Here is a 144,179-nt window from a genome sequence, read left to right as displayed (position 1 = left end):
TTACCTGTTTTGTGAAATGTCATCTTTTCCAAAGTACTTTTTATCTTAATTACCAAGTTTAGTTATTTTGAAAGGATATGTATCAGAACCATGGAGATTTTAAGATTGAGCAGGACTGAGCCATGTACCAGATCTATGAAACAACCACTAATTAGGCTTGAATATTAAATATTTAATGTTACAACCGATGGACTGGAATAAGTATGACTGGTACAAACATTGTTAAACAAACAAGATTTTATTTTAAAAAATATATTGAAACAAGAACAATTGTGTGTGTGTACAAGAAAAATAAAAAGAATAATAATATATATTTATTGTTATTACTATAAATAATACATATATAATTGATAAATAATTAAAAGAATATATATATATATATATATAAAACAAGACATTTTATGGCAGTTCCATTCACATTTCATGCTTTTCATCTGCATCCTGTAAAAAAGTAAATAGGGACAGGGAGAATGGTTAGATAACACAGTAGGTAGCGCTTAGTCTATACTTGATATAATACATTTCCAGCATCATATCAATGGGTGGAGACTGCTAGATAAGCAGATAGACAAATGACCCCCCCCCCCACCAGCCCCCTGATTGATATTAATGCTTAGAGAGAAGCCTGTGATCTTTGATAATGTTGAAGTTCAAGACAGCTATGGTTAAATCATTTTGTAGATCAGTGGTTTTACCATGGTTGGCTGTGCAGCTTTTGGATGCAGCAATCGATCAGAGAAAGGATTCCGGATGTATGGCTTCCCCAAGGACATTAACCGCCGGAAAAGATGGTTGTGATGGTCAGCAGGCAAAACTTTCAAGTTAAAGATGACAACAACAGAAAACTTTGTGAAGTAAGTAATGGCCACAGAGGTTTTATGATAAAGTTACTAAAATTTCAAAGGGCCTTGTACACCTGAATGTAAAGAAGAACATTACAATTAAAGTTCAACAGAAAATGTGAAGTATGCAAGGGAAACTGATCTTAGCCTACGACTTATGACATCATTACCTCCTCGCAGTTACACTTTGAGGACAACCAATTCACGAACACAAAAAGAGGCACACGGACGTTGAGAGCAGATGCTGTCCCAACCATCTTCATCCATCGCCCCAAGCCCAAGAGGAGGAAACACCTTCGAGGATGATGGCTTCTGCAGAAGTTAAAACATCTGATGACCACACTTACTGCATAAAATCAAACCTTGGTATGATACCAGTGAACACTGTCTTTCCACAGTTTTTCTCATTTCGTGTATTTCAAAAACAAGATATTGTAGTATAGGTGGCATAAATACGTATAACACCAACAATACGTTGTAATTACAGACATTGAGGGACAAACAGAGGGACAAATTGAGGTGCAGTTAGAGGCGAGTGAGAGGGATGTGTCAGGTGACAGGGAAGCAGAGGTCAGCAGACTACCAGGTGCCAGTCAGTCAGGGGCCACTCATCCAGGAACCAGTGTGCCAGGGGCCAGTCATGACAGGGCCAGTGTGGAGGACCTGCTGAGGGACTTAAGAAAGGAAAGATATAGGAGGATAAAAGCAGAGAGCACTCTAGCACGACAAAAAATAATCAATTTGGCACTTAGGAGGAGAAACAACAACCTTCAACAAAAATTTACTTCAATTTTCAATCGGGACCAGATTCGTGCACTCAGCCAAAAGAATAAAAGGGCGATTCGGTGGGGCAATGAGACTATCAAAAAGGCAATTTAAATTCAATTCACAGCAGGCACAACAGGATACAAAACCCTGCAAAACATGAAGATCCCTCTGCCAGACATCCGCACTGTCCAAAGAAGAATGCAGCATGTAAAACTGAAGCCAGGAGTGTTGGGGGAGGTTTTTGACATGCTGAAGCTAAAGGCTGGTAGTATGAGCCAAATGGAGAGGGATTGTGTGCTCACCTTGGATGAGCTCTACCCCAAGCGTAGAGCTGCATATGGGGACAGGAAAGCTGTTTGGCAATGTTACACTGCCTGGCCACAATGGCAGAGCAACTCACGCTTGTGTCTTCATGCTGGCTGGAGTAACAACAAGGTGGAAGCAGGTTGTGGCATACCACTACAGCAGTAATTCCACCAATGGTGCTGTCTACCAGCCCATCATCATTGCTATAGTGGAGGCAGCGGCATCTGTAGGGCTTCATGTCATTAATGTCACAAGTGACATGGGGAGCCCTAATAGAGCAATGTGGCGAGCTTTTGGGGTAACGTGTGATAAGCCCTGGATTCCACATCCAATAGAGCCACACCAGCGGCTCCATTTCATGGCAGATGTTCCACATCTGGTCAAGAACTTGAAGAGCGCCCTTGTCCGTGGTCAGACCATCACCATTCCACAAGATGTGGTGAACAAAGAGCACCTCCCATCCAGTGTGGTGTCTGTTGGTCCCTTACAGGATCTGGTGTCCTACCAAGAGGGCATGGCACTAAAGCTGGCTCCCAACCTCTCCAGGGGCATCTTGGAGCCTAACCACTTTGAAAAGATGAAAGTTAGCTCAGCCATGCATATCTTCAGTAAGTCGACAAGTGCTGCCTTAAATTACCTGGTAGAGGAGGAGCAGCGTCCTGAATCAAACCTCACCACATTGTGGTTCCTGGAGAAGATGGACCACTGGTTTGACCTTATGTCGTCCCGCCATGTTGTGACTGCCCTCTCACGGTTCAAAATGGGGGAGTATGAAAAGGCCATCAGCTTTCTCCAGGAGAGTGTCCATCTTTTTCAAGGCTGCAGGTCCAGGAAGATCTGTTGAGCCAGGGTCACAAATTTGTCCTCACAAGCCGGTTCACACAGGACTGCCTGGAAAACACATTTGGATGCATACGTCAGAGGAACCCTGTGCCAACACCTGTGGAGTTCCACTATGCCCTGCGGACTGTCACTGTTGGACAGTTCCTGTCCACAGTGCATACAGGCAGTTACCTGGATGACAACTGTGACCACCTAGCAGACTTTCTGGAGACCAAAACCAATACCAGCAGTCCTGAAGGTCTGAGAGTGGAGCAGCTGGTCGACCTGACATCACCACCCACCTTCACAAAAACAGATTCCTGTGTTCTGTATCATCTGGCCGGATACATCATGAAGTGTGTCTTCAGCTGCTCACACTGCGAGACATGCAAGCATGCACTTGTGCAAAATGCAGATGATGCACATGAGGCATGTTGTTCTGCTGCAGTTGAAGGAATTCAAACCGGGTGCACTTTATTGGCCATCTGATGAGGTCTTCACTGTCGTCCAGCATGTGGAGCAGCTGCTCCGTTCAAGGACAGACGAGTCTCTCATGGAGTGCACCAATGCAGTGAAACAGCTGGAAGAGGAGGCCATGCTTCTGGAGAGCAGCCTTCCATCATGCCATGATGTGAAGAGAAAGATCATCTGCAAATATGTCAGGCTGAGGTTAAGGATTGCGGCAAAGTGCATCAGGGCTGAAAGGAGAGTAAAGGTTACCTTGGCAGCAAGAGTCAGAACAAGAAGGCCAAGAAAAGTCAACCTCTTGCACCAAAGGCCATACTATCTAGGCCACTACCAAATACTTTAGTTATTGCCATGGATGTATTTGGCTTCTCCATTCCTGCTCAACCTCCAGCAACCACCAGCATCTTCCTGCAGCCATCAGTGAGACATCAGCGAGCAGTCACCACTAGTAGCTTCCAATAGCAGCAGCCACCACCAGCAGAAGCCTCTGCCAGCAGCCTCCACGAACAGCAGCAGCTATCGCCAGCAGGAACAGCCACCGCCAGCAGGAGCTTGCAGCTAAATCTAGCACAATATATGTATTAAGTTTAGTCCCTGTTAAATAAATGAATAAAATGAATTAATATTTTTATTGTTAATGTTCTATTGTCGTTTTATCTGTGTCTTGTAAGATGACATTGAGTGATTTGAAATGTGCCTCTAAATACAATGCAATTGATTATAAATTAATTACAAAATAACATTATTATTATTATTGTAGTAGTAGTAGCTATAGCAGCAGTAGAACGTTAGCCTAATAGCATAATTGTCGTAGTCGTATTTGAATGCCTTAGACTTAGGCAATTATCCTAATAGGCTAACGAGAAGTAAAACAGCATTTAAGTAATGGTAACAGTAAAAGCAGTAGTATCTTAGTATTAGCAGTAGTATTTTGGTAATGTTTTAAAACCTAACAATCAAAACAACTTTACATAATGTCTCCTGACAACAAAAAGTTAACGGACTTTGGTGAAATTATCACGTTAATGTCACGTATGTTCACATAGCATAGCATATGTTCACACGTTAGCTTCCGTTAACAAGCTTTTCAGTTAGGTCCCTAAATCCATTAAATTTTTAACATTAACATCGACATTTCATGCAAACCAAATGTAAAAATAACGATATCTAAGAGTATACTTCTGATAGCTAATGCTTAAAAATGTAAAAAAAAAAAAAAAAAAAGTTTAAAATGCTTACCAGTAATTGTTCTTGACAAGCAATTGAGTTCTTCATGTGGAACTATTGGCGTTTTCTTACCCCGGAAGTATCGTCTGCCATTTTTTACATCGGTAGTCAACGGGTGTGTCATAACTCTGTATATACTCTATAGCTCTGGCCCTAGCCAAACAGCGCGACCAATTGGAGGATGTCATAACCCGTGCTATTACCAGAGACTTAGACGCCCATATGGATGTTGTTCGGGGCCTGGTGTCTAAAGTTGAAAGGGTGCAAGCCGACACTCGGACCATGAACCGTCAGGTATTGGACAACACCACCAGCCTCGAGAAGTTTCAACAGAAGCTTGCCGCATTGGAGGACAACAACCAGAGAAACAATGTCTGGATCACAGGAAGGACCTCATTTCTCCAAGAAATGCTTCCCAAGTGGATACCCTTGCTTGGTAATATAATTGTTGAGATAGAGAAAGCTCATCGTATTTACAGCCCGCACGCAAAGGGGAACATACCACAGATCATGATATTGCAGCTGCTTCGGCACATAGACCCCAATGCCCTACTGAACGGCGCCCGGGAAGCAACGAGGAATGCACCAATTCAAGATGCCGGCAGGTTGCTGCGGTTCTATGCTGACTACAGTGCCCACACGAGTCAATGTCGGAAAGTATTTGCAGGCGTGCAGAAGTATCTACAGGAAAAGGGCATCCCATGCTGATTATGACACTGAGGGCTGTTAGTCCTTTCTCAGGCTACACTACTGGTCACTGTTTTAAAGAGAGAGCATTAACCCTACCACACACTGTTTATGTTTTAGAGGGTCAATTTCAGGTCGTTGTTTTTTTATTGAATTTAATTTTATTTATTTATTTTGATTTTATTTTATTGATCATTATTATTATTATTGTTATTTTATTGATGACCTAGCCTGAGTTTTTCGATAGTGTGCCATACAATCACATGTTTCAGCTGTTTATGTACCTGTCAGGTCAGTTATGCTCAGAAATGGGATACAACAGAGTCTTGGAGTTTCAATGAGCTGCGCTATGCAGTGGTGAAGTTACACAGACGTACGTGTTTCATGGGTCTCCTCATCGAGTAGTGGGTCTTGTTCTAAAGGAGTGATGATTTTGTTCAAGAGGAACTTGCCTGTGAAAAATCGATGGGACTAGTAACGATAGATCTGGGCGAGTAGCATATGTGCATACATCAATTTATGGTATGAAGGAAGCATTCATGTCGGTATACGCGCCAGCAATTTTTGAAGATAATTTTTATCCTGACCTCACAAAGGAATTACTGAATCTTGCAGAATATGAATTAGTTCTGGAGGGGAGACATGAATGCAGTCTATAATCTTGATTTAGACAGATCTACAAGTTAATTTACACATAGTCAGCCTCTACGGCTCTGAATACAATGATAGACAACTTATTCTCTTTGATGTTTGGCGGTCACAGAATCCAGGCAGTCGAGATTATACTTGTTTCTCTGCATATCATAAGTCGTTCTCAAGGATTGATTATTTTCTATTGTTGCGTGGTTTTTTTTGGTTTTGTTTTTTTAAATAATATTTTTATTACTTTTTCTGACATGAACACAGACAACAAACAACAAAACAACATGGCCACAAAAACAAATCTCTGACTACTTGTGTATTATACACAGTACAATACAAAAACAACCCAAAAAAAATCTCCCTATATAAATAAGCTGTGAGAGTATCACTGGGAGGATGTGGGAACAAAGTATATATACAGATATATATACCATCACACAAATACATAAGGAAACGCTCAGTCCAGTTACCATTGACAGCGATGCAGCAAATACATATCAGCAAAGAAAGAAGAGTAATAAAGAAAATAACTGTTTTTTTTTTTTTTTTTAAATGAGAATGAATAGATTAAAAACAAATGAGTAGATTAATGTCCAACCTTATGATCCAAAAACATCAGTTAGCCTAACATCTAACATCTTTTACCTGCATACTTAAAGAAAGGGGTCCAAATCCTACCAAAATCATCCATCTTACATTTGAATCTGCACGTTAAGTATTCCATTGGTAGTAAATCAAATACAATTTTGTGCCATCCCCTAATTGTAGGTGGAGCATTATCAATCCAGCTAAACAATTTTACCCCAGTACTCCTCAACATGGATACATGTCCACACACAGTGCCTATAGCTTCCCACCTCTACCTGACACTTGGAACACTTTTCAGACAAACTTGGGTTCATCTTGTGTCTGAGCTGTGGTGTAATCTGCAAGCGATGTATTCTAAACTGGGTCTCTCTGGTTCTGTTACATATGGAGATCTCTCTAGCTAGTCGGCATATTTCCAACCATGTTGATTCATCTATTGTAAGATTTAAATCAGCATTCCATTTACATCAAAGATATTCTAGGTTCATATTGCTAACAGAGTTAAGCTCAGCATATCCCCGACCGAGAACTGCTTTCTTGCTTCTACCAAGAAGTAAACGTTCCATCTGTGAAGTCTAACAGTTAAAATCATACCTTCTTTGATTCTGGGTGAAGTTGCGAATTTGCAGATACCTGAAGAAGTGACTACTGGGGAGACCATATTTCTGTCGGATTTGTTCAAATGTAAGCATCACTCCTTTATCAAATAAATGTCCCAGAGTTAAAATCCCCCTCTCCTCCCACATCTTAAATCCCATGTCTGAGCAGGCTGGGGCAAAATCCATGTTCCCGTATATCGGAGCTAGCGACGACAATGTTTTAGAACGACCCTCCAACTTTCTTATCGCTTGCCAGGCTTTCAGACTTGTTGTAATAATGATGTTATTGTCCCTAGCATTCTTAGTTTTCGTTGAGTCCAAGGCAAATAAAACACCCGTGAGGCCATTACCCGCGTTCACCGACTCCAGATCTAACCACACCGAATCTGGATCCTTATTAATCCACTCGGCTATGTACCGGAGCTGTGCAGCCAGCTGATAGAGCCTAATGTTTGGGACAGCTAAGCCTCCCTGCTCTATAGACCTTTGCAAATTAGACATTTTTAGTCGTGGTTTCTTTCTGTTCCATATAAATTAACTGATCCAGCCATTTACCCTTTCTAATTGTTTTATTATTAAGTAAAATAGGGACCATTTGAAAGTGATGAAGTAGTCTCGGCAGAATATTCATTTTGAGTAAAGCAATTCTACCCATCATTGACAGTGGAAGGGATACCCATCTGTCCAAGTCATCACATATATACTTTAACAGCGGTTCAAAGTTGGCCTTGTACATTGCTTCTAATGATGGGGTGATGAAAATCCCAAGATAAGTAAAGCTTGCGGGTGACCATTTAAATGGACAGGAGATGGGCCGAGAAGAGTTGCCCAGCGGCATGACTTCAGACTTAGAAAAATTTATTTTATACCCTGAAAATTTACTAAATTTATTTATTTACATTTATTATCTCCAAAACAGCTGGTATAGATTTGGTTGGGTTAGTTAAAAAAAGGCAATATATCATCAGCATATAAGGCTATTTTATGATCTTTCCCACCAACTGAGATTCCAGTGATATCTGGGCTATTCCTTATAGCTTCTGCGAGGGGCTCGATCGCTATAGCAAACAACAATGGGGATAAAAGACACCCCTGCCTTGTTCCCCTGCCCAGAGGAAAGGCGGATGAAACCTGGCCATTGATCCGAACAGCAGCCAGTGATCTGTTATATAGCAACCTAACCCAGCTGCTGAAAGCATCTCCCAGCCCGAAGGCATTTAAGGTGGAAAAAAGAAATTGCCATTCAACCCTGTCAAAGGCTTTTTCGGCTTCTAGACTTATCACCATACTGGACAACCTCCACTGATGCGACAGCTGAATTACATTTAATAACCTTCTCATGTTGTTACAGGAATTCCTACCAATAATGAACCCTGTCTGATCAGTGTTGATAATGGAGGGCAAAACCTTCTCAAGACGCAGCGCTAATATTTTAGATAAGATTTTAAAATCAACATTCAGGAGACTAATAGGTCGATATGAAGGACATTCATCAGCTGGTTTTCCTTTTTTAAGTATGAGGCTAATATTGGCCTCTGTAAGTGATCTAGGTAAAGAGCCTTTATTAAATGATTCGTTCAGCATCCCCAAAAAAGGACCCATAAGCTCTCATTTAAAATCTTTATAGAATTCACTGCTAAGGCCGTCTGGGCCTGGAGACTTCCCTGATTGTAAGGTCTGCAATGCCACTAGAACCTCCTGCTTCATAATCGGTCCATTTAGCCCCTGTTTTTGCTCCTCTGTTAGTTTAGGTAAAGTAAGCTTCGACATAAATCTATCGATCAGGTCCTGTGCTTCCGGGGGCTCCTCACTGCTATATAGCTGGTTATAAAATTCTCTAAACACCTTACAAATATTAACTGTGTCAGACTTACTATGTCCATTTTTGTCTTTAATGGATGAAATTGTATGAGAGTCAGTCCTCCTGTTCACAAGTCTTGCAAGATACTTACTTGGTTTATTACCATACTCATATAACCTTTGTTTAGCAAATCGAATACTCTGCTCAGCTCTATGAGTAAGAAGAGAATTTAGAGATGCTCTTGTAGCCAACATTGCTTTCATGTTAATATCAGAGGGATATTTTGCATACGTCTTCTCTAAATCATCAAGTGTGCCTTCCAATTCCCTTTGGGCTTCTGAAGATTTACGTTGTTTGCTTCTAGCATAGGAGATAATAAGGCCTCTAGCATAGACCTTACAGGTTTCCCATAATATTGATGGGGTTATATCTGGGGTTTTATTTATTTCGTAAAATATGTTAAATTCTGATTTAAAATAAGAAATTAATTTGGGATCACTTAGTAGGTGTGGATTGAACCTCCAGGAATTAGAGGAGCACTGTCTCTCGGTAAAGAGCAACTAAAAATACTGGGCTGTGATCAGAAATAGAAATAGTTCCTGTATCACAAGACACAACAGAGGAAAGCAATAACTTAGGGATGAAAAAATAATCTATTCTAGAACTACTCTTATAAGCACTGGAAAAAAACGTGAACTCTTTAGAAGTAGGATGTACAGTTCTCCATACATCAAGAAAGCCAAACTCCTCACATGTGTCCATTAATGCCCTGGCCCTTTTTGATGGGACCCTAGGATCTGCAGGCATTCTGTCCATTAGCGGATTCAGGTGGAAGTTAAAATCCCCACCCACAATACAACATTCAGTTTCAAGTTCAGCAAACTCCAAAAATGCCTTCGTGACAAATTCAGTGGGGTGATTTGGAGGCGCATAAACATTTAGAATTGAGATGCATTTCCAGTACAGCAGACCCTTAATTATAATATATTGTCCGCAACTGTCCTTAACGCAAGATTCAAGTTTAAAGGGCAATTTCTTATTTATCAGGATACATACCCCTCTGCTGTTCGATGTGTGGGAAGAGAAAAAAGTCCAACCCAGTCCCGCCTAAGTTTAAGATGTTCTTGATCCTTCAAGTGAGTTTCCTGTAGGAGGGCGATTTCCACTCCTTCTTTTTTGAGAGAGGTGAGAATCTTCTTTCTTTTCACTGGATGATGAATGCCCCGTACATTCCAAGTACAGAGTTTAATACTAGGAATATTCATAGTTAAATTAAGTACATAACATATCTTAAATTGTTGCTACTCATCGCTGTCACACATTTATCATTATCCACAGCCCACATACGGCATGTCTTTGGGCAGCATAAGTAGTATAGCAATAGGACTGAGCGGGCTGATAACATATAACAAAACAGTGGCCATTCCTGGGATGAAACTATTTACAAAGACTAACACTGGGTCCTTCACAAACCGTTCGAGAACCTCTAAACTTGAGATCACACCACAGAGAGCAAATTCAAACCCTCCTTTCAGGTGGTGGGTCCCCTGCCTAACGCTAAATGCAAGCACACTTCTTACTTATCTGGCACAGTAAGGCTGAAAATATAGACAATCCCTACCACTCCTAAGTAACATTAATAATGACCATTATATAAATCCACCACGAAAAGCGAATAAAATAAAAAGAGAAAACACAGTTGGTAGGGCACTGGTCCTGATGGCAGTCCAAGTAATCATACTATCAAAAACAATAAGAATAAATAAATAAAATTAAAATATAAGAGAAACGTTCGGTCCTGTCTCTCAACACCTGTATCTTAAGAGTATGTGAGCCTCAAGCTTCCCTAAGAATAAGCATAAACAAGCTGCGTGAAGCATTGTGTAATTTACACGGATGTAATTAACGGGTGCGGCATGGATGAACACCGCCCGTATATTTATAGATGACCAAATAGTACCCACCAATACTTACGTATTTATTTCTGAAAGATATATCCCGGTCTGGATCAACAGTTTTTCCGCGGGGGAAAATATTAGGAAGTTACGGTGAAACATAAGGTCTGTGAGTCCTCCAGGTGGAGCGCCCGACAGTTAACACAGGACAGTGTCTCACCTCACCTGTGCATCACAGGACAGCTACAGATAGTCAACAAAGGCTGAAGCCTCTCCTGGAGAGTGAAAAGTTTTAACCGTGTCATTCACTGTGATCCTGAGGGACGCGGGGTAGATCATGGCATAACGAGCTCCCTCGATGTTCTGGAGCTTCTTCCGCACCTGGTCGTATTCGCGCCGTCTTTTCTGTGTAGCAGCAGCGAAATCAGGGAAGAAGTGAATCCTCGCTCCGTCCTGTCAGATGTCTTTGAGTCGTCTAGCAGCACCCATCACCCTTTGACGGTCAGTGAAGTTGTGAAACCTCACTATCATTGCGCATGGAAACCTTGAGGTCTGGGGACCGGGGAGCCTGTGCGCCCTCTCCAGCTTGATGCGGCCCGCTTTGGTGTCCAGCTGGGGAATCCAGGACTCCATAAACTGTGTTGGGTTTGTCCACTCCAGTTTCTCTTGCAGGCCAATAATCCTCAGGTTTTTGCGTCGACCTCTATTCTCATAATCCTGAAGCCGCTCTGTCAGCTCCTTCGCTGTTCTTTCCAAAGCAAGCAAGTGCTGATCAGCATCAGTAGACGCATTTTCTACCACTAAAATTCTTTGTTCTGCCTCACAGACACGGTCAGTGACTTCTTTCAAACTCTGAGAAATATTTGTGGTAATATCGTGCAGCATCTTTTCTAGTTTTTCATCCATCATGACAGCAATATTCGCTGTCATCGCTTCAAGGGCTTTGGTCAGACCCGGATCAGGTGCCGCACTAGTGTTAGCCGCTAGCGTAGCATCGTCGTCTTGTGGGGAGGCCGCAGGCGTATCTTTCTTCTTTGAAAGTTGTTTAGAAGGCATTTTACCCGCAGGTTTGCTCAAGAATGGGTCCAGGGACATCACCCGGAGTAGTCACTCCGATTTTACGTGTGCTTTTGAGCCACCAAGAATAATAAATGCCAATATTGGAAGATAAGTGTGCCAGAGGTCCGACAAAATGTGGCTACTCAGGTGCTTGCATCACCGGAAGTATTGTCGCGTGGTTTGAAGATTTGCACAACACCTGTTAAATTACTCCCTGCCACACTGGCTGACCACAACCCATTAGTTCTTGACATTGACGTCAACTTCAAATCCAAAACATTTTAGAGATGGCGCTTCAACACCTCACTTCTAAATGACACTGCATTTGTCTCTGAATTTAGAACTAAAGTGTCAGCATTTCTCAAAGAAAATATAGGTTCCGTGGAGGACGCTAGATTTGTGTGGATGGCGACAAAGGGCTTTATAAGCGACTTAACAATATCGTATGCATCGCATATGAAAAAGGTTAGGAATCTCAGGATCAAAGAATTAGAGGAGAAATTCTTATGTTTAGAGATGGCTCTTTAGAAGAATTGCTCTAACACAGACAGTCACGAGCTGCAGGTTATTAGACAAGAGCTGAATGACTTATTACGGAGACGAGCGGAATTCATCATACACAAGACCAGGCAAAATTACTATTGTAACGGAAATAAACCAGCAGACTTCTGGCTTTTAAATTAAAACAGTGAATCAAAGGCATACATTGACTCAATTAATCACCCCACAAGAGACCTGGTTTATAATCCAGCAGAGATAGATAACACTTTCCAGACATACTATAAGAATTTATATACGTCATCTGGCAGCTTCGACCCAGAAGTGTGTAACAATTTTTTGCGACCTGCCCAGCCTTCAAGGAGAAGAGGCAGCAGACCTGGGCCGCCCGATGTCTTTTCAGGAATTAAAAGCTGCACTGAGTAAAATGACAAGAGGGAAATCTCCAGGCCCTGATGGGATCCCCGCCTGAAGTGCTCTTGCACTTCTGGGACCTTCTCGGACCAGTTTTTCTGAACTCCATCCGGATTGCTTTAGAGGAAGGTGCTTTTTCACGAACATACCAATGTGGCTTTAATTTCATTGTTACCAAAGAAGGGCAAGGACCTGTCACAATACTCTAACTACAGACCCGTATCCTTGATAAATTCGGATCTGAAGATCTACTCCAAGTTGCTGGCATTACACCTGGAGCGTTATATGGCTAAGTTGATTCACCCTGAACAAGCTAGGTTTATGAAGGCCAATCTTGCTCCAGATAACATCAGAGGTTTAATGCATGTCATAGTAGAATCCGAACAGCTTCGTGTGCCATTTGCCATTGTGTCACTTGACGCTGCCAAAGCCTTTGACAGGGTCGAATGGGAGTATTTGTGGGACGTATTGCAAAAATTTTAATTAGGTGATGCTTTTATCAGGATGGTACAGGTTTTATATGCAAACCCTCAGCCATGGTCAGCACAAACGGATTGAACTCTAAATCCTTTCCCATTTTCCGTTGTATGAGACAGGGCTGCGGTCTCTCCCCGACACCGTTTATTCTTTCCCTTGAACCATTTGCTTAGCGCCTTAGGCAAAATTCAAGTGTGTCTCCCATTCGAATTAGACAGTCTTCTCATACCCTGTCGGCTTTTGCGGATGACATCCTCATATATATGACGGACATAGGGAACTCTATTCACTCTGTTTTAGCGGCATTTGAGGATTTCAAGCAGCTGTCAGGATTTAAGATCAATTGGACAAAGTCAGCTCTGATGTTGCTGAATGAAGCTGCCAAAAATGTCAAAATATCAAGCCAAATATCAAATATCAGGATTTGAAGGTCCGTTTCGACCAACAGGACTCTTCTTTTTCTTATTATTTGCAAATGAGATCAGCACTCAAAGCACATGGTGTGCTACTGGGGGCTAAGCTTCCTATACACCCTATGTTAGACTGGATGAACGTCCTTCCCCGCAGGGGCTTTGTATCAAAAGTCTACTCCAAACCATCCGGACAACGAGAGACTATCGATTCATTTTAAATTGTGTCACAAACTTTATTATACCCCTGTCACTAGGTCCCGCATGAAACTGATACCAAGTCCAACCTGTACTATGTGCCAACTTAATGCCGTAGGAGGTTGCAGACATATGATGTGGGAGTGTCCCTCTGTTCAGGCCTTTTGGGGCCGGGTAGCCAAAGTCCCGTCTGAATTATTAGGTACGGCCATAACACGTAATCCACTCTTACTCCTACTTAACGATGATTCTCAACTGTACCTAAGTGAGAAGCAGCGCAAACTGTTGTTGAGCGGCCTCATAGCTGCCAAAAAACTCCTGTTGCAGAGATGGCTACCACCTCATAATCTTAGCACTAGGAAATGGCTGGTTTACTTTCATGATATAGTGTTACTTGAGTTGTCTACTGCATGGACTAATAATGCCAAAGCCCCCACTCTGGAGGTGTGGTCGGGCGTGGCTGTGCAAATAAAGGACAAACTTTTTGGGTTATGAATGGAGGAACGCCACTCACCACAATATATTGTTATACTTGATGATGATTGACTGGTCTAGGTGAGACCCAAGAAGTGAGGGAGGGATGCTGCCAGGGGTGGGGGGACGGAATCATGTTTATAAAAGCTGTATGGATGTCACTGTATGTTCATTTGCAGTGCTTCAATAAAAAAGTTCTTCACAGAAAAAAAAGTTCAGTTAAAAGTTGAGTCTTTCCTTTTTCCGTTTAAACTTCGAATGATGTCTCTGTGATTCCGTATGGCCTCCAAAATAGGGCTGTTTTGAGCTCAGCATTCTTTCTGAATTTCAATGCATTTTTTCATAGGGAAAATTACCAGGTTTTCCCATTTTTACGGAATTCCATTTGAGTAATGACAGAGAAAAATAATAGCGCACTATTCCAGATTGTTATGCTATTTGTTTTAATAATTTTAATAATGACTTTGGCGGTCTGATCCTCGACTACTGAAACTGTCTCTTGGGACATGGAATGTCACTTTTCTGTTGGGCAAGGAGACTGAGCTGGTGCGCGAAGCTGAAGAGTTGCAGCTAGACTCACCTTGACGCATGGCTTGGGCTCCAGAACCCATCTCCTTGAGAGGGCTGGACTGTCTTTCACTCTGGAGTTGCCTGTGGTGAGAGGCGCAGAATGGGTGTGGGCATATCCATTGCCCCACGGTTGTGTGCCTGCACATTGGGGTTTACCCCGGTGGACAAGAGAGTAACCTCCCTCCGCGTTTGGGTGGGGGTGCTTACGCACCAAACAGCAATTTAGAGCATGTGATCCACAGATTGATTTATGAAGAAAAAAAAAAGTTCGCATGTGCGCATGTTCAGTCCACTCACAGCATGGTCATGGCGAACGGAGGAGCTTGAACGCCCCGTGTCATTTAAGTCCCCTGTATGGGGGAAAACAGGTTAGTGGATAAAACCGTGACGTGTGTAGGCACTGTGGCACAAGAAAGTCAAATGACACATCAAGCATGGCCATGTACTTGAAGCAACATCACCCCGGTGTTTCACTGACAGGAGTGAAAACTAAGGCTGCTCAACAACCGCATATCACCGCAGCAATTATGCAGCCTCTTGTTGCACAATCCGACCAGGTTAAAGCCATCACAAACACTATGGACGTGTTTATAGGTGCAGACATGAGGCCAAATTCGGTTAAAGGAAGGAAATATGCCTTTTTATGTTGCACTTTAAGTTGTTTTTCATAAATTATGTTAAAAAGAAGATGTTATACCTTGTGCACATTGAGATGATTTTATATATCTTAATTTAATCATTTCAAAATGTTAATAAACAAAAAGACCAAACTTGTGTTTATTTGTCTTGTTTTTGCTGAACTGATCCGTGACTCTGATCTGCGAAAAAACGGTCCAAACCATGAGTTTTTTTTATCCATTGCAGCCCTACCAAAAACCAATGAAAATTTTCCCATCACATCCCAATCCACCCCCAATTCTCATGACCCAGCAAACTTGGATCTGGAGGAAGCACTTTTAAGAGTACATAAAAATCAGGACAGAAGACATACAAAAAGACAAACGGGAAAGTTTTTCTCTAAATGCAGATCTTACAAAAGAGCATATGACAGTGCATTTGCAACCACATTGTCTTTGCCTTTAATATGACATATGTCAAAATGATAAGGCTGCAAAATTAAAGCCCATCGGGTCAATCTTTGATTTGGGTTTTGGAGTGAACGCCAAAAGGTTAATAGGTTGTGGTCAGTGTAAACCACCAAAGAAGAACCTGAGCCAACATAAACATTGAGGTGTTGAAGGGCCCAAATAAGAGCAAGTGCCTCTTTTTCTATCACAGAATAATGCTTCTGATGCACTTTAAACTTCTTTGAGAAGTAACTTATGTGCCTTTCCTCCCCACTTTCATCTGTCTGTAACAAAACTGCCCCAGCCCCAACATCACTTGCATCTACTTGGAACTGGAAAGGCTAATCCAGCCGAGGACCCGCAAGCACAGGAGCAGATGACAGCAGACACTTCACTTGGTCGAATGCCCGAGAAACCTGTAACGTCTGTTTGACTAGTTCCCCAGCCTCAGAGTCTCTGCCTAAACCCATTAACATAGGTAATCAAATTCTGCAGAGAATCAGTTGACCTCCACTGATCATACACCGCAGACAAGAGACCACGGACAGTATGAGCAAAAACAAGCTCATTCGGACTAAATCCTGTACTCTCTTGAACCTCCCTTGCTGCCAACAAGAGCCATGGCAAACCCTCCTCCCAATTTGCTTTTAGCTCTGTGCAATAAGCGCTCAACAAAGATTTCAAATGGTGAAAGCACTCAAGTGCACCTTGGCTCTGAGGGTGGTATGCTGAAGCCTTGTTGTGTTTTATGTGAAGTTGTTTAAGGATTTGCGCAAACAGCCAAGACGTAAAGTTTGACCCCTGATCACTCTGTACTATTCTGGGAATACCAAACACAGGTATGAACCGACTCATGGCCTTAACAACATACTTTGCAGTGATGGAACGGAGAGGATAAGCAGCTGGATATCTAGCTGACTGGCACATTATAGTTAGCAAATAAGAACAACCTGACTTAGACATGCTTCACCTTTCCTACCTGCATTGTTGGCAAAACCAGATCATACCCATCCTTCAGAGACTGGTCCGCTTTTTGTTCTTTCACAATCTCTGAACGAGAAACAGAAAGATTAGGTGGCAGTGACAATGAAAAATTCTTTACATCACAGGGGTTTTCTCTCATATCACTCATTGAACGAGTCACAGCACAGACTGTAACTGCTTGTTACAGTCTTTACAGTCTTCACTAAACCCCTTTGTAGCCTGTAGACTGTAAACTGTAGCCTATCAAATTCTACATCATATGGCCATATCCGATGTCCTGCCAGGTCATTTCCTAAAATTATGTTAACTCCTTCCACTGGCAGTTGAGGGCGAACACCAACTTCAGCCTCCTTCTGTACCAGACCATATGACAAGAACATTTTATGTACAGGCACAAACAGAGTTGTCAAACCCATCCCTCTGACCGGAATACAGCCCTCTGTATCTGAATGGGGCGAAAAAGGCCAAATTGCCTGCCTCACAAATGTGCGTAAAGCTCCTGAGTCCCTCAGTATTTTGACTGGAATCTTTTTAATCACCTCCACTTAGCCCGACAAATCCATCAGACATGAATGGGGTATAACCATTATCAATTTCAGAGGATTCTATGTGTTTAACTTCTATTTGAAATAGAGCTACCAGGTTTTCATCATCTCCAAAATTGGGAGTATGGATAGTTGTAGCCAAACCAGCTGACTTCACATGGCCTGCTGTCATTCTCTCTTTTAACAAATGACATTCCTTTCTTCCAGTGACCCTTTTGATGGCAATAATTACACATATTTGGATATATTCACATATTCATCAGCCAACACTGCAGCCTCATTAGGACAGGTGACTTTGTGCTAATTAATATAGGTAGCAATGTAATCAGGCACATGGTGGTGGGGCTCTGTTGACCTCAACTAGGGATGTTGTGAGTCGGTGGGGGGGACTACCTCAAGGACCTCCTCAATCCCACCGACACGCCTTCCGATGAGGAAGCAGAGTCAGGGAGCTCAGATGTGGGGCCTCCCATTTATGGGGCTGAGGTTGCCAAGGTGCTCGAAAACCTCCTCTGTGGCAAGGCCCCGGGGGTGGATGAGGTCCGTCCGGAGTTCCTCAAAGCTCTGGATGTTGTAGGGCTGTCTTGGTTGACACTCCTCTGCAACATCGCGTGGACATCAGGGACAGTGCCTCTGGACTGGCAGATCAGGGTGGTGGCCCCTCTCTTTAAAAAGGGGGACCAGAGGGTGTGTTCCAACTGCAGGGGGCTCACACTCCTCAGCCTCCCTGGTAAGGTCTATTTGGGGGTAATGGAGAGGAGGATCCGTCGGATAGTCGAATCTCGCATTCAGGAGGAGTAGTGTGGTTTTGTCCTGGCTGTGGAACAGGGGACCAGCTCTATACCCTCGGCAGGGTCCTACAGGATGCATGGGAGTTTGCCAAACCAGTCTATGTGTTTTGTGGACTTGGAGAAGACGTTCGACCGTGTCGCTTGGAGAGTCCTTGTGGGGGTTGCTCCGGGGGTATGGAGTGCAAGACCCCTTGATAGGGGCTATTCGGTCTCTGTATGTCCAGTGTCAGAGTTTGATCCATATTTCCGGCAGTAAGTTGTGTGTTTCTGGTGAGGGTTGGACTCTGTCAGGGTTGCCACAGGGATATGTCTCTCTGATCCATTGGTCATCCCTGTAAATGGGTTGCACGGTGGGCTTCCAGGTTCAATTCCTGGCTGGGGCCTTTTTGTATGGAGTTTGCATGTTCTCCCCGTGTATGCATGGGCTCTCTCTGGGTACTCCGGCTTCCTCCCACCACCCCACAGCCATAAGGCTTTTTAACAGTGACTGCTGACATGTTCTTCTCACATTTATTTATTATATTTATTTATTTATTGTTCTAATATACAATCATTGTTACAATTTTAATTGAGCTACATGACAATTTGAATTTTCTCCACGAGGGATGAATAAAGTATTTTTCCATTCTATTTCTTTTCTATCCATCATAGCTATGCTGGTACGTTATATTAGCTATGTTCGTCCTAATCTTTTTCCTTACAGAGACATACAGTAGATGTGTCTTGTTACTAGATAATGTGGCCATTCAGTGTCTTGTTATGTGATGGCTCTGATGCTCAATATTTCTCTGACAATGTATTTTAACAAGGTTCATTTAAACACACTTAGTTCCTTGTAATTGCTCAGACTACCAGACAATCGCATCTCAGCCTGCATAGTAAAAAAGGTAGATAGCGGTCAGCATCCCTGCCATGCTTTTAGCTCTTTTCTTGTGTTGAATGTACGTCCTGTTTCCTGATTTCTGCTGTTTTTGCAGGTATGAGTCAGTGGGTCTACATGATGAGATTAACTAGATTATAGCTATAGTTGGGTTATGCTCCTTATCTGAGCAAGGGTAATTATGCTTGGATACATGGCAGTGAATAAAGGCTCATTCTACCAGTACCTACCAGTACGATAGATAGCGCTGTATCCATTTCACCTATCGCTAAAAGAGCCACTTCTGGTTGACGTCTTCACCACCACCAACAACAACAAAACTAAGGCATCCGAGAAAGTTGGTGAATGAAGAGCAAGATGAAGCAATGTCCCTCTACATTTGTGATGAGCATGGTTATGGCACAAGTGTCCTCTGTGTTTCAATTCTGGTAGCTCCTCTGTGACTTTTGCATTGATGCTTTTCTAGATCATCTTGTTTGTTCATATTGTTCTCATCTTGATCATTGCTGGTATGTTTGCTTCTTATCTGTCATTGCTCTGTCATGCCTTTTTGATAATAAGTGGCTGCTTAGCCTTAGTTAAGTACTGCAGATAGCTGTACTGGTGATAGCTGCCTGTTTCATCTCCAGGCAGGACACTTTTCGGCTTTTTAGTAAGACGTATTGCATCACTTCCTGTTGCCTTGTGTGTGTACTGTGGCATTTCTTGCTCTTCTTGAACTACTAATAATCACCTTATTTCTCCCTATAACCTACACATCTTGCATAGTTAACTCTATCGCATATTCTAACGCTCACTCTCACAGATCTTAAGTCTTTATTTTTCACTTTTTAGCAGTGTCGGGTTCTCTAGCTTAGCATGGCTACCAGTTCTCTTCCTCCATCTCCTGCTTTCACCTGCTCTGTGTGTCAGATGTTTAGCTATTCCTCTGACTCCTTTAGTGGTAATGGTACATGTAACAAATGTAGTCTTTTTGTAGTTTTGGAGGCGAGGTTATCTGAATTGGAAGCTCGGCTCTGTACTGTTAAAAACCACCCGATAGCGAGCCAGGCCCCTTTAGCCAGAGCGGCACCAACTAGCCTAGCTAGCTCTATTAGTTGTCCCCAAGCAGATCCCGAGCAGCTGGGACCTGAGAGTGAATGGGTGACTGTCAGAAAGAGGCGTCATAGTCGTAAAGTCCCGCCGGTGGTTCAACATCAACCTGTCCACGTTTCAAATAGATTTTACCCACTCAGCGACACACCAGCTGAAAACAAAACGCTGGTAATAAGCAGCTCCATAGTCAGAAACGTGGCATTTGCGACACCAGTGACCATAGTCAAATGCATTCCAGGGGCCAGAGCGGGTGACATAGAATCCTATTTAAAACTGCTGGCTTAAGGATAAGCGTAAATACAGTGAAATAGTTATTCACATCGGTGGTAATGACACACGGTTACGCCAATTGGAGGTCACTAAAATGAATGTTGCATCAGTGTGTAATTTTGCCAAAACAATGTCAGGCTCCATAGTTTTCTCTGGACCCCTGCCAAATCTGACCAGTGATGACATGTTTAGTCGAATGTCCTCATTCAATCTCTGGTTGTCTAGATGGTGTCCAGCAAACAACGTGGGCTACATAGATAATTGGCAATCTTTCTGGAGAAAACCTGGTCTGATGAGGAGAGACGGCATCCATCCCACTTTGGAAGGAGCGGCTCTCATTTCTAGAAATATGGACGAATTTATTAGTCATCCAAAAACATGAAAACCCAAAGTTGAGACCAGTATGCAGAGTTGTAGTCTTACACACTTGTCTGCGGCTTCCCACCTGATGCTGCCCCCTCCCCCCAAATCAAAAAACACAAAAGGATCAAATCCTCTTGTGCAAACAAAATTTAAAACAAAAACTATAACTGAACAAAAACGTCAAACTATTCAGTGTGGTTTGCTGAATATTAGATCTCTTCTTTCAAAGTCTCTGTTAGTGAATCATTTGATTTGTGATCATCATATTGATATATTTTGTCTTGGCTGCAGTAGGAGGATCATGTTAGCATTAATGAATCAACTCCCTCTATTTAAATGTTCACGCTCCTTGAAACACAGGCAGAGGAGGAGGAGTGGAAGCTATCTTCAGATCAGGGTCACCAATCAGTCCTAGACCCAAGATTAGTTTTAGCTCTTTTGAATCTCTGATTCTCAGTTTTTCCCACCCAAAGTGGAAATCACAAAAACCTCTAGCGTTTGTTGTTGTATATCGTCCACCTGGTGGGTGACTTTAATATTCATATAGATGTTGAAAATGAAAGCCTGAATATTAACTTTAATTCTATATTAGACTGTATTTTCTCATTGGATTTTCTCAAATTGTTCACAGACCTACTCACTGCCTTAATCATACCCTTGACCTTGTGCTGACTTATGGCATTGAGAGTGAACAGTTAACAGTGTTCCCTCAAAACCCTGTCTTGTCTGACCATTTTTTGATAACTTTTGAATTTACATTACTTGACTGTATGACTTCTGAAAAGAATTTTACATATAGAAGGTGTCTATCAGAGAATGCTGTAACCAGATTTAAAGAGTTGATTTCATCATCCTTTTTTAGATATGACAGAGGATGGCTACCTAAATTTTACTCCAGTAGAAGTTGACTGTATTGCTGACAGCACTATAGTTTCATTGCGTACAACACTGGACAATGTTGCCCCTCTGAAAAGGAAGGTAATCAGTCAGAAGAGGTTGGCTCCTTGGTATAATTCACAGCTGCGTGCATTAAAGCAGACTGCAAGAAAGCTGGAGAGACAGTGGCGTTCCTCTAATTTAGAAGAGTCTCAATTAGTCTGGAAAGATAGTTTAATAATGTATAAGAAAGCACTTCGATAGAAGAGAATAAGAATAATCCCAGGTTTCTTTTCAGCACTGTTGCCAGGCTGACAAAGAGTCCGAGCTCTGTTGAGCCATGTATTTCTTTAACTCTCAGCAGTGATGATTTCATGAGATGCTTTATCAATAAAATTGTTTCTATCGAAGAGAATATTCCCACTATTATCAATTCAATTCAATTCAATTTTATTTATATAGCGCCAGATTACAACAATTGTCATCTCAAGGCACTTAAGTAATATAGTCCAATTCAAGCCAATTGGAATTCAATTCATTGTAATCATAATCCAATTAATTCATATAGAGCCAATTCAAAAAGTTAATATCCTAGCTAAGGAAACCAACAGATTGCACCGAAACGTGTCTTCAGTCCAATCTCCCGTCCTGAGCGTGCCTGTGGCGACTGTGGAAAGGAACGACTCACTGTTGTATCATCAAGTGCAGCAGCTTTAGAAGTATCTTTAGAACCTGATTTGTATTTAGATGGCTTCTGCCCAGTGGATCTCTCTGAGCTAACAACAGCAATAGTCTCTTCTAAACCATCAACTTGTATTTTAGACCCAATCCCAACCAGACTCTTCAAGGAGGTTTTCCCCTTTATTGACACTTCCATATTGGATTTGATCAAGCGGTCTTTGTTGGCAGGATATGTACCTCAGACTTTTAAGGTTGCTGTAATTAAACCTTTACTTAAAAAACCTACTCTTAATTCAGAAGTGTTGGCTAATTATCGACCATTATCTCCCTTTTTTGTCTAAAGTCCTTGAAGAAATAGTTGCAGCTCAACTTTGTGATCATTTACATAGAAATAATCTGTTTGAAGAGTTTCAGTGAGGATTCAGAGTCCATCATAGCACAGAAATGGCACTGGTGAAAGTTACCAATGATCTCCTCTTAGCCTCTGATAGCGTACTTGTGTCTGTTCTTGTCCTGTTGGATCTTAGTGCTGCATTTAATACGTTCGATCACAGCATTCTGTTACAGAGACTTTAACATGTAATTGGGATTAAAGGAACTGCATTAGGCTGGTTTAAGTCATATTTATCTGATAGATTCCATTTTGTTATTGCAAATGAAGACTCTTCCTCACACACCGGAGTAAGTCATGGAGTTCCTCAGGGTTCTGTGCTTGGACCGATTCTTTTAACTTTATACATGCTTCCATTAGGTAACATTATTAGACAGCATCGCATAAATTTCCATTGCTATGCTAATGATACTCAGCTGTACCTGTCTATGAAACCAGATGAAACCAATAGGTTGGTCAGACTACAAGCCTGTCTTAAAGACATAAAGACCTGGATGACTCAGAACTGTCTGCTTCTAAATTCAGACAAAAATGAAGTTGTTCTCTTTGGACCTGAGAGCTTCAGAGAGAAATTGTCTAGTTATATAGTTTCTACAGTGAGGAACCTTGGAGTTCTTTTTGACCAGAATTTATCATTTGATGCACATATAAAACTGGTTTCGAGGACTGCCTTTTTTCACCTTCGTAATATTGCCAAAATCAGGAACATCTGTCTACAAGATTGGACTACTGTAATTCTTTATTGTTGGACTGTCCCACATATTCTCTGAAAGGCCTCCAGCTGATCCAAAATGCTGCAGCCAGAATTCTAAGAATTCTAGTTTTAGCTTCTCTTCATTAGCTCCCTGTTAAATTCAGAATAGAATTTAAGATTCTTCTCCTCACATATAAAGCTCTTAATGACCGAGCTCCATGATATCTTAAAGATCTCATTGTAAGATATTTTCCTAACAGCACTTCGCTCCCAAACTGCAGGTTTACTTGTTGTTCCCAGAGTTTCTAAAAGTAGAATGGGAGGTAGAACCTTCAGTTATCAGGCCCCTCTCTTGTGGAATAAGCTGCCAGTAAATGTCCGGGAAGCAGACACCCTTTCCACTTTTAAGATTAGGCTTAAAACTTTCCTTTTTGATAAAGCTTATAGTTAGGGATGGCTCAGGTAATCCTGAAACATCCCATAGTTAAGATGCTATAGGCTTTGACTGCTGGGGGGCCTCATCTGTCACACCTTTCCTCACTTTGCTCTCTTTTTCCCCGTTTAATTTCTCAAATGATATTATGTACATGTAACATTATTGTGGTTATTAACTTGTGTTTCCCTGTTCCAACAGGTATCCTTTGAATGGGATTATGGTGTTTTTCCCCCCTCTTTTCTGTCTTGTCAAACCCCAGCTGGTCGAGGCGGATGACCACCTTTCCTGAGTCTGGTTCTGCCAGAGGTTTCTTTCTGTTAAAGGGGAGTCGTTCCTTTCCACAGTTGCCACAGGAATGCTCAGGATGGGAGATTGGAATGAATTGAATTTAATTGAAAAAAGCCCTACTTGATCAGTATGCAAGGTTCGCTAAATCTAACATTTACTAATTACACTGGTCTCTTAATGCTAACATGCTGTTCCATGCATCAGAAACCAGAAAATACTTTATTAATCCCCTGAGGGGGAAATTATTTATGCAACAGGCAGCTTGCAGCTAATGCGCATGCACACAATTAAAGAGTTGCAACAAATGGGGGAAAGGGAGAAAAAAGGGGGGAGGGGAATAAAAGCAGCAGCCTTGGCCAAGGAGAGCCGTTTACTCTGTTTCTCCATTCTGGTCACAAAAACAAAGCACACGACCCTCCATTTCTCCCAGGAGTCCCTCATGTAACCAGCGGCGAATGTTCTGTCAGGGCAGACAGGTTCCCCCAAACCCGAGCTTCTCGTCGACAAAATTCTGTCAATTGCGATGAGAGACTAATTGACCAATTCCATGATTTTAATTTTGAGAGCAATGCAGAGAGAGGCACCAAAGTTTGAGAGAAGACAGGACAAGACGTGAAGAAAAGCAGGGAAGTTAAGGGAGAGGGAACATAGAGGAGAGAAGAGAAATGTCATCACCTTCGTTGAGAGCAGGAAGAATGAAGGAATTCTATAACTGGTTTGATGTCTTCTATCTTAACCTGGACATAACCACTGCTAAGACTGCTACTGCCTTGGTGCAGGCTTTAGAAACACTGTTGTTTTTGGTCTTTTCCTTCATGTTTCACCTTTGAGCTTTATTTTTATTGCATTGCTTTGTTTTAGTGCTCCACTGTTAAACTTTGTTTCTAATCCTGCGACATGCTCTGCAATTTTACTTGATGCTGGTTCTGCACTATAAGCCAGACTTATGACTCTTGATCAGAGCACAGAACATACTTGTGTAGCCCTGTGGGTATTATTTCCATCCATTCATATACAGATATTAAAATGTTTGTGTTGCTAATAAATAATAGTTCATGAAGTGTAAATATGTTTGATAAGTAATTTCATATACAGTTAAAAGTCAGAGATAAAAGGGTGGTGTTAGTTTTAAAATCCATATGATTGTCGGCACAAAAGATAGGAGACCACATTTGTTTATGGGGTAGTGAAGCATCTCTTTGATCTCTCATCTTTGAATGTATGTAGCCTTAGCCAATCCTGTCCTCACCTTGTTCAGGGAGGAGGTGTTTAGCATCACCAACGTGCCACCGCACATTAGCGAGAGCAGAGGCTGCGTTATTGGCATCCGAGCTGGATAGCTGTAAACTGTAAAGTAAATAAAATACTCCTAACTCCCAAGACGGACGGAGAGTTGTCCCATGGTTTATGTGTGAGAACTCTGAGAAGCTGCCAGAGGACCGGACATTTGCCATAAGAGGGAGAGAGTGAGGACCGGGAGAGCCCTGGACCTTTGGAGGGAGACTGTAGCTGCTGTACTTGAACGTGGCTCACCGCACTGTGTTGCTGCATGCTCCATTTTCTTGCCGCTGAAACTGCACCTTGCCTATCATAATCTCTGACTGTTGCTGGACTCGTGAGTACACCATTTACACTGTGCACGTGCTTTTTGATTATGCTGGTTAAAACCCAGTGAAACGGCCATTCGTTTTCGGCCTCCACGCTCACAAGCTTCGACCAGGCCTGCAACGTTTTACATTTAATAGCCCTGCGGGAATGTGTGTGTGAGTCTGGGCTGTGGACATTTGAGTTCATTTGTTTATCTTGATTTCACATTCTCTCATGGGGTTCATCATTTATTAGTGTCAAATCTTCCAGAGCATATGAGAGTTTTGAATACTGTTATCGATGCACATTTAAAGGTCAACAGTGAACTATTTGACTAATCTACAAATCCAATTCGTAACTTTGTAATAAATAATTATTGTTTTTTCAACTACATCTTGTGTTGTACTTACAAGGGTGGTACTTTTTGGATAAATATTAAATAGGTTAAAGTGAACTTTTATTTTAAATGGGAAGTACCAAATTTTGTGTTACTTCTTAAACGTTATTGGAGGCACCGCCAAGTTATTTTATATCACATTTATCACTGGTAGCGCCATCTTTAGACGAACTCAGGCCCCGTCCCACTGTACTACAACCCAATTATTTGTCAGTCAATATTTCCTAGCTACATGGGACTGGGGTTACATAAATGGAGGCACCGCTGGGATTAGTTCACCGTATGGCCGATTAAATTTAAGTAATTAAGATCAAAACTCACATACAATGATGGCTTACTCATCCAACCCCCAGTTACTAGCTGAGCTTCGGAAGTGGTGTGAAGATGTAAAAGTAGATCCAGCCAATGATTTGATACTGAGTAATGTACCAGCAGAGGCAGTTGTAGCTGATATAACAGAGTCACTGGAGGTTGTAAAAGTACTCGGCCGAGTTCGCTATAAATCTAAACAATTAGTCTCACAGCTACAACAAGATATGATACTTTTTGAGTGCCAAAACCCAGTTGACCATAAAACAGCTCCCCCTGAGATCTACCCTCTTAATGGTGGAACCCCATGGAAAGTGACCCTTCTCACATGTGCCAGCTCGTCGCCTGATGACTTTACACTGAAAGTGTTGAACTTACTGCAAAGTAGGTAAATCCCTGAATGATCTCCAACCATTATTTGAGCAAAGCACACCCACACAGTCAGACCCAACTTCCATCATTCGTGCTGTGGGAGAGTTGCTGGAAAAAACATTGTGACCCCCACAAGAAAACAATGCTTTCCGCAGGCTACGTGTTTTTTCAGGAGTGATGCCCACACCTGCAGGGGAGGAGACCCTTGAAAACTGGCTAGAGCAGGCCCAGTTGATGCTGGATGAGTGTGACTGTTCTGGAAAAGAGAAAAAGAAAAGGATTGTTGAAAGTGTAAAAGGCCCAGCCTTTGAGATAATCCAGGCTGTGCGATGCAATGATGCAGATGCGCGTCCAGAAGATTATTTAGCAGCCCTGGAAAATGCATTTGGGATCACCAAGTCCGGTGAAGATTTTTATTTTGCATTCCGATCCATGCAACAGAAGTCAGGTGAAAGGCTATCAGATTACCTGAGGAGATTAGAAAAGTCGTTGTCAAAAGCAGTCCAGAAAGGAGGCCTTTCCCCTACGTCCAGAGACCGAGCACGGGTGGAGCAGCTATTAAGAGGTGGCGCATCAGAATTTGACGTCCTGCTACTCCAGTTACGCTTGAAAGAGAGGTTAGAGAACCCTCCCTCTTTCATGGAGTTACTGAGTGAGATTAGAGTATAGGAAGATCAAAAGGTATCTAGACGAAATCTCACTGCAAACGTGCACACAGTGCATGCAGCAGAAGAGAGTACAGCCCACTCTTCTGAGGTAGATGCCCTTAAGACTCAAGTAAAAGCTTTAGAAGCTAAAGTACAGCAGCTATCAGTCAAAGAGAGGCCCTCAGTGTTGCACAATGATCCTGAAGTGCAGTCACTGAAGGAACAAGTGGCTAGTTTGCAACTGTTAAATCAGCTCAGGGAACAAACAGCCATGCCAGAGACTCCAATAACACCAGAAAGGGACCACCAAAGGTTTAGAGCAAAGCAGCCCTTTAAACCCAGAAAAAGCAATAACATGTTTGATGGACAGAGTGCATTTTGCTACAGCTGTGGTGAGGATGGCCACATCACTAAAAACTGCAGTGGCACTGACAACCCCTCCAAAGTGATAAGCAAGCTAATCAGAAACAACCAAAAGCTTAAACAAACCCAAAAAGGTCCCTCCACCAATTCCCCTGGACCAACAGGACATGTAGGCCAACTCAAAAGTAGTTCCAGAGAGTTCAGCGCACCAGCAGACATCCCTAAAGGCTTAGTGGTTGAATCTAGTATTGGGAAAATCCTAATCGAAGGACACACATGTGACGCTTTAATGGATGGTGGCTCTAATGTGTCAATTGTTTTTGAAGATTACTATAACAAGCACTTGTCCCATCTACCACTTAAATCCATTTCAAGCCTGGAGCTATGGGGCCTAAGTCAGGTTAGTTACCCCTATAAAGGCTACATTGCAGCTGAGATACAGTTTCTCGAAGATGGTGATCAGTGTGAGCCTAAGGTGGTGCTTGTTTTAGTCTGCCCTGAAGGTAGTGGCCCTGAAAAGCTGCCAGTCATTGTTGGCACCAATGCCCGAGCATTCAGTCATGCCCCGCGGTCGGGTGAAGTTCAAGGTGACCCCAAACTAGCTCGAACCATGCGTGTAAGTACACAGCTACCTACCCAGTCTAAGTCACTACTCCCTCATAATGATCCTCTGGCTGTAGTTAAGTGGAGTGGACCTGGACCTCTTACTGTGCCTCCTGGTAGTGAGCGTTAAGCAATTTGTAAAGTGTTGTGTAACGAGAAACTCGACGATAGCATCCTTGTGGTAGAGACTTCTTCCAACTGAGCCCTTCCAGCTGGAGTGTTAATGCCCTCCTGTGTCCTGCTCTCCACAGAGATGGATTGCAACAGATTTGCTGTGTTGTTGAAAAATGAATCTGCCAAGCCAAAAGCCATCTCTAAAGGAACAGTGATCGCCTATGTGCACAAAGTAGAAGTTGTCACCCAGCTGCAGCAGGCAGAGACCCCATCTAGCACACTTGATCCTGCTATCTTTAATTTTGGTGACTCTCCCATTCCAGAGACTTGGAAAACCCGACTGGCCCAAAACTTGGCTGATCGGCCTCAGGTTTTCTCCTTATCCGAGTGGGATGTGGGTTTGGCGAAAGGGGTGGAGCACTGTATTAGGCTGAAAGACCCTAGCCCTTTCCGAAAGAGAGAGTCAGGTGTCTCGCTCCAGCAGAAATCGATGAAGTTCGCAAACATCTTCAGGAGCTCCTTGCTGCAGGGATTATCAAAGAATCCCGCAGCCCATACGCCTCTCCCATCGTGATAGCTTGGAAGAAGAATGGCAAGATAAGGATGTGCATTGATTATCGCACCCTTAATCTGAAGACCATACCTGACCAATACACCCTTCCTCGGATTGATGATGCTTTGGCCAGCCTCACAGGAAGCCGTTGGTTTTCTGTGCTCGATCTTCGCTCTGGCTATTATCAAATCACAATTACCGAGGAGGACAAGGAAAAAACAGCATTCATCTGCCTGCTTGGTTTTTATCAGTTCGAGCGGATGCCCCAAGGTATCACCGGGGCCCCTGCCACATTCCAGCGATTGATGGAAAAGGCAGTGGGGGATATGAATCTCCTTCAGTGTCTAGTTTACCTTGACGACCTTATTGTGTTTGGTCGCACTCTGGAAGAGCACGAAGAGCGTCTTCTGCGTGTACTTGACCGACTTGCAGAGGTCGGCTTGAAACTTTCATTGGATAAGTGTCAGTTTTGCCAGCCCGAAGTGAAGTACGTAGGACATATTGTGTCTGCAGACGGTATTGCGACCGACCCCGACAAAATCAAGGCTGTAGCCCAGTGGCAGCCACCCACCCACTTGAAGTCGCTGCAGTCATTTCTGGGGTTCTGTGGCTATTATCGCAAGTTCATCAAGAACTACTCCGCCATAGTTCGCCCTCTCACTGATTTAACCAAGGGATACCCTCCTGTGAGGAAGGGGACAAAACCCACCAAATCCAATGTCCAATGTCGACCATCAGAGCGCTTTGGTGAGCGCTGGACCCCAGCTTGTGCTGATTCTTTTCGCCAAATCATCCAATGTCTTACCAGTGCTCCCGTGTTAGCTTTTGCCGATGCAACAAAGCCTTACATCCTACATGTGGATGCCAGCATGGATGGGCTTGGAGCGGTCCTCAATCAAGAATACCCTGAAGGGTTGCGACCTGTGGCATTTGCTAGCCGTAAGTTATGCCAATCGGAGAAAAACTACCCTGTCCATCAACTGGTATTTCTGGCCTTGAAGTGGGCTGTAGTGGATAAGTTCCACAATTATCTCTACGGTGTCAGATTCACAGTGAGAACTGACAACAATCCACTCACCTATGTTCTCACCACGGCCAAGTTGAGCGCCACAGGCCATAGGTGGTTGGCTAGCTTAACTACTTATGACTTCGACATTAAGTACAAGCCTGGCAGAGAAAATGTGGATGCTGACTGGTTGTCCAGGAATGCCATGGAAGAGGACGACGGATGGAGACACATTTCACAATCAGGTGTTAAAGCTCTCTGTCGCCCCTTTAGTGTCACTCAATCATTTGAGCTACCCAACCTTCTCATAGACCAGTTGGGGGTACCCCCAACCGTCATCCCCCCTGCTTATGCTTTATCCATGCCGCTCGGGGTGAGTCCTCTGGAACAGCTAAGCAATGAGGAGCTGCGCAAAGCGCAAGACAGGGACCCCAATATCGGTGTGGCCAAACAAGCTGTACAAAATGGAGTCTGGCCTCCGATCTCCCAAAGTCACTCTCCAGAGGTTGCTTTGCTGCAACGAGAAAGCAGCAGGCTTCTGATAAAGTCAAGCATGTTATACAGAAAAACCGCCAGACCAGTGGGCCAGACTTTCCAACTAGTCCTCCCCAGTGAACATGTATGAAAGTGCTTAAGTCTGTTCACGATGATTCTGGCCATCTAGGAGTTGACCGCATCACTGACCTGGTGAGAGACCGATTTTATTAGCCAAAAATGGCCTCTGACATTTCCCAGTACATCAAGAACTGTGGTCGGTGTGTTGCTCGTAAAACGCTTCCTCACAGGGCCGCACTTTTGAAACAGATAACCAGCAGTGGGCCCCTCGACTTGGTGTGTATAGACTTTCTGTCTATAGAGCCTGATTCAAAGGGTATGATCAAAGTTCTTGTGGTAACAGGCCACTTTACCCGTTATGCACAGGCTCATGTGACCAAAGATCAGAAAGCAACCACTGTTGCCAAGGTGTTGGTTGAGAAATTTTTTGTACATTATGGTCTGCCATCCAGAATTCATTCGGACGTGACTTCGAGAGTCGTCTAATCAAAGAGCTCTTGGGAATGTTGGGCATAAAAAAATCCCGAACGAGTCCATATCACCCCCAAGGTGACCCGCAGCCAGAGCGTTTTAACCGAACGCTCTTGTCGATGCTCGGTACTCTTCAACCAAGTCAGAAACAGAAATGGAGCCAATATGTCAGTTCGCTCGTCCACGCCTACAACTGTACCCGTAACGATGCGACAGGCTACTCTCCATACTATTTAATGTTTGGGCGTGAAGCTCGTCTGCCCATTGAACTTCCCCCGATGGAGACAACTGTAGTGACTACTTACAGTATGTTGATAAACTGAAAAGTGACCTGAAAAGGGCATACGAGTTAGCAGTGACAGTTGCTCATAAGTCACATGATAAAAACAAGAGGTACTATGACAACAGAGTGAGTGTGTTGGAAAGTGTTGAAAAAAGGAGATTGTGTGCTCGTACGAGCTCTGGGCTTGCCTGGAAAGCACAAGCTCGGTGACAAATTGGATATTGGCGTAGAGTCTGAGCCCATGCAGGTGGGCCGCACCAAGCTTACACCCGAAGAGCGAGAGCGCCGCCGTAAGGGGAATCTGTGTATGTACTGTGGACAAGCTGGATATTTTATCTCCCGCTGCCTGTTAAAAGACAGGGCTCACCAGTGAGTGAGGAAGTCCTGGTGAGTCACACGGCAGCAAAGTCTTCCTCCTCAAGCTTGCGCCCGCTCTTCCAAGTCAAGCTCCTCCTTCCTGGTGGTGCACACACCCTGCCCACTTTTATAGACTCTGGTGCAGATGCCAACATTATGGCTGAGAGCTTAGCTATACAACTCGGACTTAAGAAGATTCCACTTGACACCCCAATTCCTGCCAAAGCCCTTGATGGCCATCTTCTGGAGACTGTCACTCACCAGACTTCTCCTGTCCACATGCTACTTTCCAGTAACCACCATGAGACCATCCAGTTTCACCTCCTGTCATCTTCCAACATTCCACTGATCTTAGGCTACCCTTGGCTACGTCGACACAGCCCCCACATCAACTGGGCCACAGGGGGCATCCTCGGTTGGAAGAACTCCTGCCACCAGGTCTGCCTTAAAGAGGCCTCTGTACCCCAGCAGACAACACACTCCAGTTCCTGCCCTGACTTGTCCAGAGTTCCTGCCGAGTACCATGACTTCCGGGAGGTGTTCAGTAAAACTAAGGCGACTTCATTGCCCCCTCATCGGCCTTATGACTGTTCCATTGACCTGATGCCTGGCACTTCACCTCCCAAGGGGCGTCTGTACTCCCTGTCTGGTCCTGAACGGGAGTTCATGGAGTCTTACATCAATGACTCCCTGGCTGCCGGTATTATCCGACCCTCGTCGTCTCCTGCTGGGGCAGGATTTTTCTTTGTCGAGAAGAAGGACAAGACCCTGCGCCCCTGCATTGATTACAGGGGACTTAATGACATCACTATAAAGAACCGGTACCCTCTTCCCCTCATCTCCTCAGCCTTTGAGTTACTTCAAGGAGCCATGATCTTCACCAAGCTCGACCTCCGTAATGCCTACCACCTTGTCCGCATCCGAGAGGGGGATGAATGGAAGACTGCTTTTAACACGCCCACCGGACATTATGAATATTTGGCAGTTTTCCAGGCCTTGGTCAACGACCTCCTCAGAGACATGATCGACAAATATGTTTTCGTCTATTTGGACAACATCCTCATTTTTTCTAAGTCCCGTGAAGAACATATCCACCATGTCCAGACGGTCCTCCAACGCTTTCACTCACAGACTGTGTCATTCCTGGGTTACATTGTGACTCAAGGTCACCTGGAGATGGAAAGCTGCCCTGAAACCCGTAAGAAGCTGCAGCAGTTCCTGGGCTTTGCCAATTTTTACAGGCGCTTCATCCGGAACTATAGCTCCATCGCTGCCCCTCTCACAGCCCTGACATTCTCCAAGACTTCCTTCCGATGGTTCCATTCTGCAGATACAGCCTTTCAGACCCTGAGGGACCGCTTCAGTTTTGCACCCATCCTCCAAGTTCCTGATGCCGAACGGCAGTTCATCGTAGAGGTGGATGCATCTGACATGGGTGTAGGGGCTGTGCTGTCTCAGCGAGCAGCCAGTGACCAGAAGATCCACCCATGTGCCTTTTTCTCTCGGCGTCTTTCCCCAGCCGAGAGAAATTATGACATTGGTAACCGGGAACTCCTTGCTGTTAAACTGGCCCTGGAGGAGTGGCGGCACTGGCTGGAGGGAACCAAGCAGCCCTTCCTGGTGTGGACGGACCACAAGAACCTGGAGTACATTCGAACCACAAAGAGACTCAATTCTCGACAGGCACGATGGGCCCTCTTCTTCACTAGGTTCAATTTCACCCTCTCCTACAGACCCGGCTCCCGCAACGTCAAACCTGACGCTCTGTCACGTCAGTTCCAGAGGGAGGATGATGGCACCAGTGCTCCTGACACCATCCTTCCGTCCCCGTGTGTTGTCGCATCCCTGACTTGGGAAATTGAGGAGAAAGTAAGAGCTGCCAAAGAGGGTCAGCCTGGTCCTAGTGCCTGCCCTACTGGATGTTTATTCGTGCCTGCAGCTCTGAGGTCGGATGTACTCCAGTGGTCTATGGTTCTAAGTTGACCTGCCATCCTGGGATCCAGAGAACCCGGGAGGTCCTTCTACAACGTTTCTGGTGGGCCACGTTACAGGAGGACACCCGGGAGTATGTCAAAGCCTGCCAGATCTGCAATCGGAATAAAACATTGCGTCAAGCACCATCCGGCCTCCTGCAGCCTCTCCCAGTGCCACATCGCCCCTGGTCCCACATTTCAGTGGACTTCGTGACAGGCCTGCCACCATCGAATGAGAAGACGGCTATTCTTACCATTGTGGATCGCTTCTCTAAGATGGCACACTTTGTGTCCTTGCCTAAGCTCCCGTCAGCTAAAGAGACAGCCCAGCTGCTCCTCAACCACGTCTTCCGCCTTCATGGGATTCCTGTTGATGTGGTCTCGGACAGAGGGCCCCAGTTTTCATCAGTGTTCTGGCGGGAGTTCTGCAGCCTCTTGGGAGCCACGGCCAGTTTGTCATCCGGGTACCACCCACAATCTAATGGCCAGACTGAGAGGAAGAACCAAGAAATGGAGACGGCCCTCCGGTGTATGGTGTCACAGAACCCATCCTCTTGGTCCCAGCATCTATTGTGGGTGGAATATGCCCACAACACCCTTACCAGCTCCGCCACCAGTTTGTCTCCTTTCCAGTGTGCCTACGGTTACCAGCCTCCTCTCTTCCCAGCCCTGGAAGCGGAGGCCTCTTGCCCTTCAGTTCAAGCCTTCATCCGTCGCTGTCGTCGGACCTGGAGCCATGCTAGGGCCTCCCTCCTGAAGGCGGCAGACCGGTACTCCTCAGCAGCCAACCGTCATCGCTGTCAAACTCCACAATACCAGGTGGGCCAGAAGGTTTGGCTCTCCACCTGTGACCTTCCTCTGCGTGTGGAATCCAACAAGCTGGCTCCCAAGTTTGTTGGGCCCTTCACTATCGAGAAGGTCATCAATCCTGTGGCAGTCCGGCTCAAACTCCCTCGGTCTATGCGGGTGCACCCGACATTCCATGTGTCCAAGGTCAAGCCGGTCAACGAGAGCCCGCTGGTGCCTGCTGCTCCACCCCCCCCCCCCCCCCGTCTCAGTGCGCCGCATCATTCGCTCTCGCCGACGTGGAAGGGGCTGCCAGTACCTCGTCGACTGGGAGGGCTACGGTCCAGAGGAAAGATCCTGGGTTCCTGCTCAACACATTTTGGACTGGGGTCTCATCCAAGTCTTTCACCAGCAACATCCGGACCAGCCCTCCCCCAGCAACATCGGCAGGGGCCCTCGCCATAGGACGCCTGCTGCTGGCCCTTCCACTGCCCCGGACCAGTGGGAGGACTCCCTGTCGGAGGAGGAGGCAGTGGACCCACCGGCGAACTCGCCTTCCTCACAACCTGAGGATGGGGAGTTCTCGGGTTCTCCCGAGTTTTCTCCTGCAAGCTTTACCGGTACCGACCTCGCCTGTCCCTGATTCCCTGCTTCGTCTGCCTCCTGGTAATTCGACCCAGCCTTCTGTCCCTGACCAAGAACTTTGCCTCTCCTCTCCTGATTCCTGTTTGCTGGTTTCTAAACCGTTTGTCTGTCTGCCAGAGTTTCAGTAAAGCCTTGAACTTTTTACCACTGTCTTCTGACTCCTTTGTACTGCAATTGGGTCCATACACCACCCGTTACACAAATGGCATTCTGACCCTAATGTTGTTGTCGAAAAAATGTCAGACTTACCCGTGTACAGAGTAAAACCGGAAAAGGGAAGAGGCATGGTCAAGACTCTGCATCGGGACCACCTTTTACCCATAGGGTATCTGGTCAGGTTTCCCTCAGATTTGGAGGTGAAGCAGCTACCACAGAGGCCTGTGACACGACTACATCAAAAGGAAAAGTCGATTGAAAATCCAGACCAGGAAGAACACTCGGAAGACGAGGATGAAAACTGGAACCTACCTGCCGCCCGGAGGGAGGACATCTTACTGGCCCTTGATCTGCTGGCGGATCACTTGAGTGGAGATGTTCCCCAGGAAAATGCACTAACTCCGCATAACACTGTTGAAGTGGACATTGATGTGGATACTGAGGAGGGTGTGGGTGCAATCCCAGAAGGACAAGACGCAGAGCAAGTTCAGCAACTGCCAAAGGACACTGAGGTGTACACAGGCCTAGAAGGGGGAGAGCTCCCCTCTACTAGTCAGTCCCAAAGTAGTGCAGAGCCTGTTTGTAACCGTCCCGCCCGAAGACAAGTGAAGCCAGTCGTGCGGTTAAGCTATGATAGACCTGGCCATTCCACCAATAAACCTATTGTAGTTGTCCATAGAGGACTGAGAATCACTATCAAAAGAAGCTCCCCATTGTTTTGTCAAAGTTGGGATAATGTATGATGACGCGAACACGTATATATGACCCTAGTCTGTAGCAAACATGCCAGGCCTTGATATTGACTATACCGGATGTGAGAGATGTAAACTTGTGTGATGAGGGCATCAACACCCTTTAGAAAGGGGAGATTGTAGCCCTGTGGGTATTATTTCCATTCATTCATATACAGATATTAAAATGTTTGTGTTGCTAATAAATACTAGTTCATGAAGTGTAAATATGTTTGATAAGTAATTTCATATACAGTTAAAAGTCAGAGATAAAAGGGTGGTGTTAGTTTTAAAATCCATATGATTGTCGGCACAAAAGATAGGAGACCACATTTGTTTATGGGGTAGTGAAGCATCTCTTTGATCTCTCATCTTTGAATGTATGTAGCCTTAGCCAATCCTGTCCTCACCTTGTTCAGGGAGGAGGTGTTTAGCATCACCAACGTGCCACCGCACATTAGCGAGAGCAGAGGCTGCGTTATCGGCGTCCGAGCTGGATAGCTGTAAACTGTAAAGTAAATAAAATACTCCTAACTCCCAAGACGGACGGAGAGTCGTCCCATGGTTTATGTGTGAGAACTCTGAGAAGCTGCCAGAGGACCGGACATTTGCCATAAGAGGGAGAGAGTGAGGACCGGGAGAGCCCTGGACCTTTGGAGGGAGACTGTAGCTGCTGTACTTGAACGTGGCTCACCGCACTGTGTTGCTGCATGCTCCATTTTCTTGCCGCTGAAACTGCACCTTGCCTATCATAATCTCTGACTGTTGCTGGACTCGTGAGTACACCATTAACACTGTGCACGTGCTTTTTGTTTATGCTGGTTAAAACCCAGTGAAACGGCCATTCGTTTTCGGCTGTGGACATTTGAGTTAATTTGTTTATCTTGATTTCACATTCTCTCATGGGGTTTATCATTTATTAGTGTCAAATCTTCCAGAGCATATGAGAGTTTTGAATACTGTTATCGATGCACATTTAAAGGTCAACAGTGAACTATTTGACTAATCTACAAATCCAATTCGTAACTTTGTAATAAATAATTATTGTTGTTTCAACTACATCTTGTGTTGTACTTACAAGGGTGGTACTTTTTGGATAAATATTAAAGTGAACTTTTATTTTAAAGGGGAAGTACCAAATTTTGTGTTACTTCTTAAATGTTATTGGAGGCACCGCCAAGTTATTTTATATCACATTTATCACAGGTAGCGCCATCTTTAGACGAACTCAGGCCCCGTCCCACTGTACTACAACACCCCAATTATTTGTCAGTCAATATTTCCTAGCTACATGGGACTTGGGTTACACTTGATTTCATAGTCAACCTGTGTGTAGCTTTTGGAGTAGACTGTTTCTGCCACAGGCAAAAGACTTGAATATGCCAATATGAATGTGAGAAGGGGAAAGAACTGTGATTTGAGTATGACAGAAATTCAGATTTAATTAATATTTTTACTTTGTTTGATTGATCTACCTCAGTTAATATTATTCATATATATATATCATAGTTTGTGTTTTCATTCCACTGCTAATGGGAGGCCTTTTACTACCTGTTGATCCCCAGAGTGTTTATAATAGATAAACAGCTTTGACGTGCTCGAAGTTTATTCTTATTGAGTGTCTTTGTTTTCAGAAGCTGAGAGGTTGCAGTGGTGGTCGTTGGGGTTTTCTGATGGAGACATCTCTCTCCAATGTGCAGTGTGCATGTCGGTGTGATGCACATGGGATTTGGAGTGATTCCTGAAATGCCTTAATCTTAGTTTGTTCGAGACACCTTACATTTAGCAATTTCCTATGTCCTTTTACTTCTCCTGGATTGTCACAACATTACATTTTAGGAAAGCTATTAGATGCTTTCAGCTGTGACTGGGAATTATGAGAATTTATCTCAGTTGAATATTCATATAACATTCACAGAATCGTACATTTCAGTACTCAGTTGTCAACATACTTTACCTCATTAAAAAATGATGCTCCTCAGAATATCCTCCCTTTTCCACTCCTATTTCTTATATAAGACTGGGTTTATGTTGAGGATCAGTAATCATCAGGCTTTTCATCAGACTGCTGACATGTTCTTCTCAAATTTATTTATTTTGTCATTGATTATTATTATTGTTGTCTAGTATGCAATCATTGTAAATATTTATAATTTTGTTGAGCTACTCAACTAATTTGAATTTCCCCCACTGCTGGATGAATAAAGTATTTTTCTATTCTAACTGACTTCTGAAACAAAACATCCTTTATCATAAGATTGTTTGAAATTCTCTGTGAGTCTTCTGAAAGCAACACTCAATGCAGTGCCAGACCAAATGGGATTTATAACATGGTTTAAACTCTTATTTTTTCTCATACCATCAGAAATAACATGCTTCTTATCTCAGGGCACAGTCTTGGACAGCTCAGTGGAATTTTCCAGAGGACAGAGTATTCTGTTTCAGCTGAAGGAGGAAGCTGCATTGGAAGGGATTCTTTGTGGGTTCCTTGTGCGTATCATGCACATATAGAGATTATCCTCATAAAACTAAATTCCAGCTTGTAAAGCTTTGGTATGTCTCTAAGCCCCAGCCGCTCACTCTTTCTTGGAAATTATACTGCCTCGTCACACTTGAGAGAAATACTTTAAATTCTTTAGAGAGTCTGGAAGATGTATTTTGCTGAGTGGGGTAAAATAAATGTTTACTTCAAGCCCTGCATGCACTGAGACTCACAGGGTTTAGGAGGCCAACTCACATAAACCTGTTCCCTTGAGTTTGGAGGACCATTTGTCAATTAATGATCAACATCATATTTTGTTTCTGGCTTATGCATTTAAACCCACTACTTGAGAAACCCATCCTACGTAAACAAAACATTTTAGAACCTTTTAAAGCTCAAGAAAGTTAAACCAATGAACTCCCAGCATTCTCTTACATCAGTTATTGCTTTGGTCAGCTCTTGGGCAACTGCATGAAAACATTATGATAAGAGAAATATATTCCCTCTTTTCAGTACTTAATAACTGAAATATCAGATTCCCGTACATCCATTTTGTCCTAATTAGGGTATAAAGAGCAGGAGTAATTGTTTATATTCACCCCGTGATTCCTCCAGTCTGTATCACATTCTACATTACCAGCCAGGCTCAACTCATAGACAGAAACAATCCTCGGTTCACAAACAGGCTAAAGGACTGCTGGACCTACAGGTCAACATTTGGTGCTGCAAAACGTCAGCAGGTGTTGGAAAATTCAACAAAAAGACAGAAACACCATGACTGTAAGAACTGTAGGACTGTGCTTGTGCACTGAATTGGGTATGTATACCTGTTTTCATCAGTAAAGCGGACAAGGGCAAGAGATAATACTAACCCGTGCTACGGTGTACATATTAAGAGTCACAGAAACTCATTCAGAGTCAGGGGAAAAGGCAAGAAGTCAGATGACATCGCGGACCAGCCTGCTACAATACATCATAATCATGCGACAATTCAACGTCATTGAGGTGCGACAAAGAGGAACAAGTTGGCAAGTTATCACTCTGGACCAGAAAGAAAGAAACAAAAAGAAGAAGTTGGCAAATTGGAGCCGTTTGGAAAGGTGAGTTAATGGCAGTTTGTAACATATCGATAGCTATATTACTTTGTAAAAATATTTTACCCATATCCCAGTGGTATTTACGTTTGAAAATGTGTAAATGCGTATAATCGTGAACTTTAGAAAGTGAGACAACATCTGATAAAAGTGTGGTGTTTAGCTGGTTGATACGATTGAAATTGGCTCTCTACAGCATAGCGTAAGTTGCAAATTGTGGGTTGGTAGTGTCAAAAAAAGTTTAAAATGTAAAGGTAATCGTTTGTATAAAAGCCTATGTCCATTGTGAAATTAGGGGCATGGTGGGTGGAGACTGGGTGTTGGCCACTGCTGGAGAGTTCAGATTCCACTCCCCTTTCCACGTGAGAGTGAGTTACTGCAACAGTGCACACGAAATGGATCAAATTGGACGCGATTGTTGTTTTAAAACACTGGGGGGAGTGTAGAAGAGCTTGAAAAGTGATTTTTGCATAATATGTCTCCTTTAAGGCTAAAATTTTTTGGAACAATATCCAACATGTTATATATCTGAATTTTCCTAATCTGGCACTAACTGAGTCTTTAACGTGACACGGCACTATTTTCTTTGAGGAAGTTATTTGAGAAATGTACTGAGAACATAACAGAGTTTAAGTTAAATGAAGCGATTATTATCTGGTATTAATTGCCACCTCTTACATGTCCTTGATTTTCAACAAGCATAAGTACAGATGGAGCCAATAGAAAATCAGTCTATGGTTGTTGCACTTAACCGTTTATAGACCGAATGATTGAATTGTTGTTTAAAAGTGGTTTTAAACTGATGGAAATCTGCCAAACTCTTAGTTAATATGGATATAAAATAAGGTCAGCCCACATTTGTCCGAAAAATCATTCCTCAGACTTTACTGATATGTTATATTACAGTTTTATTAGTTTATTGCCTTTGCTGAGTTTTATGCTTTTGAAAATGGGACTTCTGTAATACAGTCATGAAATGGAGTAGTTTTGCATCCAATCAGTGACAGGCACCTGAGGACGGTCTTACATTTGTTAGGGTTAAGACGAAGAAGCCGGCATAGACCTTTCTCTGAAATTCGCAGAGCTGTACAGGTAAGATTTACACAAATATTAGCAATATAGCAGAAGAAACAATATAAAGTTTTTCCTTGCTGGAACAGTGTTTTAAAGCGTAACAGCAGTGAGAATGCTGATAAGCTGAATGGGGATAGCTGATCATGCTAAAAAAGCTGAAAATTGTAAAGATTTAGCAGAAAGTGTCAAGAACAGTGGATGAAGGTAGGACCCAGATGCAGAACTTTCAAAATCAAGAAGGTTTATTTCCAACCACAAAACAAGGAGCACGAACAAAAGGCGCGGCAGAGCCGGATCTCAAAAATACTAAAAGCTATGGCAAAACAAGACAAATAAATAAACAAGACTATGGACAAACTGTGAACAAGGTGGCAGAACCTAGACTTAACTTTCTGTGATGATGACATAAAGGGTTAGTGAAGATTCTCCAATGAGTGAAAGCAAACCAGGAGACTAAATGCTTTGGAGGGAGTGAATAGTGATGACGTGCAGCTGATGACAATGAAACAGGTGACATGAGTGAGACTAACGTGACAGGGGAGAAACATGGCAAGAAAATAAGCTGAAAACATGAAGATCAAAACATAAACTGTGACATAAAAAACATAAACTGTGACAGAAAGTTATTTGCTCAAGTTTCAAAAGGGTTGACAGGTCATTTTGAAAAGAGCTGAAAGGTATTTTTGAAAGGATATGGAGCTAGATGAAGGCAGAAAACTGCAGAAAAGAGAAGAAAAATGCAAAACAAAAAGTGAAAACTTTCAGAAAGAAGTGACACAATGTAGAAAAATTTGAAAATTTAGCAGAAATGTATTTTTGAAAGGAGCTGGGTGAAAGCAGAAAAATACAGAAAAAAGAAGAAGAATACAAAATAAAAAGTGGAATTTGATTATAAGCAAGGTGTGGAAACAGGCAAAATGGCACCAATTTGCATCTTCTACTCAAAATGGCTGACTTCCTGTGGACCTGGCACCATGACGTCCCAAGGCTTTTTTGTGCGCTTGGGCACGACGAGGGGATAGCACCGAAAAATGCTCAAAAAATAAGAAATAGAATGATGCCTTCAGATAAAATAACAATACAGAACATTTTTGAACATTTAAGATACTTATTATCTGAAGTTTCAACAAGCTTGAAAGGTATTTTTGAAAGGAGCTGGAGCTGGAAGAAGGCAGAAAACTACAGAAAAGAGAAGAAAAATTCAAAACAAAAAGTGAAAAAATGGGAATGGTTATGGTATTTATGTATAAATACCATGAATTTCAACAGGCCTGAAAGGTATTTTTGAAAGGAGCTGGACGAAAGGAAAAAACTACAGAAAAGAGAAGAAAGATGCGAAACAAAAAGGGAAAAAATGGGAATGGTTATGGTATTTATGTATAAATACCATCAATTCCAACAGACCTGAAAGGTATTTTTGAAAGGAGCTAGCGCTGGATATATGCAGAAAACTACAGAAAAGAGAAGAAAAATGCAAAACAAAAAGTGGAAAAAAATTTAGAGAAACGATGGAGAACAATTATAAGATTTAGCAGAAAGTTATTTACTGTAGTTTGAAGAGGCCTGAAAGGTATTTTTGAAAGGAGCTGGAACTGGATGAAGGCAGAAAATTACAGAAAAAAAAGAGGAAAAATGCTAAACAAAAAGTGAAAAAATTCAGAAAGGAGAGAAACTGAAATGGAAAATGTTATACTTCCGTATACTTCTGTCTCATCATGCTTAAATCACTTGATGTTTTTTCCCAGGCATCCGATGGACCAGATACAGTGTGAAACTTGCTCTCCTTTTCCCAGGTATCACTTATAAGACTTAATCTTCTTTCTCAGGCACTAGAGAGATAAGATGTTTCCAATCAAACATTTCTGCATTTCATTGTTAATTTTTTTTTTCCGTGCACTCCACATGGCCGTCCAGCTCATCAAGAGATAAAAAGAAGTTGGCTTGTATAGTCTGATACGTAGACATTTTTTTTCTTCTCCTGTTTTCGGGTATAATACAACATGCACTGAAACTGTAAGTCAGAGCTACACTCTGACACAAGTGCTCTGTGTTGAAGTCTTGCTCTCTCTTGTACAAGAAAACTGCCTGAGTGTTTTTCACCTTAACAGTGCTGGGATAATCATTATTATTTTTTCCACCACAATCTTGGCGTTGTCTGCGGGATCCCTCGACTGGTCTCCGAGGACGACGACGAACGAGCGTCTTGGCCAACCTGGAGCAAAGGCTCAAGCCTCCTACCTCTTCTGATTGTTTTGAGAAGGGAGGACTGCTCGTCGGCTTCGCGGTTGCCAGCACTGGGATCCACAAACTCAATAAGACCACTGTGGTCTGGTGAGGCACTCATTCATTAAAATAAACTAAAATCAGGTATAAAGGTAAAGATATGTTTCTACTCTGGGGAATAATAGGACAGCTGGTTGACATTTGGAACCAGATAAAAGTGGCCAGTGAATCTAATTCACTGGGAAGGCCTTGAGAGAAAATAAGGGTCAATGTGAGGGTATTTTAAATAGTTGGCAAGAGGCGTGTGAAAGGTGACAAAGAAAGCAGCGTGCAAAAGAAATGGCAGGGAGAAATGATAATGGGACTGTAGGGGGACGGACTGACAATGCTTCTGTATTTGAAAAACCTCCTCCATCCACTAAACCTAAACCTTCTTGACCTTCTGTGTACCCATATTTGAGTGTTCTCTGTATGCCTGATCTGTATGCCCCACCGTCAACCTACATCTGCTCAACCGGATCTTGTAATGCACCCAGGCCCACCAGAACCTGATGAAGAACAGCCCAGTCAGGAGGTGGAAGAACCAAACCCGGACTCCACCTCAGACAGCCTCTCCCCATCCACTACTTGACAGGGGAAGAATTACAGAGGACATGGGGGACATAAAAGGAACAAAGCCCAACACAACAGCAACACTCCCTATGGTTGAGGTAATGGACCCCAATGGTCCGAACCTTCTTTTGCAAGTCCAACCAGGACGTTGAGGACGCAACCATGCATTTGCTTGACCCCCTCCAATCTGGTACTGTGTTTGCTGACCAATTGACTATCTTCTGCCGCGAGTTCCGCCCTAGCGGCGCAGAACTCAGAAGGATTTTGTCCAGAAAGCTCAAGCCTACTTACCTTGTTAGAATTAGTTTTGTTCTGCCCGATCCAGATCTCCGTTTGAAACATATTGACTGGAACAACATCGACAATGATGAATATAAAGCTGCTGTTACTTCACTGATGGACGAATGCAGAATAGAAATCAATCAAAATCAATATGACTGCAATCTACACCTGCAAACAAAAAGCAGAGGAGTCAACTGATGATTTTATTCACAGAGTTCTTAAAGTGGTGACCACTCATGGCAGTTACCAACGCCCAGAAAAACCTAAACACAGCAGAAACAGGCCCTTGGGAAAGCTTGGCCTGCGATGCAGTCATTAAAGGTTTGTTACCACACGTGGCGCATGAACTGAAAAACATTTATATGCTCTGGGCTGAACAACTGCGACTGGCTAATGTCAGACGCTATGCCAGAGATGTGCAGAACCAGGTTGATGCCAGGAAGAAAGAAAAGAAGAACAAAACTTAGAAAGAACTGTACCTCGTCGTCATGACCATGTTTAATGCAGTATTTGCCTTCCCGTGAGGAGGATGGACCCCACACAGAGGACGGGGCAGAGGATGCAGAGGAGCAATATCTGAAGCTTACCAGGCTTTTCCCACCTTTCAGTTAATAATTTTGGTAAAACGGGTTACTTTCATGGTAGATTCTGGGGCCACATCATCTGTTGTAAAAGCAGGGGAATTCTTAACTCCTCCTAAACTGAGTGGGAATCATGTCTACTCTGTGTCTGCATCAGGTCAGGTAGTTAAGGAAAAAATGACCACCCCCATTGTGTGTGTCACTCCCGATGGGTTCTCCCTCAAAAATCTATTTTTGTTGTCAGAACTGTGTCTCATTAATCTAATGGGCTGTGACTTAATGTGTAAGTTAGGCATTATTCTCATTTCAACTCCAGAATGTGTTTAAGTCATGTAACAGTCTGACTCTGTTCTCTCAGCAGTGCAGTTTCACTCATTAGCTCTCACATATGCTTATGAGTGGAAACTACTCACCTCTCCATTTTCACAGCAGCTTGTTCAAGAGACTAGACAAGTAGCTTCAACCTCTTCTGATTTCATGCAGCCTACTGATCTGCATATCACGCATTTCACCGGGGCCTGACAATAACTATGAGAGGAAAAGGTTCCGCACTCCTTCTGAATAGGTTTTTACATCTACTTTGTTTGGCTGTGTCCCTCACCCCCATGCAGCTGCAACTTTTTGATGTTCCTGGTTCTTATCCCCACATCTCACTAGCCAAACCTAAAGGTTGGCATTGAGAGGATGTGGGTGGTTTTGTTTCTACATGCAAAAATTAAACTGATTGGACTATTTCACCTGCTGACCAAAATGTAATGTTTTCTAAATGTCTGTCTGCATACAAAAAAAATAAATAAATAAATTTTGAGCACAATGCATTGTCAAAGAACTGTTGAACTAGTTCCCACCACAGAATCACATTTTGAAGCATGTTTTTTTATCTGAAACAGATCTGTCTTCGCTACCCATGTTGGCTGAAGTGTCCACTGATCTTTGGGCTAAAGGCAAATATGATGTGGGGGTGATAAAAGGCTGTGAATTGGTAATTGTCACCCCTAAATCTGACTATCTCCCATGTAAAAAACAATACCAACTAAAGGGATTAAGCCTGTTTTTCAATCTTTTCAGAAAACAGGCATCCTTGTTCCCTGTGAAAACTCACCTGTGCGCACTCCATTATTTCCTGTTAAAAAGAGGGGATGCTGAATGCACTCACTGCTCACTGGTTCACAAAAGGTTTCAGTTCATATGCACAGAAATACTGCCAGTCATGTATGATTTGTGCTCACCCATATGAGAATGAGGAAAAGAGCTTGATTAAATCTTAGCCCATTTGAAATCTTGTTTAGCAGACCTCCAACCTTGGGAGTGGGACCTGTAAACAGACCCCTTCTTTCCACATCTATTTGTGATGATGCTATCTTGTGTTACTGTCAGAACCTCTCCACTGTTCTCCCTCAAGTTTCACAGACAGTGCAAGCAGCCTTTCCATCCAAAGTTGACACACCTCTACACTTATTTAAACCAGGTGATTGAGTGGTTGTAAAGGAGCTTCACAGGAAACACTGGAAGTCCAAATGCTGGCAAGGTCCGTTCCAAGTGCTACTGGTCACTCACACAGCTGAACTCGCAGAAAGAGCAACCTAGATCCACGCAAGCCAATGAAAGAGACAACCGGAACCAGTGGACGACTTCCACCCAGACAGACATCAGCCTCATCAGCAGGCCCTGGAGGACAAAGACACGAGTCAGCAATAAAAGCTGTACTTCACCGGTGTAGCAAGTACTGATGACCTCTGACACCGAAGAACGAAGATAAAAGAAGAAGTTCAGCCATCACTCCACTCCACTGCTACGATGATGTCACAGATGACATCTCTGATGACCAAACTGCCTCAGCGCTCCAGATACAGACTTTGGGAGCAGAAACTGTCAGTTCCCCAGGTTAACTGGCTGTTGGGTTATATAATTGCTGTTCAGTTAATAGAAAGCACCCTTTCCCACTGAGTTAGGCCTCATTTCTAAACCTGCGTCTCAAACCTGTGTCAGGGTAGATGATTTTGACCTCTCCTTCAGTGACGATGAACAACATGTGCAAGTAATTAGGGGTCTAGCAGCGTAGCTGCAGACACCTATTGTTTTAGCTGGTATTCCTATTATTGGGGGTCTAGCAGCGAAGCTGCAGAACCCTATTGTTTTAGCTGGTATTCCTATTATTGGGGGTCTAGCAGCGTAGCTGCAGACACCTATTGTTTTAGCTGGTATACCTATTACTATTGGGGGTCCAAGCAGCTTAGCTGCGGAACCCCATTGTTTTTCTACGTTTTCTTATTATTATTAGGGGTCTAGCAGCGAAGCTGCAGAACCCTATTGTTTTAGTAGCTTTTCTTATTATTGGGGGTCTAGCAGCGTAGCTGCAGGCACCTATTGTTTTAGCTGGTATTCCTATTATTGGGGGTCTAGCAGCGAAGCTGCAGAACCCTATTGTTTTAGCTGGTATTCCTATTATTATTGATCTACTTTCCGCTGCAATTGAAGTCTATGGCAGCCCCATTAACGCAATGGTAAAAAGTTGTGAAATTTGACCCATATTTTTAAGACCATCCCATTAGCAAACTCAACAAGTTTGGTGCCCAAAATCTAAACTCTCTAGCGCCACCAACACGTCAAAGTTTGAAGCACATTCAGCTAAATAACTTTTGACTCGTGTGTCCGAATTTCTTTTTTTTTTTTTTTTTTTCCCCCCCCTTGTCCTGTTCAGCATTATGGCAGCATAATTGTAGTCTGAATACCTTTGATGCCAAACAGATTTGCTTTGCCAAGGGAAGTTTTATAAATGTAAAGCTCCCCTTGATGCCCATTTATTTATTTTTGTTTACAATATATAACATGTAATAGAACTGAACCGGACCGGGGGACAAGGAAAGAAGAAGAGGAAAGAAGAGGAAACAGAACAAAAATAGAAACAAAAACCAGACAACCAGCTGCTACACCTGTAAAAAACAAAACAGACAACAATCCATGGCCTCTGAGGGGAATCCAGCCTTAGCGCCACCAGGAGCACCTGAAAGCAGACAAGCAGAGAAAAAACAAACACACAAACAAACAAAAACAAGCACAAGAAGCGGCAATCGCATACAACACAGCTGTGGATATAGATGACCTGAGACGACATGATAATACATCAACTGCTTAGCGAGCATGCTACTGGGCTAATAAATGTGTGTGTGTGTGTGTGTGTGAGAACATGCAACACCCATGGCACAGGATCTACATGGTAACCGTGGTTAGTTATGAGTGTATAAGTGTACAGGGCCACAATCCACAGCCCCCTCCCCAGCAATCAGAAGCAGGCAGAGAGGGCCACAAGACCCAGGCCACCAGCAGCCCCCACGCAGCACAGAACCGAGGAAGCCCACCGCAGGGACAACCACGCATCCACCCAGAAGACTGCAGAGGAAGCCCCCGGACAGAGCCCCCATAAGCATAGGGCAGAGGCCCTCAGAGAGCCAGGGGCAACAGCCCACCGACCCCGCCAGGTCCCAGCCGCCCAGACATGGGCCGTGCACTGGACCCAGGCCCCGGGAGCCCGAGCGCCCCCAAACCCCCCGGCAGAGGCCCCATCCAATACCCAGGAGGGCCAAGCGCCCCAGACAGCCACGCAGTGGGTCAGCGCCTGCCCCAGCGCCCCTGGCCAAGTGCCCTGGGAGTCAAGACGTGCCCACAGGTGGGTGAAGTCGCGAGCAGCGGGGAGAGGCAACGCCGCCCCCCCATCGGGAGAAGCACAGGCAGGCCAGGCGACGTGTGTCCGAATTTCAAGAACAAGGTATCGTTGGAATCCTTGGATCATGACGAGTCCAACGCACCCTATGACGTCATTTTCCGTCTGACTAGATTTTCCGCCATCTTGGATTTTGTTGAAAACCTTCAAAAAGTTTCACAGGTCACAAATTTTGACCAATTCTCATGACAATTGGCGCAGAGTATCTTTGTACGAATCCGCACAAACGATACGAAGCGGATTTTTCAATTTCGACTTTGTTCACGCAATACAACCAATCAAAGTTAACATTGACAACGCCAATGACCCCGTTGGAGACTTCCGGGGTCACGTACAAGATGGCAGCCTGATTTTGGTGCTCCCCAGAAGATACAGAAAACAGGCCTAAAAAGTTGAAAATATATTGAACAACGAATCAAAGCAGATATGACAGACAGACAAAATTACAGGCAGTGATTTTGCCAAAAACAATGTCGGACTCCGTAGTTTTCTCTGGACCCCTGCCAAATCTCACCAGTGATGGCATGTTTGGTCGCATGTCCTCCTTCAATCGCTGGTTGTCTAGATGGTGTCCAACAAACAACGTGGGCTACATAGATAATTGGCAATCTTTCTGGAGAAAACCTGGTCTGAGACGGCATCCATCCCACTTTGGAAGGAGCGGCTCTCATTTCTAGAAATATGGACGAATTTATTAGTCATCCAAAACCATGAAAATCGAAAGTTGAGACCAGTATGCAGAGTTGTAGTCTTACACACTTGTCTGCGGCTTCCCACCTGACGCTGCCCCCCCAATCAAAAAATACAAAAGGAGCAAATCCTTTTGTGCAAACAAGATTTAAAACAAAAACTTTAACTGAACAAAAACATCAAACTATCAAATGTGGTTCACTGAATATTAGATCTCTCTTTCAAAGTCTCTGTTAGTGAATGACTTGATCTGTGATCATCATATTGATATATTTTGTCTTACAGAAACCTGGCTGCAGCACCTCCATCATGTTAGCATTAATGAATCAACTCCCTCTGACTATTTAAATGTTCACGTTCCTCGAACCATAGGCAGAGGAGGAGGAGTTATCTTCAGATCAGGGTTACTAATCAGTCCTAGACTCTTTTGAATCTCTGATTCTCAGTTTTTCCCACCCAAAGTGGAAATCACAAAAACTTCTTGTGTCTGTGGTTGTGTATCGTCCACCTGGCCCTTATTCTGAGTTTCTGTCTGATTTTTTTTTTATCCCAGTTAGTGCTGAGTACAGATACTCATTGTAGTGGGTGACTTTAATATTCATGTACATGTTGAAAATAACAGCCTCAATATTAACTTTAATTCTATATTAGACTGTATTGGATTTTCTCAAAGTGTTCACAGACCTACTCACTGCCTTAATCATACCCTTGACCTTGTGCTGACTTATGGCATTGAGAGTGAACAGTTAACAGTGTTCCCTCAAAATCCTGTCTTGTCTGACCATTTTTTGTTCTTTTGAATTTACATTACTTGACTATACGGCTTCTGAGAAGAATTTTACATAAAGAAGGTGTCTATCAGAGAATGATGTAACCAGTTTTAAAGAGTTGATTTTTTTTGCATTCTTTTCTTCACTGCAATGTGCAGATATGAAAGAGGATGGCTACCTAAATTTTACTCCAGCAATACTTGACTCTCTTGCTGACAGCACTATAGTCTCAATGCATACAACACTGGACAATGTTGCCCCTCTGAAAAGGAAGGTAATCAGTCAGAAGAGGTTGGCTCCTTGGTATAATTCACAGTTGCATGCGTTAAAGCAGACTGCAAAAAAGGGGGAGAGACAGTGGCGTTCCTCTAATTTAGAAGAGTCTCAATTAGTCTGGAAAGATAGTTTAATAACGTATAAGAAAGCCCTTCGTAAAGCTAGAACTGCTTATTATTCATCATTGATAGAAGAGAATAAGAATAATCCCAGGTTTCTTTTCAGCACTTTTGCCAGGCTGACAAAGTCCGTGATGATTTCATGAGATTCTTTATCAATAAAATTGTTTCTATAAGAGAGAAGATTGATGGAATCCTTCACACTATCATCACTAATGTATCATCACATGCAGCAGCTTTAGAAGTATCCTTAGAACCTGATTTGTATTTAGACGGCTTCAGCCCAGTTGATCTCTCTGAGCTAACAACAGCAATAGTCTCTTCTAAACCATAAACTTATCCCAACCAGACTGTTCAAGGAGGTTTTCCCCTTAATTTCCCGCCCTTAATTGACACTTCCATATTGGACTAAGGGGGTCTTGCCTAAGGACCCCTACTGGAGGTAGTACCTCAGAAACGGCACTGGTGAAAGTTACCAATGATCTCCTCTTAGCCTCTGATAGTGGACTTGTGTCTGTGCTTGTCCTGTTGGATCTCAGTGCTGCATTTGATACGATCGATCACAGCATTCTGTTACAGAGACTTGAACATGTTATTGGGATCAAAGGAAATGCATTAGGCTGGTTTAAGTCATATTTATCTGATAGATTCCAGTTTGTTCTTGTAAATGAAGAATCTTCCTCACACATTGGAGTAAGTCATGGAGTTCCTCAGGGTTCTGTGCTTGGATCAATTATTCTTTACTTTATACATGATTCCATTAGGTAACATTATTAGACAGCATGGCATACATTTCCATTGCTATGCTGATGATACTCAGCTGTACATGAGCATTGAGTACTGATCTATGAAACCATCGATCCATCCATCCATCATCTGCCGCTTATCCGGGGGTCGGGTCGCGGGGGCAGCAGCTTGAGCAGAGAAATCCAGACTTCTCTGTCCCCGGCCACTTCCTCCAGCTCTTCCGGGGGGACCCCAAGGCGTTCCCAGGCCAGCCGAGAGACATAGTCTCTCCAACGTGTCCTGGGTCTCCCCCGGGGTCTCCTCCCAGTGGGACGTGCCCGGAACACCTCCCCAGGGAAGCGCCCAGGGGGCATCCTAACCAGATGCCTGAGCCACCTCATCTGTCTCCTCTCAATGCGGAGGAGCAGCGGTTCTACTCCGAGCCCCTCCCCGATGACTGAGCTTCTCACCCTATCTCTAAGGGAGAGCCCAGACACCTTGCGGAGGAAACCCATTTCGGCCGCTTGTATTCGCGATCTTGTTCTTTCGGTCACTACCCACAACTCGTAACCATAGGTGAGGATGGGAACGTAGATTGACCAGTAAGTAGAGAGCTTCGCCTTGTGGCTCAGCTCCCTCTTCACAACAACCGATCCGCCCGTCAATCTCCCGCTCCATTCGTCCCTCACTCGTGAACAAGACCCCGAGATACTTGAACTCCTCCACTTGGGGAAGGATCTCATTCCCGACCCGGAGAGAGCATTCCACCCTTTTCCGGCTGAGAACCATAGTCTCGGATTTGGAGGTGCTGATTCTCATCCCAGCCGCTTCACACTTGGCTGCGAATCGCTCCAGTGAGAGCTGAAGGTCACGGCCTGACGACGCTAACAGAACCACATCATCTGCAAAAAGCAGAGACCCGATTCTGAGGTCGCCAAATCGGACACCCTCAACGCCCTGGCTCCGCCTAGAAATTCTGTCCATAAAAGTTAGGAACAGAATCGTGACAAAGGGCAGCCCTGACGGAGTCCAACTCTCACCGGAAACGTATCCGACTTACTGCCGGCAATGCGGACCAAACTCTGGCACCGGTCATACAGAGACCGAACGGCCCCTATCAAGGGGTCCGGCACTCCATATTCCCGGAGCACCCCCCACAGGACTCCACGAGGGACACGGTCGAACGCTTTCTCCAAGTCCACAAAACACATGTAGACTGGTTGGGCGAACTCCCATGCACCCTCCAGGATCCTGCCGAGGGTATAGAGCTGGTCCACTGTTCCACGGCCAGGACGAAAGCCACACTGCATCTCCTGAATCCGAGGCTCGATTATCCGACGGATCCTCCTCTCCAATACCCCCGAATAGACCTTACCAGGGAGGCTGAGGAGTGTTATACCCCTATAGTTGGAACACACCCTCCGGTCCCCCTTTTTAAAGAGGGGGACCACCACCCCAATCTGCCAGTCCAGAGACACTGTCCCCGATGTCCACGCGATGCTGCAGAGGCGTGTCAGCCAAGACAGCCCTACAACATCCAGAGCCTTGAGAAACTCAGGACGGACCTCATCCACCCCCGGGGCCTTGCCACCGAGTAGCTTTTTGACCACCTCGGCAACCTCAGCCCCAGAAATGGGAGGCCCCGTCTCCGAGCTCTCCGACTCTGCCTCTTCCGAGCACGTGTTGGTAGGATTGAGGAGTTCCTCGAAGTACTCCCCCCACCGACTCACAACATCCCTAGTTGAGGTCAGCAAAGCCCCGTCCCCACTGTAAACAGTGTTGACTGTGAGCCGCTTCCCCCCCCTGAGACGCCGGATGGTGGACCAGAATCTCTTCGAGGCCGTCCGGAAATCGTTCTCCATGGTCTCACCGAACTCCTCCCAGGCCCGAGTTTTTGCCTCAGCAACCGCCGAAGCCGCGGCCCATCTGGCCTGTCGGTACCTATCAGCTGCTTCCAGGGTCCCACTGGCCAAAAAGGCCCGATAGGACTCCTTCTTCAGCTTGACGGCTTCCCTCACCACTGGTGTCCACCAGCAGGTTCGAGGGTTGCCGCCACGACAGGCACCGACCACCTTACGGCCACAACTCCGATCAGCTGCCTCGGCAATGGAGTCACGGAACATGGCCCATTCGGACTCAATGTCCCCCACCTCCCCCGGGATATGGTTGAAGCTCTGACGGAGGTGGGAGTTAAAGCTCCTTCTGACGGGGGATTCTGACAAACGCTCCCAGCAGACCCTCACAATACGTTTGGGCCTGCCAGGTCTGATCGGCATCCTCCCCCACCAGCGGAGCCAACTCACCACCAGGTGGTGATCAGTTGACAGCTCCGCCCCTCTCTTCACCCGAGTGTCCAGAACATACGGCCGCAAGTCCGATGATACAACCACAAAGTCGATCATTGAACTGCGGCCAAGGGTGTCCTGGTGCCAAGTGCACATATGGACACCCTTATGCCTGAACATGGTGTTCATTATGGACAGTCCATGACTGGCACAGAAGTCCAACAACATAACACCACTCTGATTCAGATCGGGGGGGCCGTTCCTCCCAATCACACCCCTCCAGGTCTCACTGTCATTGCCCACGTGAGCATTGAAGTCCCCCAGCAGAACGAGGGAGTCTCCGGTAGGAGCATTCTCCAGTGCCTCCCCCAGAGACTCCAAAAAGGGTGGGTACTCTGAACTGCTGTTTGGTGCATAGGCACAAACAACAGTCAGGACTTGTCCCCCCACCCGAAGGCGGTGGGAGGCTACCCTCTCGTTCACTGGGGTAAACCCCAATGTACTGGCACACAGCCGGGGGGCAATAAGTATGCCCACACCTGCTCTGCGCCTCTCACCACGGGCAACTCCAGAGTGGAAGAGAGTCCAACCCCTCTCAAGAGGACTGGTTCCAGAGCCCAAGCCGTGTGTCGAGGTGAGTCCGACTATATCTAGCCGGAACCGCTCAGCCTTGCGCACCAGCTCCGGCTCCGGCTCCTTCCCCAACAGAGAGGTGACATTCCACGTTCCAAGAGCTAGCTTCAGTAGCCGAGGATCAGACCGCCAAGGCCTCCGCCTTCGGCTGCTACCCAGCTCACATAGCACCCGACCCCCTTGGCCCCTCCCACGGGTGGTGAGCCCGTCGGAAGGGGGACACACGTCATCATTTCGGGCTATGCCCGACCAAGCCCCATGGGCACAGGCCCAGCCACCAGGCGCCCGCTGCCGGGCCCCAACCCCGGGCCTGGCTCCAGGGGGAGGCCCCGGTGTCCCATATCCGGGCAAGGGATCACGAGGTCCAAATTTTTTGTTCATCATAGGGAGTCTTTTGAGCTGTTCTTTGTCTGGTCCCTCATCTAGGATCTGTTTGCCTTGGGTGACCCTACCAGGGGCTTGAAGCCCCGGGCAACATAGCTCCCAGACTCATTGGGGCACGCAAACTCCCCCACCACGATAAGGTGACAGCTCAGGGGGGAGAAACCAGATGAAACCAATAGGTTGGTCAGACTACAAGCATGTCTTAAAGACATAAAGACCTGGATGACTCAGAACTGTCTGCTTCTAAATTCAGACAAAACTGAAGTTGTTCTCTTTGGACCTGAGCGCTTCAGGGAGAAATTGTCTAGTTATATAGTTATGGTATTTCCTTGGCTTCTTGTTCTACCGTAAGGAACCTTGGGAGTTATTTTTGATATTTTTTATATAAAACTGGTTTCTAGGGCTGCCTTCTTTCACCTTCGTAATATTGCCAAATTGAGATTTCCCATTTCTCTTTTCAGGATGGCCTGTCACTTTCCATGCTCTGAATGGCTGCTCATGGGATCCCACCTCTGACACCAAATTGTGATGGAATTTTTGCTCTTCTTTCTCATACCTCTGATGAAAAATGAAATAGAGACTTCTCTTTTTCTGCCTGCCGCCAAGTTTTTTGTGTTTTTTTGTTGCAAGGAAAAGATCAATCCATACCATTCAGCGTTTATGGTATAGAAGGACCCAGGACAAAGCGGAGCCTAAACATTTATACCTCGGGAGGGGGCTTTGTTGTTGTAACAACACGGCACCCAAAGTCAATTTAAGTCCAATCAAATACAACAAAAGGTAAATGAATCTGTAACAGAGGTGCAACACAGCAGAAAAAGCAGAAAAATCTAAATCCTCCTCCAAATTGGCAGTAATCGTCTGGATCTTTGGTGATCCTGGAGGGGACACACAGAGAGAAACTATTACTGAAAGGTCTTTACTGTAAAAAGTAGGATTTCCTTTATTGTTCACTTTAAATGAAAATTCAGTCTTTATCTACTCACTTATATGTTGATGAAAGGTCAGGTGAGGTTTTTTGGTCCACAAAACACTGGCGTTCCACAGGAAATCAGTGTTGTAGCATTTTCTCAAACAATTGCAGTAAATAGTGACTATGTTTTAAATGCAAAAAACAGCAGAAGAATCCTCTGTTTCTTAGCTCTTCACTGCGGTCAAGCGAACCCACACCTACAGATCAACGCAGCTGCCAGCTAAGAAGCTACAGTGAAGCTAAACACATGGTGCAAATTACGACTGTTCAGGTCAACCTGGCATGTCTGGACTTTTGAAAACTTGGATTACCATAGCCAAGCAGTATGAAGGCATTTTTATGTTTTTGTAAAATTGTTTTTTTAATGTCTGAAACAAAGCCGCTGTTGACTACAGTTGTTTGGGAGGATGCTGCAAGCTGTTTTCATGTGAAACTCCAGGAGTGTTTTGTGAACTGAAAAAACTTTTAGCATGAGGGTTAGGTAATGACTGATATTTAATTTAAAGTTAACTACTATTTTAAACAAAGTTCATTTAAATTCTATGACACATTATAGTTCAAGGTTTTCACCCAGAAAGGATGTTAAAGTGGCCATTGGACTGCAGAGCTGGACAACTTTGGGGAGTAAACACCCAATTTACCTTAATGTATGATCCAGTTGTGTTACAGATACTACTGGTCAGCATGATGGAAAACAGGGATTCATGTTTGAGGCACTGTGTACATATTCACCACTGGATTCATACGCATTCACAGTCTTTATGTCAGGATAACATGAATACTCACTGGCTCCGAAGATCTTGTGGCAGGGGACTTTTCATTTCCATGTTGTCTGGATCATGAGGGGAAAACACACAGACAAACAAACAATATTAGCCAGTTTACCACTGGAGACAGACATGCAAAATATTACTAAGCAGCCTCAGGCATACATTCATTCTTACATAATATTCGTATTATGACTGATGTGAACTTGGTTTCATAAAACAAATCCATTTTCTGTATGTTTTGCCTCTGCTTGCCTACCTGCTCCTGAGTTTGCACCCCAGCAGACGATCATATCTTATCGCTCCTGGTTCTTCAGCCTTCTCATGATCACACAGATAATGCACATCTATAGGTTATGTGCTGTGTGAAGTACAGGGACACAGTAAATGGATTGTTCTTGCATTTAGACTGCTTTTCTAGTATTATCAACAACTTAAAGCACTCAATACAATCAAACAATACATGTCTATCATTCACCCATTCACACACTGATGACAGTGTGCCAACCCATGAGGGAGCCCTAATTATTTACACACATTAGCACGCTGATGCACAGCATCCATGGCAACTTGGGGTTAAGTGTCTTGCCCAAGGACACTTCGACAGGTGGACTGGAGGAGCCAAGAATTGAACTGCCAATCTCAGCAAATTCTGCATTTGACCTTTTGCAAAAACTGCCAGGACAGAGACAGAGAGCTTGAGAAGGAACACCAGATGAGAGATAAGGATGGCAGGTATGATAAGCATTCAGTGTAATTCAGTCACTGATCAGGATTGTTTAATTGGGCAAATAGTATGGTTTATAAAAATACCTCTTAATCATTCATCTATTGCTTCCTTAAAAATGTTTTGTAGTATAGGCTATATATTTTTTAATTTACGTTTCCCTCTGGCAATCATCACCTTACCTTGATAAGAGTATCTCTGGAATTAAAAGAATATCAGTGAATTTATGTATTACATGTAACTTAACATAAATTATTATTCACTGAAACTGCTTGTTTCATTAAGCAAAAAAAAAATAATTGAATGAAATATCCATTCAACAAGGTCCTCCCTCTGTCCCACACACAGACACATTGTGACCAGAAGTTAGGTTACATTATAACTTTTAAATTGATATTTTCAGAAGGCAGTAAGGCCGTTACCACTCACCAAAACCGCCAAAGTTATTACACAAGCAAATACAATTACGTTACAACGTAACATTATTACTGAGCTGAACAACACGTCTCTGTAACCTTAGTAACATAATGTTAATGGTATGACAAAGATTTGTTGCCTGTAAACAGAACAAGCAAGCCATCACGAATGAAAGCACACTCAGTATTAACATTGTGTTTTACTGACATGAATCATGTCGAGCTTAACAAGCTCGTTAACGTACCATGTTAAGTTATCTGTAACTCAGCAGTTGGCTAACCTAACAGGCTAACAACGTTACAGTCTAAACTATGGATATGAACACAAACATTACGTTAAAAAAATAACAGGGAAACGTTTTCTTATCTTATACCGCCAGGATAACAGCTATAACGTGAAGTTCATGTTAGGAGACCGGATAGATCCTGACTCTTCCTCTGTATCCATATTCACGTTTCTGTTTTGTTGTTCTGTTCTCCGTTGAAATTCCACAACTTAAATTCACTCAAAAAAAGAATTTGGCATGCAGATGTAAAATAATCTAGGTAATGATCCACGTAATTAATTACAAAGGGACAGACAGAGTAGCGGTGAAGTCCTGCAATATTCAAACTGATGTAATTTCAGATTAGCGGTCATTGGCCAGTTTCCCGGATGACAGCCACACTGATCAATCATACTCAAAGCAACATGAAAAAAATCAATACACACACACACACAAAGCATTTAGCCTGTGCAAGATGTGCACACAGCTATTTCTGTTTGTTGGGTCTGTTTTCTTTTCCTGATTGGTCCAGAAGTGTTTACACCAAGGCTATAGGCCAAGGCTTTGTGACGTGTCTTTTCTACACTTTCTCAAGTGTAAAAATAAACACTGTTTTTTGCACCACTGTCATTTGTGTTATTCTGAATATTGCCTTTTGTGAATACTTAAAAGTTTAAGTCCACACTAAATAATGTCTCTCTGCGTCTCTCCATCTCTGTCGGTCTGTCCCCCTTTCTGTCTTCAATGTAAAACCACATACAATTAATGAGATTTACCTTAATATTGCAAAAAAAAATCTTAAGTTGTCAGTATGGAGATAAGCCTTTATATAACGAGAAAAACATTAAATAACAGGCAATTATCATAATTTTATATATAGCCAACTGACAGCAGAAGCCTAGAATCATCTGCTGGAGCCAGCAGGCAGTAATTATTAACAAGAACCAGTTATGCTGTTGGTGATGGTACCATATATTATAGTGAAAGTAAACAAATAATATTCACAACAACACAAAAAAAAAATAGAATAAACCCAAAGTATTTACAGACTGCAGTAGTAGATTAATTAAGTGCACTGAGAAGATTATTTATCATATGGACAGCCTCCTTCCAACTATCCAACTAGTAGGGACAGATACTGCTGTCCGTAAGGTTGCCATCCCTGGTCTTCTTAGCTTGCCATCCCATATGGATTCGCCTGGCCTGGTAAATAAACAGGACCAGTAAAAATCAACTAAAGGTAAGCGAGTGGACTTTTACTAATTTACATTCATTGTGAGATTTATAGCTCAATAGCTTGTACACAGCTCAAAAAGCAATAAAACTATAATATCCAAATTGCTCAATCATATATGCATAGAGACATACATAGGGACGGCTGGTATAATTGGGCTAACAGGGCTCAGCCCTCCCTACATTATTCAATAAAAATTAGAATGTAATATATAAATATTTCAATAAAAACTTTAAACAAATTGTTTTATAATTTTTGATCTTTTAAGGCTCTCTTAACGTCCATTGTTTTTCTGGAGTTACTATTTTAGTTTTGTGCTGATGTTTAGATTATTGTGTTCCAAAGCAAATTAAAATAGGCTACAGTTGAAACCAATTTTTTAGCACAAGTCTGGATTGACCTTTTTTAAAATCTTTTATGGTGTGAAAGTATTTGTATTTACAGAGAGATGGTAGATAGTATGTTTTCCATCAGTGCATTCTTCTAAATAGTGTTTTGGTGGTTTGTTGAAATAGTTGTGATAGTTTAAACTTACATTCTAACAGGACACCTTTTATGTTGAAATACAACTACTTGGCTTTTATAATACATTAGCCCACCCATTCAATGTCAACACAAGCCGTCACTGGACATATATAAATATTTATCCAGTTAAATATTGAATGTTTAGTCCAAATGAATAAAAATAAACAGCTCATGCAGTTATACCTGAACAATTCTTTGCAGTTCTGCATAAAAGTTCTCCCAACCATATCTTTACCCAGCCTTATTGCATTAAAAGACTTCCAGATAAATGCATGATTAAAAGAGAAAAGAATTGTTGAGCACTCGTTTATTCATAACTCACCAGTTCTCCGATCTAACAATGCATGATGGCGACAACGGGGATTCTATTGCTCAGCAGTTGGGATCTACAAGTGATTATGGATCATTAACACAGCATAAAACTACAGCATTTGAGGAAATGTTAAAATATTTGTACGAAGCTGTCGTCTGACTTCATACACCTGAATGTGAAAGAGGCCGCTCCAGCTTGAAAACTATTACTGCTGTGCGTGATTGGCTGAGAGTAGTCACGTGACAAGAGGTGAAGTTGCAACAACCGGATGTTATCCAAGATTTCATAATAAGAAGCTTCATTCTTCATTCTTAAATTACGTGCAAATGTATGTGTAACACCGGTTATAAACGTGCTTTTATTAAGAAAACAGAAAAACTACTGTATAATTATTTTGGTAATTTTCCTAAAAAAAGAAAAGGGAAATAACTGTAGTTTGTCATTATTGGCATAACACATAAAACAACAGGCAGTTTGTTAATTTCCAGATAATGTCTGTCATTTTACTGTTTTTGTACACTATTGTAAACTACTGTAAAAATTTAGAGCAATTTACTTTTACGATTTTTTACAGTGTATGAGAATGTTAAAAAGAAGGGAGGAAGAGACAGAAAAGAGGGGTATAATGGTTAGAATGGTTAAAAATTGTATCAGTATTGCCAAAACACTGTTTTTGTCTTCCTGGATTACTTGTAAACAATGGCAATGTCTTGACTGTATGCAATACTTCTGAAAAGAAAAAAAAAATTGCAAAAATAAATAAAGATGCAGTACCCATTGTGTACACTGGGGTCCCTGGTGAGGTGGATCCCCTTAATTGCACCTGCATGCCCTCTGCCCTAATGGTACTCATAATGAGTAGCTATACCTGCCTGAGTATGCTCCTGGGATAGTAAAGATTAGATGTAATAGTACGTCTTTGTGGGCTGCAAATTGTACCTATTGTTGGCTAACTTGCCAAGTAACTGGTCAGGCAGGTGTGCTCACATTATGATAGTATATGATATTCATATAGTGATTGAACCTTTCACAACTACCTCTCACTCCCGCTTCAAGCGTTCTTTAAAACCTCCTTTTTGGCAGCTTTGACTCCTGTCTGGATTGATAATATTGGCATCTCCAGAGGTGGATGTGGCCTACGATTATTAAAACTGTGGATTGGATCAATTATCTTTATAACAGCAGAGATTTATTAATTATATTCATGATGCACTTGAAGGTTTGGCTGAACAATTAGCAACAACATCTCTTATGACATGGCAGAATAGGTTGGCCTTAGACATGTTACTGGCTGAGCATGGGGGTATTTGTGTCCTTATGAGGGATACTTGCTGTACTTTCATACCAAATAATACTTCATCAGATGGTTCTGTAACCAGAGCTTTGGACGGCCTTTGTTCTCTCTGTGAAGAGTTAGTGGAAAACTCAGGTGTGGATACTTCCTTTACAAGTTGGTTTGATTCCATGTTCGGTAAATGGAAAGAATTGGTTATTTTGCCTATTACAGGCGTCCTTATTGAGTTATCCATACTAGCACTCTGCAGCTGCTGCATTATAACTTATCAGAGGTCTTATTAAGTGCACTATAGATAAGTCCAAGTCCCAACAGTGGTGCAACGAGTAAGTCCCGCCAAATGGTACAGCTTGGTTTAGATTCAAATATTTTGCTTACTCCTGATTTGTTTGAAGATTGATGACCTTTAATTGTTTCTTATTGTCTCAATTAAAAAAAGATTTAAAACATATCATCACGAATAAACACATTTGATGTTTCCCAGGGACAATGTATTTACTTTATTAGTCATCTACATTTGTATTCTGGTTGGAGTGATTAATATTAACATATGTAATCAAAAGGAGGGTGATGTGATGGAAAATGCATTGCTCTTCCTTTAAGATTATTCTGGGTGTTGTTTTTAATAATAGGATTACAGTGGTACAGTTTATCATAGTATCATTTCAAGTAACTGTAAAGTAAAAACAGAATCATAAATTCTGAAATGCACTTATCTAATTAGGCAATTGTGTTTTTCTGTTTTTCGATATTTAACTTTTTCAGTCTAGTTTTATTAAGGCCCCAAATTCAAGTATTATATCCACTTCTAATCTCAACCTTCAAAAAAGAATAAAAAAGAAAAAAAACATGTTTTGAAGCTCTAATTGTCCATAAGAAAATGAAATTACATTAAAAGAACGTAAAATCTATAGAATGATTGTGGTTCTTGTGATGTTACTAACTTAAAAGTGCTACCATGATCTGCCATTGTTGAAAAATTATATTCTATAAGAGTGAATATGTAACGGGTGGTGTATGAACCCAAGCGGCTGTAACTCAGGAGGAAGAGTGGTCGCCCACCAATGGGAAGGTCGGTGGTTCGACTACATGTCGAAGCGTCCTTGGGCCTCCCACTGTATCACTGGGACCTGGGCCAGCAGCAGGCGTCCTATGGCGAGGTTGCTGGGGGAGGGCTGGTCCGGATGTTGAAAGACTTGGATGAGACCCCGGTCCAAAATGTGTTGAGCAGGAACCCAGGATCTTTCCTCCGGACCGTAGCCCTCCCAGTCGACGAGGTACTGGCAGCCCCTTCCACGTCGGCGAGAGCGAATGATGCGGCGCACTTCATATGTGAGTCCCTCTTCAATGAGACGGGTGGGGGTGGGGGTGGAGCAGCAGGCACCAGCGGGTGCCTGCTGTGATAGTGAAGGGCCCAACAAACTTGGGAGCCAGCTTGTTGGATTCCACACGCAGAGGTCAATGGGACCAAACCTTCTGGTCAATGGGACCAAACCTTCTGGCCCACCTGGTATTGTGGAGTTTGAGAGCGACGAGAGTACCGGTCTGCCGCCTTCTGCCGCCTTCAGGAGGGAGGCCCTAGCATGGCTCCAGGTCCGACGACAGCGACGGATGAAGGCTTGAACTGAAGGGCAAGAGGCCTCCCCTTCCAGGGCTGGGAAGAGAGGAGGCTGGTAACCGTAGGCACACTGGAAAGGAGACAAACCGGAGCTGGTAAGGGTGTTGTGGGCATATTCCACCCACAATAGATGCTGGGACCAAGAGGATGGGTTCTGTGACACCATACACCGGAGGGCCGTCTCCATTTCTTGGTTCTTCCTCTCAGTCTGGCCATTAGATTGTGGGTGGTACCCGGATGACAAACTGGCTGTGGCTCCCAAGAGGCTGCAGAACTCCCGCCAGAACACTGATGAAAACTGGGGCCCTCTGTCCGAGACCACATCAACAGGAATCCCATGAAGGCGGAAGACGTGGTTGAGGAGCAGCTGGGCTGTCTCTGTAGCTGACGGGAGCTTAGACAAGGACACAAAGTGTGCCATTTTAGAGAAGCGGTCCACAATGGTAAGAATAGCCGTCTTCTCATTCGATGGTGGCAGGCCTGTCACGAAGTCCACTGAAATGTGGGACCAGGGGCGATGTGGCACTGGGAGAGGCTGCAGGAGGCCGGATGGTGCTTGACGCGATGTTTTATTCCGATTGCAGATCTGGCAGGCTTTGACATACTCCCGGGTGTCCTCCTGTAACGTGGCCCACCAGAAACGTTGTAGAAGGACCTCCCGGGTTCTCTGGATCCCAGGATGGCAGGTCAACTTAGAACCATGGGCCCACTGGAGTACATCCGACCTCAGAGCTGCAGGCACGAATAAACATCCAGTAGGGCAGGCACTAGGACCAGGCTGACCCTCTGTGGCAGCTCTTACTTTCTCCTCAATTTCCCAAGTCAGGGATACCACAACACACGGGGACGGAAAGATGGTGTCAGGAGCACTGGTGCCATCATCCTCCCTCTGGAACTGACGTGACAGAGCGTCAGGTTTGACGTTGCGGGAGCCGGGTCTGTAGGAGAGGGTGAAATTGAACCTAGTGAAGAAGAGGGCCCATCGTGCCTGTCGAGAATTGAGTCTCTTTGTGGTTCGAATGTACTCCAGGTTCTTGTGGTCCGTCCACACCAGGAAGGGCTGCTTGGTTCCTTCCAGCCAGTGCCGCCACTCTTCCAGGGCCAGTTTAACAGCAAGGAGTTCCCAGTTACCTATGTCATAATTTCTCTCGGCTGGGGAAAGACGCCGAGAGAAAAAGGCACATGGGTGGATCTTCTGGTCACTGGCTGCTCGCTGGGACAGCACAGCCCCTACACCCATGTCAGATGCATCCACCTCTACGATGAACTGCCGATCGGCATCAGGAACTTGGAGGATGGGTGCAGAACTGAAGCAGTCCCTCAGGGTCTGAAAGGCTGTAAGGAAGACTTGGAGGATGTCAGGGCTGTGAGAGGGGCAGCGATGGAGCTATAGTTCCGGATGAAGCGCCTGTAAAAATTTGCAAAGCCCAGGAACTGCTGCAGCTTCTTACGGGTTTCAGGGACTGGCCAGCACCTAACTGCGTCCACTTTGGCAGGATCCATCTCCAGGTGACCTTGAGTCACAATGTAACCCAGGAATGACACAGTCTGTGAGTGAAACTCACACTTTTCGGTCTTCACGAAAAGGGAGTTCTCCAGCAAGCATTGGAGGACCGTCTGGACATGGTGGATATGTTCTTCACGGGACTTAGAAAAAATGAGGATGTCGTCCAAATAGACGAAAACATATTTGTCGATCATGTCTCTGAGGACTGGAAAACTGCCAAATATTCATAATGTCCGGTGGGCGTGTTAAAAGCAGTCTTCCATTCATCCCCCTCTCGGATGCGGACAAGGTGGTAGGCATTACGGAGGTCGAGCTTGGTGAAGATCATGGCTCCTTGAAGTAACTCAAAGGCTGAGGAGATGAGGGGAAGAGGGTACCGGTTCTTTATAGTGATGTCATTAAGTCCCCTGTAATCAATGCAGGGGCGCAGGGTCTTGTCCTTCTTCTCGACAAAGAAAAATCCTGCCCCAGCAGGAGACGACAAGGGTCGGATAATACCGGCAGCCAGGGAGTCATTGATGGAGTACAGACGCCCCTTGGGAGGTGAAGTGCCAGGCATCAGGTCAATGGAACAGTCATAAGGCCGATGAGGGGGCAATGAAGTCGCCTTAGTTTTACTGAACACCTCCCGGAAGTCATGGTACTCGGCAGGAACTCTGGACAAGTCAGGGCAGGAACTGGAGTGCGTTGTCTGCTGGGGTACAGAGGGCTCTTTAAGGCAGACCTGGTGGCAGGAGTTCTTCCAACCGAGGATGCCCCCTGTGGCCCAGTTGATGTGGGGGCTGTGTCGACGTAGCCAAGGGTAGCCTAAGATCAGTGGAATGTTGGAAGATGACAGGAGGTGAAACTGGATGGTCTCATGGTGGTTACCGGAAAGTAGCATGTGGACAGGAGAAGTCTGGTGAGTGACAGTCTCCAGAAGATGGCCATCAAGGGCTTTGGCAGGAATTGGGGTGTCAAGTGGAATCTTCTTAAGTCCGAGTTGTATAGCTAAGCTCTCAGCCATAATGTTGGCATCTGCACCAGAGTCTATAAAAGTGGGCAGGGTGTGTGCACCACCAGGAAGGAGGAGCTTGACTTGGAAGAGAGGGCGCAAGCTTGAGGAGGAAGACTTTGCTGCTGTGTGACTCACCAGGACTTCCTCACTCACTGGTGAGCCCTGTCTTTTAACAGGCAGCGGGAGATAAAATTTCCAGCTTGTCCACAGTACATACACAGATTCCCCTTACGGCGGCCCTCTCGCTCTTCGGGTGTAAGCTTGGTGCGGCCCACCTGCATGGGCTCAGACTCTACGCCAATATCCATAGCGGGTAAAGAGGAACCGAAAGCAGATGAGTAACCTGGCCAGCGGGCTGGGTTGAGATGACCAGGAGTGTTCTGTCTCCTCTCCCTTCTCCGGGCCTGTATGCGGAGGTCCAGCCGAACAGTAAGTTCAATGAGACTGTCCAGTGTGGAAGGTAGAGGATAGGAAACCAGTTCATCTTTGATGTAGTCTGCCAAACCATGCAGAAAAGCATCGCGCAGAGCCGCAGTGTTCCAGTCGCTTCGACGGGCCCTGGTCCGGAAGTCGATGGAGAAGTCAGCCACTGACTGGTTCCCTTGGCGCAGGGAGAGCAGATCACGGGCGGCATCAGATCCGGAAGTGCCCAACCCGAACACCTTGCATAGTTCCTCAGAGAAGGCCTGGAATGATGCACAAGCGGAAGTCCGCCTCTCCCACTCTGCTGTTCCCCAGAGGCTCTGCCGGTCAGGTTGCTAATTACGTATGCCACCCTGGCATCCTCGGTGGTGAACGTGTATGGCTGTAGGCCGAAGAGTAAGGAGCAGGAGGTCAGGAATGAACCGCAGAGTTCAGGGTTTCAATCATATCGCTCAGGGGTTCCCACTCTGGGCTCGGAGATCATTCTGGGCTGTGGCAGAGCTGGAGCAGGAGTCTCCAGTGTGGGGACTGGAACTGCAGGAGGGCGAGTGGACATCAGCTGTTGCAACTGGGCAGAGAGGGCTGCAAAGGCATTGGTGTTGGCCTCTGTAGCTCGTCTGGCGTATGCATCAGCCTCCTCCATTCTCTGCTGCTGTTGCATGAGCTCGTGCTCAATCCTCTCAAACCGATCCTGTGGTGAGGTTGGTCCTGCTGGGTCCATGTCTGGCCAGATTGTACTGTAACGGGTGGTGTATGGACCCAATTGCAGTACAAAGGAGTCAGAAGACAGTGGTATAAAGTTCAAGGCTTTACTGAAACTCTGGCAGACAAATGGTTTAGAAACCAGCAAGCAGGAATCAGGAGAGGAGAGGCAAAGTTCTTGGTCAGGGACAGAAGTCGGGGTCGAATTACCAGGGACAGGCGAGGTCGGTACCGGTAAAGCTGGCAGGAGAACGCTGGAAAGACTTGCATGGCAAAGAACAATCTGGCAAAGGATAGAGTGTGGAGCTGGTGACTATATGCTGGGCTGATTGCATGTGATGAGAGGCAGCTGTGTGCACAGGTGAGTGGAGTTAACTGATGAGGTGTGTGTGACTGACAGGCTGAGTGGGGCAGAAGCAGGATCAATGGAAAATTACTGATGGTTGGATGACTAAACTGTGACAGTATAGGGATGATGGCACTGTACTGAAGGGAATAAGGGAATGAAGGAGAGAGGTAGAGAACTGGAGAAAACCAAACCACACCAAATTTTAAAACTTACCAGGCCAAGCTTTACATCAATGACCACCATGTATACTTTTAATGCATTTTATCTATTTATGTACAGCAATGTTTTCAACATGTTTATGTTTACAGATATGTAGTGACCAATTTAATGTTTTCATCAGGATGTCCCTCATCATAATACAACTTTTCATGAATGTCAACTCTGCTCTTTAACCAAAATGACACTGCAGAGCAGTTTGGAGATAGTTTTACTGAAACTGCTATTTGAAGCTTCACAGCACACTTTTACAATTATCAGCACATGTTCTGTATTATTTTCTCCTTTACAAAGCAATGCTTGGTCAGGGAAGAAAAACTCAGTTATGTATTTAGTAACAATTGTGTACATTGTTAAATAGTCTACTATTTTCTAATGCTGTTTACCAAATCAGATCTTTGTGTTGTTTGTGGTTCAAAAAAAAGAAAGAAACACAAAAATTATTACTGTTTTTTTAAGTAAGCAGTGACATTTCTTTGGCAGCATAGTGCCCAGTGAACAACTTCTATCCAGCTAGTTATTATGTATCTGATGAATGTGTGAATAAATCTACAGTACAAATATGCCTAATATCTGCTATGTTTATTCTAAAGAAAGACATAAAATGAAGTAGACAGGTTTAAAAATGTCACCTGATCTCTAATTACTCACTCAGTATCAAAGGTCGAACAGTTGACTGACACGAATTGAAATAGACATATGTGTGATTAGTTATAAGTGATAATAAACATAAAATGAATACAAACAATAGCCAATGAATAAATTACAGTTTTGTACCATGTACAATATAGAATGTAAGGAATAATAAAAAAAAATAATAAATACAGCTGCAAGCAGTGATGAGGGAGTAGCAGCACAGCTGCTCAGGAAGGCATCATGAGTCCATACACCAAGTTTGGCATCGATACATCAATGCATCACGGAGCTATGGCCTCACTTCCAGTTTGGCGTCATCGCCGCAGAGTTTGATTGGTTGTGGTGGGTGAATAAAGTTGAAATTGAAAAATCCATCTCCTAACCTTTGTGCAGATTGGTCCAAAGATAGTCTGTGCCAATTTTCATGAAAATTTTGAAGGTTTTCATCAAAATCAAAATGGCGGAAATCTAGTTCGGCAGAAATTGACGTCATAAGGTATGTTGGACTCGTCATTATCCAAGGATTTCAACGGTAAGTCATTTGTGAAATTTGGATCAACGAGTCCAAAGTTATGCAGCTGAATGCACTTCAAACTTTGACCTGTTGGTGGCGCGAGAGAGTTAACTTTCTGGGCACGAAATTTCTTAACTTTCCTAATGGCACTATCCTGAATACGTGTGCCTAATTTCAAAACCTTTTACTATTGCGTTCTAGGGGCTACCATAGACTTCAATTGCAGAAGAAAGTAGAAGAATAATAGGAAAAGCTTCACTGCTAGGCCCCCAATAAGATGTAATGCAGCTCATCTAGTCCAAACCCATCGTCTACTTCTGGCCGAACATCAGTCCGGCTGGGTCTGGAACTGCTAAGCTATCTTGGAGGGAGAGATTACTAGCACTTCACTTCCATGAAAGAGGCCTTTACCACCTCCTCTCCCTGTTATTTGGTTCTACACATAAGGAAAGAATTTTGTGAACTGTTCCTTGGTTCGCTGACCAGTTCTTCCATGCATTGGTCCTCGCGTGGAGGAACCATGACAAAACCCATGTGACATTACATTTAACAGTGGTATTACCTACGCGAGTTCCACTGTCATTAGTAAATCCACTTCAGTAAAGCGTTCATGTAATCTACTTTATAATCAGTAGGAGGCCAATTCAGAAACAATATCCTAGCTAAGGAAACCAACAGATTGCATGGAAACTTGTCTTCTGTCCAATCTCCCGTCCTGAGCATGCATAAGGTGACTGTGGAAAGGAAGGACTCCCTTTCAACAGGAAGAAACCTCTAGCAGAACCAGACTCAGGAAGGCTGGCCATCCGCCTCAACCAGCTGGGGTTTGAGAAGACAGAAAAGAGAAAAACACCATAACACAATTCAAAGGACACCTTTTAGAACAGGGAAACACAAGGTAATAACCACAATAATGTCACATGTACATAATATCATTTGAGAAATTAAACGGGGGAAAAGAGAGCAAAGTGAGGAAAGGTGTGACAGATGAGGCCCCCCAGCTGTCGAAGCTTAACTATGGGATGTTTCAGGATCACCTGAGCCATCCCTAACTATAAGCTTTATCAAAAAAGAAAGTTTTAAGCCTAATCTTAAAAGTGGAAAGGGTGTCTGCTTCCCGGACATTTACTAGCAGCTTATTCCACAAGAGAGAGGCCTGATAACTGACAACTCTGTATATGTGCATATGAGATACATTGTCGAAGTCAGTTCTCTTGTTGTGTATCATACCCTTCTATAACACATATTCTGTGCTGCCTTCCCCCATGAACCATCTTCCACACTCACCTTGTCTTTCTGTCTATACATGTGCATGTAAGCTCCATATGTTCTTGTGTTAACACGACTATTCTGTCCTGTAGTAATAATGGTATCAAGTCCCCCTTGACTATCATGACACAGCTTTCCAATCCTTACATCCATTATGATCAAACTCACTCTGACATGAGGACAATATGGTCTTACCAGATTGCACCTTCGTAGTGGTGTCCAGACACCTCATCTGGACCCACGATCCACGTCTCCTCACCATCCTTAGTTCCAGTGTGCAGTAATTTAAACCTTTCAGATGCACATCCACGCTTGACTTTAGTTTGTGTTGCTGGCAAAGTTCCTGGCATGGCATGGTCTTAGTGGGTGTGTATTGTTGCATCATGAAATCCAATCAATTCATTTCAAAATAATCCAATTCATTCATGTAGAGCCAATTCAAAAACAATATCCTCGCTGAGGAAACCAACAGATTGCATCGAAACTTGTCTTCAGTCCAATCTCCCATCCTGAGCATGCCTGAGGCAACTGTGGAAAGGAACGACTCCTTTTAACAGGAAGAAACCTGTGGCAGGTTGACCCAGGTTGGCTACTTCCCCTCTGGGGTGGCTTCATCACGGGACCCCTTCCAGCCCCTCCTGTTTGTGGGATCCTGTCTATCGTCTCCAGACTCTGCTCTCTTGGACAGATGCTGTCTGCCAACACCCACACCTGGATGCTCAACCGTGTCAGAGATCTTAACACATTCATTTTGTTCATCCTTTCCCTCGGACTTAACCTCTTCTGTGTTTTTAGTCCGGACCTTAGTGCCGTGATTCGAGTGGTACCATGTGTTGCTACCTTCCACTTGAACTGCTGTTGGCATTGCTCGCACCACTGTGTACGGTCCTTCTCATCTTGGCTCGTGCCACTACCTCCGGAACACTTTGATGTACACTTGGTCTCCTGGTACCACTAGTCTCTCAACCAGCTGTTCGTGATCCAAGTCTCTGGCCTTCTCCTGAAGATAGATTGTTCTATGGTTAGCAGTTAGTTGTTACATATAAGCTTTCAACTCTGTTTGCAACTGCTCAAGTGGGGGCCCTTTAAAGGGATCCCTCAACTGAGGTGCCAGCATGGGTCGACCCATTAGCATTTCATGCAATGTTAGGTGCGAGACCCTATGGGTCTGCATAAGATAGCTCATTATCGCAAGAGGCAAAGCATCTATCCAGTTTAGTTTAGTTGAAGCACAGATTTTATTTAGTTTTACTTTCAAGGTTCCATTGATTCTCTCAACCGTCCCCTGACTCTGTGGATGATACACGGCCCCACAGCTCTGCTTGATTAGCAGCTGCTGCAAAATGCCCTTTGCAACTTTCTGCACAAACGCTGAGCCATTATCTGAGTTAATTTCTGATGGAATACCAAACCGGAGAATCGCTTCCCTTACCAAAAACTTTACTACTGTCTCAGCTCCCAAATCCTTGGATGGAGTTGCTTTGACCCATCAGCTGAAACGATCAATCACCACCAGCATGCCTCTTTTACCGTGTACTGTTTTAATCATGTCTACATAGTATATGACCAATGATTTAAAGGGTCCTTCTGGCACTGGAATGTGTCCCACTGGTGTCTTCACACCCTTTTGCATATTGTTCTGTGCACAGATTTCACACTGACCCAACACTTCATCAACCACTGCCTGCATGTATGGTGACCAATATCCTTGTTGTTTTACCTTTTTCAGTACCTCTCCTCTGGCACAGTGATGCACTCTGTGAACATCAGAAATAAACATTGTCGGCAGAGCCACCTGTGCCACCAGGAGGCCATCTTGTGATCTCAACAATCGCTGCTCGTTCTTCGTGGCACCTCTCTGCGTCCAGAAAATGTGCTCTCTCACAGCTGCTTCCTGTTGCATTAAAATAATGTCTTCTGGTGTGACAGCTGGCTCCAGTGACACCATTGGTGCCAGAACAGCCAGCTGGCACTTTTATGCTATTTTTGCTGTTTCATCAGCCACGTTATTACCTATTATGACTGACCATCTCGTTATCTTTACGATGAGCTTGACACTTTATCACTGCCATTTTCAAGGGGAGCAGCATGGCTGCAATCAACTCCTTTATTTGGTCCTCATTTCGCACTGTACTTCCAGCTGCCCTTCTGAACCCTCTCTGCTTCCAAACTGCTCCAAACAAATAGCAAATAACATGAGTATATGCAGAATCTGCATATACATTTGCAACCTTACCTTTTGCCAATATACATGCTTCCGTTAATGCCTTCAGTTCAACCAACTGTGCCGAACATGGCTGTTCACACTTCTCAGCTTTCACTGTCATGAAGTCTTCACTTTCTTGTTTCACAACTGCATAACCTGCAAGATTACCCAAATTATCTCTAAAACGTGATCCATCCACAAAATAGGTGACATCAGCCTGCACAGGTGGAGTTGCTTCTAAATCAGGTTGTAATTTAGTGTACCTCATAGTTTCTGCTACACACTCATGTTGTTCTCCTTCAAACTCAAAGTGGAATGACATCTACAGGGTTTGATGTAGTACACTTCTGTATTCTCACATCTGGATGTGTCAAAAGATGCATAAACTGAAAACATCTTGCTTTAGTCACAACACATGGTTATGGTGAGTAAAGATGATGACTGGGTACCCCATTGTTATTGTGGATGCTTTCTCATAAGTACACTGCACTGCTACCAACCCTTGATAACATGGTGGCCAGCCTTGTACAACATTATCTAATTTTGTACTGTAATAAGCAATAGCTTGTTTTCTGCGACCACTACATGTTTCCTGCATCAGCACTGCAGAAGCATACATGTTGTGTCTGTTGGAGACAAGAAAAATGGTTTCTCATACTCTGGTGTCGCCAGTGTTGGTGCTTTCTGCAAATCTTGTTTAACTTAGCCTTGTTTGTCCATTTCAGTGGTGCTTTCAACCTTTGGTCTTTGGATTGTTTCATAATTTCTCTCAGAGTAGCACACTTGACTGCATAATATCCTATCCGATCTGCACTGAATCCTGTCATCCCCAAAAAGATCATCATTTCCTCAATTGTTTTTGGACATGGTGCTTTACTTACTCCCTCCAAGTGGAATGGAGAATGAGCAATAGTTCACTGTGAGATTAATTTCCCTAGGTACTCTGCCGTAGGCTGACAATACTGAAGTTTAGATTTTGACACTTTGTATCCTACCTCTGCCAGCCTCTGGAGGATTTTTATGGAATCTTGACTCCTCCAGAGTTGGTGAGCACAGTAAAATAGCGTAGTACAAGTGTAATACTACATAGCATAGTAGTGTGCCGTTCAATGCGAGGCCCTCTAGGTCTTGTCCAAGGACCTGGATAAACACATGAGGGATATGTTTAAAACCTTGGGGAAGTCTGGTATAAGGGTACTTCTTACCTCTATATGTGAATGCAAACAAATACTGAGATTCTTCTGCCAGAGGAACGCCGAAAAATGCATCACACAAATCAATCACTGTAAAATATTTTGCATTAGGAGGCACGTTGGTGAGGAATCTGTAAGGATTTTGCATCTCTGCTGGCCAATCCTGGACAATCGCATTTATCATGTGCAAATCATGTGCTAACCTGTACTTGGACTTGTCTGCCTTCAAAACTGGAAATATTGGAGTATTACACATGCTATCTGTCTCAACCAGCACTCCTTTTTCTACAAAGCCTTCTATTGTCCCACTCACACCCTCCTCTGCTTCTGGTTTGAGTGGATACTGAGGACGTTTAGGAAGTTTTACATTGTGTCTCAACTCTACTTTGACTGGATTAGCAGATTTTACCAAACCAACATCAGCATAATTCTTAGACCACGCTTGGTTAGCTGAGTGAAGCTGACACCCCACCCACGTCAAAAATTCCAGCATATAGCTTGAATGGTTAGTGTTCCGTTTGTGCAGGTTTGTGCCGTAAAAATTGTCGTTTGTGCGGTTTTCGTTTCTGAGATATTAAGAATGATTTTTTAGGTCATCCAAAGGTCACCATCCCCCCATGTTTCTCCAAAACAAACCAGAGTGGTCTACTTTCTCGGTGCTTCATTTGTGCAGGTTTGTGTCGTTAAGACTGTCGTTTGTGCTGCTTTGGTTTCTGAGATATTATGAATTATAATTTCGGCCGATGACGTCACCATCCCCCCATGTTTCTCCAAAACAAACCAGAGTGGTCAACTTTTTTAGTGCTCCGTTTGTGCAGGTGTGTGCCGTTAAAACTGTTGTTTGTGCTGCTTTGGTTTCTGAGATATTATGAATTGTAATTTCGGCCGATGACGTCACCATCCCCCCATGTTGCTCCAAAACAAACCAGAGTGGTCTACTTTTTTAGTGCTCCGTTTGTGCAGGTTTGTGCCAATTGTCGTTTGTGCAGAGCCATTAGCATGGTCGCATCCCTTACATATATATTTCTGTAAATGCACAACTTCTATTTGAAGTCCAGTCTTTTTAAACATGTTGAAACAAAGATTCTGCAAGCATTCTTCTTGCACCTTTTACATTTATATTCAATCATGGATGCTTAGGCATGTCAGCAGACCCCACAGGGCTAAGACATTTTTAAAGCTGAACAGGTAATTCAATTGGAAATTCACAATACAAGTGTCACGAGTGTGATCCACTGCTTGTTATATTTTGGTTCTGTTATGCGTTATGTATTTGGTTTAAGTTGCATGTTTATTTATAGTTTGTGTTTTTGCTACAATTGTGTTTACTATGATTTGAGTTCTTGCATGTATTGTTTTTTTCCTATGTTAACAAGTAAGTGGATCCACCTGTTGGCTGACTGTGGCGCCAGCCAATCAGGTGCTGGGACTGGCGCCTAGATTGTTTTTAATGAGGCCAGGTAGCCAGAATGAGAGGGGAAAAAATATAGGCGAAGGAGCACTGGGGACCAGCTGAGCTGAGCAGCCTGGAGACGGGATTGGCTGGTGTGGTGGAGGAGTGGCAAGGACAATGGTCGTGGCACACGGACTGCAATTTTAGTAAAGTTTTTAATTGTGTTTTTATTTTAACGGAGGGATCCCAGCTCTTTTTAAGGACATTGTTTTTTTTAATAAATGTTGTTTTTAATTGTGCATCTAAGCTGTGGCTCATCAGTACCGCTCACCATCGTAGCTATAAGGAAGGAGCTGCAATCAGTGGAGCGGGGTGGTTTGCGAGCCGTCGGATTATGGCGGGAGAACGACCACCCCCCTCCTTCCCCCCGTGACGGAAGTAGCAATATTGAAAAATACTATAATTAAAATCCAGCATAAATGGGACACAGAAAAAGGAGAGAAGACTGATTTAAACAGAAGATTTGAGTTGTGATAGACACTGCTCGAATATCAATGTTTTGTGGCTTCTGGGACATTATATAGGCCGGAATGATATTTTGATTAATGCTAATCATAGCCTTTTTATTTTTTAACTAGATGCCTTTACAGCCATCCATAGACAGGGATTCCCTTTTAGCAGTTCTCTGCACTTGTAAAGAGGCTATCTTTCCAAATTGCAAAATAGCCACTCCAGCTGCCACTATTTGGACAGTTAAGTCAGTAGCTGGAAAACAAGATACACTTTTACAAAGTTTTGTAATATTTAACAGGCACAACATCTGGTCATGTTTGGGGGGTTTTAAAGACATTCAATTTGAGAGGAGTCAATTCAATTCAATTCAATTCAATTTTATTTATATAGCGCCAGATTACAACAATTGTCATCTCAAGGCACTTAAGTAATATAGTCCAATTCAAGCCAATTGGAATTCAATTCATTGTAATCATAATCCAATTAATTCATATAGAGCTAATTCAAAAAATTAATATCCTAGCTAAGGAAACCAACAGATTGCACCGAAATGTGTCTTCAGTCCAATCTCCCGTCCTGAGCGTGCCTGTGGCAACTGTGGAAAGGAACGACTCCCTTTTAACAGGAAGAAACCTCTGGCAGAACCAGACTCAGGAAGGGTGGCCATCCGCCTCGACCAGCTGGGGTTTGAGAAGACAGAAAAGAGGGAAAAGAGGGGGGAAAAACACCATAACGCCATTCAAAGGATATCTGTTGGAACAGGGAAACATAGGTTAATAACCACAATAATGTCACATGTACATAAAATCAATTTTGAAATTAAACAGGGGGAAAAAGAGAGCAAAGTGAGGAAAGGTGTGACAGATGAGGTCCCCCAGCAGTCTAAGCCTATAGCAGCTTAACTATGGGATGTTTCAGGATTACCTGAGCCATCCCTAACTGTAAGCTTTATCGAAAAGAAAAGTTTTAAGCCTAATCTTAAAAGTGGAAAGGGTGTCTGCTTCCCGGACATTTACTGGCAGCTTAGTCATGTCTTTCAAGGGAAGCTTGACCAAAGGGTGTCTGGGACATGACACCGCATACTGCCGGAGAACTCCATGTATGTGGGAGCTTTATGATGACCTGGCAAATGTAGTGAAGAGTCTGAAAAGACAAAAATACATTCACATGCAGCATTATACACAGCAGATTGAGGACTGTTGCTGTGAAAGTTTGGGGAGAAAGTTTTGAGAATTGCAGATCAAAGGCAAATAGTTTTATGCCATCGTTTAATATCCCTGACCAGAAATAGGTATTTTCTTTTGTTGTGACCATATAGCTGTGTGAAAAAATGCATTTTTGGATATCACGTTCAATTGTTAACAAAGTTAATTTTCCAAATCACTCTTCTTTGAAAGTAAAATGTATATTACATTTTCAAATAATAACTTTGTTATGCATGAGCTTAGAAGTCATAGTTCATTACTTTTCATTACTCAATTAATTAGAATAGAAAACTTTTATTGCCCCTCTGTTTTTCAGAGGAGAGGAAAAATAAGAGACTAACTAGCACAAACGGAGCACTAAAAAAGTAGACCACTTTGGTTTGTTTTGGAGCAAGATGGAGGGATGGTGACGTCATTGGCCAAAATTATAATAATTAATAATATCTCAGAAACCAAAGCAGCACAAACGACAGTTTTAACGGCACAAACCTGCACAAACGGAGAACTAAAAAAGTAGACCACTCTGGTTTGTTTTGGAGCGCAATTTTTTACGTGGGTGGGGTGTCAGCTTCACTCAGCTTACTTAGCTTGGGACGTGAGATATGATTTCCTTCAACAAATCACTTTCACTAGTTTTTGCTTCTCTTTGCTTTGCTGTTTGAACTGTTTGATTTGCCAATGCCATTATTGATTGTGGTTTTGCCAATGCTAATACGCTGCACAGGATTTTGATCATTGTTGCATCTTGTGATTGGAAGATTAATGGATTCTCTGTTCATTCCCACTTTACTCCTTGAGCAGTTCTCATCATAGGCCCCAAATCCTTTGCTTTGAAATTCTCTTTCACCAACAAAGTAACATGTGGATCAGATTATGGCACATTGTACCATTTAGAAATAAATGCATTTGGTTTCACATTCATGGCTGCTCCTTGTTTTCCAATGATGATGTACTGAGTTGTCAAATTTCTCTGAGTGTTCTGTCTGTTTGTCCCATGTCTCTTCAAACTCTCCACTTTTTAAAACATCATAATACATTGTACAATGATAGTCGAGTGTGAGTTTTCTTGCTTTTGGACACTGGACTCGAATGGTTTTTTTTTTCGCCATTTGTTAACTGCAACTGTTACTGGCTCAGAAATGTCCCTCAACCAATAGATTTTCTTTTTCTTCTTTATCCATGATTATGCCTTGCGGGGAACACCAAATCTTAATTTTTAGTTTACACAAAGCCTCTCTCCCTAGGAAGTTAAGGGGAGTCTGACAAGATACACCGATTTGTATTCTAATTTCAGTTCCCACTGTGGACAGACGCACTGGGGCAGTTATTTGTACAAGCTACTTAATTCCCGAGAATCCTATTGTCTCAACAAATTTGTTTGAAGTGGGGAGGTGAGTAGCATATTTTTGACTTACACAAGTGTATGTGGCTCCAGTGTCTACCAACATTGGAGTCAGCTCATCCTCGATTAGACCCTACAGCATCGGTTCTTCATCAGCTCCCACGATTACAACCGGGAACTGACCGGCCGCTTTAGGATTATGTGGGCACCCCTAATAATCAAGATTTGGACTCACCCATGGATCTGCCGGGCCCCTTGCTCCACCCCGCAGGGACTGGCCACGATCATGCTGAATATTCGGGTTTCCTTGTGCTAAGTGTCCAAGCACGCCACAAGCCCAGCACGCTCCCATGGAACTTCATCCTTCAGGCCTTCTGAACCCTCGACGGGGTCGATACTGGACTTGTCCCCTTGAACATTGTGTGTATGGTGGTTGTGGGTAGAAATTAACAACTGGTGGTGTTTGTACTGGCAGTGGTGTGTGCAGTGGACATGGTGGTTGTGTTATAACAGCCGGTGTTAGGTATATTGCAGTTGAGAGTGGAAATATCTGTTCGGTGGCCCCCGGCATCAGCAGGGCCTGACCTTTTACCTTTTCTTACCCTTGTAGTTCTCCCAATTGCAAGTTTTCAAAAGTTTTCTTTGGATGTTTTTATCCTGCTCCTTTAGTTTTACTTTATCTTGTCTATATTTTTCAACTGCATGCACCACATAGTCCCGAAATACCCCACGGGATTGATCTCAATCAAGATACCACACCCTCCAGCCTCCTTCGAACTGGGTCAGGCAGAGCCTCTAGAATGGAGTCTCTGAACAATGGCTTTAACACAGGGATTTTTTCTTCCTCTGTTTCTTGTTTCCATTTTCTCAACTGGCGTGCAACATGGGGTGGGCGATATGACGATATTAAATCGTGAACAACTGCAACGTGAAGACGATCCGTAATGATCTGTCAAACTGCAGAGATCATGGGATCGTCTGGGGCACATTCTATAAATTGCTGTTCTATGCTAATGCACTGACTAATGCACCAGACGTATTACATCGTCAACCTGACCGACCAATCACAGCGAATAACGGACAGTGACGCACTTTCTTACCCGCCTCCTTGTTTGTGTGTGTAGCAGTAGCCGCATGGAGAGCCATGGCGGAAAGCCAAACTTAGGAGTTGGTCGCTAAAAAAAATTCCACCTCCATTATATGGAATTTGCTTGGATTTTCCGCAACTGATCAAGTGCAAGCAAATGGAACTTGCAAAGTTTGCACAGAAACGGTTCGCACGTCAGGTGGCAACACAACGAACCTGTCCAATCACTTGAAGAGGAAGCATCCCAAACAGTATGCTGAGAGCCAAACAGCGAGGGGCCAAGCGGCACTGGCAATGGCACATAATGTCCCTGGGTCCCTTTTATCAAGATTGGATACCGTCCTGGATCAGCATATCTATCTGGTGGGTGAATATTATGTCTGTCTCTCAGATTATAACCTTCATCTTAACTGGTTTTGACACCTTAATGCTGAGTCTCTGATTTCTGTTTCAGATCATGCTTCTCTGCTTGGTTTATTTCTTGTTGCAAATCAACCATAGAATGCTCAAGCTCTATCCAATACAATTCTTCTAACAGTTTATCGTTAAATCCTGCATTGCAGTCTAAAACTTTTGATGGCTTTCTGCCTGTACTACAATATCTGGGAGTCATGTCTCGTAGTATAATTTTGCCTACAGGAGGAGTAGTGGTCCGATCCTGATGTGATTTTTGGTGATCTGAGGAATGTGCTGTTGCTGAAGCTGTTCCACTCTTAGGATCTTTAAAAGATGCCTTTTGAACCGGTGATTTTTGATAATGTCGGGGCTGTCTCTCTGCATCCTGATCTGAATTAGGGACAGCGTCAAGCTCAGGAGCTCCAGGTCTGCTTGATGTAGCTATTTGTGGTTCTGGATGTGAAGGTTGTATTTAAACCTGTATTTAAATTTTGCAAACAACTGACTTATGCATTTTGAAATTATACAGTTTGCAAACACATTCACTCTCTACAATGAGACCAACAAGGTGATGCAGAGTTCTGAATCCACTATCACACAGTCCTCTTCCTGCATAAACTGGGATCGAGTTAGAAGAAAAGTCATACAGGATGCCATAACAGTTTCCACTGCAGATGAAACAGTTCAATGGCATTGTGCACATTTCTCTATGTAAATACTTTCATGTATGCCGAACCTGCATGCATCTTACAGGGTGTGAGATATGTGCTGTACTGTTGCAAGAGCCTCGTTACACAGCCTACATCTGGGGTCCTGTGTGATCGACCCCAGCCTCTATTGGTCCAGTGCTCAGGAGCTGCCATGATAAGTGCCCCTGTACTGTTCTTCAGATCAGCCCTTTCTCGCCACTGATAGGACCTCTTGAAATCAGCCACTTCTTCAAGCTATCATTGGTGCATGTCGAACAGAGGCTTATCCTTTCATGACAGTTCCTGCTACCCTTTTCTGCATTTTGTTTCAGCTGCCTGAGACACTCACTTAGCAGTTCATCACGGGATGTATTTTTGGATCTTTGTTGTTTTATCCTGGATAGTGGATAATGACTTCAGACATAGGCGGTGCCAGGGTAGGGCTTGGTAGGGCTATAGCCCCACCAAGAATTGTGTTAGGCCTATCGTCAGCCCTACCATAAAACCAAGAGAAATGTGGGGTCCAACAGCACCTCCACATCAGGCAGTTGTGATGACAACTGTCACTCACATGACGTATGTCATTCACGTGAGTGCGGTTTGAGTGCATGCTCGTCAGAAAACCTGGCGGATTGTACTTATTTGAAAATCTCAACCTGGTGAGTTTTAATTATGGGTGCCAATGCCAAAGGCAGGACACACATATTACTATTGTGTTGGACTATTATTGTGAGAATGCTTTAAGGCATTAAGGCATTCTCACTATTGTTTTCCTGTTTATCTTTATTATTGTGAGAATGCTTTAAGGCATTCTCACTATTGTTTTCCTGTTTCTCTTTATTATTATTCCAACATCTTAGTTCTTTTTTTTCATTTTTTGCCGTTTAACTAGTCCTGCATACTTTAACCGATTTCAACCATTTTGGTATCAAAACGTTCAGCTCCTTCAGGAGATTTATGCTATGCCTTTTGGTGTTTATAATTTTTATACTTTTTAAACTATTTAACTTTTATTCAAATTTTGTCCTCATTCAAATGAATGGAAGCTGACTTCAAATCTTCAAAAACTTACTCCTCTTTCCAACCTAACTAGTTGAGCATACGTTCAGCTAGAGACACCATTCAAACTTTAAAATGTTCACAAGACATTCATCTGTTACCAAATGATTCAGCTTTTTCAAATATTAAGCCAATTTTGAAATATGACAGTTTCAAAAACATGAACATTTTTTCTCCTTGTTGATTTTTATGCATGAAAATAGGGCAGTTTGGGGTCAACGAGACATAGTTTACTTACTTTAACCGATTTCAACCATTTTGGTATCAAAACGTTCAGCTCCTTCATGAGATTTATGCTATATATTTATAACTTTTATACTTTTTAAACTATTTAACTTTTATTCAAATTTTCCCGTCATTCAAATGAATGGAAATTTCTTTCAACTCTTCAAAAACTTCCTCTTCTTTCCAACCTAACTAGTTCAGCATACATTCAGCAGGAGACACCATTCAAACTTTAAAATGTTCACAAGACATTCAGCTATTACCAAATGATTCAGCTTTTTAAAATATTAAGCCAATTTTGAAATATGACAGTTTCAAAAACATGAACATTTTTGAGAAGATTAGAGTGGCACACTGGGTGGCAACCCCCATTCCGACATCCCGCTATTCCGACATCCCACCATTCCGACATCCCGCTATTCCAACATTCAAACGTCCCACCATTCCGACAAGGCTTTCAGTATAAGGAAATGTGCGTTACTCAACAGGCGAGTCCCTTCTTTCTGTTCATGCAATTTATATGTTTAACACATGTTTACAGATAAGCGTTATTAAAGACACAAAGTCTCTGCAACTGGAGGAGGAGAAGCAGACCGCGGTGGTTTTCAATCACACACTCCAATGCCACTTGTTTCAACTTCCAAAAATTTAATCCGGGACAAAAAGGCTTTCAAATATGGACCGAAACGGCTCCATAACACGCACAAGAATCCAAAAGAAACGAAAGTTAACTAAAAGAAAGCAAATAAACAGCATGAAGTGGTCAAAATTGGTTTTACGCATGCCTATGTGCGTCTGGCACATGCGTCTTCGGGCTCTCCCACGTTGGTTTGTGGATGAAAGCTATATGTTCAGCTGTAATGTCATGTAAAAACAATCTCTACATGACATTTACTCCCAGGTCTGACCAGTTAGGTCCTTAAGATATCAACAGGCTGTATGAAGCCTTGCGCAACGGCTGTGTGTTTGTGCCAAATGCGCAAAGCCCATCCGCGCTTCCCATAATTGGAGCGAGTACTCATAAATCACGTGAATTACATGAATAAACGTTTTTACTGCATTTTGTTGTGTTTTATACGATCTATGCTGTCATTTCTCTCCTCTCCTATTGGCAAGGCAAGGCAGAGTGCTCGCAACTGTGTCCTGTGCAGTAGCCGTGATATCTGTAATTGCAATTATTACTTTTGTATATGATGACAGTGGGCAAAAGACGCATGGGCTCTGTGGAGAGCTCCGCTCCAGCTGGCTGCTGTGACAGCTCACTGACACTGTATTTCTGCTTAATCAGTTTCAGTCTCGCCAGAGTTAATATCTGTATTTTTATATTTGACATTTCAGGGGATTTTGATAATAGATTATTAAAGTTTGTTTGCGAGGCTGATATGCCGGCGCGCGTATTTCATTAGTGTAAAATGTTTGGGGTAAAACATAGGCTATTAAAAGGAACTGTCGGAATGGCAGTATGTTAAAAAAAAAAAAAACATACCGCCATTCCGACCATAGGAGGAAAAAAGTGTCGGAATGGCGGGACGTTTAATAAAAAATTAAGTGTTGCCATTCCGACAATTGGAGGCCAATGTCGGAATGGCGAGATGTCGAAATGGCAGCATGTAACCTGGCACACTGATCATTTTAACTTTTTCTGATATTCAAACAAATTCCTCTAACTTTAATACTGTTTAACTCAAACAAATTATACCTTAAAATGTAGGTACACTTGTCCTCTTTCAGCTGATGTAACTACTAAAGAGTTCACATTTACAGAATTTCAGCTATGAGCCTTGAAGCGAGAGAAACCTTTCAATTTCTCTCACTAACTCCAATGGAAATTTGGTCTGACGCCAGAGACAGGTTCAACTGTGTTCAACTCGCTGCCGTTTAAATTTTCTTCTCTCCATTGAAATAAAAACTACATTGACGCGTTCCTCCAAGCCTTCTGCTTCTTACGGTATTCAAATTATTTTCCTCGCTCTTCCAGTTTTCTCACAGTAGGTCATAGTATCCAAAAAAGCAATTTCTGCAGGTTATACAGGGAGAGAGCTCGTTAAGCAGCAGTTGATTACAAACATTCCTATCACTGATGACATCACTCTTCCACTCCCTGTTGTATATTGCACTGAAGCCATTTTAACTATTACTCACTTGATTTCTGCAAAATTTTCATGTTCAAAATGTTCAACTAATCCCATTCAGTGAACAGTCACAGCTGTTGCCCATAGCAACTAATGCTGACCTCACTCAAGATGGCTGCCCTGTTCTATCACAGCTGATGAAGCCAGAGCCAAGATGGTGGATGAGGGCAGAGCCAAGATGGCTGATGAGGGCAGAGTAAGCAGGGCAGCAGAAGGGCAGCAGCAGGGCAGCAGCAGGGCAGCCAACATGGTTAAACTGTTATAACAGCTTAATGCCAGCTGCTCATGAGACAAATGCGCGCGATAGCGCGCACTCACTCATAGGTTTCCATTATGCTGAATAGATAAACAGGTTCATCCCAGCTGCTGACAAGACAAATGCGCGCGATAGTGCGCACTAACTCATATGTTTCCATTACTCTCAACACATCAGTTGTGATAACAGGTTCATGCCAGCCGCTGACGAGACAAATGCAGCCCTAACTCATATGTTTCCATTATTTTGAGCAGATCAACCAGGCCTTATGTGTCTAAAGCAGGCAGATTTCACCAGAACAAGCCAGAATCTCATATTTCAGACTGAATTATGATCATATAATGCTGTTTGTCTCTCTGTCTGGACGGGCAGCAGCTTGACACCCGTCAAAATTTTCTAGTATTGTTTTTATTGTTTTTGGAAACTTTGCTGACTTTGTTATTGCGTTTTGCGTATTGCCTGTTTCATGCTCTTCCTTGCTGCGGTCTTGTTGTCTAATTAGCACACATAATTTGTAAGGCCGGATTAACCATGTGCGCAATTGGGCAATTACCCAGGGGCCCTCAACTGGCTTTACCTCCAGTAAATGTTATCAACTGTTCTGCTAAGGCAGTTTCCGTCAACGAGTACAGCTCAGCCAGCCAGGACATTTCTTCACTGCCGGCGCTAGCTAATGTCCACAGCTCGGAGAGCGAAGAGCCCCCGTCATATTCAACCGACGGCCCGGAGTCTGCTGCGAGTGTGACCGTTGAGGGAAGCGCTGATGAGCCTTGAGTCTCACGCCATCTGAGCCACTTGTCGTGTCTGCGAGTTGCCCCTGTACCTAAACGCCTCTACTACTCCCTGGGGATCCTGCACTGTGAGGGGCAGTTACAGAGCAGCTCCGGGAAGAGGCGATCTACTGGGGCCTGCAGCTTTCCAGAACCGGGCCGCCAAGTATCTGGCATCGGTAAGGGAGTGAGGACCACAATGTCACAGACACGGCTCTCTGCACTTTCTCTCTTGCCCATTGAACATGAATTTGTTAGTGCCCTTGATTTTGAAGATATTGTCCAGAAAAATGCCAGTGTAAGATGTGTTTGCCTAATGAAATCAAGCATTTCAAATTTAAACATGCACTTCCCCATTATTTAGGATTAAAATTGTGTATTTTGACAGATTATGTAGCATTTCTTTTTGACTCGTCTAATTGAGAGAAATTGACAGATTTCCAAATGTTTATCTTGCACTAAAATGTTTAACCCTTATCTGTCTTGTTGAGTTTTGATGTGACAGGTGTGGTGATTGTGACGTTTTGTTGCCTTCGTTTAAGTATGTTTGTACCTGGGTGCTGGATGGTTTTCTTTTGTTTTTTTCAGGCTGGGCTGGACGGCTGGGAGGAGCGCTCTCACCATCCCCACCTGTGTCCCATTAGCAATCTGGCACCTGTTAAAGCCTGCTCCCTCCTGGCTTGCGGTGTCGGATTATTGCCTCACAACAGACGAACATGCATGACTACTGGATACACCTGTCGGAGAGCTGTACCCAGCCCATCCTGCCACCGAGCCCACCCGCAGCCTGTATGTGAGACTCACTACACGAGTTCACACGAGATCTTCGGAACACTGGAACCACTCATCTCCTGAGCCTTGCACGGAGTCACCAGGACACGGAGCATCCTTCCACCTCACCTAATAAATCCCTTTTTGACTTCTACCTTCTGTCTCCTGTTCGCTTTTGGATCCAGTCCTCCCCAGCACCTAACAACAGGTTATTTTCTATTTTAAAACAAGTTAAATTTATACAGATGATACTGTATTCTATTTATTTTTAACTTGTGGTGGCTCCATGAAAATGCTGTAAATTGTTTATTGTTGTTGAGAGAAAACAGGCAGATTTCAAAATTTTTATATTGCACTATAACGTAATTGTCCTTGTCTTGTATGTGGACTTCCTCTCTGATGGCTCTATCAGTTCAATACATTTGTGTTGGGAACAGGTGTTGTTAAGTAAATACTGAATGCTTTGAAAGTGGTTGCTTATTTATTTTTTGTGAAAATGGAGGACACTTCCTTCCCACTCTATGTAGTTGATCTTTTTTCTAGATTATACTGATGCTGATGTGTTTTGTTTTCATAAAATCATATGTGAGTGAGTGGCCTTGACAAGAGGATATAGTGGTGCATTTGTAGTTGTATGAGCATTTGCACATCTGTACATCAAAATGCACTTGATGACAGTTAGTTATTGAAGTATTGAGTACATTTATTGTATATTACAGTCAATTATTCTGTATTCTGCCGGATTATGGTGATCTTGAGGTCGTGCTCATGGGGCCTTAATCTGGCACTGTTAATTGGTTGGGGCTGTGTTTTGATTCTTGGCTGTTGTGTGGTAGACTATAAATGGCTTTAGGACAACTATAAACTAACTATTAACTATATCATTTCTCTCTCTGCCTACGTGTGTGTGTGTTCGTCTTTGTCACATTATGGGAACCAGACATGCCAGACAGCACACTCACAGTGTGGGTACCAAAATCTTGGTGGGGACCAAAATGCTGGTCCCTACCAAGAAGAGCATTGAATCCATAGAAAAGAAGGGTACAGGGATGCCCTGTCAAATTTTCAGGGGTTATCCCACAATGCATGAAAACTGGTTTGGTGCACTTTAGTGTGCTTATGTGAGGTTAACTCAGTGCTGCCACCAAGTGGTTGGAGCTCAGTAGTAACAAACACACACTTTACACGCACTTGGCTCACCTACACCTGTGCAGGCTGCTGTCGGTCGCTAATTAACATGCTAATCAGCCACGAGCTTGCCTAAACTGGCAGGTAGGGTTTAACAAGGTTTTACCACCTTTCAGTCAAACAAAAGCACAAACTGAAGAAGTGCCATCTCATCATCAAGCAGTGAGAAGACACTGGAGGCAAGTTAGAAATTAATTAGATTAAAATAAATTGGCAATAGTAATTAATAATAATAATAATAGTGACCATAAAGCTAGATGAAAAGTAAATAAATAAATTATTTAAAACTAAATCATAATAAGATATATAGACAGTGAATAATATATATATTCAAATAAATAAATAAAAGCAAAAATATTGTAACATTAAAATACATGAGCAGAAAAATAATAAAAAAAATGGTTCAAATAAAAGCCTAATTTAAAAGAGAGGTCTTAAGTTAGCTTGGTGTATTTTCTGCTCAACATGAGTGGCTTTAAAAGAAAGGTAAGTCATGCGGTCATGACTTTAAGATTTATTGCAGTGAGACAATGTGATATGATTGCAATTTGCATGGTGTCAAATCACGAAGAAACGTTTTCATACAGTTAAAAGCCCATGGTTGGTGCTAGCTAACTGGCCAACAGATAGCCTTGGAAGCTTGTGTGTTGACAGCAAGTGATGACCGCGAGTGAACAGTGACGAGTTTATACACTGAGACTGCCTTTAGCTTTCTCTTCGGAGCATCATGCGGCTATTCAGAAGCTGTAAATTTATGGGTAAATGTTTTTAAAAAGTCAAGCATTTGAGTTTTTTAGAGTTGAGGAAGAGCTACCTGATGTTAGCCGAGCGGACAGCGCTAGCTAATTGGCTAACAGATAACCTGGGGCGTGTGTGTGTTGAGAGCAAGTGAACAGTGACAAGTTTATACGCTGAGACTGACATTAGTTTTCACTTCAGGGCATTATGCAACTATTCAGAAGGTGAAAAAAGTATGGGTAGATGTTTTAAAAAGTCAAACATTTGGTCAGAGAGCAAAATCTTTTGAGACAAGCACAGTTGGGTTTTCCTGGATAAATGGGGACCATCCAATCATTTACTATAGCTGCTATGTTACACATTTGTCAGGTGTCTTTATTTGTGGACCATATTGGCTAAGTAATGCTCTGCACATTTACTGACAATAACATGACTTTTCCCTGCATTAACTCAACCAAACACCATGTATTGCACACAGCCTGTAAAATAGGCAATGTTTGCTCTTGACAATCAGTCCTTGACCACAGGTCAGTTCAACCCTGTAATCCTTAATATTCACTTCTTTTCAGCTTTTCACTGCAGTGCTACAGCAGGCTACATACAAATCACATCAATCATAGCCAAGTTGTACCTATGCAAAAACATAAACAGATTTGGAGCCAGATACAGAAATATTGAAACTAACACAAATGTCTTCATTTCTCCTTTTACTTTTTCTTATGTTTTAGTTTGATGAATGTGTTCCTGTTGATAAGCTTTGCATTAATGGTGAATTATTCTTTCAGTCATGTGCTGACGAGTCCCCTTTTGAGTCTCCAAAACAGAAAGATGAAATTGCTGCTGTGGAAAGACACATGATTTCCTTCATCACATTATGCCACCGTCCTGGAAAGAATGACTGTGATAAGTGCCTAAGTACAGAGAAACTTTTTTTGCAATAAAAGTCCTTACTGTTATGACTTGTGTCTTGTGTTAATGCAGACCTTAGTTGTGATAAAGTTAAGACTAGGTTTATATGATAGTGGGGCTGTAAAGTAGTTAAAGAATTTGACTATGATGGCAGACTCTACAAAGTAAGTTAAACCTGAAAGTGTGTTAAAGTGGTCCTAAGGAAGATCGAAAATCAGAAATGTGCATATGCAGACCCCATTAATTACTAAAAACATGACAAGTCCCCAGGAAGCTGCCCCTGGTCAGCTGAGAGACTTTTCTTTGTCTAATTTGCCAATCTGAAGTGACATGTGTTTCTGGCCGCTCCCCCCTACAACCTGATTTTTTTCAGTACTGTAAAACCTTCAGAAAGGGTGGTCCCCAGATTGAATGTGCACATCTTGCGTCCCTTCAATGTGATAAAGTGAAGAATGTGTGTGTGTGTTTCTCGCTGTGGGAGGGTGTTGTTTTCTTGAATATATATTCACATTGAAATTATGGCATTGATTTGTATGGGTTAGCCCCACCGTAGTTGAACCAGAAAAAGTACTCTGGTGCCGCCACTGAGACAACAACAAACCACAGTGAACAATAGTCAAACATGAACGAAGAAGCTGATGAGACCGCTTTGGTTGGCTCCGTAGATGGGAAATCTTGTTTTAAAAAACAGACTGATCGGAAGGTCAGTTGCGTAGTAGTGGGTTTTGCAGGTGCCCCATGTATAGAGGCTACAGTCCTCGCTGCAGTAGACTATTCTGATATAGGCTATTTTTTTTTTTATTTTTGTTCATACAAAAACAACTCTTTTAATACAATAGCACATACAATAGCAAAGATTGAGAACGATTAATCCTTAAATACAGTGGTCTTGTCATATTGTCACATGTGGACTGTGATCCAGTTAAAATATTCAACACAATCTATGATCTAATTCTTTTTTTTTTTTATTTCTTCAAATTATGTTTTAAATACAATATCAAAGACACAAAATACAGCATCTGTCTGAAATAAGGTTTAATCAAGTAGCTTAAGTATAAAGAATATGCAACATAGTATAAGTGTATTTACTGTACATTTATTTATATATACACACAAAATGCAGAAAGTCACAAAGTGAAGACTACCAAGGCCCCCCATACTCAAAGACTAAACTGCTCCATTCACATTTGACAAGAATATCCAAAGATGCCATGAAACAGCTACTAGAGTACAAAAAAAATCACCAAAAATATGTCATTATGTAAAGCTACCATTTTTTTCTTGTATTTTTCCCACTTTAAATAAGCCATATGGACTGGAAAACGTATACAACATCGAGTGTAAATTGAAAAGGCATGTCCTATATGTAATTAAGATATTGTAAAAGTCATTACACCTAAAAACGGGTAATGTACAGAAAAAAGAAGGCATGCTGAACAGATCAGAGCAACACTGAATGAAGTCATCAACTAATAAGGCCTAGACAGAATTCACCACCTTCATACATGCTCTCTTTCACGTTACAGAACGAGGTGAACATGCAAATTTTGAAACAAACACAAATGAGCTGAACAGAACCAGTTGTCTGATATCAAAGCCTTATTCCGTGATTCACAGATCAAATGAGGTCCTTGCCTGTATGAGCCACCCTCATCACATTTGATTTAAACAAAATTATACATTCTTTTTTATATGTATGTATACATTTGTAATTTATCACTTGAAAGACAAAATTAAAACTTTGAAACAACACTGGTCCATTTATTGCACACCATTGATTCACAAAAATATTTTGGGCACTTAGCGTTTCAACAAACAGCAGCATTTCATTATGAAAAAAATGTTAGGATACAAGCAAAACTTAGACACTAAGCAAAACAGATGAAAAGCATTACATACAAATGAAGAATAGAAAACATTTTTTAATTTTAACTTTGTGCAACTAGTTAATAGGTCCATTAACTAAGGCTAGCCTCTTAAATGCACAACATCATACAGTGTTTTAAGGGGCAGGACCCCAATACTAAATAGAGTGGACTACTTAGAATGATTATCTTTCTTTTATCATGTGCAATTACTGATTGCCATGGCAAATCCCCAATGAGATAAAAGAACATTTGGTCCTGTAAGAAAAAGCTTGATTTGTACCCAGATTAAAAGGGTAAATGGCACATTTTAAAAAAGTGACTGAGAGGATGGCACAGGGTGATTACAAGTTCTTATTGGGATTGCTCTCATTGGATTTCAATGATCGGGACAAAAGGAACTGGTACCCAAATCACAGCAATATTTATCTGAACGTTTACAATCAACCCTGCATGTGAGCTCTTACCTCCTGCTTGAATAGCTCTAAATACCAGCTGTTTGGACTACTTTCAACGGGCTGCAAATAAAACAATAAAAGTAAATAGAACAAGAAACAGAGTCATTGTCAGTAGCATTCAACCCATGGAGTATCACCATGGGTGTCATTATCTTCTCAAAATTTAGGCACAACAATATCTATGTACAGAATTGCAATCATATTGGCACAATACAGGTAATAGGAGTTGGAGGTTTCACCCAAAACAGCACATAGAAGAAAATAAAGTGAAATTAGTAACATAAAGGACAGCCTGCTGTCAAACTGTTGATTTACACATTTATCATTTAAGTTGATTCAACTCACAGTATTTGCATTCATTCATTATCATGTTCCTGTTGCTTATGAAAGCAATACTATCACATTGAATACTCCTCTGGTCACTTCTTGACAACCAGGTTGTTGTGATACAGTAGATGTACAAACACCAAGCACTTCAGTAGCCTCACCAGTGCAATATAGTTCAATATAACACAACAGAAGCTGATTACACACACACACAGGCTTCGTCATTATTCTATTGTATGTTCATGTTGTGAAGGAGTTTATGTTGCTGAAATTTTATGATAAAAAGCTGAATTCATAAGCCAAAGGTTGTCATATTGGGCAGCACTACACTACAGGTGTTGCTAAAGTGTTCACTGGGTGTAAATGCTAATAGGGGAAATTTTACATTAAAGTAGTTTCCCTTTGTCACAACTTCGGTACAGAGAAGTCACACAAGCCTAAAAATGTTGTACCTAAATGAAACATCACTCAAAGGGGCATGCAATATGCTAAAATATTTGCAATGGAATAATTTTAAAACTATGTGAAATAGCAATATTTATACAACAAACCAAATAAAATTTTAAAAACTGCTATTTGTCAGTAGGCTTAACTTTGATTGGGATGAAATGCTACATATTCATATATTTGAGATAATGTTGGAATAACACTGCAGTTGTGAAACAACCTTGAATCTTCAAATTAGATTTTTTGTTTTGTTTGTTTTACAGATTTCTATTGCATTATGACATGTACTTCTGACATTTATATAGGCTTTTTTTTCTCTTTTTGTCAAAAAGTGTTGAAAAAAGAAGGTTTGACTGAACAAGAGTGTCCACTAAAAATATATATACTAATAAAATAACAGGACAGGAAAATTATATACCGGACAAATATCTTTAGGGAATACTTTGTCAACATATTCTAAGTTTTAAACATCTAAAAAATTAATTCATACTGATTAAAGAAATGCACATACATACATCTGACACATACTTTACAAAACCCAACATACACAGCATTCAAATAGAACTACAGTATAGGCTATTGCAGAATAGACAATATTGATATTTAACAGTTTGCCAATAGCAACGGCACCAAAGGAATACACAGTCTCTGCCCATACAAATACAAGTTACCTCTACAAACGAACTACAAGGATTTTTTTTTTAGCTCCATTTGACTTGATTTGTCACTTTTGGCAAAGTCAAGTCATTTTCTTCCAACACATTACTTTGTTTAAGTGTGAGCTCTCAGGCACTTTCCAAAAGAACAAGGCTTGGAATTAACAGCCCTCAAATTAGCTAGACATAAACTACTTTAGTTAGTGTTGCATTCATGTCATATGGGAAAAAACAACTTTCCTACAAAAAAAAAAAGACAATTAAAAATACTTCTAATTCAAATGTCCAGGTAGTACCAATGCTTTGAGACACAGATTTTCTAACCTGATGAAATCCGGTGTAAACCATCAACTCAAATAAGTGCTTCCATTTTGCTTGTAGTAGAATACCATGAACCCAAAAGAGTTCTACAGAAAACACTTCATAGTTCTTCTTCATAGTTCCACATTATGAGGTGTCCACATGTGCACATGTCCAATTATCCCTTTCAGCCATCAAATCATTTCAACAGATGTTCCCATATGACATGACTGCAAAATAAGACATAATGGGCATGTACAGGACTTGAAATCACTCTATAGTAATGGAAGCCACTTCCTTGGCCTGAGCATTCTGCTGCTGCTCTTCTTCAAACACCTCTGGGGAACTGCCTCCGACATTGTCATTCATCTTGGTCTCCTCCGTAATGACTGCCGTCTCATCGGTATTCATCTTGAGGGAGGCTGGGGCTTCTAGGGGATCCAGAGGTTCAGAAGAAAGGAAGCCAGAGGAACTCTCAAAATTCTGGGTGGAGGAGGAGACCTGGGAGATGACCGGCATCTGGACTGAAGAGGAGGACGAAGCGACGGTGGAGGTGGTGCCCGGGTAGACCGGGTGATGTTGGGTCTCCTCCAGCTCATACTGGACTCCCAGCGCCTCCTCCTCCTCCTGTACCTGGCTCAGGTAGTCGGGCACGAGGAAATCACTGCAAGGAACAAGAGAACACAATGAGTTTAACATCTCTCATTTGCTCCTTTGACAAAAATTTTGTTATTTTCAGTTTACACATATACATGTTATAAATATATATACACACACAGATATATATGACAATTTTCTATACTTATAAATGCATGGTGTAATGACAACCACTCTCTATTCTGTACACAGTAAATATGTTTTATCATGTACTCATAAAAAATAGCTCTATATTGGAGGATATTCTTAAGTTTTCCATGTTATTGTGCTTGTCAGTAAACTTTTGTGATTGTGGTAAATTAGAAATGGCTATGGACATTTCAACATAAAATAAACAAATAGAGACAAATATTTACAAATATACTATGGTCAGTATTATACAACATTTCTAATAATAGTTTACTGTGTTATCAAACTGCAGAGCAGTTAATCTTTTCAAGTTTTTATTCCGATAGTTTGGGGAAGACGTACTGTTTTCACCCACCCACTTTCCCAAACACTGTATCAAGTACAGACATTTTCTTTAATTAGTTAAAATAACTCCATGTTGGGTGATCAGGGACACAAATGGCTTCAAAGATTAGGGATCAATTATCCATCCAGTCATCCATTCTCTGCTGCTTCTAAAGGAACAGGTCTCAGTGAGCTATCAATTTGGAACAATACAAAGCCTTGTGTGGTTGTACTACAACAAGTGAACTTCTTAAAATAAAGGTGGTAACTACTCCGTTCTCTTGAGCCGTCTTCACATATGAAAGCAGAACTGAAAAGACAATTGTGTCAGGGTTTTCTTACTGTGTATACACAAACTTCTCAGTTTAAGATTTTCTGTTGGAAATGAGTTCTCACAGCAAGAGATGATTCTCAGTGGAGTGCACAAGGGGAAAAAGACAAACACTATGCGGCGAAAAAGTGATTTAGTTACTGTACCTTAAGAAGGAGAATTTATATCATATTTGAATGTATCCCTAATATCGATGAGCTGGTAGTTAGCAGAAAGTGAATAGAGTAGCAACTTTTATCAGCAGGCACATAGACTCCAAGCAAATGCTCTGGGAGATTATATGCCAAATTCAAACATCCTTCTCACATGCAGCCCCTCAGTGTCTACAAAATTTCAGGGCCGTGGTGTATAAGTGAAACTAGCCTTGGATTACTCCCCAAATGGCAGCTAAGATTTAAAGATGATTCACCTTGTGGATCCCCTGTGGTACAGCTGCATGGCAATCTGGCAGCAACACATATCTAGGAATTGATAATCAAAGACAATGCTCATCATTCCAGCTGATGTACCCGAGGTCTGCTGACAAAGACTACTGCTCAGACTGCAGGCTTTAATGCGCAATTCCAATTTACTGCTCAGATCAGTTTTTTTGTTGGCCTGTTCTTTTTAATGTGGCAAATATCAGCTTTCAGTATGAACGATGCACAAACAATACACAAAAAACAATAAAGAAGTCATGAGCAAAGAAAAACAAAGACGATGCAGGAATTTTCCCGCCAATGCAAATCCAGCACCTCGCTGGTCTTCCGCTGGCTAATGTCTGTCCTCTCATCCATCATATTTACAAAAGACAGACGCAAACATGTGGTGACTTCCCACTGCTCAGAATTGTGACAAAAGTCGATCGAGAAAGCTGTGGAATTATCATGAATTCTGTAGAGGTCACATGAATTGCGATGTGATATGATCGTATTGACATGTGACTTGTGCTGTTCACATTGTCATGAAATTTGGGCCACATTTTACATGCAGTCTGAACGTTGCCAAAGCATCTCAGATATAGCCCTATGTGCCACTTAAAACCACATATCGATCACATGTTTTGCGGGGATTTACTATAGAGGAAATGTGTCCCTGTCCCATTTAGATATACCCCCTAAACAAGAACTATAAACAGGAAATGCAAAATAGCCTATGATCAGTCTATTTTGCATTCAGTCTGTTAGATTTTTACCCAAAATCTAACAAACAGAGCTGAATGTAAGAAGAATATTTTTGCATAATTTGTTCAGCATGACAACAATGCACAGTGTGAACATTATACTGATGCAACAACAGATTTTAGGTGGACGTTTCTTCAGCTGTGCTGAAATAAGGACTGGTAAAGAAAACCTTTTACACTGACCCTGTGTGCGTATAACACTTAAGTGAAATGATAGCATTACACTGTATACTGCAGGCTGTGTTGTTGCGTCTTTTTGTCAGCGACTTGTTGCCGTCAATCCCAGAGCCTCTGTGAGACGTTATGGTTGATAAAAATGTGTTTCTGTAAAAAATACATACATATATAATCTTCTATGTACTCTACTCTTGTAGCATCCTCAGTGAAAATTAAATGTACACTGAGTGTTGTGTTCCTATCAATGCTGTGCTCAGCTCATGTGAATAAATACCCCACTGCTGCTGAAACATTTGATGTCGAACTTAATAGACAGTAATCACTTTCCTATTACATTTAAAAGCCAGATATTTGAACGTGTTACTGTTTTTTTTAAAACTGTATTAAAAAAATAGTTTAATCATATTTAATAATATTCAAATAACTACATTTTAATCCCATTGACAGACAGGGTGGCAGGGCTCTTTTTATTTGCAAGTACACAGCGTGAGAATGGTCATACATTGGCTCTATCAGACTGCTGTCCTGCAGCTCAACATGTACAGGCTGTTAAGCATTGGGAATTAGAGCTCCAGAGTAAATAGTTAAGGTCAAGAGTAAATGTCCTTTCTGTCACAGATGACAGATCAATCTGACCAACTGGTCTGGAACTCGGCAACTAAGTAAAATATACAGTGTAGTTAACATATCTTCATGTGAAGAATGAGGATGAGAGTAAAGAGTCTGACCGAACAGTCAGAGAATTTTTCCACACTGTTATGATCTCAAGCGTAGACCCTCTACTATAAAACATTTTAGGAGTTAATAGCCCATTTGAATCTTTCTGAGCTGTGAGTGCTTGAGCTGATTAAGAGGTGGAAAAGTCTGGGAACAACATTCCTTATCTTTATAAAGAGACTGTGTTATGCCTTTCATAATTATGTGCAATGCTCCTATGAATTTGCAGTTAACCAGTTTTGGAGAGGTTGAATGGGTACCATAGGGCTCTCACTGTGAAAGTAGAACTAATAAATGCTAGTGTGTGTGTCATGGTTGTTGTTTTTAGAGTTTTTAAAAGTTGGCTATACGATCAAGACATATCTGTTTGTGATAAGAGAGGATGGATTAAAATATAAGATGATGAAAAAAAGACAACTAAAAATGTTTCTGATGCCTCTGAAAATCAAACAAAATCTGCAATAGAGAACATCAAAGATCTCACGTACCGTAAATTCCGGACTGTAGAGCGCACCTGAATATAAGCGACACCCTCTCATTTTAAAAAGAAAATCCATTTTGTACATGTATCCGTCTTATGCGCCGGATTATAAGACGCGGGTGTCCACATTGTAATATGAGATATTTACACAGAAAGATGCTACACGTAAGGATTTTTAAACTTTTAATTAAATGCGAATGGCAACAAAAACAAATACATACTGCAAATGCTTTTTTTTCCTGAACAGTGCCTGTAACACTGATGGTTTTAACTTAGATACCTATTGGTAACGCACAAATACATGGCATTAAAGCTTTTTTTTTCCCTAACAGTACCTGTAATACGGCTGGTAAATAAAAAAGACAGTAGCCTACCAGGAAAAGTCACTGAGCGCCTTCTTCATCTTCCTCCTGCGCACTAAAACCACACAAATCATCTTCCTCAGTGTCCGACTTGAACAGACTCAGAACTTCGTCAATCATTTCAGTCTCTTCGTTGTCTCTCTCACAATCTCATCTCAGATTGATCGCCTTTAATTTAAAAGCTGCATCACATGCATTTCTTCGTTTGTTTTCCATGTTGAGGGTGCGTATAAATGACCGATTTCCAATAATTTTGTAGTGTAATTGTGTTTGATTTATCGTACAATTTAATTGGACCCCTACTATTCGTTAATTTTATTCGTCTAATGTTACGAGGCAAAATGTTTTTGGCGGCATGAAAAAAAACCTGAAAAAAACATATTAGTCGCACTGTATCATAAGCTGTGGTGCTCAAAGCCTGGGAAAAAAAGCAGCAGCTTATAGTCCGGAATTTACAATAAATTTGGTTTTCCATGTCACATTTAGGCTACTTGATGAACCAGAGTGACTGATTCTTTTCTCATTCAGCTCTGATAAAGACATCAAACGGGTCTATTTCTTGAAAGGTCAAACAAATATTTTAAACAAGAGACATGAAAATGACCAAATAAATACAATAAAATACTTCATGTACAGAAGATCTGAACATGGAAAGTCACGACAACGATCCAATGAACTTCAGCCAATAGAATCTAAACTGAGATTATTTTCTGATCCAGGTGAGATCTGAGTAAATGATGGGAGATCAGCGCCCCGAGACTCCTCACCTGCTCTGGAAGTAGTTTGCTAGTTCGGATGCCTCATGGTTCAGACTCCTCAGGTGTACAATTAAATTGCCAGAGTTGGTGAACATGGCGCCGCATGTTTTGCACTCATAAATCCGCGGCTTGCGGATTATGTGTCGGGAGACCCTCATGTGGTGCTTATATTCACCGAAGGACGTGAATGTGGCGCTACAAATCTGGCACCGGAAACAGCGTTTACCTTCGTGCTTCAGCCGATGCATCTTTAGGGAGTAGGCCCGTGTGAACTTTTTCCCACAGCGATCACACTGGAAAGGTTTAATGCCTGAAGGAAGAAGACATAACTATTACTTGCTGATCTGTATACAAATATCCCACAAGTTATAATTGTCGGGGTGAGTTGAAAGGTTACTGTACATTTATAAGTATTGATCAGTGCTGTGACACACTTGTTGACATTGAGTATTCACAAAATGTTGTTTAAAAAGTACATACAAACTTAGTATATATAGTATCTATAAAACATCAGTTTGTGGGGAAAGCAAGACAAACACCGATATGTGTCTTTCTGCATGTGGTCCCCAAAAGAAATTTAGAATAGAAATGTTTAAAGTGATGTGTCGTAATGTGGTTCTGTAGTGGCTTTCCGGTTGTAGAAAATGAATCCAGTTATTCATTCTTTACAAAAACAACTTAAAATTGGCTCAAGCACCAGCACTGAAACTGCTTTGATGGAAAAGAGGCATCACGAGTCAAGTCTGACAAATATCACGTTGAGTGTTAAGCTGAGGCTGAAGACTGGGGCTTTGAAATTAGAATAAATTGAATAAATAGGGAATGTGGAGTTAAGACAGAAATTACCTATGTAGCCTTCTCATCTCTGCTTCTGACCAGAGGCTACGTCATTTGCGACTGCATTACACGTTCAAATCTTTGAGGGACCTGCCAGTGATGGCAATTTTAGTTTAACAGAGGGGGAGGAATGTGTGGAATCAGAAAGAGTGCACCTCTGGTTCTACTGAATTTATTTAGATCATCTTTTTCATCTGCTGCTTGCCGTGATTTCTAAAACAGTACAGTACTCTGTTGAATATCAGTGTATCAGGCAGTGGCTTTTAAAACCTGTGCTATATCTGTTTGGCAGTGGCAAGACAAACTGAATGACAAACATTTGAATGTCAAAGTATCTGAAAAAAAATGACTATTCATGTGAATAGTGAATTAGTTCTATTAAAATTTTATTTGATAAAAACAAATCTAAACTATATCAGCTGAAGGACCACGATACCAATAACGACACTCTTTAAATCTCTATATTACCAGAAATGGTCATTTTGGAAGTTTTCACTCCTTCCACATGCATACACCTACCTGAGTGTATGAGCATGTGCTGTTTGAGGTTTTGAATGCGTGTGAATCTGACTCCACAAGTTGGACACTGAAAGGGCCGGTCAGGGCCGTTGGTGCCGGGCCGGGCTGATGGGCTTATATAAAGATGGTACGGATACTGAATACCTTCTAGCCTGAAACAAAGAAAATGATAAATCTAAGTGATAATCACTTTTACATGTGCTCACATGGACATATAATGTTCCCCTGTATGAATGCAATAATGCCATCACTTTTATTTGTTACTAAAGAAACTCTTTCAGAGACTCCGTCTCCTAATTGACGTGAAGTTTCAAAAAGTTTCCAAACATTTGACACAAAGTGGTAGGTGATGACGCTGATTTGCGTAACTTTTGCAGATTACCCGCTTGTGGTAATATTAGCTTCCACATAACATTTATCACACCTGTTTTAGGTTTGAGGCTTTGACAAAATAAAGCCAACTTTCTTTTTATTATAGAGCATCATCTTAACATGACGTCTTTAATTTATGATCTAAACAGGTTTGGCCCAGACACTGTCATGAGTTAGACATCTATATGCTCATTATTGCTTCTGATTTGTTCAGGGCAAGTTCTAACAAATATGAACAAGTCATGATACCTCTCATCATCTTCTGTATGTCCTGCAGCATTAGAGGTGCTCTGGATTGACGGCAAGCCCTCTGACACTCCCTCATCCATCGATCCTGGGGAGAGGAAGAAAAAGATTTCTGGTTGTGGCTGAATTTTGAGAATAAATTCTAAAGCATGTAACCTTGGACAGTATTTGACTAATACACTGTGATACACCCCTGTTTAAGAACTGATAATCTTAATTACAATGCTTTACAATATCTAACTATAATTAAAGATAACATATGTTTTGCATTTTCCTTTTTCTTTGATGGCAGGACTGAAAGTCTTTTCAAACAACATTTGGGCCATTGGACAATAGAACTTTCTACTGAGACCTGTACAAATAAAAATCCTGTGCGTGTGTAAGTAGCTGTGGAAACACACTGGGTCAGGATGAGACCTCTATTATAGTGATGATAGATTAAATAAAACACTGCAACAGTATTGTGTGCGTGTGGTTTTAACAAATACACAAAGTCAACATCTTTAAGTCAACATCTGCCGTGAGAAATAAAGTAAGGAGGAAAGTCCCACCTATAGAGGAGGACTGTGGACTGATAAGAAGCTCTTCTTGGACCTGTTCACTCCCTGGTACTGTCTGCTGGTCACTCAGTGAGCTCTGAGAGGCGCTGACTGGCTGTGACGATGCCTCTTGGACCTCCTCATCACTAAGGTGTTCCACCTTCACCCTCACATCTTCCTCCTCTGCTGCCACTGGTGACGACACTGTTTTGGAGCTCTCGCAAGAAAGGAAGTCACTAATCCGACGAGCGACCACCACCTCTGAGGTCCCCGGGATGCCCTGCTCTACACAACGAGGGCTCTCTGGGAGCTTTGATTTGTCTGAGAGGAACCTCCGGTCAATTCCAAATGGGAAAGTCCATGGAAAAGCCAGGGAAGATTCCACAGGCTGGGCTGTGCCATCTGAGAATGACGGGGATGGGTTCGGAACCTGAGGAGAGGTTGTTACCATCTGTGTTGTGCTTTTGAGCGGACTTTCAGGTGATGCCATTGTTACAAAGCTTTTACGTTTCCGCCGTGACTCACGGCATATGGGAACGTTTCTCTCCATCACGCTGCAGTCAGATGACACAGGTGACACACTGCCATCCACTGGTGTCAGGGCACAGTTTGATGAAGCGCTCTCTGGCGCAGATTCATGTGGTTTATCTGCTGTTATGCTATTGTTATTGTTGTTCGTCGGGCTCCATAAAATACTTGACTTCATGAACTCTGAACATGTGCTAGCCACTGCAAACATCTGCATGTAACTTGCTGCCGCCAGGACATCAATTATATTCTCTGTGCTGATGGAGAGAGTAGAGGTGTAGGCATATTCCAGCAGAGGAGCGAAACCACTAACTGTCACATGATGAAGGTCCAACACAAACTTGTCTTCCTCCTCTGGGCGCCCCACGAGTTTGGAGCGAAAAAATTCACTGCAGCAGGCCAAGACTACTTTGTGTGCTAGGAAGAGCTTATCTTGGACCCTGATGGTAACATCACATAAGTGACCCTCATTGCGTAATCCATTGAGCTTCTCGAGCATCTCCTGGCTGTGTGAAGTCGAGCTGTGGGTGAAGGTTTTGACCCCCATGCTGGAGTCCCTCTGACTGTGTACAGAAAATGTGGTCTACAGAGAGATGATAAAAACAGAACACTTTAGTTTGCAAAAGGGATCCAACATCAGAAGGAAAAAAAACTTCAAATATCTTTGCAAAGCTCTGTTATTCTTCTGTGGAAAGTACATCACATCAATAACGTTTGCATAAACCAGCATAAATTAATTCAAAGATGACCTAACTAAACAAAATCCAGGCCAAGCAGTAAAATAATTAGGTGTGAAATCAAATATGTCATAATAAAATCTGACTGAAAGCACAGCTACAAAATGGGATGTCAAAAGCAAAGAGTATAGAGAGTATGAAAAAAGTGTATGCGGAGGTACTAAAGAGAAGGCAGAGTGTGGGGGCTCGAAAGCAGGGTAGGGAGCATGAAGGACAAAATGCCAAGTTATGTAACAACAATCAAAGCAGATGCGCAGCGATGCGAGCCAGACCCATGTGGAGGCCAGTGTGCTACAGGACACTCAGCAGCTGTCTGAGAGACATGTGGATTCTCTGAGGCATGAGATTTTCCATTAAACAAAAGTGAAGTGAAGGGGCTCTCGCAAGGAGAGAGCGCTCCCCATAATACACAGACCAAAAGAAAATAATCTTGAGCTACTGGCCCCATAAAGGCAAAGTGAATAGACCAGGGCTGTAGTGGTGCAACAAAATAATGCATAGTCTGAACCAGAAAACAGAGTAAATAGAAAAGAGCATATATTCCACCTTGGGTATTTTACATTGGTATGATGTTTCCTGTCAGAGGAGTTATTTACCAACTTGGTTCCCACAGAAAGAAAAAAAAGGAATGTTCTTTCAACTATACAAAACTGAGGCAGCAACGATGCATTAAAAAAAGGACATGCAATCTTATACACTCATGTTGCTGAAAACAGAAACATCTAATTATTTAGTATCTTATAGCCTGTTTTTTTTTAACTACTGGTCTCAAACCTAGGTTGCAAGTGAATTTTATTGATAATTTTTGTTACTGTAACTGTACATCTGGGCTTTGTTATGTTTTATTCATTTAGAGATATCCAAATCTAAATCAAACTAGTTGTAAACATGCCATAAACTTACAGGACTGTTGATTTACAAATTATTCAACAATAATAAACAAGGTAAATAGGTTATCAAACATTTAAATCGGGTAGGCGGGGCGCTCAGCCTGGAAATCCTTGATTTGTTTTTTTTTATAAACAAGCGACCACAAGCGCTAGACTGAAACACATTGCAGAGGGGTGACAGCCAAAGTACACACCAGCAGCATATTGGGGGATCAGCATCACTGGACAAGATGCTAAATAAACACGTTTACAATAATAGCGTGGGAAACGCTATACGACTCTGGCTTACGCGTGAAGTAAGCCATGAGATGAACAGTTTATCCGACTCTCACCGTCAAACATAAAACAGGCTAAAACCAGTGAACTGTTAGCTTTATTTAATTGCGTACGAACGAAGTCGTAGTAGTAAAATAAACTATTACAAATATGTCTGTCATTCAACAGACATGAAAATACCATTATAATAACTTTATACTTTTTTTTTACATAAAAATCTATCCAAAGACAAAAAAGAGGCAATCATTCGCTATATAATAACGACCTTAAGGATGGACGCATACTTATGTTTATGTATTATTTATATCAGTCTTAATTTAACTATTCATCAGGAATGCTGCTAATGCAATACATAAATCCAAAATTACTAGCAGCAAAAACAAAAAATGTAATTTATCCATTTATTTTGAAGCCATGTATTTCCGTTTAGACCATGGATAACCCTCTATATTTCTACTGAAGAACATGAGCTAACTACTCTTAGCTATCAAGCTAACGCTAGCTGATAGAACGCTGCGTATATAGAGAGTTAATTTTCCTCTTTTCAAAGCGGAGACAACAACGTAGACTGAAAAAAGTACAGACAAAAAAGTTTGCATTGTCAGGAATATCGTGCAAACATAATTTACCTTCCGGTGTGAGGCCTATGATAACCGCTGGGCCTCGGGATGCGAAAAGCTCAGCTGATAATAAGCAGTCTGAGACAGCGGTGAGTACTGCCGCTATATACCGTTCACTCACATTCCCTATCTTCTCGGGCAGTTGTCAGCCCTGTCAGTCTTAGGTCACTAATTAATTACCTCTAACATTAATGTTAACCCTATGAAGCTGGCCGAGGTGCTGTTTTTATTCCTTTGTGTTCCCCGCTGTCTTGTCTGTGCAGTATTTTTACCCCCACAATGCAACGCGCATCCCACACTATACTGTACTTTCAGAATCAGGAAGTCACACATTTGGCGACATGTACATCACTTTAGGGATCAACCCACCTTGCATTCACTCTTGCAGTTGATACGGTCTCTGTTGAAGCGATCATTATATGCTTAACTTTGTATATAAGTGAACACATTCCAAGACCTAATGATGGTGTAGTTTTTTATTTATTTTTTACCTTCTTTAGTTTTTGTTAATTTGTGTTTTATTGGGCTATTCCATGATATGATTTGATTTCAATAATTGTAAAATTTACAGTTGTTTTAACGTTGAATTATATTATTCATAACTATGTAATTAGTTTAGCAGAAGCTATACAACCACCATGGATGAACTGACAGATGATGATGATGAACTGATAATAAATCTTCTGCAAGTGAAGGGACCCCATCCCTCATACTCATATTCACACATGAACAGAGATTTTCATAATAACGCACTGACAATTCAGCCTTAACTTTCTGTGTAGCTGCCATTCAGATATTTACTCCACTGCAGGAGATGGTGTACTGGAGATGTGTTCGCACAGCTGGACATACCATGAGGCCAGCATGTTTAGGACGCAGGATTTTCACTTTCTCTCTCTCAGTGAACTTTCAGAATTATTACCTACTAAGAAAGTAGCTGAAACATTTCTGCGAAGTCCGAAGGCAGCATTGCAGACATGCAGCCCTATTAGAACAACTCAGCTGCAATGCATGTATGAAAGACTTATATTTTTCAAGTTACATACTTGTCTGAGACATTTCACTTTCATATTGTTCTGTAGCTACTCTTACACAAATATTTATTGTTGCATGCATACAGTTGGGACATACTCATTCATGGCACTGACCATTTTACTTCTAAATCTGTTGTAGTGCAGATTTAAAACAAAATTAAGTATAGTTTGATGTTTGTCAGAACTCCCTTTATGACTCAAGCAGGTTGATTGCCTGAAATGTTGTGATCTGTGAAACATATCCGTAGTCGCACAGAAGATCATGGATTATGAGGACAATAAGGGCTATAAGATAGCGAAAAACTTTACTACGCGAAAAGACACAATGTGTTAAACCTTGTCAAGAGACAACGTTGACTTCTCTGGGAGGCATCTAGGATGGACAAAGTGGAAATGTTTATTGTGGACAGACTAATCAGATTTCCATATCTTTTTTTTTTTTGGAAGAAATGCACACCATGTTCTCCAGACCAAAGATGAAAACGACCATCAAGATCATTATCAGCAACAAGTACTATATCCACTTCTAAAAGCAATCACTTGAAGAAATCTCTTTTTTTGGACATTATCAGTCTTTCTCGTGGTTGTTGTGGAAATTTGGCCCACTGTTCTTGATGACATTGCCTAAAGTCATTGAGGTTTGCAGAAATGGTTTATGCACAGCTCTCTTATGATCCCACCACAGCTTGAAGTCTGGACTTTGACTGGACCATTGCAACACCTTAAACTCTTTTCTTTTTCAGATATTATGTTGTAGATTTGCTGCTATGTTTGAGATCATTGTCCTGTTGATGACCCAGTTTCAGCCAAGCTTTAGCTGTCGGAAAGATGGCTTCACATTGGACTCCAGAATACTTTGGTATACAGAGGAGTTCATGGTGGACTCAATGACTGCAAGGTGCCCAGGTCCTGTGGCTGCAGAACAAGCCCAAATCGTCAGCCCTCCACCACCATGCTTGAAAGTTGGAATGAGGTATTTGTGCTGATATGATATGTTTGGTTTTCTCCAAATGTGCTGCTATGCATTATGACCAAACATCTACACTTTGGTCTGGTCTGTTCAAAGGACATTGTTCCACAAGTCTTGTGGTTTGTTCAGATGCAGCTATGTGAACCTAAGCTGTGCTGCCATGCTCTTTTTGTCACATCTTAGATTTTGTGTTTTTGATTTCTCTGTTAAGGCTTTAGTTTTTTTCATGTTTTAGGTTTATATTAAGTCATTAGTTTTACCATTGTTTTTCCCCAGTCACTCTTGCCTCATCATTAGGTTCATCCAAATCACCTGTTTTGTTCTCAGCTGCACTCCATCACCAATCGCCTCCCCACAGTATTTAGTTTCCAGGTTCCCTCATGTTCACTGCGAAATCCTCACCGTCATTTAGGTTTGTCTTGTTAATGGTTCATGTTCAGTCTTTTTCAGTGCCATAGTCAAGTTTTGTTTGTTTTTCATAGTCGGTTTAATGTGTTTTGTATTCCGGCTCAGCCGCACCTTGTTTTCCTTTTTAAAAAAATCAAGTTTTACTTTAAAATATCTGCATCCAGGTCCTCAAACTTCCACCACACCACAAATAACCAAACAGTTGTGACACTTTTTAGAGAAAAGAGGCTTTCTCCTGCAACCTTTCCAAACAAGCCATACTTGTTCGTTCTTTTTCTAATTGTACTGTCATGAACTTTAACATTTAACATGCAAACTGAGGTGTGTACAGTCTTAGAAGTAGCTCTTTTCTTGGCAGTTTCTCTGAGTTTTGCACAGTTTGACTTTGGGGTGAACTCTACCTATTCTCTCAAAGCAACACCACAGAAGTTTGTTAACCTTAAAACTGGGAAACCCATAAATAAACTGGGATAATTTGGCAATGTTAATACTTCTAACTATTTTAATGCTACTATCATTACCTTTTAAATGTTTCCTTCTTCAGCACAGCTATTGTTGTATGCTGTGTCGTAACATTTGGCTATCTTTATTTCTGACTCAGTCTGAGCTGAGAAGTTTTTGGTGATTGGTTTGTAAATTTAGCAGTGAAATCTGCCTTCTGCAACTTTTTAATTGCCAGTCTCCTTAAAAGCATTCCATAAGTCTGGCCATTTGGACAGTTTGAGTGTCCTATAATAATTTAAAAGTGTGCTCTGGAAAACTTGGAATACATGAAAACTTAATTGGAATGCCTGTCATTTTGGTGGGTTGGTTCCTACTAATTATGGAGAAAATGCTGACAGTAGTATGCACACAATCTCTTAAGTAATAAAGCTTTGGTGTACAAACAAAAGACATACATGTCACATGGCATTTATACTGTTTTGGATGCCTAACCCTAACCCCGTTTGTTTGTGCAACATTTGTACAGTGTTTTCTTTCAGTTGACATGGGGGATACCTTGCACAATAAAGGAACCACGTATTGACATAAATGTGTTTATTTTACCATTTTATAGAGACAAAAAACTCATAGACAGCAGCCTCTGCTCTGTTAATTGCATAATCAAAGTTTACAAAAATAAATATCTTAAAAAGCTGTAATAATACAATAGCATGGTCCTTCACTGAAGGGATATCAGCTTAATGATCCATCTCGTTTATCTTATATTATACTGTAAATTAACAAAAGGAATGAAGAAATCAAATATAAATACACGTGACAGAAAACAGTTGTGAGAGTTTACTTAGGATGCATTAACAAAAAAGTCTGGAAATGAATGAAATTATAGTTACATTTCTTATACAACACTGATATATTTATCACTTAATCTAGTAAGAACACTTCAAAAGACATCTTTATTGCATGGAAGATTATTTCCCCCACTGTTCCTCTTAAATGCATTATTTCACACAAAGGTAAAGGTAAAGAAATAATTGGGCAGTTAGGTTTTTCTCCAGGGTCGTTATTTTCTGACCAGTAACAATCAGAGTATCATTAGCTCGGCTGAAATATTTTACATTGTGGGTAAAAATCAGATTTATAAATTCAAGACATGTAGCTTGATCCTGAAAGAATCTGTTGAAAAACTGGACATCATCTTGACAGTTAGACATCATCCACAACTTTCTGAAGTGCTGAGTCCAGCATTTGAGTGTTGTCATTTCACCAGAAATATTTTGGAGCGGGCCTTTAGGGATAATTTTCTTTCAGGAACTTTTTCTCTCTGATTTTATTTTTAATAACATGACTGCATCCATCTTTTGAATACAGCCTATATGTAGGCTGCGGTATTTCAAAGTCAAATGCACAGTCAGATATGGTGTCAGCAAATGGTTTATCCATTACTTAAAAGTTCTAAAGTTCAGAATAAAAACATGAAAAACAATTCACACAAATCACATTTGTATGCCAGTAGAAAAGAGAAGCAATCCCACAAGAGCATTTTTTACATTACTCAATAATAGGTAAATGGCTCGATCAATGCTTTATATGGGATATTGAGTTCTCTTGAGGACAATTGGAGGTACATTTACACTGTTCTGGTTTTCGACAGCAGGATTCATGCCAATGTTCTAGGCCCACTTTATGTGACTGCTAACTCTGGAAGACAAACTGTTGATCATTGCACATGTCATCCAAAAAGTTAGTTTATTTTTAAGTGAAACTAGAAAACTTGTCATTCTGAAGAAAGCATACACTACAACACCATATTTTCAACTAGAATCTATACATAGCATCACATACACATCTTGAGGTAGATTTAAATAGTATCTAATTTCAATAGTGGTAGTCAAATGTCAACAAAAGATGACAAAAAGTTAATCAGGTAAAAGCCCTTATTGTCTCTTGATGCAACCATCTGTTGAAATGGACAGATTTTGATATAATGGGTCAAACAATACAGACGCATGAAAGGCCCCCATCCTATCTATTGTGCATTACTACACTTAAAAAAGCACAACAAGTGTAGTGATTACTGCCACATGAAATTTTGCAAGTCAAATAGATCTTTAAAAATCTAGGGGATACAAAACTGAATCAGTTTTTACTGGTATGTATGTGTGAGGCAACTTTGCATCTTCTTGCATCTTTTTGTGATTTTATTTCTAGTTCACTTTGTAATTATTTTGTGTGGTTTTTGTAGTTATTTGTGCCCCTGGGCCTATTCCTGGTGCATCCCACCCAGTATTTCAGCCATTTACACTCAAAAAGGGAAAAGTTCACAGTTATTTATAAGCACTCCTGGTTGTTACATTCTCCAGAGACTGGCTCTGGGGTTTTGTCTGGATCACACTTCTCTGGTTCAACAGTCTTTCCAGTGTAGTCTATGCAGAAAACACTGCGATGGCGCTGCCCCTGGCCACAAGTTCGTGAGCAGGCAGACCAAGGCCCCATCTGCCAAATGGGGCATGGCAGGTCCCCACAAGGCCTAATGTCCATGGGCTTTAGCTCTTTGTCACACTGGCTGGAGAGGAAGCCCTCACTGTCTCTGCATTCAATGCTCCTCCTGGACCATCCAGAGCCACAGCTCTTGGAGCACTCAGACCACTCTCCTAGCACCCAGTCGGGCACACCAAATGGACTGATCATATGATCATATTTCTCTTTGGATTTGTTGAACGTCATATCTCTAGGAATAAAAAAAGTATATTTGACTTTCGGAGAGTTGACGTCCCCTGCAGTGGTGAGGAGCTGAATGGTGATGTCCTCCTTCAGCTGTCTGAAGCTCTGGATCCTCTCTAATGTGGTGGAGGAGCCACTGTACTTTAGTACTGCCCCCAGTACTGGAATGTCATGCTCCACTGTAGATACAGAGAAGTTGCCATTGAGGATGTATGTGCCACTCTCTCTCTTCACTGCCAGGTAGTACCCATCATGTTTGATTCCTCTGTGGCTGCGCTGTTTGATGTCAATATTTGTGGCGCCAATGGGAATTGTGACAATGTCACCGTATCCATAGCTGTAGAGAAAACAAAAAACAGATTTAGATGATCTGCACTTGGTACACACTTTATTCTCTTGCTCTTGAACAACTAGCTTAGCAGTTTTGGGATATTGGGATTTTCTGAAAAGACTAGACTGATAACTCTTTCCTTTTTGCATGTTAACCACCAAGCTGAATGGACCTGGCTTAGCTTAAAGAGATTTTTCTTTTCTTTTTTTCTAAGTGGTGTTGCGTAAAGTACAATTATTACTAGTATATAGCTGAGGTCAGCATATTTTCAGTTGGCAGAATAAAAAAAAAACTTATTGACAGGAGAGCAAGTTTTTGCCATCTAAAACAACACAAACCTAGAACAATATCATAGCTATTCAAGCGAACTTTATATAGCAGATATTTACAAGGACCACGGACCGTGTTTCAACATACTCCGGTTCAGTACCTCTGGTCAAAAAGTAAATAACTTTCCAACCATTTTGAGTGGCACTTAAATGGTGGCACTTGCTTTTTATGATATTTTTTTAAATTCTGCAAACTGAGACTGCTGACTGATTGCTTGTAAGATTACATTATTTCACACACACACCCCCTCGCATAAAAATACTAAGTTGGAGAAAGCCATAGTTTGTGTCATAAGTTTGTCAATTAAAGCGTGAAAATCAGTATAACAACACCAGTTAAACTACAAATCTACTAATCTTACATTGCTTTGTTGTAGGAGCCTGTGATCTTTCTACAGCTGAGTCCATTTCCTCCACACACTCCACACTTATCCATCCTTTTGTTGGATCCAATAACCTGGTCACAGCCTGCTTTCACACACTGGCCTTGAACACACACTGATGTGGTATCAGGGCCACAGGTTGTCCCGTCAATCACCTGCAGGGACAAAATCACAGAGGTAATGCTCATGAAAGTTGAATGTATCATTTTTAATTTCTGATGCAGTGACTACAACTTTGGACCTTAACTCCAGTATAGTTTTCTCAGTGGGTGAAGATCATGCTCAGATCTTGATCATGATTATAAACCCTCTAGTATGAAGCCATGAGTAGGGACAGAACACTACTGAAACACCTGATGAGTGAAATTGCTTTCCTGAATTAAAGCATCAGATGTTTGTTTTTTCTGTTTTTGCAGTGTTATGCATACAGTACATATTTGTACATCATACACAATATTGAATTAGGAACACATTAGCTGTGTGGAGATTTACATCAGCAGGTTAAGACTAATGTGTATAAGCTGTTATATTGAGAGTGTAAATTGTACCTTCGATTCAAACACCTTAAATTCACTGCTGCCCCTGGCTCTACAGAACAGCTTACATCTGTCTCTGGGAGAAACACCGGCATACTTTGGAATCCACTGTTTGATATTTCCATGGTGGTCCAAATAGATGGGGCTGTTGTACTTCTCACACTGCTCTTCTCTGAAACTTTTACCTAAAGTTGAAAGACAGGAAAGAAAATAAATATAAATATAAATCTGTTAAAACATTATGTACCGAGACAATCTCATCAAGTCTACATTTATATTTCTATTACAATACTACAGAGGAATAGATTATACTTTCAACATATGGTGTACCAAGATGATATTGCCCTTAAATATTTGTTATGGGCCATTCAAAAAAATTCTAGTAATTAATTGGTTAGTATTAAACAGAAATTCAATCATAAAATATTAAAATGATTTTTTAAGCAAAAACACTAAATATCACAAATTCTGTTTTGTCAGATTCTTTTAAAACAAAACAAGCAATTAGAAGAAACATGTAGACTAAATGATCAGCAGATCAACTGGAATTTTAGCATCATAAACATTTCAAGATAGAGGACGTCTTAAGATAATTCTAAGTAAACTATACAATCAGTACTGTTTTAATAATCAGATGCACTAATACAAATCATGTTAAAAAAAATACTGTGCCAAGTCAAAATAACAATTTGAGGATGAAAATATGTATACATTTTATAATCAGTAAAAAGGCCAGTATGTTGACAACAAGTGATGGTGGAATATTACACAGTAATGCTCTTTTTCATCAGTGTAGGTTTAATATGAATAATTTGGACTTATTTTGTTTTTAAACCTTGACAAAAATAGAAGCTTGATTGGAATAATGATGTTTTTATATTTTTATTTGTTTTCTTATGTAAAATTGTATTTTAAAGTTTTTGAGAGCTTAGAAATGTTCTATATTTCTGCAAACATTTAAAACTTAAACATCATCACAGATATATATATTTTGTAAAAGTAGACAAGGTATAGTAAATTGAAATAAATGTAGCCAGAATGCTTTGAATGAAGTATTATGTTAGGGAGATGATAACACTGCATTCCACCATAAGAACAGTGTCCCATCTGTAAAACACAGTGGTGTAAGTATCATGGTTTAGGCTTTTCTTTGCTGCATATGGGCCACGATGGCTTGTAAACACTGTTGGAACAAAAAGTTCTGCATTATATCAGAGAATAAAAGGAACCAACCTCCATTCAGCAAAACAAATACTAGGGCAAGAAGATGAGGAGCAGAAAAACAATATTGACACTTGATTTGATAACAGACTTTGCAGGAGAATCACTGTTATCCATATCGCTCCAATGTACTGTAGACCAATTATGTGCTTATCACATGCTTTAACACAGCTGACACAAAATTTTGCAAACATCGTTACGGAAACCATGTGACCTGCATGACACTCAGACTGGAATCAACACACTGAGCAACAGTCTATCAGTGAATAAAAGCCATCATTAATTGTCATCACACACAGTTTCGAATACAGCAAAGGTTATATAATATTTTCTTCTCCCTGTTTTTTTAAAATTCAAAGTGAACTAAATGAAAGCTATGTCTCACTGTTTCTCACCTTCAGTGTTGTCACAAGGCTGTTTGTTGCAGGACTGGTACTGAACCCTCTGTCCCTCACAGTACTTTCCTCCATTCTGAGGCACAGGGTCAGTACATTCCCTATAGGAGAACTCCACTCCACCTCCACATGTCCTGGAGCACTGCTGCCATGGTCCCCATGAGCTCCAGCCACCACCCACAACCACCTGTGGTAAAACACAGAAAAAACAAGAAGCAGTCAGTGAAGTTAGTCAGAACACAGAATGAAAGACAATCTCAGCTGTGAAGCCTAAACCACAGTATGGGCTTCTGGGTTTGATGCCACTCAGTGTGCTGAATGTGTTGAAATTCGGCACGTGCCTGGTGTCTGCCTCTACCCACATTCCTGCTACGTGTGTCACTCAGCACTAGTTGAGCCTGCCATGCTCCAACTTTGTATGTCAGAATAGAAAGAGTATGTATTTGTTAGTCAGGGTTTCCTTTCCAGAAGTTTTATGAATTTGGATCAGCAAACATACCAACTGCCAGCATGTCTGGACTCATAAACAGATGTGTGTATGTAACACAAGGGAAAGATATCAAGGCAACCAAATTAAAATGAAACACTGAAATCTTTAACTGTTCTTTACATAAAAATATAAAAAGGCACCATGAAGCAGCTGTTTGTTCAAATAAACAAAGTCAAAGCATGCTGTAATCTGTACTCTGAGCCCTTTCCTTCTCACACATGCACTTCCACAAGTGCATACAACAGACAGATATCCACAAAGTTAACACTTATAAATGGCAGATTATAGAATGCTTGTAATGGATAGTCAAAAAAACATGCCAGAATAAAATGTATTTTACAATAATTACAATAATAATGGATCATTGATTTTTCCATTTTGTTTCCTGAATGATTCACATTTTTTGCCATTTTAGCTTTCTTTCATTCTTGACCTTCTTTTTCAAAGTCCACATAGATGTTCAGGAGTTGCCTACAAAATAGGCAACTAAAAGGTACACTACGATGCTCGTGATTCTGTATGCATCTGAAAGGTTGAACAATAATAAAAAGGCAAAGAGTGGAATTCTGCACACAGCCACATTTTTCCAACCTAATAAAAAGTGGTTAAAACCTCTAAATTTATGAAATGTAAGCTAATGAGCAGTGTGAATATGCAAAACGTAAGTTACAAAGTTTGTTTGGTCAGTTACAAAAAAGCTCTGTAACTGATCACCAAAAGATGCTGATCAGACCAGACTAACAACTTCTGTAGCATCAAATTTCATGAGTGTATTCAGCCCAGTCTCAGGCTAGAGCCTGTAAAAACTATGTAAGTACACTGTAGAGGACAGGCGTAGGCTTGGGTCTGACTTTTGGGTGCACCTGCGTAATGACGTACACTAATTGGTTCACATGGTGTTAGTAGCGGTAGTGATTTGTAATATCACCTGTTCACTCGCGAGCAGAGTTAGTGTTGAGTAGGTGATGAAGGAAGCCTACTTTTTACTGACCGCTTAACGATTTACTTTTGCTGATGGGAACGCTTAATGCTTGAGGATTACTGCTTGAATCTGGAATTTTTATGCTGTTTATGGATTTCTATGAACTGATTCACTGATGTTTTTGACGCTTGGATACTTGAAGATTGGATATGAAATAAAGCAACCTTAACTGAAGCTTGGACTTGCGTTTTGAACAGCTAGTGTGTCAGGCATTTCCCCTGTTCAGTGATTCGGAAGTTTGGCAAATACTCATCAATATACACTATACTAAACACTTGCTAGGTAACAAAGTGAAATATCTCGCTATGTGATAATATTGACATTCAACATTTCACTATATCTATAAATTATAACTTAGATATTTGGCATATAACCATTGCAATGTCCACATTGCTTTTCTTGCTTTGTGATTATGTAAATGTATTGGCTTATAAAGCTTATAAAGAGTGACCAGAGTCTGAGACAGTTTTCCATAGTTCTTTTGCATTTATACTTTACTCTCGCCTCTGAAGGTTATCGGTTAGGTGTTAAAAAAAAAAAAAAAAGAAAGCATGGCTGGGGTACGAAAATAAGGATGCATTGCATCTAATCATAGATTGTGGCACAACTTTGTTTTGGAGATGACTTACCAGTGGCTGCATTACCTCTGCTGTCAACTTGCATACTCCATTGAGGCAAGTCTTGTTTGGGCTGCAGGCAGTGCCATCTGCCCAGGGCAAGCTGCCGTTCTTGGTGGAGCATTGCGAGGTGCCCTCCTCTTGACACCACAGCTGACTGCAGATGTCACTGTCTGAGGTGCTGGGGCAGTAGATGAACTCCTCTCCAAAAATCTGCTGGCACTGTTGGTCCAGGCTGTACTTGGTGCCTGGGAGTTCTCTTGGTAGAGGCATAGTACTTTCTGGGACATCCTGTAAGCAGTCCCCTGTAGTTACAGTACAAATCAACACTGTATTATGAACTGTGTTATGAAGTCATGGGTAAGGGTTATAGAGACCATGAACTCTGCTGCACCATGGAAGTTGTAAATATACTGCTCTTTGTATAGCATAGGACATAACTGAATAAATACTCAGGGGAAGTATATCTTGGAATTATTCATTAACTTAAACTGATGCATTACACTTTAATAGGAAGATTAATTTTAAAAATATTTCACAGATAATAGAAATCAGGTTTTTTTTTATTATTCCTTTAATAATCAGTATGACATTCAATATGCTTTTGTCCGGAGTTGGCAATGACATCAGTATTTCAAAATGAACATTCTCAGTCACACTCAGTTTTCATTGGACACATTTTTCAACAGACAAAGAACACATTTTTGTTGCAAGCTGTTGTTTTTGGCTCCAGAGGTGGAGAGCAGGAAAAAGTCCATACTATGACTCAGTGGAAAAGAAGGTTCACTGATAGGTCTAGCAAGGATACAAATAATACAAGATACACAACATGGGATGAGGGCGGGAGCTATGAAGGCAAAGCGAAGGTAAAAAAAAAAGAAAAGAAAAAAAGGAGTGTGGAGAACAGGATGTGAAAATCTAGTGCAAGATAAACTATCGTTACAACCTATAATTTGAGGGAAGTGACATTTTCAAGCAGGAAAGCCTTCATTCACAAGCATCAGAACAACATTACATTTTGTACATCTCTAAATCAGCCCGTATCATAAAGTCACTGTTTCATGGCAGATGTCCATCTTGTCTCTATATTATGTTTTAACGCTCTGGGGCAATAATCTGAAATATTCCTCACCATGCCCATTGTCAAAGAATTCAGTGATGTAGAGAGCACTGCAGGGAGACCAAGGTGTCGTTTTGTTGAGACTAATAAATAGAGGAGCCATCAGGGAATGTCCTCCCAGGTCCCCAAACAGCCTCTCACATGTCTTGGAGTCATCATGAGGCATACTCAACACATGGCCTGCAGGATAAGAGGTTGAAAGAACAAGAATATAACATTTCAAAGTTTGTTGCTCAAAAATATGATCATGAATTATTTAAAAAGACTTAAAAACTATACATAACATTTTTTCTGTTGTATTACTTGACACAATATATATTCCAAAATTTTCTTCAGAAATCCTAAATACACACACACAAACCAAATTAAATGACAACAAGTATGACCTAACCAAGCTCATGTGCAGCTGTGAAGGCAGCTTGCAGGCCGTTGTCCTCAATAACTGAGCAGCTTCTCTTAGGATCGCACATTGTCCCAACATCGGCCACACCCAATGTGTCGCAGCTCTTCTGTCCGCAGATGTCCTGTCATGTGTGCAAACACAGAAAAAACTCTGATACTAGAATAATGGGCTCAACATAAAAATATGAAATTAGGAACTGGTCCAAATACAAGTGACCATTTTTATTACTTATTCAGCAACTATGTTTCCCCACAGTTGTGTTGTGTATTTCTATCTTTGACTTCAGTGGAATGTGCCAAGTTTTACATTCACATTATTTGTTCTGACCCTTGGGTTAACATGAGGAGGACAAGATGGGGCTAAGTATGTTGATGCATTGTTCCACATAAATGTTATTGACATTGACAAGTGTCACAATCACTGTAGGTGCTGTATAAAGCTTGTAGTGATAGTGTATGTCATCTGATACTGTGACATAAAATATAATATCAATATAAAAATGCTGTCTTGCTTGCTTGTGTTTATACCCATGAGTACCTCGTTTTTACTTTTTTTGCCTTTGTGATGTAGTTAAAATATGTCTTTTTGAAATGTCAAACCAAACAGATTCTCAATATAAGTACATAGGCTACTTTTACAATAAAATCAGTTTATATCTTTTTAGAATGTGCTACTTCTCAATCCTTCCAGATTCTAACAACTGCAGCAGAGGACTTCGCTGTCAGGGAATCACAGAAGAAAAAAAAATACTTGCACAGTAAGTCAGTAAGGCTACAGACTATATAAGCTAAGGACTTGAAGTCTGATTGTTCCGAAACTGTAATAGCAAAAAAATCCTTAATAGTTGCACCATAGCACAGTCCCATTAATCAGTAAGTTCCTTCAAAAAGCATGCCAGCCCTGCAGAATCAGAGGAGTGACAAAAATGCTGGTGTCTAGGGCAGTATGTTTCATCAAACCAGTACCTCTCCACGCACACACACGTTATGCATCTACTTTATCCTTCTATTCTACCCTTGTAACTTACAATCAACACTGAGGTAAGGCAGAGGTGAAGGTGAGTTCCATTTTGAACAAGCTGTTTGAAAAGGGCTTCTGAGAAAATTACACTAGTTCTAAAAATATATTACATCAGCAAACATTCGTCCTATAAATTAGGGTCAGACCTGAACAGCTGCCACAATGATTGTAGACTGATTGTGGATGATTGTGCATAATGTTGACATGCATTGCATACATCTTCAAAGAAACAATACAGGATTTAAGTCACACACACCTATCCATGATAATCCACAGTGGCATACAAAATGTCAATAAGAATCAGTATGTACTGGAGGAAAGTGGCATCTAATAGTGGAGCATAAGTACCATACTATTAATGCCACCATTCAACAGAACAGCAGCATAAACCAAAACAACTCAGAATCAGCACATTTTGCCAAAATAAAATCATCTTAATCTCAGTGCTGCTGCTGAAACTGCATCAGGGCCGTGGAACACAAAGATTTCCACTGAAACGAAACTAGAGTGCATAGAAAGTGAATACCTCAATTGCATTCAAACAATTTTTTTCACATCAGTTAAGGATTAATTACTAGTATGGACAGTTAGAGAAGTACTCTCTCAGTGTGCCTCCAATTTGAAACTATAACTCAGTGAAAAATAGACTGTTTAAAGTGTCTAATGCATGTCAAATCTATCCTTAATATAAAGTATACATAAGGACTTAACTTAGAATTCAATTTGCATACAAACAGGCAGAAGTTTGGAAGATCAAAGAGTTAGAGTGAGAGGGTATTAGTTTGTGTGTAAAAGTAAATGTTGGAAGTCCATTTGTGGGCCAGAGTGACTGTTATGTTAATTACATGGGATAGCAAACTTGCTATCTACACATCTAAAACATATTCATTAAAAAAAGTACTCTGCACACAACAATGCAAAGCTGCAATGTGGGAAAATTTACAGTAGGGTGTATCAGAAATCTTTCCCCACCCGAGAAGACGTCTGGCTATGCAGGATGGAGACGGCTGCATCTATGACCTCGCCTCAACCTCCTCACTGAAAAAAAACTGTGATTCAAAAGGCTGTGATTCAAAAGACATCTGGACTTAGAGCTGCAGTTTAAACAGAACTCAGTATATTTGTACACCTTGTTCCACAACAGCAACAGTCACCCTGTAACATACAGATGGAAGCCTGTAGAGTCTGCGATATAGCTCTTGGGTTTTTTTGTAGTTTCTCTGACCTTGGCATGAACTTGCTGGGACGTCCACTCCTAAGAAGATTGATGCTGTCTTGAATGTTTTCCACTTGTGAATAATCTTTCTAATTTTTCTCTGAATGATGGACTCCAAATAACTTGCAAATGACCTTATAACCCTTCCCAGATTGATGGGCAGCAATAATTGCTTCTCTTAGATCACTGCAGATGTCTTTCCTCCCTGATAATGTGTTAACGCACACCTGAATGCTCCAAACCAGCTAACTGACAAAACTTCAGCTTTTATAGAGGTGCTCACACTTACTGATGCTCACACTTACTAAGCAAGTGCATTTGATGAGCAGCATCTGGCTGCTACTCTTAAATCATACAGAAACATTAGGGTAGACTCTTTCACATTTTCTCTTTATTTTGGCTGAGGTTTATTTCCTTAAATAATCACAACGTGTAATATGTCATGTGTTGTTGATATGGATGAAATTATATTTTAAATCATGTTCTGTTATGTAACACATAAGAACTGAAAGAGGATGTTGTTGGTTTTTTACATGATGATGTAGTTCAAAGCTCAATGCCTTCATAGTAGCACACTTAAAAATAGTGCAGGCAGACTTAAAAACACACAGCACAGGACCATAAAAATGAGAGAGAAAAATGTTTCCACTACATGTAAATGGGTGTAATTTGGGGTTTTACTGTGACCAGCAGTCACAAAAGTATTTTCTTATGACTGTGGGATGAATGGCACACATTTCTAATCTTAAAGCAGACATGCATTCAAGCCGTGAACCTTTAAAATGTCTTCATCATGGCAGTTCTCATTTGTGGTAGCACTAAAAATAGCTTATCCACAAGGAGCCCTCTGTCCTCTACATTTCAAAGCACATTTCATCAGAAATGGAAAACCAAACATAAACTGGGTATGCGTGAAGGACTGCTTCCACTTGACTAAAAGCTACTTCAACTTGTTCAATACAACACAGCACAAGCCCACAAGTTCTGTTTATAATTTCCTTGCTCCAGGGTTACAATTACATGCTAATGTCATACACTAGGCAGATAAACGTCATTCCAAAGCCTGTTATAAAATCATGCCACAGACCAGAGCTCTTAGCAATAAAAGCTTAATAATAGAAAAGTTACTTGCCTGATGTATTGTCAGATAACACCTTGTCAGCATGCACATACCAGATGGAAGATAGCAGCCAAACACAGCAGAACAGACCAATCACAACTCAAACCCTCAGGACTTATGAACCTATTTCTTGACGAAGCATACATAAAGCGCAGTTTGTTTGCTTTGTGTTGACATTCCCCCTGCTTGGAAAGGATTACAGTTTTTCCATCCATAGTATGTTTTCCACATCCTCAGGAGCCCCGAAGAGCTAGACTTTCCTCTCTAGCCTAACCTTTTTTCATTTTTTTTCTAATCCCACACTGAGTTGTCCAAAACAGGCATGGCAATAAGAGCTGAAAAGTAAGGAACTCCCCCACATTAGCATCACCAAAATCCACTAGTGTTACTGCATGACACTTGTAGATAATTGTTGTGTGGTTGAGTGTGCTACCTGAAGAACCACATTAAATATCACAGCTGCACTGGGACTGAATTCCAGCAAGGCTTACTTCATTACTCATCCTTTCTCAGTAACTCCCTTCTGAAAAAATGTTTACGACTATTATGTGTGTGAGGGCCATCCAATCTCTTGATACACTGTAAAGCTATAGCTTTGTTGCATGTGTCAAATCATAATTTACAGAAAAGCTTCTATCATGAATATTGTCACTAATGAAACATGTGGTGGTAAGATATTTTGTTCTGATATTTAACCATTTTCAACCTCCTCAATCCTACCGACATTTTCAATGGTGTATTAGATTATTATTTCATTTCTAGAATCTCAACACTTGGATAAGCATTAACATGTGCCATCTGAGCAATGAGCACGAGACTTGTGTGTTTTTCAGGCCATATTTCTCATCCATTTTTGAGTACTATGTGAAATAAATTTACAATTGATGCAGCATAGAAATATAAGACTGACAACACACTTACAGTGATGAACAGTCTCTTAGCTTCTCATTTCTTTCATCTAAATTCATAGTACTTTTTTACAGTTGTTAGGTTTTGATAATGACAACAAGTTGGGAGTGGCTCAGTGGTTAGAGTGGCTCGTCCAGTAACTGGGAGGTTGGTGGTTCTCGCTCGCCACTCAAAAATTGGAGAAACTGACAGCTGGAGAGGTATCATTCCACCTCATTGCCGAGGTGCCCTTGAGTAAGGCACCATACACCCATGCTCCCTGGGTACTGTGATTTGCTGCCCACTGCTCCAGTCTATGGCACCTGTCTCTATGAGTGTGTTGTGAGCCAGTACGTGTGTGTTCAACAGGTGCCAACATGGATAGGACAAATTTTGTGTATGTATATATATATATATGTGCATGACAATAAAGTGAGCACTGACAATTGCTACCCAATTACCCAAACACTAAGAAAGTTAGAGCTTGGGCTGTTCTGTGTGAACTTTGCATGTTCTCTCCATCTATACATAGGTTCTTTGTAGGTAGTCCAGCTTCCGCCAACATTCCAAAAAGATGCATGTTAGGTGGCCTGTTGACTCTAATGTACATTGTTCCCCGCCTGTTACCCAATGGCTGCAACCCTAATGGGATGAGGCAGGTATGAAAAAATGGATGGATAAACTGATGAACCAAACCTGACCATAGTCTAGTTCCCTATGACATATAATGTGACTCTAGCCCTGCCTTTGCCACAAATAAACAGCGGTAATTCACAGAATCTCTGAGCACTTTTCACAACCAAGCCAGAAGAGTGAAGCCTGCCCTAGGTACACTCTCAAAGAACTGGAGTGGGTCTACATGATGAGATTAACTAGATTATAGCTATAGTTGGGTTATGCTCCTTATCTGAGCAAGGGTAATTATCCTTGGATATATGGGGTGAATGAATCGAATCATTGGCACAAAGCATGTCAGACCCCGGTATGATAGGTGGCGCTGTACCCATTTCAACTATCGCTAATAGAGCCACCGTCTTCACCACCAACAACAACAACATAACTCAGGTATTCGGGAAAAATGGCAAGGGAAGAGCAAGAGGAAACTATGTCCCTCTACATTTAGTTTGTGATAAGCATGGTGATGGCACAAACGCAATGCACAACAGTGCATTCTCCATCGCGTTGTTTATTTCTTTCCGATGGCGGCAACAACAACAGTAATATCGTCTCCTTCGACTTCTGGGTGACGATCCCGGGAAAAAATCTCGAGCATGCGCAGAACACTTAATCCGATCCACTGCCGTCTGCATGCACGTTCAGTGTACATTTGGATCGAGTTATCTTGAGGTCTTAATTCGATCGCGAGTAACCTGATCCGATCCATTTTTTTGTCAGATTAAGGTGTCTACATGAACTGAATAACTCAGTTTTATTGTAATTTTGCCACTAATCCGATCCGATGGCACTCATGTAACCCCACTGAGTTACAGAAGGAACAGGTATTTTAGCCACTAGATCTGCAAAAAAATCTCTGAGTGCAATCTTAACTTCAAGTTTCATCAACAAATATTATGACCAGTGTTTTCAGTATTACCAGTGGATAGAGGGCTGAGGGACACACTCTCTCAAACTGCATAAAAATATCATAAAAATGTCATATTGTTTCACAATTACAATCTAGGACAATATATATCTCACATAGACAAAACACGTTTGACCCCTAACCCTGCTTTGATCAGACAGCAGCTACAGCAGGTCTTGGGACATGACCAAATGATAACAAAATTATTGTTATAACCAAAATTAGTTGTAATGGTTAGAATGAATTGTCTTCTATTTTGTTTTGGTCAGCTTCACTAAGCTAAGAGATGTAAAGGATTTCTACAAATTCAAGCAAAACAAGCTTGATGAGACAACCAAGCAATCTCAGCAGAGGAAATCTACAAAAAGTGTTTGAAAGCTCCAAAAGAGACAGAAACTTCAAATTACGCTATTACTATTGTGTTCACCTCACCAAAATGAAGACTAAACTTTCATCTTGAAGTTTGAGCAAATTTCAACAATGTTTATTATCTTATGCAGATGAAAATATGTTTTGTTACAGAGTACCACACAAAATCACAACTAGATTTGTGCCTGATCCTCACCTCTCTGGTGAACATCATGGCAGTGTCATAGTGCTCTGGGTGTCTCTGACTTGGTGGGTTGAAGAGCTGCTGCCAAGAGCAGAAGTTTCGCAGAGCCACTCCTCCATTGCTGGAGACCGCCGGTCCAACTTCCTCGTCCTCCACCACCAACATTTTCACCACCACAATGTTCACTGAGTTCTTTATGCTGGGGTGCTTGTACAGTTGTGCTGCCATGGAAATGAGGGTAAGAATGTAGTGCTGAAGAGAAAAGAAAGGATATTTAGAAAATAATCAATGTGTGACTATTGTGGGTCACAATGGTCAGGTGAGTCAGTGACACACATGTAACCTTACCGACCTGCCAAGTGTGAATGGTCTGAACCACTACAACATCTTTCAGAACCAAGAAACAGTTATGAAGTTGCTCTTATTCCAGCTCTTACGATTGTTGTTGCATTTTAGAATTATTGCATGCATGGAGCGTTATTGCCATTTTCTATCTTGCAGTTTCTTACCTATAGAATATTCTAAAAGGATCTAAATGTATAATTTGGGCTGTGTCTCACACCCTTATAATAAATTAACATGCATAGGTCAGTTGATGGAGGCACATACAGAGCCTGACTCAAAATCACACAAAGTCACTTTGTGTAGGTAAAAATATTTTTTCAAATGTCATGTTTAAACAGAAATATTTGTTATATACATAAGGTACTGCCAGTCACTGATATACTATAAGCCATTTGTAAGGCACAGAAAATTATCTCTAAAAACAATGTTTCTCAATTTGGAGCAGTTTAGTGCATTCCACTTAACATCATTCGTTGAAAGCATGGGGGACGATGCTATTTCATATCAACTGTCATTGGTATTATCATATATATTTATGATTTGATTGTGTTTTTGTAGGAGAGGAACCTGAAGTATCCTGATCTTAACAGACTGTTTGCTGTCATTAATCAGGGAATAGGAGTGTACATGGAATGGAGTATATGAGACTGATCTTTATATAAGTCAGACAATGATATTTGAACACTTCACTTCATAAGCTTTAAAATGGCAATAATAGCTTGATAAGTGTATATACATTCTCGCCTAATGCCTAAAGAACGTTTCATGAAATTGGAGGCATTATTGTTTGTTCACTCGTTGCAATTGTGTGATGTTGGTAGAGATGGGTAGAGACTTCCAGAGCACGGTTTTAAATCATAGTGTATGTGTGGAAATTTGCTATGTGTATCCTCAGTTTTTCTTGGGTGGAATGATATTTCCACATAGAAACTTTTTCAGTGTACACATAACACCATTGAGCCATGTTGGCATGTGTCTGAAATCTAAAATATTTATGAGTAATAATGAAAATCCTATATAAACCCAGCTTATCAGTCTTTATCAGCCAAAGTCCTACTTGGATGCTGAGGAGTTTTGTAAATACAAACAGAGTGGCTGAAACACTGTGCCAGGATCATGAGTTCTGTTTTGATTAAGAAAGTCTGGTTATGCTCTGTTTAGCTGCAGGAGTGGCAAGGAAATTATATCAAACATTATTCTTTGAATCACTTTGAAAAAAATTTGATGTTTTCTGTGGCAGACCAGGAGAGGGTCATTTTGAAGATTGTATAACACTTAGTAAAGACCACACTGACTAATTATAATAGCTATGAATCTTCAAGGCTAATGTTGAAGATATGCTGCCAAATCCTGACGAAGCTCTGAGGAATGTGGCTCAGCATATTTTGCATTTCTCTGCCTGACCTCTTTCTCAGCTTATGGAAAACAGCGAGGCCATCGATTTCCTCCCTTCTCACTACCAAAACATGTTTTATGAAGCAGCAGAGAAAACAAAATGATGCCACTATACTCTGTAGCCCTTGAATTCATACTTATCAGGCAGATTTGATATGTGAACGCCAAGGGATGACGTTTTCTATGTGGACGTCTGAAATGCGAAATAAACCCTTTGATTAAATGTGAGTGTAGGAGAGGGTGAGATTATGCTGCCTGACCTTTATTTCATCTCCATAGAAGTGGGTCATGGTTGCGTCTGCTACAGCCAGGGTTTCTATGAACCGTGGCGCAGAAACAAAACGTCTCCGGCGAAGTTCCCTCTGTGCGTCACTGTCGCCGTGCGAAAGACTTCCCTTACTGTGCTTCTCCATTCGGCTCCCCTCTGCCGCGTAATCAAAAAGTCGGACTCCACGGTTCTCGTTGAATGTCCTCATCTTGATGACATGCAGCTGCTCGACGCGGTCTGGTCCTAGACTTCCGCGAAGTTTGGGCTCAATTAAATATTCTTTCCCGTCCGCAATGAAGGAGCCAAAGATGCCGGAGCACAAACTGACAGCCACGATCGAATTTTGATCTTGATCTACGTTCCCAGAGTAGAAGCAGCTCCGTAGCTGTCTTTCACTATCCTCTGTTTGATTAATGAATGTCTGTAGATCCGCGTGCAGGACATTATGGGCTCCTGAGCTGCTGCGCAAATCACCAACATATCTGGCTCTTATGCGTTGTATGGTGAAGGAAGGCGCGATAAAGCTGGTGTCTGGTATGAGGTTTAGAGTTAGATCCTTACCGAACGCTTTAAGGTTGAACCTAGGATGCTCCTCGCTTCTTTTCCAAAAACGGCCACTGATCCTTCCGTTTATGCGAATAGGTACAACATCCTCTGATTCAAATGAAATGGCACGAACCGCGTTGACAAAGCATATAAGTAAAAGGACAAAACATACAGTGGTACACATCCTCTCCAATGAAACCTGCACTCAATAGTGGTAAAAAAATAACAATAAATGAAAGCTCGACAAAAACTGATCTTTATCTCTATGAACTGTTGCGCACTCTCCAGTTCAGATAATTTACTATGAAAATCTTCCAGCAATGGAAAGACAGTTTTTGCCAAAGTATTTCTGTTGTTTAGTATCAGTCTGTCTGAGTTGTCCCTAACAAAGCTCAGTCTTGTTGTACCACTCACCAGCACGGCAACAGTCTGGATACATCAAGGGTATTTATACGTTTTGCTCTTCCCTGGACATGAGGGGGTTTATCTTTTATATCCGCACTTGCTGGAAATCCTCCTCCCACTTGCACTTCACGAGAAGTGCGCGGATAAAGGGGATCCAATGAGAATAGGTCAACACTCCCCCTTCTGAAAATGCTTGACAACCGCGCGCCTATTATTAACTCTGCTTGCTATGTGGCTGCGGCTGGACATCTATTCTATGCAAGTTCGCCACTCGAACCCCCCCCCCCCCCCCCCCCCCCCCCCCCCCCCCCCCCCCCCCATTCAGGGAATTAAGGACCATACAAAAAAAACATGTGAATCACTTTGGATGAGCTCCCCTAAGGGATTCATGCTGTTTTACAAGACTAAACACGTGTTCTGCTAGGCAACATTTAAATCACTTTATTAAAACTAAGTGCAAGAGGACCGCACTGATAACTGAGGGGCAGTTTAACACCAACTGCAAATGGCGCAAGAGGACATCAAACAAGATTCCCAGCTGTCTTGTCAGTAAACTGGATAACACTTGGTGTCGCTGTTTAGCTAAATTCAGTCTTATTTGTACTTGCTGCCATCTGCATGAGGAGATGTACTATAAAACTTTTGCGCGTTTGCAAATTGTAATTTAAATTTGAGGATTTTGTAGTGTTTTTCCTTCATCTATTAAATTGAATTGTGAAAGTGTTGCATTACAATCTTTTTTTTAACAAAAAGACCAAATTAAATATAAGTTACTACAGTTTTGTTCTGTTTGATTATTATTATTATTATTATTATTATTATTATTATTATTATTGTTGTTGTTGTTGTTATTATTATTATTATGTTTGTTTGTTTGTCTATTTGTTTATTTTTTCTTTATTTTTTTAAATTCTAAATTGCCAAAATGCAAAACCGAATAAAATATCTCGGGTGAGGATCGTCTAATGAGTCTGCGTGACACTATGGGGAAGAAGGAGGAGGCTCGGGGCGATGCTCCATCTCCCACCCACATGCTGTGTAACAACAATAATATTTGGAACTGAAAGTGGCTGCAGCATGGGCAATGAGCTCTCTGTTGCACCTGTGTTCCGGTTTTATTTGACAGTGACCGTAGGTGTTTGTGTGCGTCTTCAAAGCTCACCAGCTATCATAAGTTCCTGTTCAGAGTGGAAACGTTGCAAGATGGGAAAAGAGCTGCAAGGAAGCCCGGATACATGTTTTTTCTGAAGTCGCGCGAGCGGGGCTCGTTGCAGTTGTGCGCAAACGCACCGACGACTTTACACTCTTCTACTCGTGAACAGGAGCAGAAATGGCTGTACTTGTTTGGTCTTTGGTTATTTTCACACCATTTCTGCTTAATTTCAAGTTAACATATTGCATGGAGATAGATTTCTGCATCCCTGTTCTTGTTGATCATCAAAATAATGAAAAACATCTGAACCGCCGCATGGAGCAGATGACTGAAAAGCATTTCGTTTTTAGACTGAGTGCATTCAAACAGAAATTTTACCTCCACCTAACGCCGGACTCTAGCTTTTTTGCACCTGAAAGCATACAGCCTGAGAGGGAACCCATGGAATCAAACGGCTCTTCTGATCTCAGGGAGTGCTTCTACTATGGTGATGTCAACGCAGACCCGGACTCCTTCGCGGCGCTTAGCCTGTGCAAAGGTCTGCAGGGTGGGTTTTCATATAATGGCATGGAGTATTTTATCAGTCGAGCCGTGTCTGAAGAGGATGCAACCGCGTCTAAATTTGTTAACTTTTTGGAAAGAACGCACATCGTCCGCCGCCGTGGACGCACTGAGCATCTCAGCGACAACTTTACCAGCAGGTGTGGAGTCAGACCTGACTCAAACTTCACGGTTTCCCTGGATAAATACAAGTACATGAGCCATTTGGAGATTGATGGCTTAACTGAGATAGTCTTGAAATCCTTTGGGAGGTCCAAAAGATTCGCATCCATACCGAGGTTTGTGGAGGTGCTGGTGGTGGCAGATGAAAGTATGGCCAAGTTTCACGGGGATGATTTAAAGCATTACCTCCTGATCCTTATGTCAGTAGCAGCCAGGCTTTATAAGCACCCCAGCATTCTAAATTCTATAAATATAGTGGTGGTGGGCTTCATTGTAATAAATGAAGCCGATAAGGGACCAAAGGTTTCCAGTAATGCTGCTTTGACTCTACGCAACTTCTGTTCCTGGCAGAAGAAGTTGCATAAACACAGCGACAAGCACCCTGAGTTCTGGGACACCGCCATTCTGTTCACCAAACAGGTATGTGAATTACCTGCGAGTTGCATTTAACTCAGCAGCAGGGCAGCCATAGCAAAAACTTTGAAACTATTTCATTTCTGTGTGTGGTTGTTTTTACTCATTGTTGCAGACATTTTACATGTCAGTGATTGTCTTCTGTCTTGTTATTTTTATTTTGGGTGTCACTATACTGTATGGTTTTATGCTCATATTGTGCTACTTTGTACATTATTTGCATTATGGTGGGGTTTTTTTTTGCCATAGTGGCTATTCTATGTCTTTATTTTGTATCTCCTTATGCATCTCTGTAGTATAAAAAAAAAACTTTTTATGGTTCCCATACCTGTAGGTATGCAAATATACCTACAGGTATGTTTGCACTCCGTAATTCATTCAGCAATGTGTGTTAGTGCAGTATGTCACTGACAAAGCTCCAAGTCTCCTCTCTATGTGAGTTACAGCAAAGACGAAGTGAGCCCGTTCTTTCCACAAAAGACTGTATTTCTTTCTGCTTGTAAGGAATACAAAATATCTACATATAGTAGACACCTTGGTAATAATCACACACATTTTAAAAAAAAATCACCACCTATGATATAAATTTCTTCACTGTGTGCTCCAGCTGATGTTGGATTACTATCTAATACATTCAACCTGGTCACAGCTGTCAGCTCATCCCATGTGGCCTGTTGGCTGCTAGCTCTGGTAAGTAAATCTTGCTCCATAGTTACTAACGTCTTTATGTTTCAGTCTGTAATCCTTATTCATCACTGTAGTCTTCTTTCCATTAGGTCCACTTTGGCTCTTGCTTGCCATCTGATGTACAGCCTCATAGCAACATAAAAAAAACACCTCAAACTCAAAAAGAATTAAGCATCATTCCAGAGCATGGAAAGATACCTTATTTACAGTGAAGGCTAGTATGCATAAGAACATCCAGGACTGGTGTCATTATTCCTTGTAGTAAACTTAATACAGCTGATGCAATGGAAAATCCTCTTAAGTCATCATAAAGAGCAAGTGGAGTGAAATACATATTGCTGGTAGAGGGATCTTCTGGCATTGCTGGGATCCACTGTAACACTGGGTTAACAGGTTCATCATTAGCATTGTGCTCATATTTGTTCTAATCACTACAAAACACAGAAATGGAGTTAAGATGGTAGTAATTCCTGAAATATAGAAACAGCTACTAAACCTTTATGATACAACTCTCTAGTTGCCCTAAGCAACATGATTAGGTAGCAATGATTTTGATCATAAATGTTTTATGTGTCCTAAATGAGCACAGTAGTGCTTTCACCTAAAGGCTAATGCCAACACACTCAGAATGACAATGCTGTCATGCTAATAATAGCAATAGAAAGTTTACTATGTTTGCCATCTTAATCTAGTTTGATAATAAGACTATTTTGACAAAAGTGACATCATGGTTAATTTTTTCAAGCAGGAGTTTCAGTTATGTGACATTTATACTTGTGTTAACAAGTGCATGTGAAAACTTGGGTTGAAGAAAAGAATGAATGACTGAAAACATGAAAGAGAAAAAACTGTTGTTATATGCAACATATACTACTGTTTGTTCTTTTTGATTTTAACATGCAATATAGTTTAGTCATTTAGATTGGACGGCTTCTTTTCTAAAGACAAACAGATGAGGCTGGTTGGAATGCCATTAGTTTTGCCTTAATTTAAAATAACAGCATGGGGCAAATTAAAATTTCAATTGGTGGTACTAAGGAAAGGTTAAGGGCTAAGGTTCAGTGGTGAATGTTGTAATTGGAATGGGTATACATAAATTCATCAAAAACCATTCAACATTTGTAAAGGTATGACAATGTAGATAAAGTTTGACCAACAAACACTGGATATTCCATGACCACGACACCAAAATTGGTACTGATGTGGGTCACAACTTGGACCATTTGGAAACCAAGTTGAAATCCTATTATTAAGATTTATTTCAGTTTATTCATATGGCACCAGTTTACAACTAAATTAATCTCAGGGCACTTTACAGAAAAAGTAAACAAGATAAAAGTAGAAACACAAGCAAGCACAAAAACACTAAGTTATGGATATCTGCTACGGGAGAGAAAAAAGGGCACATCGAATAAAGTTACACCATAAACCTACCTGGAGAATAAAGAAAGCTTCAGTACAATTTCGAGGTACTTAATGCCCTGCTGGCGTCACAGAACCCAATGGCAACTAAGCTCTCAAACATGTAAGATTTGCCAGTTCTGTTTAGTACAGTATGTCTTTCTTTTTCTTTTTCTTTCACACTTACTTAAGCTGGATCGATGCAGTAAGAGTCAGATAACATACATTATGGAATAAAGTTCATATTAAGGCAAATTAAGGCAAGTTATCTAGACGTTATCTAAAACAGCACTTTAAATGCATTATCACCAGCAAGTTGACTGAGCTGATGTAGCAGACTGAACTGAACTGTGGGATACTTTTAGCTCTCAAAATCACTTTGCAGGAGTAGTACAATAAATCTGGATGTGTTGTGTATAAGCATTTTTGTAACTAACCTGTCTACAACTTGGTGGCACATTAAGGTACCATGAAGTCCAATAAAGTTAGGCCACATCTGTCAAAAAGAGCATTCTCTCTTTTTTCATATATTTAAGGATAGAGAAAGAGCAATTCAGTTCCTTATGCTTTCATTTAGTGCTTTCACAGTCTGTTCATTTTGTTGCTCACAATCCAGCCATTACCTAAGTCTATTCACATTTTTCAAGCTTCCAAGTGAAATAAAGAATTAGGCTCTTCACAAGTTACATATTTGTCTCTGTGCCACCAGGATCTTTGCGGGGCCACAACCTGTGATACACTGGGGATGGCTGATGTTGGGACCATGTGTGATCCGAAGAGGAGCTGTTCTGTAATTGAGGATGATGGTTTACCCTCTGCCTTTACAACTGCTCACGAGCTTGGTAAGTTTATGTTATGGTAGGGACTGAACATTTGAATTATGTATTTCAGATTCATGGTAATTTGGCAGCAAAGTCAGATAAACTGAAAGCAAAAGCTGCATATGTCAATTAAATATCAATTAAATGTCAATTAAATGTAAATTAAAATTCCAAAAGAATTCTGGTTTGGGGTTTTACAGACATTCATGTTTAATCAGCGTGAATATTTGAAACTGACATGGTTTGAGGGCTTTACAACTTTCATAATGATCATTGTCACTGTGATTCTTAGTCCAGGTTATCAATCTTCTAGACTGATTGCATTCTCCTGATGTTTTTTATACTATTTGAATAACCCCTGATTACTGAAGGTAGGCAGAATCAAAAGCAGTCCACTGAGAAAAGCTGAGATCTCTGCATGTTCAACGTTATAGCTATAACATATTACATCGTACAACATAAACTGAGAATATCAGATAAGAGGACTGTTTTATAACTGAACTATTTAAGATTTCATGATCTAATATTCCAACTGTTCAGTTTGTGATGCTTTATGTCGAATTTTTCCAAAGTTTTGATGACTGTGTGACAATTTGTGATTGAGGGCTGCAAGAAAAAGTATAAAAACAACCAGCACAAACATTCTATTACTGAACGGTATACTTTATGTTTATGTTTATGCATTTAGCAGACGCTTTTATCCAAAGCAACTTACAGGTAGGCATGTAGGGTAAGGGGGTCTTGCCTAAGGACCCCTACTGGAGGTAGTCCATTTCTCCTCAGTCAAACAGAAAGGCTGTGGAGCCTTTTCAATCTCACTTCCACATTAACTAACTAGGATTAGATGCAGTGTGTGGGTAAATCTGTTCCCATGTTTAGAGAACTTTGTCACAGCCTGATGTGAGCAGCACCTGATGAGAGTCACGCACTGGCCTGGTGATTTGGTTAGGATCAGGGCAAATCTGTAAAATCTAGATACTGATGACATTACATGATAATTGTGACAATGTTTGTATTATTATATCTGTCCAGCCAAGAAAATTTGGCTTGTTATATGTAGCACAAGTTGTTTAGATAAAGTTACTGGATGTCTTCCTGTGTACTGAAATTTTATTAAAGTGTTAATACATTAACAAACAGGAGGAGGTAAAAACTCTTTATTTATGGAGGGACCCACAGTGGCAAAACTGTGGGTGTTTATAAAGTATCAGTTAACAGTAACTGAATTCAACTCCAGTTCCTCATGCTTATAAAAACTAATCTCAGGAAATTTAGTTAAGAAATAAGTTACTTATATGAAGCAGTTACAGATGCATGTATGTTTATGTCTGTATCAATCTCAGTCCACAAAGGGTGAAGGATTTTGGTTATTCAACACATTCAATGCGGAAGGGCTTACATCCAGTCCATAAAGTTGAAAGTGAATATCCCTCTCAGATAACACAAGGTTATGTGCTGAAAGTTCTTAAAATGGAAAGGTGCAGACCACAATGGATTAAATCCCAAAGGACAAAGCACCAAAAATGACAACTAACAGAGAGAGAATATTGAAAAGCTCAGGCAAAAGCTTCACTGTAATCCATCCATTCATCTATTCATTTTCTGCTGCTAGTCTAGGAAAGGGTTGTGGGAGAAACATCGTAGCACTGGCTGCTCCAATCCATCTACCAGTCTCCTGCTCTGTTCTACCCCTCACCTGTGAACAAAACCCCATACTTAAACTCTTCCACTTAAGGCATGAGACTCATTCCCATCCAAAAAAAGGCAATACACCTTTTTCTGTTTAAGAATCAATGTATCAGATTTTAAGGTGCAAACTCTCAACCTGGTTGCTTCAGACTGCAAACTGCCCCAGTGCTTGCTGGTCTTTGTTCAACAAAACCACATCATCTGGGAAACGTAAAGACGCATAAGATGCAATCTAAAGGCACCCAAACTGTATAATATGTAGACTTAGAGAAGGAGTATGACCATGTTTCTTGTGGTTACATGTTGGAGGTGCATCATGAGCATAGTGTATCAGGTCAAATCCAGAGGTATAGTATGAGGTCCTGACAGATGCATTGGTTGACACTGACCTTATGTAAAGTGAATGTCGATTGATTACACAATTCCCCCCTTAGAGCAATCCAGTTCATGACTGAACATATCAAAACCACTGTTTGTGGTGGGTTTTTTTTTTCTGCTTTGGAAGGTTCTATGTGGGTAAGTTATGTCGTGCTGTATATACCTGTATAATACTGCATTCTTGTTGTTCCTTAATGAGGGGCCTCATAAAACTTATCTTTTTATAATGTATTATTTTTCTCAATTTTGTATTTATACTAGAACTTTGCAGTATATTCTGGGTAAATCCTAATTATAATTTTCCACTGAGAACACAACTATCTGCCAAAACGTGACCATGTTATGTTTCTTCCCACCCTGCCCCCACAGGACATGTCTTCAACATGCCGCACGACAATGTGAAGGCATGTGAGGAGGTATTTGGAAAACTAAAGGACAACCACATGATGTCCCCCACATTGATTCAGATAGACAGGAGCCGGCCCTGGTCTGTGTGCAGTGCAGCCATCATTACTGAGTTCCTGGACAGAGGCCATGGTTAGTAAACACTTCCTGAATGTGGTTCTGAACTCAGATAGATGACTAATTCTGTCCAGGCTTCATTATGTAGCCTTCAGCTGGTAGCTTTTTTATCTGTTCTTCTCACAAAAATTAGACCCTTGCTTTGTTCTGTTCAATTTAAACTGATCATATTATTACTACTTAACCTACGTATATTTCTAATATATTTCTTTCTCAGTTTAGTTATAACCTTATGGCTTATTTAGATATAAAAATTCTAAATTATTGCTTGAGTCAAAAGTTCTCCCCGGTTCTACTTCATGTTTTAGTGTCTTTTAGTTGGTTTGATTTTCTGTAGGGCTGTCCGTAATACAATTTTGTGATCTCCAAAAATTGAATTGAAATTCATGGCCATCAGGGGTTAAGGGGTAAACCACAATGGTACATGAAAGATAATTGCTAAAAACATAAAGCAATATATTACAGCTTTTTCCTATCACACGTCCCATGGCCGCAATAGCAACAACAAAATTACAATAGTTTTCTTTTCTTTCCCTGCAAAACAATATAATTCATGGACAGTCTTGCATGAATTCTTATTTTTCTTTTTAGAAATGTTAGCGATAATCCTTGAATGAGAATTATTGTCCACAAAGCAACAGCAAAACGCACAAAAAAGTGAAATACTTTATGGAAGAAAGTGAAGTATATCTCATTTAGAATTTTTTTCTTGAGCTGTTATTTCTGCTGATGATGATATCCATTCTGTACATCATTTAAAAGTTTTATGCACTGCCCATTTTTTTTTTGAGTTATCACTCCAGTTCCAAATTTCTTTTTCATTTTGATAGTCGATTTTGTCTGACAGATTAAAAACATAAATTTATCATGCTTCTCCTAACTCGTCCACTTTCTCAAAAAAGAAAATTTGCACATTGGGTTCAAAAGTCCCAAGCTAAAAGTTCAGTTTCTCTACAGAAATTCAATGAATCTGAGCAAAGTTATTGAAACTTAATACATGCAATATAGAAGACCATGGTCCTGGATTCTAAGTGTAAATAAGCTGTTGTAGCCGCTTATTTGCTAGAACTTCTCTAATGACTGATTGAGCACAGATTCCAAGACATTTGAGATAATAATTTGAGGGTGGAGGTACATTTGAGGTAACATTGTTTTGAATTATTGCAAATTAAGTGAGACTTTACCCAAAGGGTGCATATACTCAACTCAATTTTATGTCAGAATGTGTAAAAGCTACATTGGTCCACAGCACAAAACTTTGCAATTTCTCAATAAAAGCTCAGAATTTGTACAATGACTAAAATTTTCTGACTCCTTCCCTTTTGCAAATAGGGTCTTACTACAAAAAAAAAAAAACAACATTCTATGTCTCACGTGTCGACGATCAACACCGTTAATTTTGCCAGAAAACTCTCACAAGAAAGCAGAAGGTAAATGTACTTGTATAGCGCTTTTCTAGTCTAACTGACCACTCAAAGCGCTTCACTACATGCCGCATTCACCCCACTCACACACATTCATACAGCACGTCTTAAGATACTTAACTATTAACTCATTAACACATTAACACATTAACTCATACACATTCATACCCCAGTGATACACTGGGAGGCAACATGGGGTTCAGTGTCTTGCCTAAAGACTCTTCGACATGTAGCCTGGGGAAGCCAGAGTCGAACCACCGACCTTCCGATTGATGGGCAACTGTTCCCAAGGTCTGGACAGAGGCATTAGTCTGCTGATTCTCACCGAAAGTGTCAGACCTGGACTTTAAAGAGGACTCAGATGCAGAAGGATGACCGTTAAGCAGACTTTATTAATATCTCCAACCTCCAACACTAAGTGATAAAATAACAAGCTATGAAAATGTTTTCTACAAATGTAATCTATAAAACTTAATAAAGAAAAATAATCAGAAAGAAATAATCTAATAAACAAAAAAACCTCTCTGAATAAAGGAGGAAATAACCCTAAAAGAAAAGAGGAAAAAAAAACAACAGAAACTCACTCTGCTAAGAGGAGGACTTGTAACTATGAACTATAAACTCAAAATCACTCCTCAGTACTAGAAAGAAAACAAACTAAATGCACTCCTGAAAATTGGAGGCTCTACAAACTCTATGAAACATTATCTATAACAAAAAAAAAATCACTCCAAAAGGAGGCTATCAAAATGTCTATGAAACTTGAGACTAATCTACGAAAATTACAAACAAAAAAAAAATCACTCGCAAGGAGGCAAAAGAATTCTAATTTAAGAATCTTAAACAAGCAAGGCAAGGACAACTATGACTGTCGTGGCAGGCTTGGGTGATCGACAGAACAAAAGACGAAGACTATAAGACACATTAGGGCAATGGGAAACAGGTGGACACAATCAGGAATTAGGGAAGACAATATCGACTGATGACACATGAGGAAGGGCAAGTGACCTGAAACGAGAGAAGAGTTATTCTTCCAAAATAAAACAGGAAAGGACAAGACAAGACATGGAGACAGGACAATACCAAACTTGACCTCACCGTGGTGTGACAAAAAGAAACTAATTCAAGACCCTTCTCACAACACTGTCGATATTCCCTTTACTTTTCTACCTCAAATGGCTCATATTAAGCATTAAAAGTACATAGTTAGGATTAGAATTGATACAAATGGTTGTGTTAAAACATAACAAAGTACATGATTTGGATTTGTAAGTTATGCATGGTATTATTTAAGATGTCCTACACTAAACCACTGACTATAGATATGTTATTATTTACAATTTATTCTAAACCCACGACATAGCTATTACATATTATCTAGGGAGAGTGAGCTCATGTACAGTGGAACCAATATGAAGAGAAAAAGAAGAAATTGAGTAGCTAGTTACAATTATTTTTGGGTGTGTCAACCCAATTATACAGTATCAAAAATACTATTTATTTCGCAAGCTGTAAAAACAGAAATCTGTCATGTTAATTTCCACCACTGCAGCCTGACTATTTGTAGTTCCGTTGGCTTCTCTCTGCAGGAGACTGTCTGTTGGATCATCCTCAGAAGCAACTGTCTCTCCAAGACAACTTGCCGGGTTCCAGCTACAGCCTTCACCGTCAGTGTGAGCTTGCCTTCAGCCATGGCTCAAAGCCTTGTCCCTACATGCAGCCCTGCTCAAAGCTGTGGTGCACCGGGAAAGCCCGTGGACAGCTAGTTTGTCAAAGGGTGCGTGCGCACAAAAAAGTGGCGTACACACTTTTTCACGTCAACGATCAGATCTATCAAGACCGAAATGACCGTGGAAATGTACGGTGCCTCACGCCAACTTCAGGGCTGTCGTATGCACTTTTCTACAGCTATTGATTGTTTGGCGACACTTAGAGGTGATGTTGGGAAACTATTATAATAAATAAATGTGAACACAATTTGTTCTCAAAATAAGTGATGTGCACATTTGAGACTCATGAACAATTAACACTGATGAACAATTAACACACGTGTCTGCAATTACATGAGTGGATATAAAAGCATGCGCAAAAAGTTGCAATGCAAACCATTAAAAACAATGGCTGCTTTAGCGGTTTTGGAAGACATTGTAAATGGTGCAATTGGAAGAAAGCGTGTGTTCAGAGACTGACAGGATTTGCTGGCATATGATGACAACTGGCTCATCAGCCATTTTGAGGGCAATCCTCCTAGAACTGTGTGCAGAGCTGCGGCCGGCGTTGGAGTGCAACACAGTCATGCGCAGCTTGTGCCACAAGTGACGTGTACACTGGGGTTTAAGCAACCGGGGCATTCCAGAGGGAGCTGGCCAACTGTTTGGGACTGTGCCAGTTGACCCTGAGCTGAGCCATACCAGCCGAGTGGGACGGAATTATCTGCATCTCAGCAGGTATATCAAATTCCCACAATGCAGTTGAACAGGCCAACATTGAAGCGCAATTTGAAGCGAGAGCCGGTTTTCCTAATGTAATCAGAGCTATCGACTGTACACACAGTGCTATAAAAGCCCATCAAATGATGAATTTGTATATCAACAGGAAACATTTTCATTCCATCAATGTACAGATTATATATGATGCGCAATTGCTTTGTGGCCTGGTTCAACGCACGATTCATACATTCAGTAACAGAATGTCAGGGAACGCTGGTGAGGTAGGACCCAGATGCAGTTCTTAGAATTCAAAAAAAGGTTTATTTCCAAAATAACACAAAACAGGGAGCAAGGCAAAAACATAAGGTGCGGCAGAGCTGGGTTCAAAAATACTTACCGTGAATTAGCTAAAAACGAGACCGTAAAAACAAAACAAGACTATGGAATAAATAACTTTTACAAAGACTACGGCAAGACTATGAACTATGAGGTAGGAAACCAGACTTAGCTTTACTTGAATTTGGCATGAAAGGGAAGTGAAGATTCTGCAATGAATGAAAGGAAACCAGGAGACTAAATGCTGTGGAGGGAGTGATTAGTGATGATGTGCAGCTGATGACAATGAAACAGGTGACATGAGTGAGATTAATGTGACAAGGGAGAAACATGACAAGAACCTGAAAACATGAGAAAGAAAACATAAGAAACTGAAAACAAGGCTATTAAAACATAAACTGTGACACAGAATTGTTGGGAACAGACTACAAGCTAGCACTGTGCGCAATGGGTGGCTTCTTGGTGAGTAACTTTATTCGTGTAATTGTCCTAATATTATTCCCCGTGATGTGCATTGAGCAAGTGCCCCCCAATTTCTATCCCGTCTTCACAGCATCATAGTTGGTGGTTAAAGTTAGTAACTTGCTGTTTTTTGCTGGTTAAACAAGCCCCTGATCGTCTCTGTGTGCAAATGTTATTAACATCGTGCATAAAGTGTGAAATGTCTTAATCAGCCTCACCTTTTCCCCGGCGCACTTTTGCACTAAGTTACTGTATGAACACATTTGTTGTGAGTTACACAAATACAGGTATTTACCTTGGGGGTAATCAGAGTCACCCACACTCCCACACCCACCACCCCTGAGCAGTGTCACCCATAGTTGTACAGACTCTGTTCAAATAGCCTTCCCTGCCTGTTTTGGCCACACTTCGGCGGTGGGCAGCCAGTCTCCGCTTCACATCCACCTTAATATCGGACCACTTCTTTTTCACCTCTGCTTGTGTGTGCTTCTCAGACCCCACAGCATTAAAGGTCTCACTCACGCTCTGCCACCCACTCCTCTTACGTTTGCTGCTTATTTCGTAGGACAGCGTGGCAAAGAGCACTTCAAAAAGTAGCACCTCCATCTCGCTTTCCGTTAAGTTAATCTTTTTCCTGTCTTACTCATTCTTTTTTTCTTTATTTTCTGATCGTGCAGAGAGAGGAATCGCAGGTGCAGGGCTCATTTAAATATGATTTGTATATTTAAGTAGTGGCGTGGACAGGGAGGAGTCGGGTACTCCGACATATGCGCTCAATTCCACATTGATTGGGATGTACAAACTAAATATGCTTGGATTCATGTGTGTGCACACATTGATACATCCGGATATTTTTGTACGTTGGAGGGCATTTTGGTTTGAGCATACGCCATGTTTCAGTAGGATATCCAAGTCTTTGTACATGAGGCCCCAACTCTTTACTTTAATTCTAATTAAAGAGTGATGAAACTTTCTTTTGTGTCTTAGGTGGATGGACGGTGGGGGAAGTGGGGTGCATTTGGAGACTGTTCCAGAAGCTGTGGTGTGGGAGTTCAGCTTGCCAAGAGAGATTGCAACAACCCTGTCCCTGAAAATGGAGGGCTATACTGTTATGGCCTTCGCATCAAATACCGCTCTTGTAACCTTAACCCTTGTCCTAAAACAGGTAATACCTGTTAAAAACCTCCTTTGCACATTTTTCAAAAATATACCTGTGTGTCAGTGTCTACTTGAGGAAGTTGGTTAAAGTTGTTTGATTAAATCAAATACTAATTTAGACTTCTTAATGCTTTCTGTTTTTAGAAGTTCTTTGTTTACTTAAAACATACAAAAAAAATCCAGCCAGAAAATTGCTAAATTGGCATTATTTGCTTCTTTCAGTCTTTTGATATCTCAGGATCAAGGTGTGTGTATTAAGTTGTAGAAAAAGTAATGTTTTTTTTACGTTCTAAAAATGTTTTAGGCCTTTAGAAACCAACAACTAAGATGTGTTGGCAGCTGTAGCTCACTTTACCAGTGCTTACTGTAGTAGTGACATGATAAAGCAACCCTTTAAAATGGTCTAACCTAGGGCAAAGAGTTAAATGTAGAGTTACAGTTTACACTGAAATACAATTAGAGTTTTGACAAACACATTGTGCTGCTTACAATAGCCACTTTGTTTAGTTTTTTCCCTGCTTTGTTGAAAAGCTTTCAGCATCCATAGCTAAATTAATCAAAGATAAAATTACATAAACCAAACAAATTGTTGTATTTATACTTTTAGTGGGTAGTTATATGCAGCTGGCAAAATCTGCAAATAGTCACTTTATTGGGAAAAACAACAGTTGCTACGAAAAGCATTTTGTCTTCCAATGCTCAATGTTATAATAGTTGTGAATGTATTTCTAAGTTGTTTTTAAATCTTCAGACAAGAGTTTCCGTGACGAACAGTGTGAGGCATTCAATGGTGTGAACTTGAACAACAACAGGCTGGGCCCCTCTGTGGTATGGGTTCCCAAATTTTCTGGAATCTCGCCAAAGGATAAATGCAAGCTCATCTGCCGTGCCAATGGGACTGGATACTTCTATGTTCTTGCTCCAAAAGTATGTATCCAATCTACTATGTTCACATAACCACATAATTCCTGCAAATACTTGGGGTGGTACTGGATAATAAACTGGAGTGGTCTGCCAACATAGAAGCACTGTACAGGAGGAGCCAGAGCTGTCTCTTCTTTCAATGTCTGCAGTGACATAATAAGTATGTTTTATCACACTATCATTGAGAGTGCACTGTTCTATGCTGTTGTGTGCTGGGGGATATGCACTACAGATAAAAACTGTAGGCGCCTGGACAAACTGGTAAAAAAGGCTGGTTCTGTAGTAGGCAGAAGGCTAGACCCTCTCAGTACTGTGGTGGAGCAACAGATGAGGAGGAAATTATATTCCATTTTGGAGAACAATAAACATCCTCTCCACAGCATACTGGCAGGAGCAGCTGCAGGACTTAGAGGTTCAGGAGGTCCTTTGTCCCCACAGCCAAAAGAATTAACAGTGATTGCTGACTTTGATGTTTTTCTCAAATGTATTTATTTATAATTATTGTTATTGTTGTTATTGTTCTAATATACAATAATTGTAATTTTTAATTTTTTTTAAAGGAAAACTTTTAAGCTACTTGACTGAGTTTGAATTTCCCCCTACTGCAGAATGAATAAAGTATTTCTCTATTCTTCCATTCTATTCTATAACCATTCTTATCAGCATACACTGTGTGAGTGTCTGTTTTAATGAACGGTCTTCACTGAAAAAGATGACTTATTTCAAGAACATTAATTATATATTTTGGATAAGTTGTGTTAATGAAGTGGAGAAACAGATAGAAGTTCCAAACAAATGACATATTGACTTAATTTACCAGCAGAACAATATCCTCATCTGGAGCCTGTTTAGCCTAAAATTGGTCATAATGCAGTCTGGTCTCTTTGCATTGGACACATAAGTCAAAAACTTATAGGAGGCATGGTTGGAACATTTGGATAAAAACTTATGAGAAGCGCTAGTTTCACAAAAGTGTCTACAGTACAAGAACAGTTGTTATCATTAACAATAAAGCAGTGAGAGGTACTGTGTTGGTGGCTGGAGAAGAAAGGCAGAGTCATGAGAAAGGGAATCATGCAGGACAGTGTCACTTCTCGCTGTGTCTCGCCACCAACCATTTATGCAATCAGCAAGTAAACACACTTGTAGCAGATATACTGTATAAACAAGGAGACTGTACAAACTTTGGTTGCTGTAGCTACTATATTCTGTTCTATTACGTTCCTTTAAGCCAAAAGAATAAAATAAGTAAAGATGTTTAGATCAACATATACATGTGATTCTTTTGATTTAACATACAGTATGTTTGTGTGATCTGAAATTGGCAGGCTGTGGATGGGACGCCTTGTTCCCCGGACACCACTTCTGTGTGTGTTCAGGGAAAATGTATCAAGGTGGGCTGTGATGGCAAACTGGACTCTAACAAGAAATTTGACAAGTGTGGTGTTTGTGGTGGGGACAACCAGGGCTGCAAAAAGGTCTCAGGAATGTCTGTTGATACAAGTATTCATGTCGTATTTAGCTATTTGGTCTGGGTAGTATCATACCAGGACAACCACACTGTTCGAAGAACTCAAACAAAATAATTTCTATATCCCAGTCTCAAACTTTGCCAACACACTTTTTCAAGATAAATTCACTGACCAAGCGTAAAATAGTGAAAGTCATATAAATCTGACTTCCTTTTATGTCAGTCATAGAGTTACTCACTCACTAAGTTAGTTTTGAGACTCAAAACTACTTTTATTGGTTGCATTTTTCTGAATATATTTTTGACTGCATCATTTCCTGTCTGTGGGGCTTGTGTTCTTATAGGCACACAAAAGACCCTGTAAGTTTGACTGTTTGAGAAAGACATATAAGCAAAGCTTTGCTCAAAGACAGGGAAAAGGATATGTGAAAGCCATAGGCCTTTGTGTATTCTTTCAATTTCTCTGAACACAGAAATGAAAAACAAACTGTTATGGTTTTGTGTTCAATTGGCTCACGAAGTAATTATTGCTGACTTGAAAGTTGACAAAACAAAACATTACAATTTTAGAATAGTTAGCATGGCATTTTGACCTGTGGGAAATCTAGTCTTATTTAATAATCAGAACATGGACTATTTGTGGGATTTTACTCTTAAGTCCTTTTTCTGATTCTTTATGCTGATCGTGTTTGAAAAATGGTTTATAAAGTGTTAATTACAGTATAACACCTATACATTTAATGGCAGCATCTCATCACCACAACAAAACATTTACACAACCATTACAACTACAATTGTATTGTATTGCATTAATGATATTTGACATTTCAATTCTTTGTCTTCAGTCTTGGCTACAATTTTGTGGTGATGCTCCCTGTTGGAGCAGCCAACATTGACATCCGTCAGCGGGGCTATCAAGGAATGGTCAACGATGAAAACTATCTTGCTGTGAAGAATCGCCACGGCAAGTACCTACTGAATGGCAACTATGTTGTGTCAGCTGTGGAGCGTGACCTGCTGGTAAAGGGCAGTCTTCTTCGCTACAGTGGCACTTCCACATCTGTGGAGATTCTTCAGGCCACAAGACCCCTGCAAGAGCCTCTAGCTGTGGAGGTGCTCTCTGTGGGGAAAATTACTCCTCCCAGGGTGCGCTACTCCTTCTACATCTCAAAGGAGACCAAGGAGAAGACACTTTGGAAAGAGGAGAAAAGCCACAAAACACAGAACAGCGTCTTGGCTGACAAAGTTGAAACTAAGAAGGAGGTGATGGGTAAGAGGCCTGTAAATCACTGGGTAACAGGAGAATGGAATCAATGCACAGTGACTTGTGGGAATGGTCTGCAGAGGAGGCTGGTTCAGTGTCAGAGCATGGAGGGACGTCCTGCAGCAGATTGTGAGACTACTGATAGGCCAGTGGTGGTGAGAGCATGTGTAGATCCATGCCCCATTTGGGATGTTGGTACCTGGTCTTACTGCTCCAAGTCATGTGGAAGGGGCATTAAAAGACGGCCAGTGCACTGCATGAGTGAGAATGGTCTTAATCTACCCAGAGACCATTGTTCTGGAAGGAGGAAACCTCAAGAGCTGGACCTTTGTAACCTGATGCCATGTTAGAGCAGCACAATTCCAAAGGACTATTTTTGTCAGAACCTAGCCCAAATCAGCATGATGAAGGGTTCATGACAAATATTCTCAAATGCAGCCTAACTTTGTTTGAAGGGGCGTCTGCTACACACCATTGTCTTAGAAGACATTTGTTTACCTAACATTAAAGATTTGTCAAAACATCTAAAGTAGGTTCAAGATGTGGTTAGTCTACCTCTAACAGGACATGTTACATGTGCATATACAATAACCCTTTTTGAGACACGGATTAAGTAACATAACTGTTTTGTCAAAGTAACAGCCTTTCAGACTGTCTTTCCTGTATAATGTTCAGACATGCCAAAACACACATTACATATACATTACATTTATGACTTTGATGTCACACCTGGTTCGTAACTCACCTGTGTTCCATCTTCCCTTGATTGCCCCGTTAGTTTAAATACCTGGTCTTCTCCGCCTTTCTTTGCTCGTGTGTTAATGTATTTGTTATGCCTGTTTGGTTCACGACCTGGATCCTGACCCTTGATGTTTTTGTGGATTATTTTCAGTTCTTGGATTACCTTGGTTTTTTTGTTCCGGTTCTGCAGGCCGACTTCCCTGCTCACCAGGCCAGGTTTTTCCTCAGTGTGAGATTTTCTGTTACCAATAAACTGTTGTTTGAACTAAGAGTTCTTGTCCTCCTGACTCTGTGACCGCACCGGGGCCCGCACTTCATTACGGTGTGACATTTGACATGTAACATACTGCAATGGATAGCACAGAAGGTTATAATGTAAGATACCTTTATGGTTCCTTTAAGCTGTATTGTTATATCATATATCATGCTACATTCTCAGGCCTATCCACCTATAAGCAATGCATCTAGTTACAGTTTGAATGAAACATAGTGAGATAGAAAGTAACAGATGCAAAGACAGTGATTATACATACATACGTTGTTGTACAGGAAGTAATTTGTGTGCAAGAAATTAAGGTTTGCGAAGTTCAGCCTTAACACTCAATTGCGATTCTTCTCATGGAATTCAGTCAAATGTGTAACACAGTGCTGTACCTGTCACATTCAAGGCTGGTTTGGTCCATGCAGTTTCTACATATCTTTATTATGTTTTTCTTTCTTTTTTGACTTACCTTGTCTGCTGCAGTTAACTACTGTCTGATGCAGAAAATATAAACTTGCACTCTCTGGCAAAATCAGTCAGATCATCTTTATAACCATTCAAGATAAAACAGTGAAAATGTGTTCCAGGCATATGATATATCCTTAAAAACATGATTAAAAACTGATCATTCATAAATCCATAACCAAAAATAATAATAATAGTCGAACATTGTTTAATTTATCCACCTGCTACCCGAATGAATGGATTGACGGTATAGAAAAAATGGATGTTTAGTTAATGATAAACAAATACATACCTGTCATGACCCGGCAGGAGACAGGCACAGGGATTTTCACAAAAAAGTAGATCTTTATTTAGATTACTTTACAATCTCCAGGTCAGAGAAATAAACAGGCTATGAAAATTCTAACACACTTCTCTCAATAGCTATGGAGAGAGAGAAGTGTGTGTGAGAAGTGTCAAAAATAATGATCTCTCCACTCAAGGAGGAAAACGAAAGGACCTATACATTTTAACACTAAGGTCGCTCTCTATTTGAAGAGGCGATGGGAAACAAAAAAATCTCTCCTATAAAAACGGAGGCTCTATGAAAGTTTATTAAATCAAAATCACTCCTTACGGAGGAAACAAAAGGCTATGAACTTTTGTCAAAAAACTAAACTGGATCTATGAAGAAAAACTTACAACAGAAAACCACACTGATGGAGGGATAAATGCAGAACGCTATGGCTTGAGTCAAGACTGTGGGATTTCTTTGGAAGGCTAGGATGAAAAAAATGATAAGGGCACCCTTTTCTCAAACTAATTTGACAGGTGAACTTTAAATGACCTGATGTGTTAGGCTGCAGTAGAGGGGATGGGTTAGGGAGGAGTTAGGGGAGTGGTTTCAGTTACATCATTTTGAGTGAGATATAATTGTTGAGTGTTTAACTGAAATGATACAGAATGATTCATTTACAGAATAAATGAAATAATGGTTCATTAAAGAATAGGAAAGGCTGATTTTAGGAGAGAAGCTGCCAGCATTTAAGTATCGTATGAGTCGGGGCCAGGAAATGACGAAAAAGCCTCACTCTGGACAGCTTGGTTGTATGAGTCTTCAGGATGGATTAGAGGAAGGGGTTACAGCGGATTTATGAGAGATTGTTAGAAAAATTCTCTCAAAATTAGGCTCAGAGTCGCTGGATACGATTAACACAAATATTTATTTCTTGCAAGAAAGAGACAAGTCCGCACAAATCCACACAACCTGTCGGGAAGATGGCTCAGAGTTGTCTGCCGACAAAATGGTGCTCCAGCTATTTATATTGTTTATGCTTGCTGATCACACAATGTTATGAGAAAAGGCGCTTTTCTCACCATTCATTATTATGGGAAGGAACATTCAATGTTATGGGAAAAGGTGCTTCTCTCCCCATTCTTTGTTATGGGAAGGAACATTCAATGTTATGGGAAAAAGGCATTTCTCACCAGTTAATATTATGGGAAAGACTAGTACAAGAGTCAAAACACTTTTGCTTGAATCATAGAAGAGGAAAAGATGGAGGGACTCTTCTGTCATAGTATAACTATATAATTTTTCCAACATTCCCTCCTGTTTATGCTATGAAGTATTAAAACTCCAAAAACCCTGCACCCCGTACAATTAACATTGAATGTATTTCTACCGTTCGCAGTGCATAGGAGCGAAAAACCCATTTGCTTTATTTACGGGAAAATTCTCCTATGGCCCCATTCCCTCCTTGGCGACCAACCGCTTAGTCACTCACTCAGTATCAAAGGTCGCACTCCGAACCGTTAATTTCAATGAATGGTGATGGACCTAGGTGTGACCAGCAAACACAAAACGGATACCAACCAAAAATACATGGCAATAAGGATAATACAAAAATCACCAACACTGCAATAGTCTGCTTCTGGTGGAATATCAGTCCGGCTTGGTCTTGAACGGTTAAGCTATCTTGGAAGGAGAGGTTACTAGCACTTCACTTCCAGGAAGAGGTCTTTACCACCTCTTATTCTCTAACTAATCCTTTTTTTTAGGACACTTCAGGATATAATTCAGCCATACAGTGGTTGGAGGCTGTAGATTGTTAGACGTTACTTGGAGGAATGAACTCTTCAAATAAGCTTTTCATTCAGGTGGGGTGGAGCGCTTAGCTTCGCCGTCCACCCTTTTGTACACATGTGGATAAAAATTTGTGATTGTTCCACCATCATCTTGGCATGATGGGAAT

The 144,179-nt window shown here is 41.5% G+C and overlaps 4 protein-coding genes across 5 annotated transcripts; 2 read left to right on the top strand and 2 right to left on the bottom strand.

The window, feature by feature from the left end:
- Nucleotides 1-19,870: 19,870 nt before the first annotated feature.
- pih1d2 (PIH1 domain containing 2) lies at nt 19,871-20,759 on the top strand. The gene is given in 2 exon segments (XM_072391655.1): nt 19,871-20,389; nt 20,391-20,759. Coding segments are annotated over 2 exon segments (888 nt in total).
- Nucleotides 20,760-87,806: 67,047 nt separating this feature from the next.
- zbtb44 (zinc finger and BTB domain containing 44) lies at nt 87,807-101,784 on the bottom strand. Of its 2 annotated transcripts, none has more exons than XM_072393093.1 (6): nt 101,509-101,784; nt 98,461-99,559; nt 97,913-97,997; nt 97,292-97,443; nt 95,945-96,245; nt 87,807-91,501 (listed from the first exon to the last, which is right to left on the bottom strand). In XM_072393093.1, exons 2-6 carry the CDS (start codon nt 99,521-99,523, stop codon nt 91,108-91,110), a joined length of 1,995 nt encoding a protein of 664 aa, XP_072249194.1. In that variant the 5' UTR covers nt 99,524-99,559; nt 101,509-101,784; the 3' UTR covers nt 87,807-91,107. The 2 variants fall into 2 exon arrangements, with proteins under 2 accessions (XP_072249194.1, XP_072249195.1); XM_072393094.1 differs by having other exon boundaries at nt 91,391-91,501; nt 96,162-96,245.
- A 3,181-nt stretch (nt 101,785-104,965) lies between these two features.
- On the bottom strand, nt 104,966-123,269 carry LOC140314733 (A disintegrin and metalloproteinase with thrombospondin motifs 8). Its single transcript, XM_072393092.1, has 9 exons — nt 122,263-123,269; nt 120,275-120,514; nt 113,872-114,004; nt 113,493-113,660; nt 112,373-112,665; nt 110,272-110,458; nt 108,668-108,840; nt 108,099-108,274; nt 104,966-107,413 (listed from the first exon to the last, which is right to left on the bottom strand). Exons 1-9 carry the CDS (start codon nt 122,998-123,000, stop codon nt 106,684-106,686), a joined length of 2,838 nt encoding a protein of 945 aa, XP_072249193.1. The 5' UTR covers nt 123,001-123,269; the 3' UTR covers nt 104,966-106,683.
- Nucleotides 123,270-124,551: 1,282 nt separating this feature from the next.
- LOC140313657 (A disintegrin and metalloproteinase with thrombospondin motifs 15-like) lies at nt 124,552-141,190 on the top strand. The gene is made up of 8 exons (XM_072391654.1): nt 124,552-125,517; nt 128,309-128,441; nt 130,857-131,024; nt 134,023-134,210; nt 136,648-136,825; nt 137,570-137,745; nt 139,071-139,231; nt 140,059-141,190. The coding sequence occupies exons 1-8, from the start codon at nt 124,552-124,554 to the stop codon at nt 140,825-140,827; spliced, it is 2,739 nt and encodes a 912-aa protein (XP_072247755.1). The 3' UTR covers nt 140,828-141,190.
- The last annotated feature ends 2,989 nt before the right edge of the window (nt 141,191-144,179 follow it).

Source organism: Leuresthes tenuis, unplaced genomic scaffold, assembly GCF_036924035.1.
Source record: "Leuresthes tenuis unplaced genomic scaffold, fLeuTen1.0.hap1 SCAF_9, whole genome shotgun sequence".
Taxonomy (NCBI): Eukaryota; Metazoa; Chordata; class Actinopteri; order Atheriniformes; family Atherinopsidae; genus Leuresthes; species Leuresthes tenuis.
Note: the sequence above shows the minus strand (reverse complement) of the source record. Positions and strands in the feature narration are given on the sequence as shown.

Excerpts from the sequence above, each read along its gene's own strand:
- zbtb44 (XM_072393093.1), bottom strand. The coding sequence starts at position 99,523 with ATGGGGGTCAAAACCTTCACCCACAGCTCGACTTCACACAGCCAGGAG. Across the intron at positions 97,444-97,912 it reads CATACAGAAGATGATGAGAG|GCTAGAAGGTATTCAGTATC; the intron begins GTATCATGACTT and ends TCTTTGTTTCAG. Across the intron at positions 91,502-95,944 it reads GCAAACTACTTCCAGAGCAG|TGATTTCCTCGTGCCCGACT; the intron begins GTGAGGAGTCTC and ends TGTTCCTTGCAG.
- LOC140313657 (XM_072391654.1), top strand. The coding sequence starts at position 124,552 with ATGGCTGTACTTGTTTGGTCTTTGGTTATTTTCACACCATTTCTGCTT. Across the intron at positions 137,746-139,070 it reads TCTATGTTCTTGCTCCAAAA|GCTGTGGATGGGACGCCTTG; the intron begins GTATGTATCCAA and ends TGAAATTGGCAG. Across the intron at positions 139,232-140,058 it reads TGCAAAAAGGTCTCAGGAAT|TCTTGGCTACAATTTTGTGG; the intron begins GTCTGTTGATAC and ends CTTTGTCTTCAG.
- LOC140314733 (XM_072393092.1), bottom strand. The coding sequence starts at position 123,000 with ATGTGTACCACTGTATGTTTTGTCCTTTTACTTATATGCTTTGTCAAC. Across the intron at positions 114,005-120,274 it reads CCATGATGTTCACCAGAGAG|GACATCTGCGGACAGAAGAG; the intron begins GTGAGGATCAGG and ends CACACATGACAG. Across the intron at positions 108,275-108,667 it reads TTAAGGTGTTTGAATCGAAG|GTGATTGACGGGACAACCTG; the intron begins GTACAATTTACA and ends TTGTCCCTGCAG.